Here is a 144,179-nt window from a genome sequence, read left to right as displayed (position 1 = left end):
CAATTGGAAAGCACTCTCCCCAGCCTTTTCCTAAAGCCCAAGAGGGATAAGGTGAACAAATCTCTGCTTGGAATGAAGGAAGAATGGGGGCAGCTACTGAAAATTTGCAAAATATCTACCACTGAATTTTCAGCAAAGTTTAGTGTAGCTACTATTAGGGGAAACGGTAGGTTTTGCTTTTAAACAATGAGCACTGTTTATTTTCCCCACAGGAACAGTTCTTCCCTTATAAATAAAATGGAAGAGCTAATCCAAATGACCATACAGATTACATCGTACTACTAAACCTGCCCATGCTCTTGATGATGGTTACTTCTAGACAGGAAACTGTCTGCCATCTAAAAACTTTTATTTCCAACAGAAAATATAGTCCTATCAGGATAAATAAAAAAGTCTTACTATATATAACTTTGCTCTGCTGTGAGCTAACAGCTGTGTGTTTTTATTCACTTAATTTTGAACATCTTGAAACTACCAATCCTATTTTTTCCCAAATTTTCAAATTCTTCTCCTCCCCACTTTATATTTCTAAGAAAGCTTTTCTGGTTCTTTTGTTTACTAAATACAGCACAATTTTTCTACTTTATGCCATATATCCAACTTTTTTGTAGATTTTGCCTGGCTTGTCCAATCTAAACCTTAACTACCAAAGAATGTCACTTTTTTAATTCTGGATATATCCAGCAGATTATCTATAGTAAGCATTCACAAGGCATCTTTTCACTCTACCCATATATAAACAATGGGTATAAACAATTGATTTTGGAGAATCTTGGTGACATTAAACATTTAACTGTGGTTTGTGGCTCACAAAAGACCCAGTTCTAGTAATCACTTCTGATTCTACAAGGAATCAAGGCAGTCTTTCTATCTTCATCAGGTACCCAGAAAAACCAAGCACAGCTGACAATGCCCAACATGCTGAAATCTCATCATGGATTTTAAGGGATATCAAGAAGAGAAGAAACTAATTAAAGTTGAAATATCCTGAATATAATCTTTATCTGTTGACTCAGCTCAAGAGATTAAATCCCTATATACTTGGTTATATGAGAGAAAGAGAGAGATTAGTGATCCCTTCCCAGCTGTTAAGGAGCAATACCTGAATATAGATTTCTTGTGGGAGACCATAAGAGAACACAAACATGTGATTGGAATGATGTCAGTTCCCAAAAGACATCAATTCAAACTTATACAGAAAGAAAGACATCTCCATACTTCTATATACACCAGAGAGCATATAACAGCATGATACCTTTATTAGTGCCCAAAGCACAAGAATAATGGACTACAATAGTTCATCCCAGCAAGGGAAATAGAAGCACTGTAGATACATAATATTTCTAACCTGTTAAATTAACATTAGCATCTCCACTCGGTATCTATAAAGAACTGCCATTAGTTGAGACAACGTCTTATATGATTATATAATCCGCAAGCCATTTTGTTAATAGTTCAAACATATTATTCAATTATTCTGTTTTGCAATAATTCATATTATATTTAATTTCTCTTGTTTTATAGCCATTCATTTTTATGGTTTTATAGTTTGGGTTGTTGAGTTGTGAACTTCTCAAAGTTACGTTTTAAGATAGGCAGTCATGCAAATAATTTAAATTAAAGAAATAAATACTATTGTTTCTCATGAAATTGAATAGAAAATTAAGTGAGGTGCCATAAGATTTTGTCTTCATCCTTATCATCATCAACATTATAATTTGATAAGAATGTTATCAAAATTTCAAATAAAACAAAATTGCAAAACTGTATAGCTAATGTTGTAGAAGTCAGAGATAATATTCAACACAAACCTGACTATTTAGAGACATGGGCAGAAAATAACAGAAGGGGTGTTGGTCTTACTTGAGACGCACCTTCTCGTTGAGTGGAGACAGAAGCCAGGCATGGGTTGTATTTGTCTGTTCAGTTTGAAGGACTGAGTCTGCCAAAGTTGTTAAGTCCCGCCACTGTTGCTAGGGGAACCAGCTTTTGGCGAAAATGAAGGAACAGACTAGACATGTTGAGAGAAAAAAGGTTAGCAAAAGAGACCAGACAAATTAAGGGTGGGGCTGGCTGCTGTCTTCATTCAACGAGAAGGTGCGTCTCAGGTAAGACCAATGTCCCTTCTTCGTATTGGTGGAGACAGCAGCCAGGCATGGGATGTACCAAAGCTTAATGTCCCTAATTACGGGTCAGACGACTCCCCTTCAGTAAGAACATGTTGCAACACCCTGCAGCCAAATGCTGCCTCAGCAGAAGCAAATTTGTCTAATTTACAGTGCTTAATAAAGGGCGAAGTGTAGTCCAAGTAGCCGCCCTGCAGATCTCCGTCAAGGACGCATGTGTGGGGCAGGCCACCGACGTGGCCGCTCTGCAGGTCGAATGCGCCACATGAGCAGGCTTAGGAAGGGAACACAGTTCATATGCCTTGGTGATCGTCTGACAGATCCATCTGCCAATGGTGGAGGAAGACACCTTGCTACCTAAAGAGACTGTAATAAAGGAGACAAACAGCGACTCCGTTCTACGCAAGTCAGCAGTTCTCTTAAGGTAAATATGGAGAGCCCTCCAAATGTCGAAAGTATGCCAATGGCATTCTAAGAGATGGGCAGGGGTAGGGCAGAAATTTTGCAGAACTAGCTCTCATATCCTGGGAAAGGACGTATTGATCTTCGGGACGAATGACGGATCAAGCCGAAGGACAACCCAGTCAGCATGAAACACGCAAAGGTCAGTATGGACAGAAAGGGCGCAATCTCGAAATCCGCCTGGCGGAAGTAATTACCATCAAAAAGGCGACCTCACATAACAAAAGGCAGAGACTGACATCCTGCAAGGGCTCGTAAGGGGCTCCTGTAAGTATAATAGACAGGTCCCAGGTGGGGTACCTGTGCACCATGGGGGGGATATAAGTTAATTGCCTCCTTCAGGAACCTCCTTATGGCCGGATGCTGTGATAGGGAAGTAAATGGCCCACAAGTCAAGATGGTGGAGAAAGTCACCACTTGTCTTCTAATGGTTTTGGGCGATAGCCCACTATCCAGTCCGTCCTGGAGAAACTCCATGATCTGGAAACCTGAAGAGGGAAAATCTCCAAGTACAAAATGTCCGCCAAGTGGCAGATTAAATGCATTCCATGGAAGGCCAATTAGAAATCTGAATGGTCCAGATGACCCTGGAGGAGAAGGGTCTCCATTCAGAGCGTGCCACTCAAGTGCCAGGCGGTCAGTTGGAGCCACTGCAGATCCGGGTGGACCAACACCCCCTGGCTGAGCGAAGCTATGCCCTGACGGATCCTCCAGGGTGGAGCCACTGACAATGCCATGAGGTCAGCAAACCAAGGCCTCCTCGGCCAATGAGGCGCAAGAAGGATGACCTCTGCCTGCTCAAGAATCTTGCGCACCACCCTCACAAGGGCAAAGACAGAAACACATACAGGAGCCCTTTGGGCCATGGGCTGCGGAGAGCATCCACTCCCTCCACCTGTGGAGCCGGAAACTTCGAGAAAAATCACAGCAGTTGTATGTTCACTTGACTTGCAAAGAGATCCACCTCCGGGACACCAAAACAGGTTGATAGGTCATTGAAAAGCGACGGGTGCAGGCGCCACTCTGAGTGGTCAATGGCTGGACAACTCAGCCAGTCTGCCTGCACATTGGACACCCCAGGGATGTGCCCCGCTGTCAAGGAGCAAAGGTGCCGCTCTGACCAAAGACCCATTCTCTTGGCCTCCAACATCAGGGACTGGGATCTGGTGCCCCCCTGGCGATTTATGTGCGCTTTTGCAGCGACATTGTCTGTGACCACTGGAATGTGCTTGCCTGAGATTGATGCCTGAAACTGACGGAGGGCCAGATACACTGCCCACAACTCCAGCCAATTGATGTGGACGCCGTTCATGGGCACTCCACTTGCCTTGAGCTACCCGCGACTGGAAGTGTGCTCCCCAACTGAAGAGGCTGGCGTCTGTTATCACTACCAGCCACTGGGGTTTGTCGAACAGACAGCCCTTGGTGATGGCTGGCAACCGCCACCAGTTGAGGGATCTGAGAACGTCCTTGGGGACCTGGACCTTCGCTGATGACGTGCCTCTGACTGCCTTCTGAAACAGCAAAAGAAACTGAAGGTCCCTAGCGTGTAATCGAGCCCATGGAGTGATGGAAATGTTTGAGATCATTTTGCCCAAGAGCTGCAAAAGCAGAAGGGACACCTGACACTCCCCTTGGACCCTACAAACGAAGGCTTTCAGACTGTCCTGGCACTCCTGGGACAAATATACCCTGCCCTCAATGGAGTCAATCACCGCTCTCAGATGGAGCAGATGGGTCACAGAAGTCCCTACTAACAGAAACCGTGTGATGTGAGACCCTGTAGTGTCACCTGGAGATCTTCCGTGGCACACTGTATAGAAGAAGATAAAATTAGAATGTCATCCAGGTAACACTGGAGACGAATTGCCTGAGACCTGAGGAAAGCAGCTAAGGCAGCTAACACTTTGGTAAAACAACGGGGTGCTGAAGAAAGCCCAAAGGGCAAGGCCCTGTATTGATAATGGACACCGGCATATGAAATCCTTAGATACTTCCGATGAGCAGGAAGGATCAGAATATGTAAGTATGCCTCGGTGATGTCAATAGAAGTGAGGAAGTCGCCCTTCCTGACGCTGTCTAAAATAGATCTAAGAGACTGCATTTTGAATCATTTATACACAATATATCGGTTCAGACGTTTTAGGTCAGAATAGGTCTCCACACACCCCACCCCCCAAGGCTTTGGGAATGGGAAATAATAAGGAATAAAACCCCTGCCTGAGTTGATCCTCTGGCACCTTCTGGATAGCTCTAATGTCCAGTAGGTGTTATACAGCCAAATCCATAGGGATCCTTTTGTTTCTGTCGTTAGACACTAGGCAGCATATAAAAAATGTTGGCAGGGGGGAGACAAATTTCAGGGATAAACCTGCTCATACAGTATCCCTGACCCACGTATCAGATGTAGTTGCCTCCCAACGGTCGGCATAATCTGCTGCCAATGGGAGGGTCAGAAATGCAGCTAACGATGGCGCCGGAATGAACGACTTCCACCCCCTCAAAAGGGCTGTTTACTGAGATAGGGTCTATCTCGTGATGACCTGTATTGGGTCCCTCTTTGCCTCGGACTAAAGTCCCTGGGACACATGAAGAACCTGCACCCCAGTCAGATCCCCGAAACTGAGGGCGATGGGAGAATGGAATATAAAGGGACTCCCACCACCATTGGGTGTTCGGCAAAATTTTCCGTTTGTCCCTCGTTTCAATGAGCAACAGCTCCAGAGCCTCCCCAAATAATCTGTCCCACTGAAGGAAGCGGAGGCCAGGCGCCACTTGTGGTGGGCATCCGCCTGCCAGTGCCTCAACCAAAGTAAGTGGCGAGCAGCAACCACAGAAACAGTGGTGAAATCTACAATTTGTTACTACCGGTTCTGTGGGCATGGCTTGGTGGGGGGGTTAATGTGACTGGTGGGCATGGCCAATTTTTTTTTTACTTTTAAAACCATTTTTTCTACAATCTCTTTGGCGAAGAAGTTGTAAAAAAATGCTTTCAAAAGGCTCTGACGATCCCAGCTGACGGCAGAGCCTTTTTTTCTTTTAAATGCCTCTGACGATCAAGCAACTCAGCTTGGATTGTCAGAGGCATTTAAAAGAAAAAAAGGGTTGTTTTTCTCTTAAAAGCTGAGCAGCGCGATCATCAGAGGCTTTTTTTTTTTTACTTTTAAAAGCATTTTTTCGGCCGAAGAGGTTGTAGAAAAAATGCTTTTAAAACTAAAAAAAAAAGCCTCTGATGATTGTGCAGTTCAGCTGGACATGGGGGGCGGGTGAGACAGGGATTTTTGCTACCGGTTTTCCGAACTACCCGCCTCCATCGCTACCGGATTGGGTGATCCAATCCAAACCGGGAGTATTTCACCCCTGCACAGAAGCCATAGTCCGGGAGGCAAAGCGGGCCGAATGCAATGTCGCATCCGCAGAAAGCTGCACAGCAGCAACAATTTTGTTAAGGTCCTGTTGAGTTCTAGTGTCCTCAGCAGGAAACTTTCCCTGCAGTTGTTTAAGCCAAAGTAACGTTGCTCTGTTGAAAAAGGAGGCCATGGTAGCGGAGCGAATAGCCCAGGCGACTCCTAGGTGTGCCCTCTGGAGCACCTGATCCGCCCTCCTATCATCAGGTCACAAACTTTCCTCCAGTTGGCCTGTCAGATTGGAACCTGAGAAGGAGGCGATGATAAGAGCAACGACTGTTAGTAGAAATATCCAAGAATGAAGGAGAAAGCTCTCAACACGTGTGTCCTCTGAACGACTGAGTCAAAAGCTAGATCCCCTAGCAAGAGGGGTGAGACTTAACAAGTTTGACAGACTCAGTCCTTCAAATTGAACAGACGAGTACAACCCATGTCTGGCTGCTGTCTCCACCAATACGGAGAATAACATTTAACTGAGACAACCAAAGTTTTTTGTTCTGCGGGAATAAAAATCAACTGCAAAGATATCTAGAAAGGGAAATATCTAATTTTGCAAAAGCAATTATGGAGAAGTTTTTAGAATAGTGTCAGCTGCCACCTCACGCTTGTGCTTCACAACCACTCAGTTGCCATAGACTCTAGAGGGGCTGGATGGGAGGGGAGATGCTTCGAGGGAAACAAAACTTCACTGTATCTGTCCAAGGTGGACTTCAAGGACAATTGGCTGGGAATGGAACCTATGACTGAGGAGACCATTCTAAAAACATCTGGTTTGAATTTGATTGGACATGGGGGCACAGTGATGGGAGGCAACTAAGAGAGGAAAAAGTTAGATTCTGGCACACAATTTTTGGTTTTAGTTTTGGCTATGCATTACTGTAATTCAATTTTCTTCTAGTAAACTATATCTTTCTCAGTAAATAGAGTTAAGAATCATTCTTACTTAGAGGCTCAAGCTGAGGCAGGTCTGACAGTATAGTATCTGAATAATTGAAGAGGAATAAACAAATGGTATAATGTGTTGTTTAAAAAGGCAAAAGTAATCATCAGATATAATAATTACTTCAATTCTCTATTCTCCGATCACTGACTAAATATTTAACAGAAAGTCATATAGAAAGAAGTTAAGACCTGTCCTATATTAGCCCAATGGACAGGCAACAAAATAATGAAATAAGTTACTGAAAACAGATTCCAATTCAATGTTAGTTGAAGAAACCTGGAATCAATTACCCCAAAAAATCATGTTCCTTGGCACTTAATATTGCATACTTTATCAGTTTGGTTGAAGGAAGACAGTTCCTATTATACCAATTCTCCAGTTTATTACTTCACTGTTCCCCAATAATGTGAAAATTACACAATGATTGAGGATAAGGAAGGGAGAAATCATTTTGTCAGCAGAACTCCGAATTCTACAGTAAATTCAAATCAGATTTTCTAATCCACTGATATCTATGGAAATTCTCAATCATTCAGGTCATGGTTGTCCCAAAGGTGCTTTTTCAAGAGGCAACCGGACTTTTTTTGTTTTTCTTTGAAGATGTTTCACTTCTCATCCAAGAAGCTTCTTCAGCTTTCCCCACCATCCAGTCAGAACTGAAGAAACTTCTTGGATGAAAGCGAAACATCTTCAAAGAAAAACAAGGAAATTCAGTTGCCTCTTGAAAAAGCAACTTTAGGATAATCCAATAATAGAGGAAAAATATCAGTATTTACACATAACTTTTTAAGCCAGCACAAATCAACATATATTGACATTTTCATTTTTCTTTATTAGTTATTCTGAAGAATTTTTATCACAAAGTTAGCTTATTTCCATATCATATAAAATTCAATGACACCATGTCTGTTAGTGGGGAGACACTGAAAAACTTTAGAAGAAGAAAGATGTGAGTTCTTAAGCAGTCAAGAAGCAAGGATGAAGGCAAAGTTGCTAGATGTTTTAAAACAAAAGGACAAAAAGGAGTCGGCAGTTATGACAGCTGATACTCCATCCACAGAGTACAACTATTCTGCAATGCTATTCTGGCTGTTTTCACTAACAGCCTGTCCTAAGTTCCAAAACATCCTTTTTTATCAAATGAACTGTCATCATAGCAGCAAAACCAGCAACTTTAAAAAATGCCTTGACTGTCAGATTTGTCATTTAATTATCAGAAGTGGTCATATGGTCCAAATTAACAATGAAACAAATGAACAATGAAAGCAGTAATAATTCTCACATTTAAGAAAATTGTATTTGTTGACCAACTCCATATTCCATGGTTCAGTGCCCACTACAGGCTAGTCACTTGAGGGCAGAAATAAATGTGAAATAAAACACATCCACATTAAGCAAAATATATAATTTTTTTAAAAAAAATCTGTTAAGAAATACTTGAACTATAACAATTTCAAGGCATAATTCCATCTTTAAATCAAATCCTTTAAAATAGTAAAACTGGTACGTTCTACTACTAAAGGAAAAAGTTGAATTATAAGTAGGTTAAAATCAATGAATTACTCAATGTGGAGATCAGAAAAAGAAAAACTGATTCAACACAGAGAAAATTGTACTTAAAAGAGAAAAGCCTTGTTAAATAGCTTTGACAAGTGAGCTAATGAGCAAAATCTGAAAGTCTGCACAATTTTAACTTTACAAGATTGTCTGTACCTCTTTAAAAGTGCAATGCTTTATGGAAAATGTTGGAGTTGAAGGGCTTATAGGCTTTGGTGGAATAGTTGCAACAGTCTTCTGAAGAATTAGCCAAGGTAGAACAATGTATTGTAGAGAAGGAGATATCTGCATACCATTTTATTCCCCCCCCAAAAGAACCATATATCAGAACATTATATCAATCCAAAATGTAGCAATGTTGTCATTCATGTTTAAAATCTATGAATTCTCCAATATGGAGATCACCAGAAAATAAATATCAGAGAAATGCAAATAACTAGGAGAGAGAAAGAGAGAAAAGCATTGTTTAAAAGATTTGACAAGTAAGCTAATAAGCAAATTTTCTAGGAGGTGTCTAGGGGATAGGGAAAAACAGCCCTTTGCATTGACTAATATTTTGTACATAAGTTTGCAACAAAAGGTAAAATATGATATAATTTAATCTCAATCATATCAACATATGCTCCAGCTGCAGACAATAACAAATCTCTTCGCCTTTTCTTTTTACTTTTCACAGGATGTTCTCCCATAGGAACAATACCTATCTAAAATCCATGTTCTGCACTGCCCAAACTCACTCCATGATCACTAGAAATGAGCATAGCACTTCCAAAAACCAATTGTTTTCCAGACATGAAAACAGAATAGCAAAACAAATTATATATAATATTCTCTTATTGAAATGGACAAAATTTCACAGAAGAGTTTCTCACATTATTTGACAAACTCAAATCAGAACAAACTAAGAGAAAAGGCAACTAGGCATAACACAATAAAAGATATTACCTTCACAATGTATTATTGCTGCCAATTATATCATTTCAGCTTAATTTCAAAAGCACAATCACGCTCAACTGTAAGTTTCTTTTTTAAATTTCAAACTGTATTACATTAAGGCAATAACTCACCTTCCAGCTATAATATTGGTCTCTCTTATTGCAAAAATACATTTCATAAATACTTCATTGACAAATGAGGCTAATTCAGGTTAATTTTATTGTATTTTGGTGCTATCTCACATTTGTGTGCAATTACCTCTATAATTTTATTGCTACACCAGAAAATAATCATACCAATTATTTGAAAAAGAAAGCATATAAATTCTAAGTCACAGTTGCTGGCATTTTTGATAAAATAGCAGCTTTATCTCTGAAAGTGGCAGGGACATCAGATAAATCATGCATCAGTCAAGTGCAGCTGACCCCCAAGTGCATTGCACAATATCAGAAGTGCTTCAAAAGAAACTTTCCTGGATCATCCATCATCCTCCATAATACTAAAATAGCTACACCTGAAAAGTCAGAACTAGAGGATAATAGTAATAATAATCCATCCAAGCAATATATGTAATCCTATTAACAATACTTCTCTTTAACTAAACTGAGCTATGACACACTTAAATCAGCTCGGAAGTAAATAAGACTATTTCCATTGCCATTGTTAAAACAGATTCAGACAATTGTTTTCCAATAATGTTTATGTCATCTATATCACATATACAAAATCTTATGGTAAAATAAATTGTATTTTCATAGGATATCTGCTAATTTTAGAGTTGTTCAAATCTCTCCAAAGAAGATGGTTGTTGATGAATTGTATATGATATTCAGATGGTTATAAATCCTAACATTCATAATACACAGGAACAAGGAAAGCTGAGTTTAAAATTGGGCTTTTGTAGGACTAAAGCATGAACTAAGAGACTGGGCAGAAATGATGCCATATTCTTAACATTCAAAATATAGCACAGTATAACAATTTATATATTAAGTAAACTTTTTATTATCCAAGACTAATACAGCAAACTTACCTTATTTAAGACTGATATAAAATGTTTTTTAAAAAACTAAAAGTGAAACCAGGGAGAGGAACAGAATTGAAATGAAGAATTTTTAGATCCTCTACATCAGGAGTGTCAAATTTGCAGCCCACAGGCTGGCTACGTCATGTGCTGGCCACACACAACCCTGGTTTAGGGAAGGGGGGGAAAGTCATGATACATGACGTGATGCCGCGAGTTTGACACCCCTGCTCTACATGTTATACAACTTCCCAACCCATTTTAATAGGAAAAGCTGGGATATATAAAATCACAATACAACTTTTTATGCTCATTAACTATGAAAAAATGTTCACTATTACTACCGAACTAAGTGTGAGGGAGTTTGTACTGAGCCTGCATTTTGAAGAAGCTGTGTATCCTCTCCACTATAGAAAAGCATATAATGACAGCCAGATTAATCAGGTTAAATTGTGGAAAACAGTCTATTTGCAATTATAGGTTCCACAAATTAAAAGGAAGACTTATTTATTGTTCTAAGGCACTTTGGCGACCTCCTTAAAATGGTATTTTCCCTTGCCCAAGAATCCTAGAGCTGGGACAAAATTCAGGAGTGATCCTATTTTCAATAGATTCTGCAAACCATTACTGATTGGCAGTAATAGCGTAAACCCGATAACTCTAATTCTACATGCATACTTTATATTATCCTGCAATATAAAATAATTGTGTGTGCCTTCACCTCTAAGAGTGAAACAGAGGAAATTTAAATATCCCTTATAAAGTTCCACGGATTTAAGTAATTCAGTGAGGGATATATGAATAGGCATGTATACATTACAATTTATTAAGACTATTGTGTAAAGAGTCAAAAATATTAAAATAGATTGTAAGAAAAAAATGCTATAATTTCATATTAATCATTTTTCTATAGTTTTCTTCTTTTGAAGTGTGGAATTGGAGAAGGCATACCCTAAATCATGCCAATCTGTAGAAACTGTCAAATACATTAAAAAGCAGATACTCCCACATCTGCTGGATTTGACTACTATGTGATTTGTAAATATGAGTTGCACTGAATTAACACACGTTATGAACGAGCTCTCTTACCATCAGAAAGAGACGAATGAGGGAGGAAAAGAAAATATTATTTTTCAAATAATATATTCATACCTTATGATTTTTCTAACATATTCTGCATTTAAATGGGACATCAGCTACCAATGCTGCTGTTTGATAAACAATTGTTAAAATATAGTGCTGTGTAGAATTTATACATCCATTAAATACACAGAGTATTAAACACTACACAGCATTCACAATATCAATGTGAAGACAAAACTTTAGGTTTTATTTCTTTTGCTTTTAAGAAGATTAATCTAGTCATGGAAGGGCAGAAAAGGATCAGTTAACCCTAAAAAGTACAGCAATGTTCAATTAGGTTATGCTCTGTGGAAGATAAATATGTGATGCAGAAAGGTCTACTGCTGCCTGTTACCAACCATGACAGAGTTACTGAGATTTACAATGCAGCATCAATCTTGTTGACTGGATTTTTAACACTGACTGCTGGACACTGGGGAAGGATGCCAACTTTGTTATGTGAATTCTTCTCCAACATTATTACTTTGTGCGTCAACTTAAATGCACTATTTTTTTCCCACCACCCTTACAGCAACATACTTGTTTATGCAGTTCTGAAGCCATGTCAAATGCCTAAGAGAAAAGAAAAGAAAGTCATTAGGAAAAAACACACAAAAGCATTCATTTATAAGCAGCTATGTACAAAAATGGCATGGCTCATAGTATGTCTTCTTTTATCATATACAAACTCATGAAAAACGGGTTCTACATTTTGTAGCCTGACATAGAAAATGGGGATTTTCTTTTCTATTGAGCAAACAGGAATTTTGAAGTTTAGCAGGTCATTTATCATCTGTAATGAGTCATAATCAACAAATGACTATATGAAGCTTTCTCTCATAGCTTGTCGTGAAATAGAAATCCACAAGAAAGAACAGCAACTTAAGATCCATTAAAAAACCTGTAAAAATAGTGCATTCCAGCTATTATACTATATATCTATGTGTGTGATTGTGTGGGTGTGTATGTGTGTCACTTCTCTGTTTCCATTATTTCTAATCAGACTAATTTCTCCCACTCAAGGGCAGAATGATATAGATTGATTTACCAATCAGTTATCTAGATCCTGGTCAAAGTTATGATTTGGAACCTATTTCAAAATAACTTCTTTTTATTATGATGGTCTAAAATGCTGATAGAAAGTGACCAACAAGCTCAATACTAAAGAACTTATCTGAAGTCACCTGTCTCTCTAAAACTTTTTATCATGACTTACCAGTTTGTAGTTACAACAACCTAAGTTACAATGAAAAATGGAGATTAGTTTCATTGTTTGCTGGAGGCCTTTTCTTTGCTAATTCAGACACGTATACACTGGGAATATTCTCAGATCTTAATTAGAGGGGTGGGGATGTTGAATTTTTAACAAATGGACTTCTCCCAAGTGTTTTAGTTAAACGTGTGTTAAAAATAAAGAGCTCTGAACAGCCTGAATAGAAATTATATCCCCTTTCAATCATGCTAACCCAATTTAATACAGGTAATGTGACCAGCCAAGACCTAGATTTCTAAATTAAAACGGAGAAGTATATTATTTTTAAAATTGATATAATCTATTGTTTATAGACATTTAATTAAGGTCACTTTCTACGAAATTATTTGCAAAAATAAACTCACAACATTCCTTTTCTTACAATCACAAATTTTAAATTTACCTACCAATAAGTATGATTAATTTACTGATTAATTTACTGACTTAACTTTATTTTTATCAACCATCATAACTCCTGATCCTTTAAAGCAGGGGTGTCAAACTGGTGGCCCACGGGCTGGATGTGTCACACGCAGGCCATGCCCACCCCAGGTCTGCAAAGGGGAAGAAAGTCACAACACAAAATGTAACGGCAATGTGACACCGTGAGTTTGACACCCATGCTTTAAAGGTTAATTTTAAGGTAATTGTAATTGTTACTAATTTTTTATTTTAATGCACTAATTTACCAGTGATACCAGTGAAGCTGAAACCCTAATGTTGAGGAGGTACTGGTTCTATGGTCTGGATGGCCAGTAGATGACGGATTTTGGCTTCCATCTGAGACCTCTTGGTGGTGTTCTTTGACACTGAACATTGGATGAACCTCTATGGAGGTTCGGAGCAGAATTCCAGGATGAGCCCAAGTGATACGGTTTGTAAGACCCAGATGTTGGTGGTCGTGCTTTGCCATCTGCTGGCAAACTTCCAAGACGGTCGCTGATGGGCCTCCTACCAGAGCAGTCACTTGGTCCGACGGTAGGGTCGGTAACCAGCTCCCCGAAAGGGACGCCTGGCCTGGGGTTGTCTGATACGGTCCCGAAAGGGCTGTCTGTCATTTGACCTGTCCATGGGTGGCGGAAATGACCTTTTGTAGACCGGGGCTTGAAACCCGGTATCATGGACCCAAAAGGGCTACCTGCGGTACAGAAAGGATCATCTCCTGTCTGTCCTTCTGTAAACATAAGGAAGGACCTTACGTTTGCCATTTTGGTTTTCATGCCTGCTTGCCAGTGCCACAGCCATAAGAGGCATCTGGAGGTGACATTGGGCGCTAGGGCCCGTGAGGCAAATTTTGCTGCATTGAGGGTTGCGTCTGCGGAATATTCAACAGTAGCAATCAGTTTATGTCCTGATGCATATGGGTATTCTCCGGTGATGCACGGGACTGCATCTGTTGAAGCCAAATTAGGGAGGTTCTAGTGAGGAAAAATGTGCCATGGGAGATCGAATGGCCCAGGCGGCTGCCTGATGGGTCTTATGAGCAGAAAGCTCAGCCCTCCTGTCCTCAAACCTTCAGCCGAGTCGGAAGGGAAAATGTTAAATGAGGCCAAGTTGGCCATTGAAACATCATTAGGGAACGTCAGAAATTCCTCCAGATCTTGCTCTACCGTATACATTTTCCTATCCATACCACTTTGGGAAGGAATGGACTTGGGCTGATTCCACTGGCGTTGGATAACGTCAACAAAGAGCTTGGCCGGTAGAATAGCCTCCTGCTCTGTGACTGGTTCGGTGAAGAGCAGAGCAGTGGGATCTGGAGGGTCCGCAGATCCCTCAGAGTGCCAATAAGTGCCCCCATATTGGCAGTTGTTTTTGCCTTGTTCAACAAAGTTTTAAATAAGTCATGACAAAATAGCCCCGTGGCAACTGGTCTGTCTGGGAGGACTCCCTCATCCTCGGAAAGGTTATAGTCTGCCGTATCTTCCTCTCTCATAAACGACATGTCGCTATGATTTGAAGATAATGGCGAGTGAGGCTCCTGCATATACTTCTTGTCAATATTCCCAGTTGGATGAAAGTCCCGTAGATCCAGCTCAGCCGCATGTACTGGGACCAAAATGCCTCAGCATCAATGCTCTTTGAGACGGTCAATGCACTTATGTTGCAGATTTCCTGTGACAATGCAGAGTTATGCCCCTCCTCCGGGTGGAGCCCCGTCGCGGTAGGAATAAGGGTGGCAGAGGCGTGGGAAGACGCCTGGTGATGCGAAGGTCCAGGTTCAGAGATAGTAGCCTGGTGGCTGGGAAACCTGTATACCAGGTGAAATATTAGGGGACCAGCCAAGCATACCTGGCTGAGAAGCCTGAGGTAAGACTTCCTCCTCAGAGGCAATGCATGTCTCCCTGCTGCTTTCAGGAATGGCAGAATGCCTGTCAGCCTCTGCCATTTTTTGGGTCTTGTCAAATTGCTTTTCTAATGCACGTTGACATCCTTTTCTGATGCAGAGGAAGTGGAAGCTGGAGCAGAAAGTTGGGACTTGGTGGAGGTTCCTTTGGATTTTGACTTCCCTTTATTAGGGGCTCTAACAACCAAAGTCTGTCAGAGAGAAGAACAACCAGGGTTGCGAGAGGAAGACTGGTTACGATCTGCCATTTTGAATCCAAATGGAGGCCTTGTGCTGATTAACAGAATTGAGGCCTATGGTATAAGCCTATCCTGAAATAGCTGCTTGTGCCTCTCAGTATGCCTCACTGCAGAGGGTTATTCTATGGGGCATTGAGGCCTTGGGGTTATCACATGCATCAAGCCAACACCATGGCTTGTAAGCGTGAAAGATCACTGTAGGGGGGTGAAGAGAATTGGCGCACCATGGCTTCAATGGCGCCTAAGGCTCCACAGCGTGCCCACGGGTGAAAACGAGACTCTGACACCACTGATTTGATCCCCCTTCTCTAAAACGCTCAAAGCTGACACCACGGCTTCACCTGCGCTGCTTCGGCCACCAAACTCACACTTAGATGCTCGCTGGCCTGTTGAAATCAGCCTGCAACTCTGTGTTGCTGTGCAGACCTGCTGGAGTGAAAGAAACACCACCGCTTTGCCACCGCTTTGCTCCACAGCTCGGCTAATGAGTGCCCAGTCGGGTGCAAGGCAAGGAGACACTTTTGAAGTGGCAAGGAAATTTGTCCTGTTTAAATTGGTAGTTCTCCTTTGAATACATTATTAATTGAAGTCCAAGCAATGGAGCTAAAAATATTAAGTCTCTCTAGGCCGACTGAGTTAACTAACTGGAGCTCAGCAGGGAGGCGGCGTGGTTAAATAAATTCAACTCAGTCTCTGGCCAATCAGATGAAGTTAACACCCATTGCTTGGACTCTCTTAGCAGCGCACAGGAAAAATATAAAGATTACAACACACAATTAAAAAACATACATATCAAGATCTACCTAAGGCCTTGCAGAGCCACTCTAACTTAAAGTAGGTAGTATTACCTAGGCAGAGTCTAATCAAATGTAAGGCAGCTTCCTAAAATACATTTTTCCCTGAAGAGAAAATTAGATAGGAAGAACTACCATGGGATGATAGAATGAAAAATCTTGAAAGAAAGTACAAGAAACCTGAACAAGGCACTAAATACTACAATATTTTGTTGAGATCCTATCCATCTATGGAAATCTTCCACTTTGTATATACAGGACATAAGGATCATTATGGGAATGTTGAAAACAAGAAAAATATTTAGAATATTGTCAGTATCATGCAATATAAAGTCATAATCTGTCTTTAGCCATTTCATTGGCTAAAAGGTCATGGACATTTTAACAACTGACATTGCTAGTCCTGGCTCCAAGAATTGTGCTATTATTTGGCTAAATCTGAGTACATTCTCTGCTAGTAGATAAAAAGCGGAGGTTGGAATATGTTCCAAAGCAAGCTGCTGCTTCTCTTGCACAGTTAGATGTTAGACGTGCCTTAGCTTGCCACTCAGAGAAGATCCCAGCATGAGAGAAAAAGAAAAGTATAAATGAAACTAGAATCCATTCTCAATAGCTAAAGTGATATTTAAAGAAGCATTTTAAACAATGCAATGACAACATACTTAAAATGTGTCATTTTAAATATTCAATTGTTTATCTTTTAAATAATTAATTTAAATTATATATATATACTTACTTCTTCGTAGAGTTTATGTGTGTTTTTCTTCTAGCCAGTTTTCCCTACGTAACCAAGGTTTTTCTGCAGCCCCAGCTCAGTAGAATCACATCCACTCGATTCTGGGCTTTTTTCCTTTCTAGCAGCTAGCAAGTTCTTCCTGCTAGGTGGGAGACCTATATAGATCTATTTCTAGCTCATTTGCTTTCATCAGTAGGCCACACCCACATCTTATGTATCCTCCCTGTAAAGGTATAGTATCTATTTTCTTACTTCTTCGTAGGGTTTATGTGTGTTTTTCTTCTAGCCAGGTTTTCCCTACGTAACCAAGGTTTTTCTGCATCTTCCACTTTTTTGTTCCTCATATTAGCACAGATGTGCATTTCTCTGCAGAGATTACCTTTTCCATCAAATTATACTTTCAGACTTTGAAATATGAGGAGATACAGAGAATATTACATGTATTGTTATAAAAAGCTAAAAAAAAACCTTTCACCTTCCAACTAATACACGCTTTTCTTGAAAACCTTCAAGGAGGAGGATTCACTGCTTCCCTGTTCCCAATCCTAATATATTTGTAAATACCTTTCACTGAATTCACTTCTCAGAATTTAAATCTTCTCATAGTTGATGTCTTTTCATTTGAAAAAAAGACATCAGGAAACGTATAAAATATTTAGAAAAAGTCAATATACTATATGTCACTAAAAAGGGAAAAATCATATTACAAAGACAGCATCAGTTTGATTTAAAGTTTTTAAAAAATTCTTAAGCAGGCAAAAAATTACTGTAAGTGGTCTAATTATACAGCTACCATTCCATGGTTAACAGTTTTAAAAATGCAATAAATGCACAAAATTCTCTTTCTGCCCAAGACTGGGAAGTCCTAATATATACAAGCCTATCTCAATTTAATATTCAAATAAAAGCTATTATTATATCAATCCAGACTATGAATAACATTTCATATGAAAACATTTAAAATACATTAGATTTTTGGTCAAGATGAAAAAACCAAGCAATCTATTCTAATTGGGTTCCCATGGTAACTGTACAATTGGGTTTTTCAATGTAACATCCCAAAGGCCCAATGCGCACTTGTAAAATATACTTCAAACAGCCTGAATTGTTTTTACATTACAGCACTCCCAGGAAGATCAATTACTGTTCATCCCCACCCTAACTATTAGTGGCACACGTTGTTAACACTATTGGCCATATTAACATATGTCATGTAAGAATCACCACATCTAGCCATAATTATTTAAAAACTAAGCTGCGTACTTTTAGACCTTCAAACACATTTTATATAAAGCCAATACCAGTTGTCATGTTTACCAAATGTAGAAAATCAAACTCAAATATATGCCAAGCAATTTAACTTTTTATATTGATTTCAAGCATAGAATCAATCATTAATAATTACATTATAAGATGACCCTCAAGGTTAATCATATTCTTAGAGGTTCTCACTATGGAATTATCAACAACCACTAAATGGAGATAACTGAAAAGAATTCAAATCTACCTTTTAAATATTAATGGCACAATATAAAACAAAGCATACTCAGTAACAGAGGACTGTTTTATGTGCAATAATTATAGCAGCAATCTTTGTCTCCTTCCTATTCATGAACACTTCTCTCAACTAGCTCCTATTTCAAGGAGCAATAGTTTAGGCAACAATTCATAAACCATCTGTATTTGTACTCGCTCTACCTTTACTCCATTGGATGCAATTTATAAAATGCTGTATCTACCAACTTACTACTTATAGTTCTGGTTTTCTTTTATACTACAGTAATGTAGTTACATTATCTAGGCCAAGTGTTTTACTTAGTTAAATATATTGGAAAGGTCTTAACACAGCTCTAATAGAGAAAATCAGGAACTGAGCTAGTAAAGACTTAAGTTTGCATAACAGTTTGATGCCCATCAAGATAGTGATAGCCATTAGATTCAGCTTTTCCAGGAATTATTTCTGCAGATAATCCCATCAGTAACAATGCTATTTTCACAGAAATGGGTTACACAATTGTCAAAATCCACTTCACAATTCACTTTTTGTTTGTAATTTCCCTGAACAGTAATGATTGTATTCAAAAACACCAGCCTGCAATAGAGTATTGTGCAGAATTGCTGAACCATCTAAATGTTTTCAGTACTTAAAATAATTATTTCATTGCTTGCACTTTACAATGATTGATCTAAATAACCATAAGACAATTTAAATATCATTATAACATCAATTGATCAGTCAGCATCTTGCAGTGTTACAAGGCAATGTTACTCTCTCTTATTGACTAACAAGACAAGGTTGCAGGAACACAGCTTGCGCACTCATTGAACAATTAGCATGTCTTCTGTCAGCAATATTTCACTTTCCTAACATAGTTGAATAATATACAATAGCTATCATCTAGTTATTCTGGTTTATAGTTTCCATAAGACCTAGTCAGAATAGCCAATGAAAAGGTATTATAAAAGCTGTAGCTCAAAACATCTAGGAGGCGCTGATTTATCTGGTATTCTGATTTAAATGAATTGAATTCTGAAATAATCCATAATTTTCACAAAAAGGCAGGAAAGAGCAGAATGTGTTACTCTGTAACTTGGATCACACACACACACACACACACACACACACACACACACACACATTTATGTATGTATATGCCATTTATATATATATGGCATATATATTTAACTAATTCAATTCACAGAACAAACATCTGATGGGATTCAAGTGGGCCTTCTCTGTTGCAGCACTGCCCTCTGGAAAAGCATCCGGTGAAGGATCTGGCCTACCATGATGCTTAAATGGTCTTTAAAACTGGATTCTTTCCCCCTCAGGTCTTGGGTAGGGCACACCATGGGCTTCTGTCAATACTCCCGATTAAACCTCTTTCTCTCTCTCTCTCTCTCCCTCTGTTTCTGTATGTTAGTTTGAATGTTTTTCTGGACCTGAATCGTTCTTTTGGTTATATAATTTATTGCTGTTTTAAAAGTTGCATAAATCTCCAGGTATTTATGCCTTACAACAGGAATCCCCAACCACCAGCTCATGGCTGATTACCGGGCCTTGAGTTATTTGAAGCTGGAACTGGGAAGTGGCGGGCGAAGGTGCGCACATGTGCATCCCCACTTGCGCAAGCAGTGGGACAGCGCATGCACACACGCTCCATTTGCACAAGTGTGGGGAATGAATGCTCACTGCTTGTACAAATGGAATTGTCGCACGCTTCCCTTTTGCTCGCGCAGAACTATCCCCTCTCCCTCACCGGTCCGCAACACCAGAAATGTTGGGGAACTCTGCCTTAGAAATATGAAAAATAAAGAAAAGAACTAAAGAAAAATAAAGAAATCCGAGTTGGGAAATGTTAAAAATGTTGAGAAATCATCTAGATCTAACCTTTTCTAGAGAAAAGGCAGATATAGTATGAGAAATTTATTTCTTTTACAGAACAAAAGCAAGTAACATCAATAGGATCCATGGGATACAAAATGTACCTTAGACTCACAAATATGTAACTGGATCGTTTTTCTCAATAAATAATGAATAAGTATAATGATTTTGACTCATTTCTTTAATTGAAGTCCCCTTACCTAGTTTTAGGCCTTGTGTGGAGAAAATATCACATTTCAGGCCACATTTGCAGAAATACTGAAGGTTCACAAACTTTTAAGCACCACATCAACAGATGTTGTTAATCTAATAATGCAGGTGTTGTTCTGAATGCATTAGGAGCTTCAAGTGTATAAGAAGTGGGACAGCTATTATTGATCTCATATGCTACCATCCTGTGCCAGATAGCTTCACTTCCTGTCACTACCTTTTCCGCACAGATTCAGTGCCAAACAGTACAACTAAAGCTCTCAAGGCAAGAATCAAATATTCTTAGATCAGGCCAAAATGTTACATAAATACTTACCAGATATTTTCTGCTTACAAGGCCAGGAAGGATCCGTCATATTTCTGTTGATTCAAAAAGAAAATAAGACAAGTCCTAGAATGTGTATCTTGGGACTTAACTTCTTGCTTGAAGTGCAGAACTATGCTGCTACTCTCCAAATACAGGGCCATGGTTCTAATACTGTAGGTTCTGTGAAATCTGACAGAAAATTCACATCTATACTAGTGGACTTGATATAAATACTGAGCCCCTTGGGGGATAGGGGCAGGTAGCATAGAACAGGTAGAAAGCACAAAGGAAAAGTTGTTTCAAAAAAATTATGAGTGATTGGTGAGACTGGGAGAAACAGTACACTCAATTAAATCAGAACAGACTTTTTAAAAAGTATTTCACAATGCATGAATATAGAAGGCTCTAATCTAAACCTGACTGTAGCCCCAGGCTAAATTACATGGGAAGAAGTAAACTCATATATGTTAGCCAAAACAATGGCTATTACTATGACAGTTTCAGGTTTGCAGGGCCCTTCCTAAAACACGCATGCTGTGTTTTGTCTTGGGGGGGGTCCTCTCTCTTCAGGGAGCATATAACCAAAGGCAAAAAGTATGTAAAAATGAAGCTACCTTTCTAATATGCGCTTCAGAAATTAGACCAATTGTCTTACATTACCAATAGCTTCCTTTTTGCCACTCCAGCTTTCTTAAGAATACAGTGAACTACAGAACTGCACAATCTGTCAATAAAGTAAGCTTATTTTGAACTACTGTCCATATGACTCAATTTGTCAGTAAAAACTGCCACCAGCGCTGTGCTTGCAGAAAAATGTCCATAAATGCATTATTGCGACTGGCAGATCGATGTCTATAATAAAAACAAATAGATTTAACAAGTGCTTGCTTTTACGAGTTGTGCTATTGGTAGAACGTGCATTCAGTTTCACCCCTCGACTTCTGGGAACGGGCAATGCAGGCTGCATTGGATAGTTTGCTGACTCTACAAGTGCTGCAAACAGGAAATTTTTCTAACATGGGAAATCTTTAAATATATAATACACTGACATATGTACAGTTTAGAATGTGCACATATCATATACTTAAGATTTAGCTCATTTCATGGATTTCTTAAAATATGTAAATTTGTCCCTATGAATGAGTAATGCTTTCTTTGTCAAAATAGTCTGAAATTTACCATAAAATAGCTGCATCATGGCTCACTATGGTTGATGATGATGCAGAAAGGAACTGCATTTTGTTCCCATGAGACCATGATTCAACTCTGATCGAATTGAGAAAAACCACTGCTATATAACCTGAGTTTTTAACATTCAACACATGCATTAGGATGCCATCTTTTATGTTAGTGGTCTCCAGGGCGGTATAAGGAATAGTCATATAGTCTTCAAAGAAAGCAACATTCTTAACATTATAATGCATACAGTAAGATAAATAAAGTACCCTGTAACAGAAGCCTGTACTTATATACACATACACATGCCACATTGAATGCCATAAATTTACTTTCCAGGAAAAGGATAGAAATTTGCTATCAACTAAAAACACCACTCAGTTACTTTTTTTTTCTCATAGAAATTAGTCTGATCCCAAATCAAGAGTGCCATCAGAGACTAACTATATTTGCATCAGTAGCATTTGTAACTTGTTATCCTAATACCTTTCCAGTCAGGCCCTGGTGCTTTGTGTTTAAGCAATCCCTGATAGCCTTCCCAGTGGGCATGAACTTCTCCTTCAGGCTACTACCGCTTTAGTGATGCCATTAACTGATTCTCTACATACCGTAAGCATTAAACAGTAGTGACAAGTTAATTACAGACTTATCAGGAGATAAAGTAGCCACAGTAACACAAGTTACTGTAGAACTAGTATAGCTTCCTATAGAGTATGGTGCAATAGCTGCATAAGTGGTGTAATTAATTTGTCATGGATCAGACTGTAGATAAAAGTTGCTGAGGCCAGCTTCCAAGCACAGCTATTTTATCCAAACCTTTAAATATGTTTTATTTTGAAAACCTGAAGTCATATCAAGCCAATATCCATTAACAACCTAAGCAACTGACTCAGTAGGTAATGTATAAATACTAGATAAATCCTAGACCAGGATCATACCTGATAGCCTGGCCATTTATATATTGTTTATTAATATTATAATTTAAATGAATTTTAATACATCTTTTAGGACACAATGAAATGAAAAGGCAGTTTATAGGAAAAAGAATAATCTTTTAACACTGATATTTCATAATTAAGTATTATGAACTGTCAATAGTACTTTTTCCTAAAACTTTATTAGAGACCCTGAAATACTTTCTCTGTCCCAATACTAAATATTTTTTTTGTTCCTATTTCTCTTTCCAACATGACCTGGAAAGTTATGCTACAATCTTTTGAGATAAACCTGTGCAGATTAATGCTAAAGACAGGAAGTACTGATAAAGGCTACTTTAGCGAGTTTATCTTAAGATCTCTCTCCCCCCTCCCCCCTCCCGCCTTGTATGTGTAGCCATAAAATGGAATATTATACTTTTAGATGAATTAAATATATTAAGCAATATATTCATATACTGAAATACTTCCAGAAGGTATTCTAAAAGCTCCAAAAAGCAAGACTTCGTTTGAATTCCTGTGATGAGTACTTAAAGGTCACTTCTTCTTGAATTATGTTTCATAAACAACTTTGTGGAAACTGCTGGATCTGTTCCTGCCAACCTGCCAAATCTTTCAGAAGATCTGGTCTTGAGAAAAAGAATTCAGGGTTTTTCTTGTTCAAAACAAAGTCTAATAAAGCCATCTCTGACAGACACAAAACAAAGCAGCACCAAAGAATTTTACTGAAATATGCATTCTGTATATTAAACTCTATTTTAGATTAATATATTTTCATAATTTTATATTTAAAAAATATCATATTTTGAGAAAAACCCACCCATATTGTATTGAGTTGAGGATTCCATGTAGCTTCCTTTAATTGTATATACAAGCTAACTATTGCATGAGTCAACACATGACTTTATGAAGAAATCATGTCTTACAACAATTTGAGCTTTTTGAAAATGTATATTTAAAACAGGAGTTTTTTCCCTATATTCAAATTTCTAGAAACATTAATTACAGCTCCAAATCTTATTCACCATAATTACAGCCCCAGATCTTATTCACCGTAATAAATTTAACAAATTTAGATAAAGTCCATCTCACTCTGTGACTGTGGCTAACATTTAAATACTTTGCAGCTTCACTGAAAGATAGGCTGTCCTTATAGGCGTTCTTTTAATATGTTAATCACAAAAAGTATATCTATCTGATAAGTTGTCTGAGTAAAAAAAAACCAGACCAAAGCTCTAGTTATATAAAAAGAACAAAACTTAAGCAATTGCTATAATGCTGAGACTATCAAATTCTAAAGATATTTGAAGTCAAATTTAAGGACCATAATTGGATATTAATGCTAAAGGTTGTTCTAACAGCAAAAAATAATGTTTTTCATTTAAAATTATGTTTAATTAAACATAAGCGCCCTTGATATGTATGGTTTCAGAATTCATATGCTGTGTTATTGCTCTTACAGTTAGGCAAATAAATAATTATTATGCACTATTTCACAAATAATAAAAATCAAATTAATTCATGAAGTAACTGCTCAAACTAATCAAACTATATTGCAAAATGCTTACTGAACTATAAATTAATGTGTTTAATCACATTTGCACAATTATTTAAAAATATGTCAAGAAATATCACTGGAAAACTGATTTTAATCAATTATATAAAATAGGAGTTCTCATGATTTAAATCAATTATTTAAATCACCTTGATTTAAATCAATCCTGCTTGCGTGTGCCACATCTGCATTTTTTTTATGCAGAGTGGTGAATTTCTTATGAATTGGGGGAAATTGATGTTTTCATTAACTGAAGTGAAATTAAAAGCCGTGAGTTTTATGACTTTGTGGAACATCTTACACATCTTTTGCTTATAACTCATTTAACTGAAACTTCTTTAAATTTAGTTTTATATAATAAAAACAAAATAGTGACATAAATGTAATATATAATTTTAAATCCCTCAATATGTGGCATTCACATACTGAATGAGGAAGCACATCTGCAAGTAAGCCATGCTGGTCCATTCATCACTCAACTTTAAGTTACCACACTTTTACTACAATAAACAAGAAAGGTAGCTAAACCTTTGAGGACCCAGTTTCTGGGGGCAATAAGCTGACTTTGTATAAATATACAAAAGTATGAAGGCTATTGCTTAACGCATTATAAGCCACCCTGAGTCTCCGGAGAAAGGCGGCATATAAATCAAATTTAAAGAAAAAAAAAAAACCTTTGAAAAAATGAAGCTATGAGTGGTAAAAATTTAATACTAATGCCCATTCTTTTTTTTTTTTTCTATCTACCCAGAAATGCTCACAAAGATGCTTGGCTGTTCCAATTAAAAAGTCAATTTGAAAAACCTATTTAAGTATAAACCTCCTTGGAAAGCCCCAAATATAGTCTTCTATAATACCAAGACAATGAAACACCTTCATTTCCCAAAACCATAAGTAAACGGTAAAAATAAGCCTGTAAGCGAATCTAAACTATTACACACTTCTCTCAAGATCCAGACTCCACCCACTCAGGATTGGACAGAAAAAAATACCTAATCTAAACATGGCAGGAAAAGTAGGAAGATGAAGGAAACTATAGTGGATTGTTTGCTGTTTTAGGTTTTTTCTAATTCCCTTTTGGCAGGATTAGTATACCTAGTATGTATCCAGTGAGTTTGGCTTTGGTTTTCAAGTTGCTTAATATTCCAATCTTCTGCTTTGAGAATGGATAAGCCACCCTCAGCCCAGAAGCTTGAGGAAAAAACACTGATGCATTTTGAAACAGGACCATCACCAAATGTTGGGAATAGTTCATATGCATGCGAATGAGAGCAAGTCAAGACATTGGAAGCAGATACTGAAAGAAGACAGGGCTGAAACGTTACCCCAAGTGGATATTCCAAATGTTGTTTTTTTAATGGTTAAAAAAAGGCCTTGGTCTCTTGCTCCAGCAGTTCTGACCATTAGGTCACTAGATGTTTCAGGTTCTCCTTACCCGCCTCCTACCTAAGAAAGTACAGGTAGTGCTTAATTTATGACCACAATTAAGCCCAAAAGCCTGCTAAGTGAGAAATTTAAGTGAGTCTTGCCCAATTTTATGACTTTCCTTGCCACATTTGTTAAGTGACTACTGCAGTTGTTAAATTAGTAACACGGTTGTAAGTGAATTTGGTTTCCTCATTGACTCTGCTTGTCAATGACTCTGCTTGCAAAAGATGATCACACGACCCGACGACTGCAATTGTCATAAATGTGAGTCAGTTGTCAAGCATCCAAATCCGGGTGAAATGCTCCCAGTTCGGACCGAATCACCCGATCCGGTAGCGATGGAGGCAGGTGGTTCGGAGAACCGGTAGCAAAAATCCCTGTCCCCCCACCCCATTGCCCAGCTGAGCCGTGCAATCATCAGAGGCTTTTTTTTTAATTTTTAAAAGCATATTTTCTACAACCTCTTTGGCCGAAAAAATGCTTTTAAAAATAAAAAAAAAGCCTCTGATGATCGCGCGGCTCAGCTGGGATCATCAGAGGCTTTTAAAAGCATTTTTTCTACAACCTCTTCAACCGAAGAGGTTGTAGAAAAAATGGTTTTAAAAGTAAAAAAAAAAAAATGCCCACGCCCACTGTCATATTACCATCCCCTGACCAAGCCACGCCCACAGAACCGGTAGTAACAAATTTTAATTTCACCACTGATCCAAATGTAAATCATGTCACCATGCGGATGCTGCAACAGTCAAAAATGTGAAAAATGGTCGTAAGTCACTTTTCTGAAAAGTGAGATAAGCTTTCAGGCACCCTTGCAGAAGAAACACAGTCCAAGAGGCCTGTTTCTCAATTCTAGTCATAACCGGGTGTTTCTTTTAGACCTAGGGGACAATCCCCTCATTCTAACACCGGGAATTAATTATTGCGTATCAGATTGTCACCATTCTTTGGAAGTAGGTTTGCATTTGGGCTGGGAGAAAAAGAGGCAGTCACTCTCTCAGCCCAATTCACCTTACAGGGTTGTTGTGAGGAAAATAGGAGGCCTATTAAGATATTTTCGCTGCCTTAGAATAGAATAACAGAGTTGGAAGGGACCTTGGAGGTCTTCTAGTCCAACTCCCTGCCTAGGCAGGAAACCCTACACCACTTCAGACAAATGGTTATCCATCTTTTTCTTAAAAACTTCCAGTGTTGGAGCATTCACAACTTCTGCAGGCAAGTTGTTCCACTGATTAATTGTTCTGTCAAGAAATAAAGGTGGAATATAAATAAATGAGTAGGTAGGTAGGTAGGTAGATAGGAAGGTAGGTGGGTGGATGGATAGAGTAGATAGGAGATATAGGATAGGATAGATATGGATAGATTAGATGGGGAGAGGAGGGAGAGAGAGAGACACTAGATAGACAGACATAGACAGAGAGACAGTTAGTTTGAATAGAATAGAATAGAATAGAATAGAATAGAATAGAATAGAATAGAATAGAATAGAATAGAATAGAACAGAACAGAACAGAACAGAATAACAGAGTTGGAAGGGACCTTGGAGGTCTTCTAGTCCAACCCCCTGCCTAGGCAGGAAACCCTACACCACTTCAGACAAATGGTTATCCAACATCTTCTTAAAAACTTCCAGAGTTGGAGCATTGGCAACTTCTGGAGGCAAGTTGTTCCACTGATTAATTGTTCTAACTGTCAGGAAGTAAAGGTGGAATATAAATAAATAATGAGTAGGTAGGTAGGAAGGTAGGTGGGTGGATGGATAGAATATATAGGAGAGATAGGATAGGATAGGATAGATATGGATAGGATAGGATTAGATAAGGGGAGAGGGAGGAAGGAGAGAGAGAGAGAGACACTCTTCCCCCTCCCCCCATGTCTCGATAGATAGACATAGACAGAGAGAGAGTTAGTTTGATAATGGAGGGAGGGACGGACAGACAGACAGACAGACAGACAGCCTGCCTGCCTGCCTTTTGGAATCTCCTGGCAAGCCTTCTTTTTTTCGATCTTAAATCGTGTAGAACTGAACCAGCGAAGCTGCGGCACGCCAGTTTTAGTGTTGGCGACTCTGCTCCAAAGCCCCAGCCACATTTAAGACTCGAAGTCTCTTTTGCGAGCTAAGGTTCGCGCAAACCAGGATTCTTTCGCGCGCGAGCCTACCCCAGCTAACCTGAAGAAAAGCAAAACTGCCGGATGCAGCCCGACCTGAAGAGAGGAAAGGAAGGAAGGGGGGGGGGGGGAGAGACGCTGCGAATGAAGCCTTGCCTTGTGGGCCTTGTAGTTGAAGATTTAGAGCATAGAACCGCCTTCCTAACACGGTAAACTACAACTCCCGACAAGCTCTACGCACCGCCCATCGCGCATCCACTCCCACCTGATTTGCCCGCTTTTTTTTTTTCCTTCTTCTTAGCTTTTTATATTGGAAAAGTGATGGGGTATCTCATAACGGCTCTCCTTTTTTTGCATATATGTACAAGCAACTAAGTGAATCCTTTTGAGTTGCTTTCCTAGAAGCGCAAAGAGGATTAAGGGATGCGATTCCTTTTGGGTGAAGTGCACCCGCGCTTTTTGCCATGCTGCTCGAGAAAGAGCAAGGGAAGCGTCCTTCTCCAGGGCTAGCAAGCCGTCGGGTTTCTGCGTAGGAAGCGCTTCATGCTCTTGAAACCCCAGGCAGGGTTGTCCTCATCAACTCATACGATTGCTGCTGCTTCTCCTCAATTTGTTTCTGTGCAAGTTTCCTGCCTTCCTACCCGAAGAGGGGATGGTCCCACCTCTCTTGGGCATGAGCATCTGTGTCATGTTTGTAGATAGTTTTGGTGTTGGAGGCTTTAAAAGACACTTCCCTTAGTTGTAGTGCAACTTTCCAAATGGAAAAAAAGAGACTTGAAAAATAAAAGCTATAACGTCCTCTACTTAAAGAAAAAAATTATTAAAAGGGCACCTTCCATCTTCTCGTCATGTACATGTATATATCTGAACTAGACTGTTGTTTCTTTGTGTCATATATGTGGGTATATACATAATTATGTATTTATTTTGTCATGTTTATGTAGTGTATATTGCAGGTGGTGACCCTTCCAGAGCTGTATGTAACTAAATTTCATTTTAATAATGCCGATTAGTGTACATTCAAAGTGACAATAAAGTTAATCTAAGTCTTCCATTACATGGGACTGTTGCAAAGGCCAATATTAGACCCTCTCTGATGTCTGAACAAAGAAATTAAATAGATTAGGACTAGAGAGGAAATATCTGGGCTGAAAATATTGAGTTTGCAAACAGGTATTTTTCTAAAAAAAAAAATCCAACCAGGCAATGGAAGAGCAGTCTTGTAGTTATGGATTCATCAGGAGTCAAATTCCACTCAAAAGAGGCTTTGCTTCTGTAGGGCAAGGCTTAATTAATCATAGTGACTTGGTTTATGTATTCTACCACCATCCAACATTCCATATTTCTAGGGAGGTCTACGCATATTTTAGCCAAATGATGTAATCAGCACTCATTGTCAATGACTTGATTTTGTATTCTGTTCAAAATAGTGACAGGCTGAAGGGAAAAAAAGAGAGGCCATGTTAATCTTAGCTTCATTAAAAAACACTGAGTTAGTAAATCAATGTTTAAAATCAATGATTAAAAGCACAGAAGAGTTTGAAGCAATTATTTCCGAAACTTGCAAATAATTTGCATTTTTGAATATAGTAAATAGTATTGGTTTAATGATAAACCTGTAAAATATATTTCATCAGAATCAGTACTAATACATAGTAATTATTTATGATGCTAATGAAGAAAGCCTTGTTAGTCTACGGTAGCAAAAATTATTTGATGGCATCTTTTCTGACAAAAAATTTTTATTAAAAGGCATAAGCCACTCTGTCTGATAAATTAAGGTGCAGCTCGGAATTGCTTATGCCTTTTAATAAATTATATTAATACAAAAATGTTCTGCAGGCCTCCTTCGGTGATTATTTAGAAAGCTCTGACTTCAGAATATAACCCATCATTGTATCCAATTCTGAAATATACATTCAAGACAATGGCCTTATGTTTATACAATACTACTTATTAACCAAGCAAAATTTCAGGTGTTGTGCAAATCCAGCATCTGTTTAATTTATGGATCAATATGTTATTCAATTCCAGGTAGACTAAAATATGAATGAGTAAATTTGTAGCTCACTATGTTGTGGGAAGACAGAAAAATGTGCCTGGGTAGTTTTGGGCAGTATGTGGTTGATGAAACAATGAACAAAAGTATTTTGAGGTAGGCCACAAAAAGGATGCCAAACAGTTTTAAATCTCTCTGCGGCTGCTATTCTTGTATCCATACCTAAAAACCATATATTTTATTTGTATGTTCCAAACAATCGTGAAATTATTTACATAATCCAATAGAATTGTTAAATAATTTTCTCTAGTCTACTAGCATTCTCATATTGAATCGTACAAACGGTATCCTTTGGGAATGGGCAACAAAAATTCAGTAACCCACCGTAGTAATTTAAGTAAAATATAAGAAACTTAAGCATAATTGTAAAAATGCTTACCTGGAAGGTTTTTTTTATTGTTCAGTCACTAAGTTGTGTTTGACTCTTTGTGATCCCATAGCACACCAGGCTCCCCTGTCCTCCACTGACTCCCAGAGTTTATCTGGAAATAAATCCTTCTTTTTCTAGATTAAAGATTATACTGGTATATATACTAAGAAGTGTCAAAAATATAATGGATGGGGCGAGGTTGGTTTCAAAGGCAAAAGAGTATATTATGGTGGGAATATAGCACTTCTTTGCTATTCTTTAAATCAGATGAATTTTTCTGAGATTGCATGGCAATTGTGAAAGATAGTTACATAATCCTGGAGAAGGCACAGCTGCTGTAACACGTAGCAGACAGGTGCTACATTTGCACTTTGTGCATTTCATAGCAACTAAATCCAAACCTCTACAAATTCAATGCAACTTACTCTCTATATTTATGATTGATGCCTTAGTATTAATAACCAAGCTTGTAAAACAAAAGGTATCGTGTTACTTCTTTTTCCCTAAGCAGTCATGTACTGATAATATACTAACTGATGTGTTTTCCTTTTTTTATTTTGTATCAGTAAGAACTCTACATAAAATTTACAGGAAGAGTTTCTAACAAATCTATTCTAATTCTGCATGGCATTCACAAGAGACCACATTCCCCTTTAACTGATAAAACATTTCCAATCTTTATTTCAAGTTTAATTTTCAACTTACTTTGTTAACATTGTATTGTTTGTATTGATTAAATTAGACATTATCCTTGATTGACAGTAAGTGGAAGACTAATCAAACTATTTTATTTTCTTTTGTTTGTTTTTTTTCTAAAAATGAAAAATAATGCATCATCCCCTCTGAAGCACACTAAATAATTGTGCTTGTCTTGCTTGAATAATCAGAGTTGTTGATGCTGGTACTGATTACCTTAAAGCAAGCTACTGTCTGCAAAGATTACTTAGTTTCTTTTAAAATTATTCTGTTCTGCATAGCAAGATTTTGTCTTAAAAAATCTTAAAAGAAGCAATGGGTTGGTAGCATATTTTTTATTTATTCAATGCAGGAAAAAAAACATGGCTCCTTATCAAATTATTATGGAGTTTTTGGTGCTCTCCGAGCTTGGTTGTTTTGCATACAGATGTTTACACAATTACTAAGTGATGAGGTTACCTAGTTGGGTAATGAAATATCTGCAAGCAAACAACCACATTCAGAGAGCATTGAGAACTTTACAATCCTGAGCTACAAACATGAGCTGAAATAGCAAGTCTTCTTTGGAGTTTGGGATGAGGCAAAATTAAAAGAATCAACTTGCCAGGGAATAAATCCCACAATGGCAGTGATGAGAACTGAAGTCTAATGAACCAGATTAGGGAAGATTACTATATATCTGGTACAATATAAAGAGGCAGATTTGCTTTGATAAAAAAAAAAGGCTCCTTCGAAATGCATACTGCACAGCACTATCAGGGTTAGAGGTAGGAGAGAAAGTTGTATTAGGAAATAATAAAATTGCTTCAATGGAGATTGGCCAGGTGGCACTATTTTGTTGAGGAAAGCCATTCAGTATGAATTTGTAGGAAGATAAATATATTTTAGATTAGCCTAAGCTTTGCACTGGGTTTAACTGCATTCCACAGTTCTGTTTTAAATAAAAGCTGACATTGGCTATGTATTATTAACACTAGAATTTAAAATTCACTTAGCACAAGAAAGCTCAAAATACAAAACAGTCATTTCCCTCAAGTTTAGGAACACGTTTGGCATAATATTCCCCACAGCACCAAGCTTACTTCCTTATGAGAACAAAGACTGGGATTGATGCCAGCAATTTCCAGGTCGGCATTTAATAGAAATTCTTCACAAAGAGATGGATATTAAAGATAGTTGATTTTAGATCTTTTAAAAAAAAATCTTGCAGAAGTTAATTCCAATTCAATTCTCTGTTTCCTGTTCCTGAAAGCATCATCTTTGTGACAGATTTAAATCCAGGCAACTCCCACCCACACCAACCCAATGATAGCCTGTGAAAATAGGAAACAGTTGAACAAAGAAAACAAAAGGTCTTTTGTGGGGGGTTTTTTAAATTATTATTTTAAAATTAATATTTTCTGTTATTTTTAAATGAACATTTAATATTGGTACAAGTAGTGGTGGGTGTCCTACTCAGCAATATGGTCAGGTTGAAATGAAAGTGCACAGAGTAAGGATGAAATGTTTTGATGGGCAAAAAATTACCATGTTTATCTCTGTAAAGCTCCTACAGAGGTCAATTAAGGTCTTTTGTCCTAGTTTTTTCATAATATTAATTATTATAAATATTGAATCATATTGGCATGTATGCATGCTGAAACACATAAAGTAGGAGCTTCACATGTTTGTTTTTTTAATCACATTTTTATAGCTGTTCATTTCACATAGTGACTCACATGTTGACCAAACAAGTTTCCCAGCTCCATGCACACACATAACACCTGAAAAGTAAGCTACATTGAATTCAATAGCATTGATCTAGGCTCAAGTACACATTTTCAGTCTAGTATCTAATGCCACATTTACATTATGAATAAACAATAGCAAGAAGTTACTCATTAAAACTATTTGGATAACATGGGATCATAATACGGACAAAATAATTTAACAGTGAGATGTACTATCACCACAATATAACTAATATTGCATAGTAGCATGTACGTATCAGAATCTAGGAGTGAGAATGTGTCATTTCAGCAATCAAGTCCAATACTTGGGGGCGGGAACCCAAATTAAAGCATTCCAAACAAATTACTATTTATGCCTCACTTGAAATATTCAAAGGAAAAATAGAAATAAAGTTCTTAGGCTTTTGGTATAAGGGAGAAGTGTCTGGAGAAATGTTGTTCATCAACTGGTTACTGCATCAAAACCATTGTCTGGACAATGATTAATTATTGAATATATTGTTGGTAAAATTCATCTAAAGTTCTATCTTATACCATATAGAATTTTATTTTATATGATGTGTTGATGACTATTAAAGTCCAGTAGTAGTTTCTTTAAATTATATGTTGTTTTATTCTTATATTCTTTGACACAAATCTATTTTATGTTTAGGCAAAGTACAAGATTATTCTTTTATCAAAGTTATCATTATTAAAGTAATATTTACACTTACATGAATATTGTTGTCAAATTAGAATAAAAGCAGAATGTTTCATTCTGTTACAGAATGAAATAAGTAACTTCCTTATTGCTACTTTTCTAGAGGAAAGGAAAATTAGCAAATCAGACATTCATTAAAGGAAATGAAGAGATTAATTGAGTTTAGTTTGAGAGGCTGGTAAGCAATACCATCAATTGCATAAGGAGAAGAGACAGAGATAACTTTAGTAAATCTCAAAAAGTTAAATAGGGTTACTTACTGGTTGATTTTTAAATGGATGAGCACCAAAATATAACTTTAAAAAGAAAAATCAGAAAAAAAGGCAACAGCAACCTAATTTGTTATTTGGCTGTCTTCATCAAACAGCCAGGCATTAAGTTTAATTTAAAGAAGATTTACTATTACCTTTGGAATGATAAACTATTCCTCCAGAATGCTTAACCTATGTATTAGTAGATAAATGCCATATAGAGGTCACTAAAAATTTCCACCCAAAGTAAAATAGCACTTAGAAGAACCAAAAGCTTTTAAAATAATAGATGGGAAAGGCTTCTTATTGTCTTACAGTGATACATGGCTGGCACAGTGGTATTGATCTGATGTTTCCACCTATCACTAGACACATATGACCCAGTAACAAGAAGCAGAGGCACTGAAATTCTTGCTTATAAAGAAATCCTGCAGTTTGGAACTAACTAGTGTGCTGGTTGCTATCACATTTTTAGGGATTAAAAAAAACCACATATAACTTTATGTTAATATCCTTTTTTTAAATAGTCTTCTCATTCTGTAATACATCAAGAGGTTTCCCAAAATGCTTTAGGCTATAAGCATGGCTATTACTCTTAATTGTTCCATAACACCATGAATCTATAGAGAAAATTAATAAAACATCAATGGGAGGCAATTTAAATAATCCTGATTTTTGAAAAAGATTTTTAAAAATATAATAAATAAAAACTATATATTTAAATTTTATTATATATTGAAAATACAGCTCTACGACTGAAGAGGAATTAGACCCATAGCTACTTAATGAGAAATAAAATGAATATGTTGAGATCAGCAAAATTAAACTTATTCTACTAAAGTCTTTGATGAAGACACAACTAGAAAAAGAAAGAAAACTTGAAAAGTTTGTTAGTCATAAAAAAGTTAAGTTAAAAGTTAAAACTGCAATTTTGGCATATTACATTTTAGGATGATATTTCCAGGTATGATGTAAATCCATACAGTATGCCCCCAATACAGTTGTAATTGATTTCCTGAAAAATAGGTCCCAATCTGCAAACTTCAGTAGTTTAAATCCACAATAAATATTTTTTTTAAAATGTCAGCTTTTTTAGCACCCATACTAAACAACTTATTATTTCTTGATCAGTTAAAATCTAGATCTTCAACCTGAAATCTGACAATGTAATAAAAAACAGGTTTTTAGCTCCAGATGCAGTAAAACAAATCTATTCATAAAATTAAAAAAAGCTATCTTTTCTGAACAAGTTTACTTCATCCTATTCTCCATAGAAGATTGATGAAAGCTTGTTTCCATTGTTATATCTCTCTGTTGTTTATAATTTAGAACTTAATATTGCTTATTAAGTTATGCAGTTTCATTGTTTCACTTTTCATAACTGAATAATCTCACAATATTTGCTGCTCATTGGAGTTCATGTCACCATCAGAATTTAAGAACCTGCACCATTGTTCGGTTCCATAAAGGGATGAGTTTAGTTCACTTCTAATATTTCCTATGGATTCTTTCCACCCCATGCACCATTCATGAAGGTCATTTCATTATTGATATATTAATTATTAGCCTTCTTTAACTTGGCTAATGGTCAGAATTAGTTGAGATTGTGGAAATTGAACCCAAAACATCTAGGGTCTCTTGGGAAGATTTTAACAAACATAATGGGTTTATACTTTATATTAAGCAACAGTGTGGTTTGTTTATTTTAACCTAGCGTTATATATGAATTTAACTTTTCTGAATCCATAAAACCACAATAGAATTTGCAAAGGAACAGTAAACCAAACTATTTTTCAATTTGCAACTCAATCTATATTCACTGGATGTCTGTCTGTATGTCTCCTATAATCTTCAAGGAAAAAGTCTCTTTTTCTCTTTAAGAAATTCAATATTCTTTTAATTGTAGGAGTCTTATTCGTTGTCTTTTCTTCTCTTGTCTTCTCTTGTCTTCTGCTCTTATTCGTTGTCTTTTCTCTAAGCATTAAGACCTAAATCACAGTGTCTGCAGAAAAGCCAAGAAATTAAGATATATACACAATCATTTCCTATTTTAAAAAAATCTAGGTGGCCTCAGGTATATTCCTGACTTCATAGAATAATAATATGCACTCTACCTAGCCAGCCAGTCAACTAGCAAAACCTTTTATCTCCATCCATCTCAAAAACTGGTCTTAATTTAAAAACAGCTCAACCATGGAAATAATATGAATGCTGCCACTGCAATTTATAAATTGCTATTTTGATTTAACATTTTAAATCTGGCCACATTATATTGTGTCCAACAAACATTATTGGAATAAACTATAATTTAGCATGATGTGTAAAACTAGCCATAGTATTCATATCTTTTTCATGTCTCAGATGATGATGTGGCCCGCCAGCAGCGTGTGCGGATCGTGGCTGATCCCGACGAGGCCAGTGTGGTGTCGCGCCAGCAGCTGGCACTCGCGTCGGACAGCGAGGAGGCCGAAGAGGATGTGATGCCAGAGGCAGAGACTCAGCCAGGGCCTTTAGAACCTCCAGAGGCTCCTTCCAGTGGAGAGAGCAAATTGGAGGAGCCTCTCCTCAATGCTCGGACACGCAGGGCTGCCAAAAGGCAGGAGTGGCTACTCAGGAGGAGGAGGTCTACTAGAGAGTAGGGCTTGAGGATAATTGGCCACTCCTTAGCCTATTTAAGTCGCACGCAGCTAGTGCTTTCTTGCTAGAAACAACGTCTCATTATTACAGAGCATCTTGGAGAGTGAACGACTTCTCATATCTGGTTTTCTGGGCTGGTTGCAAACCTTTGTCGGACTTTGTTCTTAATAACTTTGATAAGGACCCTTTGCATGGGAAGCATGCATTCTTGAAAGGGGTTTGTTTGGAATTAAACAGTGTTTGCGAAGCTTGGTTGTGTCACATTCTCTGGGAATCCGAAGCTGGGGCAGAACAGATGAGTACACAGGACACAGGAAAAATATTCTGAGTATGCAAGATCATTTGTAGGTACTTTCTCAAACTCTTTCATTGGTACAAAATGTTGTGTATGTTAGGATGAAAAACATTGACTTTAACAACTAGAACTTACATCAAACAACAACAGGAACAACAGGGGTTTTATACATATCTACTACTAATTTTTGCTTCCCATCAAATTTTAGGAAAGCTTCTAGTACAGACTCAAACTCAAACTCCCAGCCAACGGGCCAGAAGTATCACATGCTGGCCATGCCCACACCCGGTTTAATGAAGGAGAAAAAAGTCCCGATACATCATGTGATGCTGCCGTGACAACGTGAGTTTGACACCCCTGTTCTAGTACAATCTGAATTTGTTAAGATCTAATCTCTTTTCCATTGAAATAAGATGTATTTTACAATTATAGAATCTGATGAGGCAGACTTTCCTCTGTCTTCTTTTTCTTGGTTTTAACCATCTTCCCTGATCAATAGTTCCTTGAAACTCGAAGGCTTACAGTAATTTTGTAAAACTGAGAAAATATAAGAAGTATATTTTGTCAGTGACTGCTGAATAAATGAGATTAAATTAGTAAAACATCAGATTTATATAAAGTAAATGCTGCCTTGAGTTGTACATGAAAAAGAAAGTGGGATAAGAATCTAAAAAAATTAAAACGTCTTTTTTCACTTTAAGAATGCAGTATTTTCCTTACACATTACTGCCTGCCATATTTTTAAGCATAAATAGTTTCTCTCACTTTTTTTTTTGTTTGATGTTATGTTTTTAAAGGAATATCCTGTCACTGTTGAAACACAACTGTTTTATGTTGCCACTAAATTGCTTTGATCTTTAGATTAGAACTGATGAGCTGTAGTTTCCTTATGGCTGAAGGTTGCCAAAAATTACTAATGTGTGTTTCTTTTGAGTTTATCAGAACTCTAAAAGGAAGACTAATGACACAATTTAGGCACAGCTTTACCAAAGTTTTCTTACTGTTATCATGTTTCAAATATTGATGTTTTTATTCGAAGCATGAAGTAAAGTAATCAAAGGAAGCATATATTAATGGAATGTAAAATAAATTATTTTACAATCCATTTAGTCCTTATATGATCAGTATTATGGATTTAATAGTTTCTCATTAACAGGCCATTGTTCATTTCTTCCTTTCTAATACATAATCTTGCAGTAGTGATACTCATAAACATGTAAACTTCCAAGAGACAAAATTGTAACAATATTTTCAAATTCATTTTAATAATTAATTAAAATTATTCAAGACCTGGAAAAGATTTATGATCAAATGTACAAATCGGAGAAAATCCCGGGAAAAATTGCTAATGTATTTATTGCATTTATATCTTGCTTTTTTGAGGGAGAGAAAGAGTTCTGGGTAGCTTACACGGGGTTTCCTCTAATTTTATTTCCAGAATATAAATCTATCTCTATGAGATTTAACTAAGAGAGGGAAACTGGCCAAAAGCCACTCTGACTTGAATTTCTCAAGTCTGACTTGAATTTCCCTGCATCAAATTCAACACATCAACCATTATGCTAAACTGCATCAAAACCAATACTGCTTAGAAAGGCTGCCCTTACTTTTAAATGGTCAAAATGCTATTTACTTTTGAATTTCTGCAATTTTGCTAGTACAGTAGCTTCATGTATACATCAAATGGTGGACTTTGAAGAACCAGGATAGAAAAAATATTGACACCTTTGAACGTCAGTGCTGGAGAAGACTCCTGAGAATATCAAGGACAGCCAAGAAAACAAACAAATGGATTATTGAACAAATCAATCCAGAGTTCTCACTCAAAGCACTATGACCAGGCTCAAATAATCATATATTGGACATTTTATGCAAAGACCTAAGTCTCTTGAGATGTCAATATTGCTACAAAAGGAGATAGGAAACAGAAGTGTAATATCAGTGCGGGGCTAAACAGAAATGTTAATAAATGTAGTAGTAATCTCTACTGTAGCTGAAATCTCTAAAAAAAACCTGTTCCCTCCAAAGATATCTGAGCTACTCTTTTTAAGATTAATTGCTATTACAATTCACTGATGTATTTCGAGGAATAAGAAGTATATAATATATTTCTAAAGGACAAATCCTGAATTACTTTTCTAGGATTGACTACCATAGTGTAAACAGAGTTGTAATCAAAATAAGACCTTCGACATTTTATGGCCTTACTATATAATAATATATGTTAGCTCATGGAAATACCCAAAAAAATTGTGTATCTTTTAACAAGAATCTATGAGATCCATCAGATAGTGAATGCATTGTGCCAAAAGATTAACCTTTTCAAACATGTTTTACTATGTTACACTAATTAAACCCTTTGTTCTTATGGGAATAAGGTGTCATTCTGTAATTCTAATTGTTCTTTAGAGCATATCATTGTCTTTTTTTCACTTTTTGGTTATCATTCTTTTGCAGCTAATGTTTGAAGCACAGTGAATTTTTCTGGTGGTCCAACAACTACAGCAAAGGAAGAGCTGCTAAGAGAAGAAGGAGCTCTAAACAGGCCTCGCTCATTGATTTCCTGGATGACCTTGTGCGAGCTTCTTCACCTCCTCATGCCTCAGGCAGTTCAGCTGGAAAATTGGGTAAAGAGCAGGGACTACTGGAAAAAAAAATCTTGAGTTTGAAACTGAAATTTCCCCGTTAAGTGCCCCCCTCCTCCCACCAAAGTGACTGCAGTCATTTTACACAGAGGTAATTGCTAGTGAATTGTACACCAATCATTTTCTTCAGCTTCATGGCACAAGGAGTGACATTCCATGACATGTTAAGGACCGGGGCAGTCCTGTGCATTCTTTGTGATAATTGCCTTTCTCTCAGCTGAAGTTTTAGATTCACGTAGCATATGTTAATGGGGTTAGTTTTGCTTTTCCATATGCCAATCGGAAAAAGAGATTTTAATATGAATAATAGTAGCAATGGTTCTTCTTTTAATAGCTGGCAAACTGAATTAGGACTGTGTTCCCATAACATGCTCCATGTCAAAGAGTGGAGATTCACTTAGTCCCTAAGACTCTAGTCTTACACCTTATCAAGAAATAAATTCCTTTAAACTATATTTTAGATAGAAGTATTCTTCTAAGACATTCTTGGAATACAGTTACTTTCTACTAATGCAACATCCCACTGTATGATGATGGCAAACCTCAGAAATCACTAAGAATACACCAAAACCTGGAACTGGCCAATTATAGTTTTGCAGAGGATGGTGTAAGGGAGTTCTGAGGCTGTGACATTCACACAGACTGTCATCTTGTTAAGGCCAGTCAAGTTTTACCTTAACCCATAAGGATGGAGAAAGTGACTCTTGAGGTCTCTGGTAGTTGGGTGCAGAATATGAACTCCTAAATTAGCTAGTTTCCTTACATGATGATGAATGCTGCTTGAAACCAGTTTGAATTAGGGGTGGCTTGTCACCTGTTTGGCTTCCATATATAACATTTGGCCAGCAGGTTTAGATTGCTGTAAAATGACCATGATTATGTGTCCTTTTTTATTTCTTTATTAAGGAGTAGAAGAAAGCCAGTGATAGCTATTGGTATGTGAATTGTCGCATAATTATTTACTTTAATTTAAGTGATCATTATTCTTTTGGAGAACTGTTTCTTATCTATTCATCAGCAATGACCTGAAGTTTTCTATGGATTATTTTCCAGTTCCAATGCAAAAACAAAACAAAACTGTAATACTGATATAAACCAAACTCATCTTATGGGTTTTGGATAACCAGTCAACAATTCATATTTTGAATAGTTTGAAAACAATGTATGTTTTAAGTGGCCTCTCACTGGATTTTCGCAAAAGCTCCATCCTCTTTCTAATTTAGTAGTATTTGTATTGGGCAAAAGCCAGCAGCTCCTGCTTATGTCAATGCATTTATATTACCAAAGGCCTGCAGATCTGACCCATTCGAACTTTGTTGGAAAATGCATGTTTCCTCTTCCTTTGAAATATTTCAGTTCCATCTACAATTTGTTTTCCATCTCTTCCTTCCCATATTTGGAGCAGGAATCACATTTCCAGAAGACCAGTTTTTTTTTTTTAATCTGCCTATTCAATAACTTTTTTTTCCAAAATTCTTCAGCTGGAGAGCAAGGTTTTTACATTGCTTCCCCTTAAATCACATTCCTTTCTTAAAAGGGCTTTATAGAAGTTACAGGAATAAGTAGCAAAAAAACAACAACAATCAAACATATTCAATGAGTATTTTCTTGAGGGGACAGATATTAATTAAGGTATTGATTTCAAAATGATTGTGCTTTTAAAACAAACTTTTCTGAACTGATATTTACTGTCTATAGCAGGGGTGTCAAACCCAATTTCATTGAGGGCTGCATCAGGGTTATGTTTGAACTTGGGGGGGATGGTGTGGGTGTGGCAGGTGTGGATGTGGCTAGCTCAAAGTCACTTGTGTCGGGGTCGCCTGTGGTGGCCCGAGCGCTTTGCCAGTGAAAAGGGGCTTCTGAGCTCTGTTTTTGGCTGCAACGGCTTTCTGCAACCCTCTGCCAGCAAAAACAGAGCTTGGGAGCCTTTTTCACTGGCAGAGCACTCAGACCACCACAGACACCCCCAATACAAGTGACATCGAGCTGGCCATGCCCACCCTGGCCACACTTACCCCAGACCCCTGAAGTCAAATGCAACCCTGATGCGTCCCTCCTGAGTCCCGTTTTCACTGGCAAAGGGTTGCAGGAGGCCGTTGCAGCCAAAAACGGAGTTCGGGAGCCCATTTTCACTGGCAGAGGCACCGCAGGCTGGTCCCTCGCTGTTTCCAAGGTGGAACTGTGGGTCAGATCTAAGCACACCACAGGCCAGATCCGGCCCCCGGGCCTTGCATTTGACACCCCTGGTCTATAGACTACAACCAACATGAAGTACAGCTTACGTGCAAAATGGCAGGATGGTAAAATGTGTATATAGATCACCACAATGCTTACAAAAATAATATCATGTAAATGAATGTTTCATCTACAATAGGTTTATTTTTGCTCTGCTGCCTCTTGTAAGAGAATAACCTTTTGTTCCTGGAAGTCCTAAAATCTTAGAACCACCATTCAGTATTTGTTCCTACAAAGTATGGAAAAGTGCCCAAGCTTAAAAGCATTTTCTAAATGTATCCATAGCACATTCAGTAATAAATAAAAAGCAGCTTCTTCTGCTAATGGCTTATGAGATGAATTAGCATATTTTCCCTCACACATTTTATTGTAAATAAGTAATGTATTATTTGATTTCAATTCTCAACTTTTCCAGTGCTACAAATGTTGTTTAAATTTTCTTTTTCCATACTGTTCTTGCATATTTCTCATTTGTCACTATTCCAAAAGAAGACATTTTGAATTGGTCCCTAATCACTTGAAGCCATAATCCTAGACAACATAAACCCAAGCAAGAAAAAATATGAAACAAAACCTATTAAGTCATTAAGTTATTTATTGCTGCCAATTCAAGATTTCCTTGTGGATCTGGAGAAGCCCTACTGGCAGGACAGACTTCCTGAACAAAATGGGAGTCATAATGCTATCTTAGTCTACTGATACAGAGAGCAAGCTCAGATAAAGATTTTCTTTCATCTTTTTTTTTTATTATCCAAAAGGAAAATGTATCACACACACAGCTTATTGTTAGTAAGCGATTCTGCACATTTTCAGAAGATACTTTTTAATGATGTATACATTTGGCAGTCTAACTCTCGTTAAGACCTATGAGATTTTAGCAAGCATGCTGTAGACAGGGTCTCCCTGTACATTAACAATTATATTTGATTCTCCTTTTTATTGAAATTTAGAAACCAAAAGTTATTGCATCCAATCAGATGTACTGCACTAAAACAGATATAGCTCAAAAGAACTTAATTGTATTCTAAAAAGATAAAGATGCTCTGAAATCAAGCTTCATCCCCAATATAGTTTGGTGGTAGTAGTAGTCTGCCTATGTCTGGAATTCTTTCCCACCCAACCAAACAACTCTGGAGCTCCCAGACAATTTCTCCATCAACTATTACTGTAACGGGCGCCAACTCTGTTTAACTTCTAAGATCAATCACGCTTGGCTATCTTAGGAGTAATAGAATGACCATCATGGAAAGCTATAGAAGGAAAGAGTATCCTTAGCTAAGAAACTTCTTTTCTAGCTTCTGCTGAAGAACTGAGAAAAAGGAAATAGCTTTGCTACCTATTGTTTACCATTTGGTCATCTCTTCTCATCCAGTTAACAACATTCCTTTAAAATCCAGAAGCAGCATATTAAGGATTCCATTTTGGGTATAAATTTAATCTAAATTGTAGTTAGAACCTCTCTGATTCCACTAATGTTCTTTAATGTTCCTACTCAGATGATATACAAGAAGATTAACTTGATTTAAACATTCTTTCCCCAATACTATGGTCACAGTGTTCTAAATGGAAATTACCCTGGACATATTCTTTTTCTCTCATGTTGTCATTTTCTTTCAGGTTTGGAAGGAAAAAAAAAACATAGTAACATTTCCAAGATATCCCAACTTCTTTCCTACAGTTCTATTGATACTGAATTGGTAATATAATTTATGAAAGGATCAAATTCCAGAAAATTTTCCTTCACTATGGAGAGCCATAAAATCTCTAAGAAGTAGCTGATTTGACATGATCTGATATCTCTATTGAAAAGATTAATATGAGTTTTGTTCTTTCTTTCTTTTCTATTTTATTTTATTCTTTTAATTTCTAAAACCACAGCGTTAAAGAGGCATTATAAATGTAATAAAGCCCACGCTAGGTCTTCTTCAAGGTACTTGTAAAAAAAGAACACTTTGAAAAAGATTGTGGTGTAAAAAAAAAAGGCTAGAGGAAGTAGAAATATAATTGACCTAATTTTGTAGAGATAATAAAAGTGAAGCCTGACCTAATCATACTTAGCTTCTTGTTTCATCCCAATCCAACAGTTCTTTCTAGTCTGTTTGTAAAATACTTCTTTCCACCTGCTGGGATATTCTGCTATATATGTTAATAGCAGTGAGAATTGCCATAAAGGCAGTCCTGGTTGGTGTTCAATTAGGCTAAAAATCAGTGAGGTTTTAGTGCTTTGTCGCTTCTTTTCAACATGTGGGTGGCTTTTTGTTTCCTCAAAAATATAGTAGTGTCTTCATCACAGCAAATGTGTTCCTTTTAAATTTGAAACAAAGAAGTACCAGAGCAAATTGAAAAGATGTAGATGTAACTACAAAAGAGCACATCTTAAAGAGTTCATTCTTTTCCCTATGTGCATTTGTAATTCCTGCTCAGTTTCAATGGATCTTAGAATGTGTTTAGAATAAAATGAAAATAAATGTTCTTATTAGTTATTTTTTCCTTCCCACTGCAAAGTTCTTCAAATGCAGTTTCACAATTGCACTGTTTGAAAACAGTGTATTAATATTACAGCCAATAGAATTGATTTTCACTGTTGGTTTACTTATTGTCATTCACTACTCACTAACCTAAATCCATCTGATCTTTATATTTTTCTTGTCAAGCAACTGGAATAATAATAATAAATAAATAAATGAAGTACTGCATCATTTGTAAGCATTTTTCCACTATTTCTTTTTAATTTGCAATAACATTATTGCAAATAAAATAACATAAGCCAATCACCACTCTAATTAGAATTCTATTTAAAGTGATCTGAAGATCATATAAAATCTGTTGCTATGGAAGCTGATAACAAATGGCATGATAAGGAAAAGAAAAGTATCTGTAATGTTACATTATATTTGCCTTTTCCCACTGGAAAGACCCTTAAATAAAGTCACTTTTTATCTTTGCTTTCTGAATAAATATAAAACTGGATTTTTAGTTCAAAATCCCGATTTCAAGGTTATTGATGCCAGACTAAATTAATACAGTCTGTGCAATAGCATACAAAATCCTTGGCAAAGCCAAGGATACTCCTGTCTTTTGAATGCTTGACATTTGTTTTTCATCATGAACTTAAAGGTCACCAGCTACAGATGAATCAGGATACCTGCCTGAGTTTGCATTTACATGCATTTTATTTTATCCCCATGTGCATTTTTTTTAATCAAATCCATCACTCAGATAAAACTGTATCCTTTTATTATTTAGACTGGATAAACTAGAAGAGTTGTCAACAGAAGGACTTTAAGAAAAAAAGAAGAGTTATTTTGATTCCCAGTCCAAGTGTCAGAAACAATATTCAGTTTACTCTGGACTATTTCTTTCGTAGTGATCACTTCAGTTAAACAATCTGTTCACTTACAGTCAGCTTTGCCCGGTGAATATCCATGTGATATTAATATGTGTCTAAGTCACAACTGATATCGTTGTAAGGAATTATAACACAAATATACATCACTATTTAGAGTTACAGTATTCTTTACTCTCAAATGATTGGATGCTGTGAACAATCAGTACAAACCATAAATCAGAAGTACAGCCTTTGCTTGGAATTCCAATGCTGAGTTTCTAGACAAACAATTCATTAACACAGAAACCCAAGTCATAAAGTTTGTTCAGATTGAAATGGAGTTAAATATTATATAACACAGAAGATTGCATGGCCCTTTTTTTGCATGTAATAGTGTTCTCCATGACCTAATTTCAACTAGGTGTATAGTTTATTTGCTTTTTTAAACAACTAAATAACATTTTTTAAAAAAAAAACCTGTGGAGTTGATAAAACATGATGCATTCATTTTCCTTGATTTTGTAGTGAGGGAAAAGGGTAGCATGAATAATTCAAAAATAATGCTGAGACTGTTAAGATTTAGAACTAGAGAGGTCACTGCAGTTGGGAGAATGAGCTAGGAGACTATTACTATTCCACGATCTTTGAATCTCAAGGTGACATCATTATTATTTCTCTATACTATAATGTGGAGCTGCAACCAACTTATTGCAGTGTTTCTCTCCTAGGGTAAAAAGATCAATTACATACAGACCTCAAAATGTGAACTATAAGCATGGCATCCAATAAAACTGTCATTAACAGTCACCACAATTTTAGCTGTATGCTTCCAGGTCAAGCTGTTTTAAAAGTGATAGCTGACGTTGAAAGGTTGAATGGAGACCACTTTTTATTTTAAAGCTTGTTTTCAAGCCAAAAACACTTTCATTAACACTTAATTTCTTATTCTTATTTAGAACTTAGATCCTAAAGTATATGTTGTTTTACAGTATCTTGTTCCATATATAACTCACAGCACAATCCTATTCAGGTAGTCCTCGGCTTATGACCACGACTGAGCCCAAAATTTCTATTGCTAAGCAAGACAATTGTGAAGTGACTTTGGTCCCATTTTATGACCTTTCTTGCCACAGTTGTTAAGTGAATCACTGCAGTTGTTAAGTTTGTAACACAAATATTAAGTGAATCTGGCTTCCCCATTGACTTTGCTTGTCAGAAGGTTGCAAAAGGTGATTATATGAGTCTGGGACACTGTAACCATCATAAATATGAATCAGTTGTCAAGCTTCTTCTAGGGCATACAGGGAGATTATAAGGAAAAGAGAGAAATATCCTTCTTCTCCTTCTTTTCCCCTTCCCCTCTCCCTTTCCCCTTTCTCCTTCTCCTTGGATCTGTTCCATTAATTGAAGGACTTAATTAGATTCTACCCTGTATAATTAAAACATATCACCCAAGAAACATATCTTTGTTTCAGCATTGCCACCCTTTATATTTATAGCCATCTGAGGTTTTCTTTACCTAAATGTATGCACAGATGCACACTGACATAAGAGCAATCTCCTTACAGTTTAGTCTAATCACATTAAGATGGTGAATATACACAAGCTCACTTAATTGGTATCCAGCTATCTAAGATGGAATCTTTTCAGTAAGAAAAGAGTAAAGTTTGTAGCTGATTTCATTCTTCATGCATTATCCAAATAAAATAATGATAAATTATCTTTTCCAAAAACTTTAAAAATGTATACTTTCCAGAAAATGTCATATGGAAGATTGATATTCACACCAACTATGTCTGATTGCCACTTTATAGTATTTTATCTGCATGTACACATTTTGACAATGTAGAAAAAAATATGTAACTCATATAACAGTCAACCAGCTGAGGAAGAGTTGTTGTTTGTGCGGTTATTCTGAATGGAAATATTCTTTGTTTTTCTTCAAGCTTATATCTGTCTGTTTGTCCATTTGTTTGACCATTCATCCATTCGATTTTCATGAATAATTTTATGATCCTGTGGAATTAAGGACATGAAATAATGTGATGAGTAATCTATTTCATTCCACCTGAAAAGTCAAATAATAAAAATAAAGAAATTTTGGTCTTATTTTAATTTATTTCACTGTAAAATATTATACTTTAGTATCTCTGAAAATAAAACCAAAATTTTCTTGAGAAATCATCTATTCTGTAAGATCTCTCTACTTTGCAACATCATAAAAATATGTTGTACACTTGCAAATACTTTGTAAATAAGACTTAATAGTTTCACGGATTGATCAAATGTTTCTTACATTAAATAGCATATTATCTTGAAGTAACCAGTTCCTTAAAGGGTAGATCATGCAGTCTACGCCTTCCACTTTAAAATTTCAGACCTGTAAAATCATTGTTTTGTGCTGATAGAGCAGTTTATGTCATTTTATCTTTATAGGCAGTCTTGTGAAGTTTTAAGCATCAACTATGATTTCTTTTATGGGTTCATGAATTCAGGAGAATCTGTTATTTCCTGTGCTCCCACATGTGCCTAATTTTTGCCCTTGGATCTTTTACTTCCTTAGCTCCCAATAACCTCTTAACTACTTATGGGATTTGTATGCTGGTATTCAAACAATTGTCTTTCAGAGATGCTTATAAAGACTCAGCAAAGAGAAACCAACATTATCATGGACTGGAGTATCTCTCCAAAACTTATGGGGAGAAAGAGAAAGAGAAGAAGTCATAAACACAAGAAGTTATGAAAGAAAAAAACTGGTGATGAATTGCTTTCATGAATTACTCATACTTATTAATTGTTTTTAACTGGTAAGATAAAAAAATAATAAAATATATTTGTTATTATACAATATTAAAAGCCCATCTACCCACAAATAAAGGTAAAAAATCTTCTATGGATTAAATGGAATTTGTCCCATAGAAAGTGTTCTGCACATAAATGGAGTGCAAAAGAGACTGACATCCAAGTTATTGTGTGATATCGCTAATGTACTTCACAACATCATACTTCAAATAAATTTCTAAAATATACAATTAAGAAGAGAATTAGCCTGAAAAGTTCCTTAGGAAGAGCATAAACAATGATTAGAGAAAGGCATCATCTCTTTCTCCCTGTAAAATCAATAAAGCAATAAAAATAATTGTTATTTCAGTTCAGTTTATTGTTATTGCCGCAGACCTGACAAAAAGATACAAATATTTTATGTGGAGAACTGAAGAGAAAATACTCGAAATTGACCCTATGTTTCATAAAATTTGTCTGATAAGCTTGCCTTTTTAATGAAACTAATGTAGGTATATATGACCAATAACTGGAAGATTTGGAATTTGTAAACCCAAATTACCATAAGAGTTCTGAGTTGATGGAGATTGACATATATCATAAATTACAATTATAAAATGTAGCTAAAACTATAAAACTACCAATGGGACTTTGTTCAGTAAAAAACAATGAAGAATAGGTGAGAAACCAAAATATCTCAGGAAAAGGTAATTTATAAAATACTTAACCATTTAAATAGCTGGCATACATTAATCAATTTACATTTCAAGAACCTGTTACTATGAATCACATAGAAAACTGTCTAAGACTGGGTCCTCTCCTGATCCTGAAGTATCCGTGTTTCCCCAAAAATAAGACCTTGTCTTGCATTAATTTTTGCTACAAAAGATGCATTAGGGCTTATTATAAGGTGATGTCCATTAATGTGTCCGTCTGGCTGATGATCTTAACTGAGGTTTATTTTTGGAGTAGGACTTATATTACAAGCATCCTGGAAAATCATGTTGGGCTTATTTTCTGGTTGGGTCTTATTTTCGAGGAAATAAGGTAGTGCAAACATATAGGCCTGCCTCATAAGAAATATCCTATTTCTTTTCACCAGGAAAGCAAATCCACTCTGAGCTAAAATACTGAATTCCTATGTCACGGCAAAAGACAACTGTTCATTGCTGTGTTACACATTTGTGAGTATTACAATGGAGATTTTTCCCCTTGCCACTTTGCTAATAAGTCCCTTGGATGGAATTGTTACATAATAAATTTGATATTTTGTGAAATGTTCACTCGCCACCCCAAGATCGCTTTCTTCATTCATTTTTTAAACTTAGTCGTTGAATCCTTGCATGGTCGAAATTGCATTACTGTAAGGGGAAAATAAGCCATTTGGCTGGTTAGAGAGCAATGTGCCAAACTCAGAGTAATTCTGTCTTACCTATACTTGATTCCCTCATATGTAGCTTGAGAAACCGGTAGAGAAACCTGTAAAAGAAGGAACGTTTTCAAGATCAAGTATCTTAATTCATTCTGCTATTACTGGTTTTGCTCCCTGTGTTTGGAACCCGGCCTAGATTGGAGTCATACAATATCATCTGAACAGTTAACGGCATTATGTGATAGTAGTCTCTTATTTGCTTTAAATTTCATCAACCATACCACTGGGTATTCCTTAATGTTTGAGAAAAGAAAATGATTAATTCAATGTTCAGGTGCAGGACAGGGTCAGGAAGGGAACATTATCCGATTATTGTGAGTACTTGATGATGAATTTGTGGTTCGAAGCATTTTATGATGCATTCTCTCTTTTGTTATCAGGGGAAGTATGATGTGTGACATGCAAGTGATCACAGTGTTTGGGAGCAACGTTCTGTGATGGGCTTTTCATAAAAATTAGCTGACAATGCCATGAGAATACAAGTAAATTTATAGCTTTCATACTGGTCTACCATTCCCACAGCAATTTCCAATCACTTGGGCTTTTTATTAAGTTTATTGTTCTTTTATTGTTCAGCAGAGTGTAAGCAGCAGTGAGATTACAAATAAATGTAAGTTTCACTGGGTAGGAAGCCAGGCTTGTAGAACTAGGTGAAAGAAAGTACAAATTAATTTGAATCATTTGTGATATCAACCCCGCATCCTGGCATTGCTTGTTAAATGCATATACTGTCTGTAGAAGCTGAAACTGTCATACTGCTTGTGTTCGTGTCAAAAGAGTGAAACTCTGAAAACAAAGAGCTATTTGTACTTTAAAAAAAAAAAAAGGGATTGGCAGAGTTTTTGACTTCCTTGCAGAGATCTGTCATTTATGTTTCCCCAGACCACTTCTAAAATTCGTCATTCTGGTCTCTCGTATCAGCATTTGCCTTGCTTGCAGCATACCAGATACGGGGCCTTGAACTTTCTCTGTGTAGTATCATTCTAATAATATCCACAGCTTAAGACATTCACCATGTATTTCCTTCATTTTCTCTTGAAGAATGAATGCTTTATCATTTAAGTTAATTTCCCGATTAAGAGAGCAGAAAATCAGCTTCATCGTTCATAATGACAGATTTCTAAGGAGAGAGAGAGAGAGATAGAGAGAGAGAGGGAGAGAGGGAGGGAGGGAGGGAGGGAGGGAGGAAGGAAGGAAGGAAGGAAGGAAGGAAGGAAGGAAGATCAATGATTGGAAAGCATAATTCCAATATGTGTCCATTACTATATTGGAATCTACTAAAAAAAGGATTTTGTTTGTCTGGACAAACAGACAATAGCTGGTATCTACCAGCAAATCGATATGCTACATGGTTTGTGCTATTACTTAAGTTATATATAAAATGATTTTTTGCTAGATGGCTCCCTGATGGCCATACAGTCTTCCCAGTACCACAAACAGCTTTTCATCCCTGCTGTAACTCCCTCCTGACTGCCTTGATCCACTAGCACCAACTGCTTTGTTTGCTCCTTACAGATTTGCTGAAAGCTTTTCCCCAAATGGTAACCTTAGACTGCCAAGCTAATGGTGACAGAAAGAAGTTTGGACACAGACAATTTAGGAACCAAAGATTTCTAACAGCTTTTAATATAAAATATGGCTGCAAAACTGATGGGTTTCCCCCCTCCCCCCTTTCAGTCTTGCCACTGAGGATCATTTGAGCACAGAGGTTTTCAACAACTCAGATCAGTGGGTGAAGAAGGCGGGGAGGGGGTATAAATCAAAGACTTTTCTCTCAGCCCATGGAAGAAGTAGAAAGAGTTTCACAAGTCTTCTTGTGAGGCCCTGTTAAGATGACACCCCATGTTGCATTAAAAATTCCTTTTGCAACTCATTGTCATGCAAAACGGGGCCATGAAATCACCTGCTTTCTTGCAATGACAGCTAACGAAACAAACAAACAAGTGAACTCAAAACACTGACTATATTTCTTATTCAATATTGCTGAGACAGTCTAAAAGTTTAGATGTTTTGTTTTTCCTGATTTCTATTTTTTTCTTTTTATGCTCTTTATTTATTTGCATTAGTTCCGCTTTCTCTGCTTTGTCCTCAGACCTTAAATTTAATTTAAAAAAAAAATATTCTAATCTTAATAATTATTTAATGTCCTGCTTTTTCCCATGCTTTTTTTTAAAACCTGGCTGTATTTATTGTATTATCTTGCAATAGGTTTGATATTTTGCTCTGCAATTTACAAATTAGCTGAATTGGGGTTAAGTGTAAGTGATACTTTTATTTACTATTGCTCCATCATCCCATCACCTCTAGAACACATTAATATTCTATAAGTCATCAAGAATATGTCTGATGTGGTTAATAACCATTAATAAAGGTAATAATCATCATGTTGAATTCACCAGAGATATTTTTATAAGGCATAGATGATAGATAGAGATAGATAGATATAGTTATATAGATATATCTTGACAGATTAAACATATACTGTATAGATAGTCCTCAAGATACAACCATAATGGAGTCTGCCCATTATGGTTGCATGTTGTGATGGCTGTTAAGTGAAATGTCTCACCTAACAACCCCTCCCATCTCCGTTCTTTCGAAGAATCATAAAACAAGCACATGGGTTGTTAAGTGGAACATGGGATGCCTCAGGGGTAGGGAGACCCTGTGAGGGGGAGGTGTACTATTGCAGACACAATCCTACCTGCTTTGGGACTTCCAGGGCCTCCCCCCATCTCCTGAGGTATTCCATGCTGTACTTTCAGCCTCTTAGGGTCCTTACAGCCACTTGGGACTCCTCTTCACCACCTGAACACTTACCTTCACAATTGCACACTAACTTTTGGAAATTTCCAGAACTCAAGTGGTCGGGGTAAGGAAGGAGGACAGGCCACTGTGTTGCTGGTCATCATGGTACATGGTCATCATTTTCTGAGCAAAAAATAATGCTGGCAAAATTCTCAGTTTTCCTTTCTTCACTAAATGCTAGCTGTAGCTTCACCCAGTGTTAGCTATGCTAGCGTTAATGCTGGAGGAGTTAAAGCTCGCACTAACCAGGAAAAGAAATCCTCTCAGTTTTCCTTTCCTTGCTAGTGCTAGCCTTAGCTCCCCCAGCATCAGGTGCTTTGTTCATTAGTGCAGCTAACAGAGGGAGATACAGTTAGCACTTAAAGATGAAAGGAAGATTTATTCTCTTCACTAGGTCTAGCCTTAGCTTCCCCCAGCGTTAGTATCTAGCAAGGAAAGGAAAAGAGAGCTTTCACTGCATTCATTTTCACCCAGAAAGATAGGTGCTATTCAGATTGTGTCACAAGGCCCAGCAATATGGAGCACCCTGTCCTTCTTCCCTACCTTGACTGCCTGAGTTCTGGAGATCTTTGAAAGGTAAATGAATGATCAGTACACAGAGTGGGGAGAAGCCTGTTGAACCTGGGATGTGCAGGTGCCAAAGCAGGCCCAGTTTCTGTGGCACAGGTGGAATTCAGCAGGTTTTGACCAGTTCTGACCAAGGACTAGGGGAGACATGATAGCAGTGTTCCAATATCTCATGGGTTGCCACAAAGAAGAGGGAGTCAAACTATTCTTCAAAGCACTTGAGGGTAGAACAAGAAGCAATGGGTGGAAACTAATCAAGGAGATAAGCAATTTAGAACTAAGGAGAAATTTCCTGACAGAACAATTAATAAGTGGAACAACTTGCCTGCAGAAGTTGTGAATGCTCCAACACTGGAAGTTTTTAAGAAGATGTTGGATAACCATTTGTCTGAAGTGGTGTAGTGTTTCCTGCCTGGGTAGGAGGTTGGACTAGAAGACCTCAAAGGTCCCTTCCAACTCTGTTATTCTAGTCTATTCTATTCTAATTCTGGAGAACCGGTAGCAGGAATTTTGAGTAGTTCGGAGAACTGGTAAGTACCACCTCTGACTGGCCCCGCCCCCATCTATTCTCTGCCTCCTGAGTCCCAGCTGATCAGGAGGAAATGGGGATTTTGCAGTAACCTTCCCCTGGAGTGGGAATAGAATGCAGATTTTATAGTATCCTTCCCCTGCCACGCCCACCAAGCCATGCCCACCAAGCCACGCCCACAGAACCAGTAGTAAAAAAAATTGAATCCCACCACTGGTCTGTGGGGATACAGCAAGGCAGGATAGGGAGGAATAGGTGGGGGGACACTGCAGTATCTGTGCATCAGTTGTAAGGGTGTATGGGTTGGGTGTATCAGTTGCAGGGGTGCTGCAGCAGATGTAACTTTGGGACTGGGTCATAAGTAGCTTTTAGTGAGGTCTATTATAACTTCACTAAGTGTCCATTCATAAGTCAAGATCTATCTATGCTATGCTAATGTAACAGATATACTCTGGGAGATTCTAGAAGTCTCGATTCTAAATCTCTTCTTCTCATAATCCAGCTCTGTACTGTGCTATCTCTTGTATTACCTTCTTCCTTGGGATGTGCTCTCTCCCTCCTAGGCAACCTGCTGCATTACTGTAGCTCCTCAGATCATCTCCCCCTTCATAGACACATTCCATGACATGACAAGAATTGACCAAACCACTTGTCACAGGAGCCTGACATCATGGGTTGAGAGAGAGAAAGAAAGAAAGAAAGAGTGAGTGACTTGATCAAAGACACACTTTTATGTCTAAGCCAAGACTAAAACTCATAGTTTCATGGCTTCTAGCCTGTTGTCTTAATTACTAGAGCAAAGTGGCTCTCATATAGATCAACCTAAGTGTCATTGACTATATTAAGATCGCCAAGTGAAGGAGCAGGGAAGACATTCAGGGTAGGAACAGTTGGTATATCCATCCTGATTGCTATCCTAATATTGTCATGTCTTCACTGAAAAGCTGTCCCTAGACCCATGTCACTTAGGTTCATAACCTAATACAAGAATATATGGATTATGAAATCTCAGTATATTTGATGGTACCATACTTGAGAGTTAGAGAGATGACTATGCAACTATAGTCATAATGTACACTTAAGTACACTTATTAGGACATAATGCCTATTCAGTTTAATGGAGAAAATTTCTTAGAGAATTTTAGTCAAAGCCACAGTATGTCAATGCTCTTTGTATTTATAGCATTAAAAATCATTCTTCCTTGGCAGAAGAACTCCTTTATAGATTGTTGCAGAAAAAAAACTAAAGCTGTAGTACCTGGCAAACATGAATATAATGCATAATTTGTCATTTTATTTACATTCTTTTTATCCTACCCGTCAACTCTTGTTTGCACCAACTCCTCCAAATACTTATTATTCATATGCTCCTATTGTCGGACTGTTATATTTCACAGTTCTCCTGTGTGTCCTTCTTACGCACTGAATCCATTCATCTTATTATAATGAATTTAATCTAAAATATTATCAGTCATTTCAACATTTGTTTTCTACTTTCTGCACAGCGAATTAAAGTAACACAGTGGCTGATTCAAAAGCCTGCTGCAGCCGAGGGCGACCATTCCATTGCTTTATTGCAATTTGGATCAGCCCAAGGAGCTGTAAATTTTTGTTCATGCCTAATCTATACTGCGGTCTTGTATAAACTTGTAGATGAGTACATGTCATTGGAAGCACTGGAAATAATTCCGAGTAAACAGATCAGATTTAGCCTGACTTGTAAGTATATGCATGTAGCAATATTCTATAGGATAGCCCCATTGTGAAAACAAATGTAGTTTTAGTAAGGACATCAAGAAAAAATTCAGCGGATGCTGAACTGCCAGTATTTGCATCTTGGGAGGAAAAAACACATTGATTTAAATTTGTTTGTCTTGGAGCTAATGAAAGACAAGAGAAAACTTCTACTCTGATTCCATTTCACTCCAGAAACCGCCAGACCCAACTGCAGTATTATTGATCTCTTTTTATTCAAAATATTCAGAATGACGAATGAAAATCCCTTCTTTGATCTGAAGTGCCGTAAGTCCTGTGGCTACAAGAATTGTCTCAGCTCCCATTCTATGGAAAAGAGAAAGTAGGAAGGGAAGGGAGGAGCAGACTAAACTATTTATTCTGGCATTTCTCAAGTTGACTCCTACAAGGCTGAAGAGAGAAGAAAAAGACAATTTTTGGTAATATTCACACCACAGCTTTTTTGACAACCAGGTGGGCTGCAAAGCCATCAGGACCTTTTCCTGATAGAAACTGAATCTCAAGTGGCTAGATGGAGGCTGAGGCAAGAGTTCCATGGACAAATGAAGCCACACTATTTCAGCAAAACAAAACCAGTGTAGCCAAGATTTTACCTCAGGCAAAAAATTTCATTTTTTTTTTCAATGCAACAATTCCCACAACTTTCCAATAATATATAAAAAGTAAAGTCTCCTTTAAGTCATCCATTTTTTTTTCTTGGCAGCAGTATGGAAGTGGTTTGCCATTCCCTTAGCACAAGTCCCCTGGCCACAATCTGGCCTACTGCTTTGGGATTTCCCAGGCAAGTAAGAGAGCCAATCCTGCTGAACAATTTAAATTTGACTGAATTTGGCTAGGTTGCCACCTAGCTGAGTGCCAGTATTATAAAATGTTATTAATCATAACTGATTCTGCTTACAACATAAAATCAAGATTGTTAGATAAATTTATGGTCTATGACCTTCATGCTTTGACCTCTTTTCTCCCAATTAAGAGGCATTAGAAATACTTGCTATAAAATAATAATTTTAGGAAAGTGATCTTTATCGGAATGAATTTTCCAATTCATTTCTCACTGCCACATATACCATTATTGTTGTAGTGTTGTACGGAAGAAAGTCAGAGACTGGAAGACTTTAGGGCACAGTACTTACAAATAATCCAACTTTATATTGTTTCGATAATTAAACTTTTGAAAGAGTCACATTTTTATTAAGATCAGAATGGGAAAAATGAAATTAAGAGTAATCAATAGTTTGGCGGAATTATTTAGATAAATTTACAGTAAATATTGGATGAAGAGGGAGTGTCTCCTCACCCAGTCCGTTACTCTAGTTCAGGGTTGTCAAACTCCCGGCCCATGGGCCAGATACATCACACGCTGGCCACCCTCACGCCCGGTTTAGCAAAGGGGAAAAAAGTCCTGATACATCACGTGACATCGCTGTGACAAAATAAGTTTGACACCCTTTGTTGCAATATTTTCAGGATCAGACTCAATAATGATAATAAGAGTTAGAGGTTTAAATATATTTCTCTTTAATTATAACAGGCATTCTATATTCACTGAATATTCACAGATAGAAGCAAGGAAAATGGTGAAGGTGGCTCCTTATATATACAAGGGGTGGAGCCAAGAATGGGAGTGGTGAATTATGAATACATTAGGAACCAAAGAATAAGTTAACCCCCGATGTCCCATATATACATTATTTACACATTAGGGAATAAGGCATTTACATCTCACAAATCCCCCTCTAAATGCCGGTTCGCTATACAACACCAATTACATTCAGATTCAGGACAATATAAGACATATAATTTTGATGTTAAATATTTGTGCTGTTTAGAAGGTAAAGGCTTCGTCAATATGTCAGCTAATTGTTCAGAGGTATCACAATGCACTGCTTTGATAAATCCATCTTGAGACAATTGTCTCACATGCTTAAATTTTATATCTATATGCCTGGACCTTTGTCCAATGGCATCGGATCTGGATATTTCAATGGCTGCTTTATTATCTTCATGCATAACAAAAGGCAAAGCAGGTTTTTTCCAAACATCTGAAATCAAATCATTAAACCATACAAGGTTATTTGCAGCTTTGGACAAACAAACATATTCCGCTTCTGTGGTCGAAGTGGCTACCAGTTCTTGTTTACCAGTGTACCAGTAAACTGGACAGTCATTTAATAGAAAAATATAACCAGAAGTGCTCTTTCTGCATGATATATCTCCAGCCCAATCCGCATCTGCGTAACATGTAAGTTTTGGTTCTTTATCATTACTAGGTTCTAATACTAAGCAAAAGTCTAATGTACTTTTCAGATATCTTAGAATTCTTTTGACTGCTTCCCAATGATACATTGTTGGTTTGCTAACATATCTTGACAATAAGTTGAGTGGTAATGCAATATCTGGCCTGGTCCAATTAGATATATAAAGAAGTGAACCTATGACTGATCTATAAAATGTATTATCCTTGAATTCAGGGGAAGATTCATCAGTGTTTCTAAGGAAATCAGTTTGCATAGGAGTGTCACAGGGTTTGGCATTGTTTAAATTGCATTTGTTCAGAAGTTCAATGATTTTATCTTTCTGAGTAAGTTTGAATCCCCTTCTAGTTTTGTTAATTTGTACACCAAGGTATTTGTTTACTTTACCTAGAGATTTCAACGAGAAATGTTCGTTTAGCTTATTTACAAAGGTTTCTCTTCTCTCCTTGTGTTTTCCTATATATAAAATATCATCTACATAAATTAATACAAATTCAATATGATCATCACTCTTTTTTACAAAGAAACAGTTATCAGCAGTGGTAGCGTTGAAATCCATGGTCTTAAGTACTTTTACCAAGCAATCGTACCATCTTTTGCCAGATTGCTTTAATCCGTATAGACTCTTGTTCAATAGCCAAATTTCATTCTTATTAGTGTATTGACTGTGTGGTGCTCTTACATATATTTCCTTATCTAGTTTTGCGTGTAAATACGCAGTCTGTATGTCATATTGAAATACATCAAGATTGAGTGCAGATGCCACTACTAGAGCTGTTTTAACACTCTCTGTTCTCACTGTGGGGGAGTATGTGTCAGTGTAGTCCTCCGGATATTTTTGTGCATAACCTTGTGCAACCAATCTAGCTTTGTATAGAGTATTGCCTCCTTCTAGATTCTTAATTTTATAAATCCACCTGGTACCTATAATCGTTTTATCTTTAGGTGCAATCGCAGGTGTAAACACATTTAATCCTTGCAAACTTTCCATCTCTTTTTTCATAGCTAGTTCCCATTTTTTCTTTTCTTCACGAGGGAGTTTTAATACTTCCTCATATGTATTAGGTGTCATTTGTTCACCATCCATATGCATTATGTAATCTCTGTATTTATTTGGTACTTGATTTCTATTGTTTCTAATAGCTCTTTCGGGTTTGCTATGGTTATCATGCAAATATCTTGCTTCCTTTTTTGTTAATGTGTCTGTCTTTATTTTGTGCTGACTATTTGTCCAAGTTTTGGTTTTGTTTTTATTTTTGTTGATATTTTGATTTTCTATTGTCCCTTCCTCACAAGATTTTGTATCTTTGCATTTATTTGGAAATATTTCATTAAGATGTAATTTAGACCAATTGGCCTGTTCATGGAACACAGCTGTTCTGGAGACTATAAATTTGTTATTATTATCAATGAATCTGTACCCTTTGGTGCCAGTTTCATATCCCATAAATCTTAATCTTCTGGATACGTTTTCTCCCTTTCTTCTCAACTGCTTAGGTATGTGTACGTCTGCAGTGACTCCAAATATGTGCATGTGTGCTAATTTGGGTTTCCTATTATACATCACCTCATATGGTGTTTTATTCACAATACTGGACCAGGTTCTATTTTGAGTGTAATTTGAATAATGTAAGGCCTCTGACCAAAATTGTTTGCCTAAACCAGCATCCTCTAATGTGCACCTAATCATGGTTTGTAGTGTGGAATTCTTTCTCTCTGCAATCCCGTTTTGGAACGCAGAAAATGGACTAGACGTGAAATGTAGCATTCCTCTATCCTTTAACCATTGGGAGAATTCTTTAGACATGAATTCACATCCCCTATCTGTCATAATTTGTTTTATTCTGATATTATGTTGTGTTTCTATGCGTTTGTAGAATTCCTTAAATTTCTGAAAGGTTTCATCCTTGTGTTTTAATGTGTAAACAAAACCATAGTGACTGTAATCGTCTACTATTGTTAGGAAGTAACGTTTTCTATAAGTGATTGATGGAGTTAATGGACCAACTAGGTCCATATGTACTAAGTCAAAAATTTTGTTAGTTGATCTGTTGGATTTTTTTGGTCTGGGACTAGTTTTTAGTTTAGTGGATTTACATACTGAGCATTCCAAATAATTTTCACAATTTTTTATTTTGACACCTTCTGCGTGTTCAGTCATTTTTTGTACTACAGGAAAACTTGCATGTCCTAACTTCCTATGCAAGATGTGAGCACACTCATCATGAATTGGTTTACCTATTCTTGGTTTCTTCTCATTGTGTGTATTTGCGTGATCATGGGATATTTTACATTCATCATTGTCACTGTTACTAACATTTTCATCATCTGCCTCAATACAATCTTCCATATTTGAATCAATGTTATGTAACCATCTTTCTTTTGTTATTAGGTAGGGTAGGCCTCCTTTAATCATCACAGTGCCTACATTTGTTTTGTCCTTCTCTAAAGTTGCTTTCCCCTTTGAGAAAACTATATTGATGTCAGAATCTCTGCTTAGTTTTATGGCACTTAGTATGTTATGAGGTATTTCTGGAATTAACAATACCCCCTCTATTTTTCCTAGGCCAGGCAAGGTCACATTTCCTCTGCCTAATACTTGAACCTTTTCTTGATTAGCTACCTTTATTACAAATTTATCTTCTGTAAATGAAGACAATATATTTTTGTTATTAGTGGTGTGGTTGGTTGCCCCAGAATCAATAAGCCAATTATTGTTCTCATTTTGTTGTGTTTTAGTGCTGTCTTGTTTATTTAGTCCATTCAGTGAACCAGATTTTCTCTCTTTTGAATTTTCTCTACCCCCTCTACTATCTCTGTAATTTGGTGGGCTTCTATATTTATGTCTATCTGTGGAAGACTGTCTATAATTGTATTTGCTCCTATACTCTGACCTATGTCTCTCCTTTGAGATTTTGGGACAGTCTCTTCTATTGTGTTCCCTGGACCCACAATTATGGCATTTAAAAGCTTCATTGTATTTTTCCTGGAAAGCTACCTTCCTAAAAGATTTGTGTTCTGTGTGATTGCTGGAACGATTTTTTCTTGAATTGTCTTCTGCTATCAATTTGTTAGATAGACTTTCTATGGATAAATATCCTAGATTGATGGTGTCTAAGTGTGACATAAAACTATCCCATGATGAATCAAGTGAATTGATAATAACACTTTTCATTGTTTGATCTGAAATCACTTCCCCCCTCAAATGCAGCTCAGCTCTTATTTTGTTTAGAGATATCAAATGCTCACTTATGGAAACCCCTGGTTTTACTCTGGAAGAAAAGAAATCCTTAGACATTCTTGTAGTGGTAGCTACACTATCGCTGTGAAACAGATTAAACATGCATTGAATTATTTCTGAAACAGTTAGGTTTGGTTTGATGCTATGATACATTGCAGGAGACACGCTAGATATTATTAAGAAAAATGCTCTATGATGTAAACAATCTATTTTTAAAGTCCAAGGTCTTCTTGGAGGACTAGTGATAAAGAATAGCAAATTTTCTTTCATAAAGACAACCTGGAGCTGTTGATACCATTCTTGCAAATTAATGCCATCAACTCTAAGTTTTGGGAAGTCACTGGGTAAGTTTCCCACATTATTTTGTCCATTACTTACAACCTGAGGTAGTCCGTGGTCTCGCAAGTGCAGGAAATTGCAAAACGGCATGGGGATGCTCGCAACGAGTCTGCGCGGTTCTCTGGCCAGTTCAAGTCTTTCCGGACCGTCTACGTAGTTTCGCACATGCGCGTTGCTCATTTCTTCTTTGGCGTCGTCGTGGAAGGTTCTCTCCATTGCAGCTCGCTCGCTCCGCTCCTCTTCAGACGAGTCGGTTTCTGGCTCGGTTTTAGGAGTTTTGATGGCGGCGACTGCTCTTTTCTTTCTTTTGTGTGCGTTGGTACTTGATCCGGTCTGCGGTGTAGGGCGGAATCGACATGGCTCTCTGGGCTCGGGCGTCGTCGCTCTCGAAGTCAGGATGGGAGCGTGCAGGTCTTGAGGTATCGGCTTGTTCTCTAGCTTCTTCGTTGTCGCTTTGGAAATTTTTAATTTTGGCCCAAATGCAGCAAAAAGCGTCTTCATTGCTGACTTTACTTGGGATTTCGTTAAGTCGTCTTCGCTTTCTGATTCTGGTTCTTCTGAAGAGTTTGAATCTTCCTTTTCGCTTTCGTTGTCTGATAACGTTTTTCGCGCCAGAAATTTTGAACTGAGCATTTTGATTGGCTCTGCTTCGCTCACTTTGGAGGCTTGTTGGAACCAAGATGGCTGCCATTCAAAATTTCGCGCGGGATCACATCTTTTCTTTTTCATAACGACTTTCTCTGTAGTCATATCACTCACAGTTTTTTGGTCTTTGGGTTTCTCTTTAGCAATGTTTTTCTCTCTCGCTGCTCCGCTGTTTTTCAGCATTTCTTGGAGATTCGCGATGAGGCTTTCATCATTCTTCTGGCTTTTTAATAGTTTTAATATCTCTGACCTGAGTTCGTTATTTTCTATTTCGATTTCCTCCTGGTCATTATTTTCATTTATTAGTTCTTCTTCTTCAGTGGTGTATTCTTCGGATTCTCTCGAAATCGCGTTTGTGGATTCGTTGATTATTTCTTGTTCAGTTTCTATTTCTTTGCTGTAGGCCCTGGTGTTGGGCCTATCTTTCTTAGACATCTTTAAGTATTTATTGAGTCAATTAACCATCCTCTGCTACCAGCTTGTTGCAATATTTTCAGGATCAGACTCAATAATGATAATAAGAGTTAGAGGTTTAAATATATTTCTCTTTAATTATAACAGGCATTCTATATTCACTGAATATTCACAGATAGAAGCAAGGAAAATGGTGAAGGTGGCTCCTTATATATACAAGGGGTGGAGCCAAGAATGGGAGTGGTGAATTATGAATACATTAGGAACCAAAGAATAAGTTAACCCCCGATGTCCCAAATATACATTATTTACACATTAGGGAATAAGGCATTTACATCTCACACCCTTGCTCTAGTTAGTGTGAAAAGCATCAATTATAATATGCTCAGATCAAAGCGAGTGATCTCTCCACAGAAATAAAACATAATAAATTAGATGTTTTAGGAATAAGAAAAATTAAGCAGCCTGGAACGGGCTACTTTAAATTGTATGACTATACTATAATTGTATGACATATGCTATCCAGGGCATGAGACTACACCAAAGAATATGGGGCAGAGGAACTTGGCAATATTAGATCTACATAACTCCACAAACAATGTAATTTCTATCCAGATTAGTGCTTCCCGAGTGAATAACAAGATTTTAAATGTTCAGTCCTCGACTTATGACCACAATTGAGCCCAGAATTTATGTTGCTAAGTAAGAAATATGTTAAGTGGGTTTTGCCTCATTTATTTTTCTTTCCACATTTGTTAAGTGAATCACTGCAGTTGTTAAGTTAGTAACATAGTTGTTAAGTGAATCTTGTTTCCCCATTAACTTTGCTTGTCAGAAGGTCGCAAAAGTTGATCACATGATCATGGAACACTGCAACTATCATAAATATGAGCCAGCCCAAATGTAAATCATGTGACTATGGGGATGCTGCAAAGGTCACAAACGTGAAAAATGGTCATAAGTCACTTTTTTCATGGTTGAAACTTCGAATGGTCACTAAATGAACTGTTGTAAGTCGAGGACTACCTGTATATACTTCTGCGTTTGCAATAATGCATCTGAATCTGTAATGATGAAAGAAACTGAAGAATTTGATGGTAAACTGCCAGGAAGGCTACTTGCTGCAGATAGAAAGTTTGTAATAATATTAATGGGGGAATTTTCAGAAGTTTGAGAAATGAATGAACCTAAAACTACAGGAAGATCTGGATTTAAAAAATGCAAAAATGCAGGAGTTGGGTTTTGTGAAAAGAATTCTTTTCTTTGTTTTCAAAAATTAACTCAAATGCAGACAATATGTATGGCTACTACCTGATAGGCAATATGATGTTTGGTAGCCAGGATATTTCCAAGTATAAACTGTAGAAGATACCATCAATGATTGCGATCAGATATTTGGACTAAATTGGACTAAATTGGACTAAATTGAGAACATAGAGTTAGCATATAAGATGAATGTAAGGAAAATATTCAGTACACCTATGTGAAAGAGATCTTGGGGAACAATGGGAAAAGAGAGAGATCCAGTGAAAGCTCTATGTGATATAATAATTGGGTATCTATTTGTGTGTCTTTGGGTGTAACTCATAGGAATAAATATGTAAGGGATTGGATGTGGCCTATATTTTTTGTAAATGTTACAAGTAATGTAAGATGGATACTGGAGACAGCAAAAGAATATAGCTTTACTTTACTGATTGTACCAAGACAAGACCATGCCAGAACTCCTAATTTTAACCTTTGCTTTTCTACTAAAGAAGAACAGCTCCTTATAATAAACAAGAAGCTATGCAGGAAATGAGTATGAAGGGAGTGAGACATGTGTCCATTATTCATAAATATATATATTTAATTCATCCAGAAAATATATATGAAAAGCAGAATTGGAGGATATAACAACTAGTATTAAATTAGGGAAGTAGATGCACTAAAAATTCTAGGATATGAAAAAAATCCTAAATAAATCCTAGTTAGATAAAATAAAGAAGAAAGAACTCTGTAAAGAAGAGTTAGAATAGCTCGGTAGAAATGCAAAAACAGAAAATGAAAAATCTGGATTAAATATGTTAAATATTAACAAGACCAATGTAATGTCAACCAATGTGCTGATTGAAGTTAGAGACAGCAATGAATACCTGAAGCGGGTTAAATCCCCAACTCCAATTAAAAACTGAAGCAAACATTTTCTCAAAAGTTCTATTTATTAGAGTAGGTATACTGGCATATCTGGGAAAACCCGAATCTGAGAGGTCCGGGTTTTCCCTCAGTAAATCAAAACTCCCAAAACCATCCCCTCACTCATCAGTCGATCACATGCTTTAATCTCCATCCGTCCCATCTCGAGACAGCACTCCAACCACTCCTTCTCCAGATGCAGGATTGTCCTGATCTTGACCGAAAGGAAGAATGCTATTTTGTCTAAAGGCACTCTCTCTATTAAATCCCCACTCCTACTTTCCCACACATGAGAAGGTGGCAGCATGGAAGCTTCCTGCCTAATATGGCTTCCAAAGCTGACAACATACTCCCCTCCCCTCAAGCTCAAGAATAGACAAAAATTCAGTGTGCTGAAGCAGTAAAGAGGAGACAATTCATGAACAAGATCATGAAGGATAATGTGTTCATTAAAGATTGAAATAGTTAAAGCAATGTTTTCCCCCCTCCCCAGTGGAAAATAATGGGATTGAAAAAGAGTGAAGAGAAGAAGAAATACACCTTTAAATTACAAATTTGAGGACAATTACTAAGAGAATCATGGTTTACCAAATGAATCAACCAATTGTTCCTGGAAGAAATAGTCTGACTGCTCCATTGAGGTAATGATAAGCAAGGAGAAAGCCACATTATTTGGGCAAGTGATAAGAGCAGATGGTAGATTAGAAGAAATAACTTTGCTTGATAAGACTTAGAAAGGAGGGAGACCAAAGGATAAATGGATTATCAGGGTCAGAAAGACATTGAAATATCCTTGGGTGAATTATAAATTTATCACCAGAGAAAGTGAACTGGTACACATTTATCCATACTTTTGCCAGGGGTTGGGCTGGATATGGCATGTTTCAAAGACTTCAGTCAAACTTTGTATCTATTATTTACTTGGTTAAAATGCCCTAAGCTAAATTGTTTGTTAATTTGACTTTAGAGAGTTGATTCCTCACAGCTCTACATAATGGTTTAAATGAAACATGGTTGTCAGTTGGTTGGACGTTATCCCTGTAGGGTAGTTTTCCTTAGCTAAATCTACTTATTGTAAACCACCTCTTTCAATATCCACCTTTGGAAGCTTTCCATTGCAATCCTATGCATGTCTAATTAGATATGCATAGGATTGCAATGCATATGCATTGAATTGGATAGGACTTGCTCCTTTGTAAGCTTGTGTAGAATTCTGAATGCCGTCTTGGACACGTGTTATAGGGTGTGAATTTCCATGCCATTTGTAATCCATTATCAAAATGGAACACACCAGAAGACACACATTATCTCAATATTTGCCACATTGATGCATTTTTGATTAAGTAAGATAAGAAAGTAAGATGAGAAATAGAATAAAGCAATGTCTTAGTTTTCAGTTGTTGATTTCAGATCCCAATCCTACAAGCTGCCTTATGTTGCACTAGGTGGCTTAATTTAAAACAGAAATCAATGAGATTCTAGGATTCCTGATTATACATCGCTTCACTTTGCTTTGCTGACGTCACTTTAGACCGTGATCTTCTCCCAACTAATGATCTGATGCTAATTACAAGAACCGAACTTAGTCTTTCAGCTGAAACGATAAGATGCCACTTTATGCTATGTAGCTTGAGTCTGAACTCTTTTTCTTTTCTTTTCTGAAAAGAGTGTGATGTTCCTTTTATTGATTTGGGAAATGGGGATACTATGTTAGAAGGTGACCTTGAAAAATGTGGTAAGTGGCAAGAGTGCTGAAAAGCTGAATCACAAATGGTAAGGCTAAAAGCAGAGCTCCTTCCATTCCTTTGTTGAGGTTAAAGAGCTCAACGGGTCTGTATCATCAGCTGAAGCCTTTTCTGCAACCATCAAGTGGCCTTTTTGCCTTTCAGCTTCCAGGAGAAAGTGCTCAGATCTGCAGAACACAAATTCCTTTAAGCACCCTCTTTGTGCAAATATACTGTGGTCCTGAGAGGAGCAGAGACTTTAAAAATTCTTGCCATTTGTTCTGCGCCAGCTACGGATCCCAAAGAATGTAGCACACACAAACTCCGAACAAAACTCAGTTTACTTCAAAACACAGTCTTTTGCAAATGCAGGCTGTTAATAAAACGTTCTTAACAACCTGCCAGAAATTCCACAGATAAGATAGAGTCTTACAAGAGTTGGCAGAAAGCCCAGAAGCCAGGTTTGCAGAGAAAATCCAAACTCAATGATCAGCAAACAAACACGTTGTTTCCTGCAGTTTTTTACAAGCTGTGTGCAAACTTAAATAGGCTAAGGGAGTGGCCAATTAGCCCCAAGCCTTACTCTCGAAGAGACCTCCTCCTGAGTAACCACTCCTGCCTTTTGGCAGCTCTGCGTGCTTGTGCATTGAGAGGAGGCTCCTCCACTCTGCACTTAAAGGAGCCTCTGGAGGTTCTGAAGGCCCTGGCTGAATCCCTGCCTCTGGCACCACATCTTCTTCAGCCTCCTCGCTGTCTGACTCGAGCGCCGGCTGCACAGGCTGCTGGTGCGACACCACACCAGCCTTCTCGTCGTTGGGATCAGCAACAATCTGCGCAGGCTGCTGGCGGGCCACAACGCCATGAGAAAGTTTTGGTTTGCTAGAAATCTTATTTATTTTTATTTATTTATTTCAGGATGCAGAAGGTGGCCAACTCAATATCCCTGAGTTAATTGTTCAATTGTTAATATTTGATGTGGTGCTACAAGGGGAACCGCATAACCAGAATTCTCCATACTGTTAGAAAGAATTGGGACTGTCCACTTTTTGATGGCTGAAGCTCAACATTGGGAGGAGCAGGGGCCAAGGCGCATAAAAATATAATGGGGAATAGATGTTTCTGTCTCATACATAGGCAAGAGCAGCATTTTTCTGATTTCCTCTTTGCGTTTGGACGTAGGTTCTTTGAGATTTTATTGAAATTACCTCTATTTTAGGACTTTAGTTTTTATGTTTTATAAAATTTTCAGCAATTAAAGAGAATCTTCTGCAGCCATTGAAGAAAGCATTTGGAGCCCTAGGGTCTGGGTTGCCCGCTAATGAGGTCTCAAATATCCTCTCTTGCTAGGATAAAACAGCTGTACAGATGTCAGCTATAGATACCATATAATGGTATGGCTATTGCAGCTATCTAGTGATTTCTTATTGGAGGAGAGTCCTATAGATATTACAGAGACTGAATGATATCTCCTAAATCACATGACTGTTTCATGAAAGTGGAAAACTTTGGCACCATTGAAATAAGGATTCAGCAGCCAATCCAGTCAGAGTTTGATATGGAATGGAGAGGTTACCTTTCTTTTGATTCAGGTAACAAAATGTCTTGGGCAGCCTTGAAAGAAACCCCATCAGCATCTTTAGTGTTTCAGACTATATGTAATGATTTTATCTTGCCAAAATTTCTTATTAATGCCTGAACATTATCATCAAACAGATGATGATGATGATGACCTACAATTAGATTCACAGTCAAAGACTGGTGAAAACTTAATAATTCAAGTCCTAACCAAGGACATTAGAATTATTAAGATGATATCTGAGGATATCGTTAATGCCAAACAAGTAGGGTATTTTTTGTAAAATTAGAGTGTTTTAAGTCTGATAAATTCAATATTTCCCAATATCAAGGGAATTATTTAGGTATCGCTCTACAGGCTCCATTCACAATTGGTATATGAATGAATTACTTTTTACATAAGTGTTCCATTTCAATCTGCAAACCTTGGTATTTTGCTATTTTTTTCCAGTTATTTTTCCTCAATCCTAGCATCACCCAGCATAATAACCTCAATGAATTAGATGTTCATCTTTTTAATAACTGTTATATCAGATATGTTATTAACAAGATGCCTGTGGCTTGATTCTATAAAAACTTAACCTGGTCATTTTTCAAAACCTTCTGACTTAATTGTTCCAATAGTTTTTACTACATTCAAAACCAAATTTGTGATAAAGTTTCTAATGAATAATGTTGGCAACCCAGGCATGACGTTCCAGTTTGTGAAATTTTCCTGCCAGTCACTGATCAAATAACCAGTTGTTTCATCCTTTTCACTATAAAGGCAATATTTGCTGAATGTTTGTTACATGTTGAATTGGCAAAGGTTGTTCTTGAGATGCTAATTTTTAAAACCTTCAGTTTCTGTGATGGTTATGTGCACCGGAAGGAGCAATGGGGAGACTTTTGGTAACACAGCTTTCCCAGAGGGAGACCCAGATTAGGAGACAGAAGTCCTGACCTGGAGAGAAAGTGGGGGGGAGGAGAGGTTCAAGGTGATACACCCTGGTATCTCTCAGGATATACTTAGTAAGTTTAAAAGTTATAGTTCTGGTTTAGCAAGATTCTGTACAATAGTTGCAAGTAAATAAAAGATTGAACTGAATTGAATTTCACTGTGTTGTTTCTGGGTTTAGGCCTGACAGTTTCTTTCTGTAATACTCCGGATCTTAACCAATTCCATGTGGTGTTTTTATCATCTTTTCCATCTATATCCTTCAAGTATTGATCATGCATCGGCTTGTTTTTCCAATTAACAAATTGGTTTTCAATTGCTTCTTTTTCTATAGTCAGCCTTCACCTTTGTTGTTTTCAAGAGCTTTCCTTGATTGACTTCCTTTAGCAAGGGCCCTAGGCTTTTCTTAATGTAATCATGCAGGCCATGGTCTTTTTCTTCCATAGTTTGTCAATAATAAGCTTGCCAGGTGTCCACTATTTGAGCGGACAGTCTGCTTTTTTCACATTATGTTCACTATTTTTTTTCACAAAATAGTGGACATTTTTTTTATTCAAAAGCTTTATGATGAAATGGTACATAATCTAAAGCTGTACAGTCTAAGAGAATAAGGATAGGAGAATCGTGTTTTGTCTTTTTTTTCATAAGTTAGAATGAGACAAAAAATACGATGAGCAGTTTTTTGGAATGAAAGTTTTATTTGCCTTACGTAAAAAACATTTGCCTGAGAATGCCGTGCAAAAGTTCAAGAAAGAAGCCATCAACGTGTATCAAAGAGCCATTGCGTACCTAGAAAAGTGGTATAATTTCACTGATTCAGTATATGAGATGCTAAGTTGTTTCAATCTACTTGATCGCAATAATCCTCCAACTTTAGAAGAAATGACGAACATCTGGTTATTATCACCATGGCAAGAAGAACTTCTACCCAACACTCTCTTCGATGAAATTTCTGCCTTAGAAGAAGTTTATGTTCATCTGCAGGGCGATTCATCCCTTGATAAGTGGACGTACTTTTTCAAGAAAGAGCCAGCTCCGAGTTTACTGAAACTGTTCCAGTATTGTGCATCAATTCCAGTATCAAATGCAAACGTTGAACAAATTTTCAGCGTCATGGGAAATTTGTGGACTGACGAACGTAACCGACTGCTTGTACCATCAGTTCGAAGTGAATTTTGTATATTTTTTAATATTTCTCAACGTTGTACTGAAATTAAAGAATTATTCCTTAAACACAAAGAATTGATCAAAGCTGTGCAGTCAAATAAAAAATACACATGACAGCAAAGTAAAATGTAATTTAATATTTTACATATTATTATAATATATTTGATGTTTTGAATTTTAGGTAAAGTTTTGAAGTGATTATTTTAATACGTGTTAAAATGTTTGTAAGAAAATATATAATTTAATTGTAAAAAATTTTTTTATATTTTTACTACTTAACCCCCCCCCCCCCCCCGCTTGTCCGCTATTTTTTGGAAGCAGACCTGGCAACCCTAAGTTTGTTTCACCTGTAGGAGTCCTCCTCCCTCTTCGGCTCTTGGCAAATACTGACAAACAATATCACCTTTTGGGTACAAAGCATGGTGCACTGACATTAATTTTCTTATCTTCTGATCCAAGTTATTAAATTCCATCTGTGTCTAGTCAACTTCCTGCTGTATATCAAATAACAGGGACTGTCTAGGTGTTAAGGGTTTTAATGATGTTTCCAAATTTAGCTTTGATTTTACAATTTCCCAAACTTATTTGATATTATCAGGTAGAAGTAGTTACTTTGACTTGATTCTGTAATACAATAGCAATAGCTCTTAGACTTATATACCGCTTCACAGTGCTTTACAGCCCTTTCTAAGTGGTTTACAGAGCCAGCATATTGTCCCCAACAATCTGGATCCTCATTTTACTGACCTCGGAAGGATGGAAGGCTGAGTCAACCTTGAGCCAGTATGAATCAAACTCCTGGCAGTCAGCAGAATTATCCTGCAAATACTGCATTCTAACCACTGCACCACCATCAGAAACTTCCAAAATTCCTAAATACTTGTGGCCTTCTTTTGGTGTTACTATTTTTATCAAATCTTCATTTTTAAACTGTATTTTATCATTTTCAACAATTTTGCCATTGTTATTGTTGTTATTTTTTCAAAGATTATTGGGTTTTTATTTTTAAACATATATCAACATCAATACATGAACAGTGTAGCCTCTGGGTACAGTTCATATTAATAGAAATAACAACAGTCAATTATGACATTAATCAAACTTATATAAGTCTAATATGAATGTACTTGGTTATTTTAAAGTAGTTATTCAATATTTCAGTGTTCCATTCTAATGTCAATGATCTTGAACATACATAGTAATACCATTTTTCAACCTCCCAATTTTCCATTTAATTATTACTTATTTTCAATTTATATAGAAATTATAACTACTAATATTTCCCCTAATTCTTATTTCTACCTCTATTCTGGCTTCTAGTCAGGTCACTCTTACTAATCCTAATATTAAAACACATATTTATGTTAATACATAGTCCTTCACATAAAGGTGTATATTCTTATTTCTATCTCTATTTCTAGTTTTTAATCAGGCCATCGTTATATTAGAAAAAAGAAGAAAGGGGGGGATAAAAAAAACAGTTGTGTTCTATCCATTATCCCTGGCCCGTTTTAATATTTCAATTCTTATTCGTTTTTTTGGCTTTCCTCCCATACTCCTCTCTTGGATCTTTGTCTCTGTCAACATCTGTATCTTCATTATTCCATTTAAATATTTCTCCTATCTCTATCCTCCTAAGCTGCCATATCTCCAGAGTATCCACCCATACTCCTGTTTCCCTTTCAAAAACATCTTCCAGATTATCCACTTCCAATTCCATTTTTATATCTCTCAAAAAGTTTTTCTCATCCTCTTGTTTTATTTGGTGATTTGTCTGTTCTATCTTTTTCTCCATTCTTTCTGCCACCTCCTCTCTTTCCTGGACTCTTTGATCTTCATTCATTGCCAGTTGGATCATATTTTCTACATTGTCACTTATGCCTTGGATTAAGTCTTTTATTTCTCTTTGGTTCTTCGTCCTGGTATCCCTGATGCTTTGAAACATCCATACAATTTCTCTTGAAATCTCATTCATTTCTCCCTGAAAAGGCATCTTGTTCTAGTTTAATAAATCCACTTTTAGTCAGGACCACAAACAATATATTCAGTTCCAGTTTTGCTCATCAAAGAGTTCAATAATCATAGCTCTTTACATCTCAGGGTTATTAATCAATTCCATTTACATAGTCCAGACAGTTTCCACACAACAAAAGTAACTTTACTTTACTTGAAGGTCTTCCTTCTCACAATAGTAAAATAATTAATTATAGGACAGTTAGTGTCACCACATCCTTCAAAAAGATGTTGCTTATTTCTTCTGTCAAAATCTTCCTAGATTTGTAGGGGTGTAGTATATTCCATTCACCAGTAGATGGCAGTATCAACAGAAGTTTCAGCATTGTTTCAAATGTGATAAATTAAAAATCCAAAATTAATTTAGTTTATAGAGACAAAATTAAATACTCGAATCAATTCAGGTACATAGTTCCAACATATTGTAATGCCTTTCCATAACAATTCCTACCCAGTTTGGAATCCAATTTTCTTTGATTAAAAGGTCTTTAGCTTTTCTCCCCTCAGTTCCTTTCATTCGGGTCTAGGATTTTCTCCCTAGGGTTATTCGCTGCTTTAAAAAAGGTAATTCTAAGAGTCTATTTTCTTCTCTGGATTTTCTTCTTTTTTCCTTAGAGACTAAATGGAAAACAAAAATAAAAAAAAAAAATCTTCTCACCCAGATCTAATCACTGTTCACTAACTTTGCTCCAGCACCAGTCTTAGGTGTTCCTTGACTGTCCCAGCTTCGTGGCAGCCATCTTTAGGCTGCCTCTTCTCCTCGTTGTGGCAGAGAGGGAAAGAAGAACCCAGGGTCAGGCAGGAGAGTTACGACTCTCCGTGACCACCCTTCTTTGCTTTGCCTCCCCTACAGGAAGGCTTTGGCTCCTCTCGGAGCCTACCAAAGAAGAGGATTCAGCATGGGAGTGCAGAGTCCTGCACTTCGTGTCCGATCTCGCCATGATGTCAACCGGAAGTCTTGTTATTATGGACCATCACACAGTCAGCCTGATGTTCAGACTAAGTTTGGCATTTTTGTCTACCTATCGAGTCCCTACCAAGGATCTTAGGGAGAGGCAGATATGGATGTTTATTGGTGTTACAGATATCGTCGCAGGGTGGAAGTTGTTCCGAGTAAAGCTGTGTTTTGCAATTGATTGATGACATTTGACATTAACATTAATTTGTCAATGCCAATGGTGTTCAAACGGGTGCTCCAATTGTTTTAGGATTGCACTCAAGGCACCTATTACTATTGGTGGTATTATTATTATTATTATTATTATTATTATTATTATTATTATTATTATTTATTCCCTTGAGTCAGAGTTGACTCCTGGGATTTACTGAACTAGTCCCCGCAATTTTCTGGGCAAGTTTTTTCAGAAGTGACTTATCATTGCCTGTTTCCTAGGGCTGGGACTAAGTGTTTGACCCCAGATCACCCAGACTCCATTTTCTAATAGGAATGAGGGGGAAGGAGATGGTGATCAGTCCCGGTAATATAGCAATCATGAACAGTGCCATCGGAAAAGCAGTAAACAAGGAACCTGCTGCAGGCCATCAAAACAAAACTAAGCAAATCAGAAAGAGTGGAAACAACAGCAGTTACAGCCCGTGAGATACAGGGATGGAAACAAAAAAGCTGTAGGAGAGACAGAGGTTGCAACCTGTGGATCAATGTTGAAGGGAAAAGACTGCAGGCCATCACAGCAGCAATAGCATAAGCACCAGAGAGAATCGCTTGTCAAGGCCCTTGAATAAAAGCTATAGGCCTCCGAAGCAGCAGGAAAGCAGAGAATTCTGTGCAAGCAGAACTTGAGGCTTCACAACAATGGAAAAGAGATATGAAACAGCCATTGGGCAGCCCAGGGTCAGGACCAAAGACTGGTGATGACGAGTCAAGAGGTGGAAAAAGTGGCTGGGAATATTATTTCTGATCAGTGCTTGTTGTTTTTTTTTAGATGGTTCCATCCATCTGGTCAGTAGATTAATTTGTGGGTTAATATTAAAACTTTGAAGGCTGCTCATTTTCAAGTCTATTGCCAGAAAGTTTGTCAGAGAGTTTGAGCATCATTGTCAGGTCTGACCTGAATAATTAATATAAGAAAGCGCTGACGCTATAGAGTTGGTTAAAAAGTTGATGTTTAGATATTTTGGAGAACTCATTAAAATGTTTATCGTGTTCTACAATGGCTTAAAGGAAAACGGGATTTAAAATCCGCCCAAATAATAATCACCAACTTTCAACTGTTTAAAATATTTTGCATCTTGTGTCTGGGGAAAAAGAATCATTTTTTAAATGTTTGAACTGCAATAGTGTTTTTTTTTTTTTTTTAATTTTATTTTCCATGCTGGTTGTCATATAAGGTTATGGGTTTGATGTTCTCAGTGCAATTTTGATGAATTGCCAAAACTAGCATTTAATATATGAGAAAGTTGGGGGAGCAGGGGGAAATTCAGGTTTTTAAAGAATTTGGCTGGGTCAGAGTTTAGACTGAAAATTACTACTTTCCATGAGACATACCTCTGGATAAATTTAAGTATAGTCAGGACTGCATAGAGTTGCATTTCTCTGTTAAATTTTTCCTCTAGGTTTTTTTTTTCTTAACTTGGAACAAATTTAATTCCCTTAAGAGAAGAATTCAAAATAACTTCTCCAAGTCACATGCTGTGGATTTTTTAAAATGTTAAAAAACAGTAACTTTTATTGTATTCACATAATACTATGCTGAACCAATAAGGCTTAAAACATGGACTGTTCCTACAATCTAAAGCACAAACACTCGATCAACTCTACATTAATCTGGTGTAACATATGTAAAACCAGCCATACTCTGGCATAAGCATCTTTGTGTATAAATATATGTAAACATTCAAAAGGTGCTTTTAATGTAGCCCAGCAACATAATTGGGGTCTTCTTTTTATAAATATTATGGGAGGATTTTAATAGTAAATATACAGACCTCTTACACATTGGGTGGTTGCCATATGAGGTCTAATCTTGAAGCAATATCATTAAAAATATATTTGGTTAGAGTATTTTTTTCACATGATCAGTTATTTCTTGACAATAATGAGTTCTTGAAAGTCATGATTATGAGATCTGTCTTGCCAAACTGGGACTCAAACAGCATGCTTAGCAAAACAAATAGCATAAACTTGGCAAAGATAACCCTTTCTCCTAGCCAATCATACTTTTATTTCACATAGCCAAAAATAAAAAAACAACAACCCCAACCTCAAGACTTAACTTTGTTATTGTGTCTAAAGAAAAACAACACTCCACACAGCATTCCTCCATGCTTAAGCCAAAGTCAACAATATTTGGTCCTTTTCCATCTGAAATGATAATGGACATATTCACAGAAAGTTCATGATGTTCCACTTTTTTCTCCCTTCTGCCACTCCTTGTAGCACCTTTTTTCCAACATGCCAATTACTTGTGGATAAGGCTTGGGAATAAGGTGCCAAAAGAAAGTCATAAACACATTTTGCCTTGTTATTACTCTTTTCTACATGTATAAGAATGTTGGAACTGGAATAACCAAAAAGTGAACTTTATTAAATTGGGAGCTGTACCAAACACTGTCCACTATCAATTTTCAGAACAAACGAAAGGGGATGGAGTGAGTGGCTACAAATAGTTCCTCCTTCTGACATCCCCCATTTTGTTCTGTTAATATTTAAAAATAATCAAAGCACTTAATGTTTTTATCCTTATTTCTAAATGTTATTGCAACTACTTTAACTTTTCCCCCCAATGGTCTTCCTGGATTGGTGGTCACATGACTGACCTTAACCAATCAAGAGCAGTATATCGATCACAAATTATGTTATCGTTTTATAAGGCTATTTAAATTAAGTGACAATATCATATTTGACAGAATTTTGAATTTAGGGAGTTGGTATTTATTATCTACTTTTGGATTTTTTTTATTCATAGTGATCATTATTAACTGGATCAGGGGTCCTCAAACTTTTTAAACGGGGGGTCAATTCATGGTCCCTCAGACTGTTTGGGGAGTAGACCAACTGGGTGGACATGACTAGGTGGTCATGTGACTGGGTGGGTGTAGCCAATTTAGCAGTCCAAACAATACACATAAATTAAACTTTAATTTGTTATGCTTCTGAGGGTGGAAAGCAGAATAGTAAAGGGATGTGGCTGCCTTGGGGTGTGTATGAGGGACTTCTGTTTGTGTGTGTGTATGTGTGTGTGTGTGCATGCGTGTGTGTGTGTGTGTGTGTGTGTGTGTGTGTGTGTGTTGTCTCCCTCTCTCTTTCTCTCTCTCTGGAGGCCCGCTTTTTGCCTCCCCGGCCTCCAGTACCTCTCTGCTGCCCAAAAATACCCCCACTTTTGGCCTCCAGAGGCCTCCACATGTCCCGTTTTTTGCCTCCCTGGTCTCCAGAAGGTGGGTGGGGGCCAGTGAGTAGGCGGGGCAATGTGGGCGGGGCAGCCTCATTGTTCTGCGCGGACTGGATTAATGGCTTCAGAGGGCCATATCTGGTCCCCGGGCCATAATTTGAGGACCCCTGAACTGGATAGTGCCCTTATAAGACTGGTTAGTCTGAGAAATGTTTCACAGTGAATTGGAAATTGAAGCTGAGCTTGTAGTTTGATTGGACCTCACTTTCTGTATGCTAAGTGTGGCATTACAAGCATTGTATATTAGAATTAAGTGTGTCAGATACTTAGATCCTTTTTCTGCCAGAAGAAATTGTGTGCTAATATAAGAGAATATTTGTAGCTCAGGGTTGAACTGTGGGACCTTGGTACTCTCTGAGCTTGGTGATTTTCTTGCACACCTTGTATTACCCAAGTAGGTAACATCATCAGTGCCAGAAGAAAGTCAGCTTGCTTTCTATATATAAGTGGCTTGACCTGTCAATGTTGATGGGAATGTATGCAGAAGTTCCTTGATTAGACTGTTGTTTGATTCTTTGTACTATCATGTAGATGATGTAAAATTGTTTCTCAGAACTGACAGGGAAATTCTGGGAGTTGAAGTCCACAAATCTTAAAGTTGCCAGGGTTGAGAAGCACTGCTTTAGAACATGTGAGTGATTTCTTACTTCACCAAGAGGAAGAAATCTGAGACATTTTATTCCCATTTCTTGTGATACCTTTATCTGCTTTGCCAGTAACAACAAGTATCTTTGGTGTATCTGATCAAGATGAAAGAAGGACACTTCTTCCTGAAAGAAGAGGCAGGAAATAACAAAGTAGTAAGAGAATTAGGCTCAGTGGCTGTTTAATGAATATTCCATCAAAGAATGATTCTAGAGTTATGGAACTTCATTAAAGCCAGCATTGAAGATAATCTTAAATGAATCTAAATGTGATAAAGAAGAGCTTAGCAGCTGTACAATTCCAAGCTGAAATGCAAATAAAATAATGGAAGCAGATGGATCGAAAATAAGATTACATTTTGTAATTAAAACCAGATCACAACCACATGTGTTGGTTTATGTTCTACCTCTTCCATGTCTGACCACAACTTTAGTCACCAACCAAAACTTGTGGGGATAAATCAGTAATCAAATTATTCTGATATAAGGGGCAGCTCACTTGTTTCTCCTTCTGAATATTATTTATGTCCATAAATATAGAAAGGGTGGCTTATACGTAAATGCCCTTACCTGCACTTTAATTGTTGTAATAAGAGACTTCAGTGAAAACAACTCATCTCAGCTTTGAACTAAATATGCACATAATCTCAGCTCTGAACTAAATATGCACATAATCAAAAGGTTTTGCAATGCAATTATTAGTGCACAGAATACACTCTGTTCAGAATATAATTCATTATCTTTTTGAAAATACAGCAACATACAGTGCAGCCCTATGGATAGCTATTCAGTAATAAGTCTCTTTGAGTTTATTGGAACTTATGCCCAAGTAAGCATGAACAGAGTCTAGCCTTAAATTCTTAATAGTTTCAGACAACAATATTTCTGATCAATTATGAAAGAAAAATTAGTAAGATCTAATACTACCACATTTTTTTAAAAAAAAATATAATTGTTTTTCAAATTACTCTTTTTTTTCCTCTCCTCCCCCTCCTCTTGTCTGGAGTCAGATGGCCTCTTATAATTGCAGTATCAAATCTTTGCCTCAATTTTCAACTGCAGGTGATTTCAAATGATTAAAGATGCACAACAGGGAATAAACAAAAATGCTTACATGCAATTATTTTTAATTAGTATTTGGCTATAAAGTGTATGCCTTCATAAAAAAGTCTGTTATTCACATAAACATCTGTTACCATACACACAAGGAAACACACTGTAAGTCTGTCATCACATCACCAAAACAGAAAATACTAAGGAAGGCCAGACAGGAAAGCCAACACTTGGGGTTTGAAACAAAAGATATAAGCATAACGGTCAAAACAGACACTGTACCACACCTTTCAATTAAGGCAGTTGACAATCAAAGGAAGAACTGTTGCCACTGGAATTATACATGAAAAAAAAAAGTTAAAATAGATGGAATTATTTTTGGGGAAAACAATGGAATTCCACAAGCGTACGGCGATTTCTAGTCCTTTTACTAATTTTGTATTTGTACGCATAATCAAAAGCTTTCCTGTTTGTGTATATTCATCCATCCCTGTTTTTTAAGAAAAAAAAAACTAGTTACTGCACATTAAAAAGAAATAGCTTACATTGTGACAAACATTTAAAACCTGAGGACTGTGTTTGAACCGTATCCAGAAGTGGGATGGTTGGGCTGCTGGGACTATTTCAAAACATGAGTCATGCTTGGAGCTACAGTGGAAGTGACTGTGGGAACTGACAGCTGAATGTGATGTTCGATAGGAAGCACAATCCTGAGAAATGTGGTTTTTTTAGTGGCTAGATCAACAGTGGGCTATGATTTGCAGAGATGTAGGAGGAGACAGGCCGAATCTTTCCAGTCCATTTTTCTTGTATGGCATCTTTATAGTTGCTGTCCTGTCAACTTGGGGTATCAACAATGCCAGATATACAGTTCACTTTCAGATCATATATTGCGTTGGATTCTACAGATGGGTTTACTCTTCTTGCTACACTGAAATATGACATTGGCTTTATTTTCATCTGGTATAAAGCATTTATATTATGTTTATGGTTCAATGCATGTGCAAACTTGCAAGGTTCATCAGTATCTGAGATTACCTTAAACTAAAATGTTACTATAAAAACAAAACAAAAATGCAATTAGTTAAAAAAAAGTTGTTATGGGCAGCCTTGGAGACATTTATCTCTTGTACAAGTTATACAAAGAATAGATATGAATGCATATTTCTGCCATGCCTCCTTTGCAAGCACTAACCCAAAAATCATTGGTGGATGATCCTGTTATCCATAAAAAGTTTTAGAAGTAATTCATAGCTAGGACTAAAAAGAATTTCTACATCCATGTGTGCTGGTCAGCTGGAGATGCAGAGATCAGTCTAAATTTGCCTGCCAGTTTTCATGTATTACTCATTTTTATTTTTCTTTATTTCTATGGAAGAACCACATATGTAAGAGTTTTGCGCCCAGGAGCATCCAAGAGTTGTCCAAAAAGTTAAAATGTCACTGTGACTGCATAATAGAAGCTTTTCAGCACAACCCACATGGAAAAAGAAGTATAGCTTTGACCATGTGATTGTGGCTGCCATTGTGACTTTTCAGACACTTTCCTTCCCCAGAGTCCCTTGTCCACTTGTAACTATTCTACCCTATGTACTTCTTTAAAAATACAACCATTATATTGCTTTTTGTGTGCGTTACCTTTCCAAATACATGCTTTGGGGATGACTATTTGCACAGAAAAGGAAGAGTACTAGGAGATACCACATAACAGGGTTTCCTGTATTTTCATCCCATGGATATCTGTGATCCTTTCGATTTTACATCCCAAATACCGTTTCTATTGTGTCTCAGACACCATCCTTGTTCTCTTTTACTGATTTTTTTACCAGGATGCAAAGGAAGAAGGTAGGGTATCAAAGAAAGAGTGGATAGAAAATTGTACAGACATATTGTCTGTTCAATTCCAAAACTGTATTGGCAATATGGTGAAGTGTCCTTTCATACTAGATACAATTTTGGAGCTGTTTATTATCCCTAATGTTTAAACATTTCCCATGGATTACACTGGAAAACCTCCGTTGTAGCTATTTTCTCTCTTTCTCTTTTTGTCAGAATCACAGATGTCAATACAAAGTTTCTATCACCTTCCCTCCGTTTGTCTGCTGGGAATTGGCAATGTCTCCTATAGTGCCACATACCCCAGAAACGCTCAATATATCATTTTATTTTTATTAAAAAAACAATAACTTTTATCAATCATGTAACATTTCATAAAAAGAAGACAACCCTGATGTATCAGCCATTGAACAACACAGTACATTTATTTAAAAAGTACACAGCTTAACTATTCAGTCAGAAACATCACTTTACACCCCAGTTCAAATCTTTGCACGTCATTTATATCTCTCTGTAAGATTAACAATCAAAAGTAGCCCCAATTTTGAGGTTTGCAACTCTCTGATGTAGTTCCTGAAGATACAAGTTGTGTATTCATCCAACATATGCCAGTTTCTTTCTTTACTGTCAGAATGTTCCTCCTAGAAAACTGGAGACTTTTCATCTCTATAAGCCTACTTTGTCTGGTAAGTTTTTTCTTTAACCCCAGTCATCCTCATATCTGAATAAGTGAAATTCTGAAACACCCCTAAATTGCCGAGTGATAAGAATGGCCCCTTTGCTCGAAAGCCAGTTGGAATCAGTTTTAATTTGGGATGATTTACTAGCCTTCTCCTGCAGATCTGCATTTCATATATCTTCCGAAGTGTCAGAAATATGAAAGGCATACATAATGTGAGGGAAATAGCCTAGTTCATTATTATCATTTTATTTATTTAATGATACAGTTTTTAATCAGGAGAAACAGACAGCTGAAATTGTTTATTGCAATCATACAAAGCAATCATAAATAAACATTGTAGTAGATTACAAGTGCACTGGAAAACATCTGACAAAAAGAAAAACCCTGGTTAGACTTCCATATAGAAGAGGCAGTGTCCACAAATCAATTGACAAAGAGCTTTTTAAAAGGGAAAAGGGGGACAAGGGGGACAAGACAATCTCAGTATTTCTCTTTCTCTCTCCCTCTCCCTCTCCATCTCCCTCCCTTCCCCCTCCTTTCTCCCTCTCCCTCTCTCCCTTTCCCTCCCTCCCCCTCCTCCTTCCCTCTCCCTCTCTCCCTCCCTCCTCTCTCTCTCTGATGTGGGGGGGGGTGTATCAGACAAGGTAGCTTTTATTTTTTGAGAAAAAATGAAAATTCATTCATACAGTAGCTATGGCTCCATTTGTATTTTCAGCTTACTGAGAATACAAATTCAGTGGAATTCTGTGCCCTGCACAGAAAGGATGCCATCTCTGAAATGAGCCCTGCATCCATTTCCAAAGTTTCGGATTATCTTTAAAACAATCAGTTCTACTAATTTTAATGCAGGGAAAATATGGGATTCTGATTCAATGATCCAGTGGAATGGTGATCTTATGGAAATTAGAAGTCTTTCCCTTCTAATATCAATAATTGTATTTTTGACATTTCTAATGTTTCAATAGTAGAGAAAATGTGTAGCTCTGGTTGAATTTATTGGTGTTCTCTGAGTCTACTGAGTCTTGCAGACATTTCCTTTCTAACATAATTATATGAATTGCAGGGTCTGAAATAAAGATTTGATTTTGATAGTTTGGCCTAGTGTTTAAGGCATTAGGATAGTAAGCAGGAATTCATGAGTTCAAGTCCTGCCTTAATCATAAAAGCTGGCTGGTCAATTTGGGCCAGTCATTCTCTCTCAGCCCAATGCACTTCATAGGGCATTTGTTGTGGAAAAACAGGAGGTTTGTTAGATATGTTCATTATCTTGAGTTATTTATAAATATACAAAAAGAAAGAAAGAAAGAAAGAAAGAAAGAAAGAAAGAAAGAAAGAAAGAAAGAAAGAAAGAAAGAAAGAAAGAAATATAAGATGAATAAATATAGGTCTTAAATTTCAATGACTCATCTAACTTACAGAAGATTTAAAAAAATGAAAATTTAAATTAAGGATGGAAATAACAACTCTACCAGAGCTTCAAATTTGAAACCGAATGGTGACTTCTTTAAAAAAAAAAAGAAAGAAAGATAGATAGATAGATAGATAGATAGATAGATAGATAGGGAGAGAGAGAGAGAGAGAGAACTAAGAAATATAGAGAGCTGGTGAGCTAGGTCTGGCTTATGGAATGCAAGTGCCTTACATTTCTATGGCAAAATATTATTTAATTGTTGGTGTTGATATACTACATTAGTTATTTTCTCCATATAAATAGAACAGGGTCCCCAAGCCCCAGGCAGCAGCCCACTACCGGGACATGGCCCATTTGGAACTGGACCATGCAAGCAGCTCGACTTGCATGAGTGATGGGCTGGCACGCATGTGCACAGCTTGACTTACACAGGTAGCGGGATTATGCCATGCACATGGAGCTCAACTTGTATGATCGGCAGGCTGCTGTGCATGCTCGTGAGCAGCGGCCCACCACTTGCACAGGCCAGTTCCCCTCCCACTCACCCTGGGCTGCCAAATCATAAACGTTGGGCACTGGTGAAAGAGAACATGTAAAACTAGGATCCTTAAGTAAATTTCCAAAGCGAATGAAAATGGAAGGCTGGAATTTCAGCCCTCTGATTTCAGGCTGATCAGTTTCCCACATAGATCCTGTCTCACATTGTCCACCCACATCATTGATATTGGCGTTATCCTCACAGCCTGTTTATGTTGGCACACAGACACTTCGCTTACTGTTTGCCGGAGACATGTACTCCATCTTGTAGCCTCCTATTGTAAGCAGGCTGGAGCTGGTCCAAGGTATCATCCCATGAATTTAATGTTTTCCCTGGGAAAATAGAAGACTTCTTATCTAAAAGTTCATGACACATGAAGGTGACAGACCAGCTTGTATGTTGTAAAACCATTTCCTTCAATCTGTGCTGCTGTGTTTTTCTGGCTGTCAGGAACTCTTCTGTCATGCTTTGAAATTGACTTCTTCATACCTGGTTTAATGCATGTAATTGAAAGGGTAGTTGAAAATATTTCCATCTTGTGCTTCTGTAAATTGAAGCAAGTAATTTCCTTCCAAGTATATGAATACTTTGGAGAAAGTTCTAACTCCTCAGTTTTTCTCCTCAAAGATTTATTTTTTTAAAACCCCCATAGAATATAACATGAAACAGATTATATATAGTTTCAATATTCCCCCCTCTCCTATGCTTTGGAGTGATTAAATCTGTAGCAATACTTAATTTAATGCAAAAATCAATACAGTGTTTCTCAATGCTTGTTCTCCAACAGCACATATCTAATGGCTGCAGTTTTGTTGCATTAGTCTAATTTGCCACTAAGTAGCAGTCAAGAGTTACAAATACTTAGTCACTGCCTATTGGACAGTTGATTGGACAACAGGTTAGTAATCATTTTGTAGAAATTGTGGAAGTACCTAAGGACATTCTCCTAACTGAGTAAGCCTCTTACACATCCTCTTAGAGATGAACTGTTTTCCATTATCTTGTGTTTCTTTGGCAAATAGGTTGATTTTTTTTTTTTTTTTGTGGGGGACATTTTTGGTAGGAAAACGTACATTGTAAACCAGTAAAGATGATCCATTTCAAAAGGTATTGAGTAAAAGCCAAACTAGAATTAATCAGTGCAAGTATGATTAATACTTCACATTTTCCCACTTTGAATTCTTCTCTGACTTTGGTCTCTAGGCTTGCCCTTCCTCAAATGTAGCATATCCTATTTCCTTCTGGGGTTATAGTGGTTATAGTAGGTTTGGTGGAGGAAGATGCTGAATAAGTTTTAGAAAATCTTTTCTTGCCTTGACTAGTACCTCCACGGTGAGTGAAGAAGGAAGAAAAATGAAGATCAAAGGCAGGATTAAGATAAGGACAATGATTCCCATTTTGCATTTCTGTCAAACATAATTGTGGGTTTAGCTGGGTTTCTCCCAGGCTGTTGCCTTATAGATATATTGGACTTCAAATCCCAGGATCTCCAGCCAACATGGACTAATGAGCTTCTTGATTTATGATGACAAATCCTAAAATTACATTATTCATCCAGCATGTTTCATTTAACAGAGTCTTCATGGGAGAGCTTATATGTATGTGTGGTGCAATTTAGTAATAATCATTAGAAGCAGACAATCTGTGGCCGATAGTTTCTGAATTTTTTCCTCTCACATATTATTTTCAGTTGCTAATAAGATTCAAATTACTTTTTTCTCATTACTCTATAGAACTGTGCTTTTCCTATTGCATCGCAAAATAAAGTTCTTTGTTTATTCCACTCATATTTATATATGTGTCCATCCAGCTGTGCTCTGACTTGTTTTATGTACCATGTGTTGCTTAAATGAATAGCAGTTTTTCAGTTTTATTTCCAATTTTTGCATGCAGTTACCCAACCTAGATATTATTCCAGCTGTTAAGTGCATTTCAACCCCCATTATTTTTTTTAATCATCCACTCTGAAGGCTTGATATTGTTGCTGTTGTTTATTATTATTTTATCTTCATCACAATCTGACATTAACTAACAAATGTTCGAAATGTCAAACTATACAAGGATAGAATCCAAGCGTGCTCATTGTACCACAACTCCTGCAGGGGCTGGTTTTATTCTTAACAACAACAATAATTATCTCATAAACTGTACACTATAAATTGTTTCCTCCCTCCCCCCCCCAATAATCATGCCAGAAGACAAACCTCAACTTTGTCACTAAATTTCTTGATTGAAAAAAAAAAAATTGTGCAGAAACATGGGATTAATGAATTTGCTTTAGCTATTTATATAGGAATAAAGCTTAAACAGGATTAAATTACACATGAGTTATAGCACAATACAAGATTGATATCCTCATTTATTTTTACTGTCTTACATTTTAAAGGTGGCTAATCTAATTGGTTTTTTTTGTTTTGTTTCTTCATGAAAGACATCATCTCGTAATACTTCATAAAGGTAATTATTTACTTATGACAGAGAAGCAGTAATAGTTAGTAATGCCTCCCATAAATTTATACAGGGAAATATACAGCTTGTAGAGAAAGTGCAAATGTATAACTGATCTGAATGATTCCAAACAGAGCTGAGAAGCAAATTCAAAAATGAATAGATTCAATAAGGTTCACTCACCCCTAGGAATGTAAAATAATTTAGCCACAGTTTTAATTGGGGTTGAATTTTGTGCCCTGCTCTAACAGACTTTTAAGAATCATGGACATTGCCACGAGATGAAATCTGGAGACTGTTTACTTTTGCCAAATCAAAAATTGGGGGGGGACCCTGAAAAATTGCATTGCTGAATATGGATTGATTGATTGATTGATTGATTGATTTACGGGGACGATTACATTAGGGAAATGCATATTTGAAAACTAGCATCAGAAAAATGTATTAGTCGAAGAATGACAGTTGAACAATTTGAATTTTTTTTAAAAAAGTTTTTTCTCAAATCTATGCTAAGATTTATAGAGTTCAGGAGAAGGCTTGTTAGGTGACATAGTCAGCATAAGTAGCTATTTTTGTTATCATTAAAAAGAAATCTGCTCTTAAAAAATGTCAAGCTGGAATACTGCCTTGTTAATATGCAGAGTAAATTGGACTGGATATTTACTCTCTAAGTGAACATCGTCACTTAATAATTCATTAAATACATTTAGGATATCCAAATACAAACATGACCTCTTACAAACCTTCTAAATGGCCTACAATAAGCTTACCTAATATACATCACGTTGTACCTTCAAGTACTGTATGTCTGCCTATATGTTCAGAGACACATTAGACTTTTCAATAAGGAACAAGGAACTGTGAGACAGATGATCAATGCTGGTTTCTCTCCATCATTTCTTCCTTATGGTCAATCTTCTGTTTCTCTTTCCTCCGTACTATTTGTTGTTTGCAGGGATCTTCACCTTGATCTATTCTAGGAAGATAGAGAAGGAAGCAAGAATTTATGCAGTTTGATAAGAGTGTATAATGTGTGAGAGACCAAAAAAGAGAAAGTATACTTCAGCAAAGCAACTTATTAGCTATGTGTTATATTGAACTATAACACAAGCATTTAAATCATATAGAGAAAGCCCTTGGTTAACAACCATTCATTCAGTGAGTAGTCAAAACTACAATGGTGTGGAACAAGAAGATTTACACCTAGTCCTCAAAACTGCAGCTGTTGCAGAGTCCTTTTAGTAACCTGATCCAAACTCTGGCTTTTGGTTTGAGATTAATCCAGCAGTCCCAGATGCCTTTGTTAGGCAAATCTTGCATGGTCATTAGGCACAACATCATGTGATTGTCATTTATGATTACCTACCAGCTTCACCGTTGACTTATTGGAAGCTAGCAGAGAAGGTCACAAATGGCAATCATGTAACCATGGGACACCCTGACTCTTGTAATTGTAGGCTGGTTGCCAAATACCAGAATCGTACTCACATGACTATGGAAACTCTGCAATGGCTGCAACTTTGAGGACCCAGCATAAATCTTCTTGTTCCAAACAATTGCAACTTTGAACAGTCATACTTTGTGATCACATTTAATGACAGAGTTGTCGAATCCAATTAGCATTGTTCAATGAGGATCATCAAGTTATGATCATTCATTCAGTGACTGTTCAACATTATGATGGCACTGAACAAAGGGACTTACAACTGGTCCTCAAAATTCTGAACATTGTAGCACCACCATGGTTACATGAATAAAACTCAGGCACTTGACAACCTACACCAGACTTTCTATTCTTGCATGCACTGGGTCCTTTGTTCATTCAACCTATCAGTATCCTCTTTCTCCAGCCTGTGTTCTCAGCCTCTTTGGGCCTCTCTGCGTTCACACAAAAGCACACATTCCACACCTTCTTTCCCTGCTCTTCCACATGCTTGTACACATGCGTGCACTCTGTACTCACTTTTCCAAAATTCCCTGAGCTTGTGCTGCACTGCAGTAACCCTATAATGGCACATAGCCTGCACCAGGCCTCTCAGGGCCTTCCACCTCACTGTGAGACCTCTGCACTCCTTACCTCTGAGGTAAAATTCAAAATTTTCCCCTACCAGTTCTGTGGGCGTGGCTTGGTGGCAGTACCAGCCAGAGGTGGTATTTGCCAGTTCTCTGAACTATTCAAAATTTCCGCTACCAATTCTCCAGAACCTGTTAGAACCTGCTGGATTTCATCCCTGCCTTACCTGGAACTTTCTCTACTTCCTGCTTAACTACCAGCATATCTTGGGTTTATAATAATAACCAGATTGCAATTGCTGTTGTAACTCAAGGACTACCTGTAACCATAATTAATATACAGCTATGTGCTATATTGAATCATAATCATTATTTCTGAACATTTCTCCAGTCTAGATCTTCCATTTGTTTAGGGATATACTTGCTGTTCAGCCTTGTTTATATGGGTACTAAATCTATGCAGCTTCCAACACAAATATTAATTGTCCCATAATTTTTATTGGTACATTTGTTATTCTATTTTGGAACGGCTAGGTTGAAAACCACCAACAAAAGACAGCTAGCTCAATTTTATTTCATGTTTGCCAGAATAAATTAATTAATATTTTTTTCTATGTATGCTTGTAAGTCCAAATAATAGCTTGATATTTTTCATAGAACAAGCTACAGAAGGAAGGAAGGAAGGAAGGAAGGAAGGAAGGAAGGAAGGAAGGAAGGAAGGAAGGAAGGAAGGAAGGAAGGAAGGAAGGAAGGAAATATTAAAGGACATGTTTTTCTGGTTGGGTCAAACACCGGGTGAGAAATATACAAAATGCCACAGAATAATTTTATCAATTAATTCTATGGATTTTGTGTGTGTGTGTGTGTGTGTGTGTGTGTGTGTGTGTGTGTGTGTGTGTGATGTGCCTGTTGTTATTATTATTAACCCAAATGAATCTACTGCAGAATGAAGATTTCTTCATTAAAGATTATGGATCATAGTGTACCATGTTGGCCCAGGCCATATTGATAGACCTTTATTATGGTTTGTCACATGGTCAGCCAGATATTCAGACTTGGTCTGGCAGTTTTATCCACCTATCGAGTCCTTCCCAAGGAACTAGGATAAGCAGATGTGGATGTTTGATGGTGTTAAAGAATCATCACATTATTTTCTTGTCTAGAACTGAGAGAGAAGAGCGAGTGACTGGCTCAAAGTTACCTAGTGGTTTCTGTGCCTAAATGTGGACTAGAAACTGGGGCTGCTTGCTCCTAATCCAGAATTTTCACATGTAACCACACCAGCTCTCATTCATATTTGTTTGTTTGTTTGTTTGTTTGTTTGTTTGTTTGTTTGTTTGTTTGTTCAACTTGTATGCCGCCTTTCTCCGAAGACTCAAGGTGGCTTACAATGCATTTAAAAACCATATATAAAAACATTAAACATTAAAACATTAAAAACAATTAAAACCCATTCACACCATTCATGGCCGGATCTCGCCAGATCAAAACAGCGAGATCAATGGTCCCAGGCCTGCCGGAAAAGCCAGATCTTCACCGCTTTTCAGAAGGCCAATAGGGTGGAGATGGTCCGGATCTCAGGAGGCAACTGGTTCCAGAGAGCTGGGCAGCCACAGAGAAGGCCCTCCCCCGCAGGCCCGCCAGCCAGCATTGTTTAGCTGACGGGACCCAGAGGAGACCAACTCTGTGGGATCTTACCGGTCGCTGGGAGCTATGCGGTAGAAGGCGGTATATAAGACTGTAATAAGACTGTGTATGACTGACACACAGACACACAGACACACATACCCACCGATCCAAACATTTTCCGCAGAGTGGCCATAATTTATGAATCATAAGGTGTGTATGTGTATAATTTGTTTTCTTGGACCTATGCTCTCAAATATACATGGTTATATAAAATCAATCATAATATTTTCCATATTCTGTAGAATATTCTATAGAATATAGAATATTCATCACCACAGAATATTCATTCGCACATCCCCAATCCACTCTTTTTTGTCTTTCCTGTAGTCTGATTTGAACATCTTATTAACAATTTGTATAAGTGTCTCATCTAGAATATTATGCTACACTAGACTGTTGACTCCAATTTCATAAATGTGAAAGAAGTGAGCAAATTAAGTAGTATGAACTATGACAGTCCTCTGACATTGACAGTGTAGGATTCTGGCCCACACATGCTGTACAGCATAATGATTACATTACAATCTTGTGATATTATTCAAAATGACTTCAGATAAATGAATGATAAACTAGGGGTTATGCTTCCTTTATTACAGGGCTGATAAGGTAGCTAATCAGTGTCCAAGTATATGTCATTACATAAATTATGAACCAGAGTTTGATGTGAATTCCCCAACGAGGCTGAGACCGAATGTCATCTTTAGAGAGTGTAAAGGCTGAAAAACGGATTCTGAAAACAATAGCCTTTCTTCTGTGGTTTAGCGGTGCTAGGAAATTAAATAGAAATAAGAGATTGCTTTCTTGTTAGACATTTAGTCTCAGATTTCAGTTGTAATGAAGCTGACTGTATCAGTGCTTCCTCTACCCCATAATTAAATATTCTAATCTGCTAAATCAGAAAAGAGGCTCATCAGGTTGCTGCCATGACTTCACCAGATGTTGCTTTGTTACCGCAACCATCCTAGTAAGATGTGGGAACAAAGATCTATTAGAAGAAAAATTCTGGTATGGTGAATCAACTTGTTTATATATGCATGTGTGTGTGTCTATTTATTTATTTTTATTTATTTATTTATTTTATTGAATTTGTATACCGCCCTACTCCCAAAGGAGTCAGGGCGGTGAACAGCCATGGAATAAAACATATAAATACAAAATTTAAAATAGATTAAAACGAATTAAATAATTTGGCTGAACAAATTTAAAACCCCAATAATTTAAAACCAGATTTAAAATTTCCATTTAAAAAGGGGTAAGACTTAGGTCAGGCCGGCTTGATGAAATAGGAAGGTCTTAAGCGTGCGACGGAAGGTACGCAGATCCGGGATCCTCCGTATCTCCGGGGGGAGGTCGTTCCAGATAGTGGGTGCCCCCACAGAGAAGGCTCTCTCCCTGGGGGCCGCCAGTCGACATTATTTGGCCGACGGCACCCGGAGGAGCCCCTCTCTATGGGAGCATACTGGTCGGTGGGAGGCTATTGGTGGTAGCAGGCGGTCCCGTAAATAACCATGGAGCACTCTAAAGGTGATAACCAAAACCTTGAAGTGCACTCAGAAGACCACCGGGAGCCAGTGTAGCTTGCGCAGGAGAGGTGTTACATGGGAGCGCCACATCACTCCCGTCACCACCCGCGCGGCCGCACTCTGTGCCAGTTGGAGCCTCCGAGTGCTCCTCAAGGGGAGCCCCATGTAGAGAGCATTACAATAGTCCAGACGGGAGGTGACGAGGGCATGAGTGACCGTGCGTAAGGAGTCCCGATCTAGAAAGGGACGCAACTGGCGAATCAGGCGAACCTGATGAAAAATCCTCCCGGTCACGGCCATCAAGTGCTCTTCTAAAGACAGCCGTGAGTCCAGGAGGACACCCAAGTTGCGGCCCTTTCCGTATTGGGGGAGGGGGGGAGGGAGAGAAGGAGGTAAGGAGGGAGAGAAGGAGGGAGGGAGGGAAGGAGCGAGATTATATAGCATCAATTCAGTGTGGACTCCTATCAACCACATAGATAAAATTTCTCCATGATGTAACCTGTTCTTCCAGATCTCCCAATGGTGCACTTACTGCCATTGTAATTGAGACCATCCAACTTGCTGCTGGTCATCCTCTTCTTCCCTGTCCTTCTATCTTTCCCAGCATTAAAGCATTCTCTAAAGAGTTATATCTTTGCCTAATATGTCCAATATTAGGATAATTTGAGTCTGGTCGTTTGTGCTTTTAGTCAAAACTCCAGATTGATTTGTTCAATGATCCATTGGTTTGTTTTCTTGGCATCCATGGTATTGTCAGGAATCTCCTCCAATATCTAAGCCTCGGTAGTTCGTATCCTGGGCTCATCCTTCCTAACACAAAAACTGTATTGAGACACACTGAACCAATAAATGCATGATTCAGCAAGTGTCTGATTTACATCTTTTCCCCTGGACCCCCATGATCACAATGCCATCCTCTTTCTACTGTTGGATAGTCTATTTTGGTCTAAAGAGTTCATGCAAGGTTGCAACACTCTACACTCCACTCAGAATTTGCAAGGGAGCTCTATAATTGCCATGTGAGTTTCTTCAGAGGCCTGCAGCTGGGATATGTCTTTGCCTAGAGAAACTATTCACAAGTAGTTCAATAGTTGTATCAGAAATTGGAAATAAATATTTAATTAGCCTGCCAGAGTGTTCATCTGCACAGAAAGTTACATTACTCTCCAATATTGGAAAGGAAGTAGATTTCTGAATAACTTTTTGAAGAGGGAAAAAATAGCATGTTTTCGTAGAGAAACAGGGAGAAGAGGTGTAGGAAGTCATTGCAATAGTATTTTCTTGTTGTTGTTCCTTCCCTCCCTTAACTATTTCTAGAGGTTTCTAGAGTGTGGGGTACTGGCTTCAGAGCTTCTTCAGGAGTCCCATCAAACTGTAATTGTACCAAAAGGAAAAATATTAAATGCCTGGGAAATCACACCGACTCTTCTTTATTTAAAAGTATAAAACCATCTATTTGTTTTGGTTTTTTCTCTCACAAAGATCCAGTGCAGAAGTTTATATCATTATCTAGGGCATCAAGAGGCTTCACCGAGAGACCACTGTACTCTGAGCATGAGAGTCAAATTGACCTGTGCTTCATGATTGTGACTGTGAGTTCTGTAACAAGAAAAAACAAAAGGAAAAGCATGCTGAATTTTTGCTTAGCTCTATCATTTTTTGCAATAATTTAATTACACTTACAAAAAAATAGCTGAAATAAGTTACCCTGAAAAGTGGGTAAATAATGTCTGAACTACATTTGGTAAAATGTCATATCATATGTTTCCTGGACAGATTCTCCTTTCCGGCTCAGAATTATACATACTGTACAACCATACATATAAACACCTCTGCCTGGGTTTGTATCCTGCATTATTTCCACTGGTATGCCAAACATGCAATAGGTATACTTGGTGCCTAAGCTGCTTATCAAAATGTGTCCAATTTGAATCTAGTAATACACAAAGGACATATTCACATTTATCATTTAAACTGCTCCTGTCCTGTGTTCATCCAAGCTTGTCTCCAAACTAGTTTAAGTAAATCCTGTCTGGACTCAGAGACTTTGGCCACAGCTTGCAACATTTTCATACCAGATTATACACTGCCACTGGACAATTAGACAACCCCCTTACTGTGTTGCCCTCCAACTTTTCTGAAACCAATTGCTAATTACCTTCCTTCCTGGAGTTAGTCTTCTTGAACTTTACACACACACATGCAAACTTAATTTTCTGTAAATAGGACTATTCACATTGACCCATCATTCTGGATGATTACAAAGGAATATGATTAATGATATGAGGACTTGACTTATCAGAAGAGCTTTAAGCAAACACTATTGCTATGTTTGCTTTATGAAAGCATTATGAGATAATTCAAAACTGATTTTTCCTCCCTGTATTCCTATAAGGAATACCACTGGATATTCTTGTTTTAAGTTTCTTTTTGTGGACCCGACAGTCAGAAATAAAAAAATCATTCTTACCACCTGTCATAGTAAGACAATAAACACAGACTCCCTACTGTGTTATTTACACGGGCAACTTTGCTGTTGTAGACCTGCATTTAAAAGTTGCGATGTACTCATCTAATCTTTAATTTGTCGTTTTTAGTTTCTGTCAGCCGGGGATGCCAAAACACAAAGACAACTGGGAAAATATATGTGGTGGAAAATTTGGCTTGGAAAGAGTTTAGTTTAGCATCTAATTTGATGTAACTATATGACCTTGTTTATTCAGGCAGTTTTCTAAACGCAGTTGGATTCAGACAGGATTTGTTTTTATTTAATAGTAATGTTATTAAACATTACAATTAAAAAGATAAAAACTATTACAAATTTAAAAAGAATGAAAAGGAAAAATTCAAAGTGAAAAAAAAACAAAAGAAAAAAGAATATAATAAAGAAAAAGAAAATAAATATATAAAGAAATTACTCCCCTGCTTATCACAACAGGTATAATAACATTTTAGTAACATCACTTCTCTTAAAATGCAACAAATAATAACTTCTCTCCATTTTTCATCTCTTACTTATAAATCCTTAAAGTCTTATCATTCAGTTATAATCAGCAAAAGTCCATTAAGGGCTATCAGAGATAACAAGATATCCAGTGTAATCAAATAAACCAACTTTATATTCCTTTTACTTTTAACAATCTTGATCTCTTTTTTCTTTGTTCCCTTCTCAAAAATTGAAATAAAATAAAATAAAAATTCTCACGAAACTTTAACAAGTATCTTTTGTAAATCCAGTATAGGAACATTATCCAGGCCACTCTTTTAGTTTGTTATTTGCATATTCCTTTTAATTATTAAGACATTAACTGAAGTTATTGCTATATCTAATGTAACATCCTTTTCCATATCATTTTTGTAGTCTGTCATTTTAAAATCCATTTTCAGATCAGTCACAATCTTGTCAGTGTAACTTGTTCCTCTTTCATAACATATTTTAAACACAGTCTGTCCATAAATGCAGTCATTCTTAAAGTTAACTTTTGATTCCATTGTTCACAAATATCCTTCAATACATCCAATGTTAAAGTATTTTGCTCTATTCTGTATTAGTAAGTCAGATTTAAATATTCTTCTCCTTTAATTGTAATCTTTAGTTCCTTCTTGTTCCCTGTAATGTCCAACCTTCAAAGTCCCATCCTATCATGTTGGTTCTTTTAAGAAGATTTTTAAAGCACTCAAAACAAAAGAATTTTCCCACAGGAAGGATTCTTATAATTAATTCAAAAGTCTTATTACCCCTTTCTGTATTAAGAATTTGACTGTGAAATGACCATATTCTGACTAGTATAGACATCTATTCATGTAGGTTTTTAATTATATGTAAGAATCTCAAGGAGATATAGGAAGAGTTTCCATTACATTAGCCTCTTGATCTATAGTCAAATGAGGGGCGGGGGAGGGGAAGCCACATTGATGATGCCAGTATATTTTTACACTCATGTTCTGAGCTATCCCAACCAATCATTGATTTGATGATGCTACAGATGCTTGGAGACCAACTCTGGCTTGATTTGGAAAGAATCCCAAGGGTTTTGATTGAGTCTAATTCTGAAGCTATGTATTTATATAAACAGTACAATGGAGGAAGCCAAATGATAGGATATAATATCTCAGTTTTCTAGATCCTGGAATAAATGAAAAATATCCTTTATATCTTTGGTTGGTCAGCAATCTAAATGTATAATTGTTAGAGGGAAAGACAGACTAGGATACAAAATGCAACTAACTCAGTACTATGGCTACCTGCCCTTGCCTGACACTCGGGTAAATCCAGAGAGTATGCAGATCTCATATTAGCACCTTTAAGTAGCATTTCTCCATTTCCAGTAACAGTCTCCATGTAATTGATTATGCATATTTATTCTTTCCATTGTTCTTTTTTAATTATTAAAAAATTAAAAAAAACTCATAGGAACAGCTATCAGGCCCAAATAATATATATATTCAGTAAGAATCTTTGTGAACTTTAGTGAATTTTGAATTCAATTTTAGTTAACTCAAGTACTCACTAAAGTTTAGTTGACCTCAAGTTGTCTTGAGTTTTAAAAAATATGTTATCAGATTGCTTATATTTAAGATGAAAATTATACACTCAATTGTTATATAGAGGTATTCACACACAAAGAATAACTATCCTGACACCAAAATTGAAATATTTATATACATTTATTAAGATCAGCAACAAGAGGTAGGGAGTTAGGTAGGTACCCTGTTTCCCCCAAAATTATCAGGGATGAATACCTGATAATAACCCCAATCGGACTTCTGAGTGCATGGCAATAAGGCCATGTGCTTATTTCAGAGTTAAAATAATATATAAGACAGGGACTTATTTTCGGGGAAACACGGTAGGTAGGTAGGTAGGTAGGTAGGTAGGTAGGTAGGTAGGTAGATAGATAGATAGATAGATAGATAGATAGATAGATAGATAGATAGATAGATAGGCAGGCAGGCAGGCAGGCAGGCAGGCAGGCAGGCAGGCAGGCAGGCAGGCAGGCAGGCAGGCAGGCAGGCAGGCAGGGCAACCGAGCAATATAAATGATAGATAATCAATCCACTGCGGGATAAAAACCTTTTTAGTGAAGATTATAGGCTGTAATCTGACATGTTAATCCAATGCAGTTTGATTGACAACTATTTTTCATAATCCCAGTTTAGGGCTATGATAGAGCTACTGGTTCAAAGTCACTTAGCCAGCTTCCATGACCAAGGAAGAGCTAGAATCTGGAACTTCATCCTCCTAGTCCAGTACCTTAACCACTATACCACATTATCTCTCCTTCATATACATGTGTTGTTGTTTTTTAACATAGCGGACAGAGTATAGATGAATGATAAGCTGCAGTGTATGTGTGTGAATGCGTATTATTTATTTTTTCAAATTGGCATTCTTAAAAGAATTGTTTTGAGACACCATGGTAGATTTTCGGTGTTAGATTCCAGTGTATACATTTGCTAACAACTACAAAAACCCTTATTTCTATCCGCACTGGTGACAAATCTGCCAGAAAGTGACTGGTTGATATGCCTTTTTATTACTGGAGCTGCCTTGTTTTTTTCCCTAGTCAAAATAAAAGAAAATCACAGGATCCTTAAAATAACAGCTGACAGCAGGTAGTTACTGAGAAATGCATGTCCCTGCCTCTTAACTTTGTAGCATCCATCCAGATGGCAGATTACAGACTGGGATCTGCGGGTTGTGACAAATACATGGGTAATAGCATTCAGCTCGCCTAACTGTAAAAGTGAATTCACTATTCTGCTTTGATTGTAGACTTGACATATCAGATGAGAAGACTCTGTGGAAGAACCTGCCAGAATAACAGCACAAATAAATGCCAGACACAAGTGTCGCTTGATGTAGAATTACAAACATTGTACCTATCATCAATTCAAATTTACCTCAGTATGTAAAGTCGTGAGTTGTTGTTACATCACATGAACAGCAGGCTTGGAAGACTGTTACTTGTTTACAGAAATACAAAAGAGACTTAAGCAACCCAACTCTCTTGGGGTTTCCTCAAGCAAAGTAACTCCAGCCATTGTTTTGCTAGGGAAAATAGAAAGAAATCGCAGTATAACACATGCTCTCTACATAGTTTGAATATGATTTAACATGCTCATCTATATGCACTTCCAAATCATGGTATTGCTTATTTGGGTTTTGTAAGAGAAGATGCTTTGAACTTTGTGCTTTGGAAGTATCAAATGAGATTTGGAAAAGGTGTAGCGCAAATATTTTTTAAGTCTTTTCAGTGAAACCTTCCAATAATGGCAAATATATATAGTGCTTATACCATATTTTTAGTTTGTTTCATGGAGGCCAAAATAAATTTGGACCTGTTTGATTTACAAAGAGAACTAAATACTTTATTTTTGGAGGAGGAGGAGGAGGAGGAGGAAGAGAAAGAGGAAGAGAAAGAAGAAGAAGAAGAAGAAGAAGAAGAAGAAGAAGAAGAAGAAGAAGAAGAAGAAGAAGAAGAAGAAGAAGAAGAAGAAGAAGAAGAAGAAGAATGCATTGAAGTTAGTAGGCTTACTAAATATGAAGAAGACCAAACTGGCTTATAAGAAATACCAAATTAAGAATAGAAAACAAACATGGCAAGCCAAAGCACAACATGGGCAATACATTTCTAAAATAAAAAATAGCTGGAAAGTAGATAACAAGACCTGGCAATGGAAAAGAGCAAGAAATTTGAAGAAAAATAATTCTGGCTGCACAAGACTAAACTTTAAAAACAAATGCATATAAAGTCAGAATTGAGAAGACAGTGATAAAGAGCAGATACTGCCTCTGCAAAGAAGATAAAAACAACAACAACAACAACAACAACAACAATGGACTGTCTAGTTACCTGCTGCAGGGCAATCAAGAGCACGGACTGATTACAAACAATATAGCATGACAAAGAAGCAACAATGGTGCACTGAATATCTGCAAGAAATACTGCTTGCCTGCAAGCAAGAATTGGTGGAACCACAAAATAGACAAAGTAATAGAAAACGAAGCAGCTACAGTGCTCTGTGACTTTAAAATTCATATAAGCATTTACAACATAACACTCTAGACTTAACAATGGTCGATAAGAAAGACAAAATGTCTGGATAGTGGACATTGCAAAAAAAGTGCCTTGGATGCAATCCCAAGCCATCTGGAGCACCATTTGAACATTATCAGCAACAAAATCACCACCATTCATTTGCAAAAGGCAACTTTATTTGGAACAGGTTACATCTTGTGACAATACCTTTAATATCATTAAACAATAATATCTTTGTTACCTGGTCCTTAGAAAGGACTGAATAGGACTGAAAATGCCAAATCCAGCCTAAATGTCTGTCTGACTGTCTATAGTAATATTAGTTCTATGGAGATCCACCTGATAGTTTTAATAACAGAACAACGTAACGTAACGCAACGCAACGCAACGCAACACAACACAATGATCCCGGATCTATGCACCTTCCGGCGTGCTCTCAAGACCTTTTTATTTCACCAGACTGGTCTGGCCTAACCTTTCCCATTCTCTTTTTAATGTAAATTTTAATGTAAATTTTAATTTGTTCTTAACCTGGGGTTTTAAATTTGTCTTGGGTAAATTGATTTAATTCAATTTTACTTCTGCTCTTAAATTTTTGTATTCTATGTGTTTTATCCTGTGCCTGTTCACCGCCCTGAGTCCTTCGGGAGTAGGGCGGTATACAAATTAAATAAAATGAAAATGAACATCAGTAGCACAACTATAATAGTAGATTTGGCTCTCCAATTCCGGGATCTACTAAAAATTGTCTTTTGCTTCAGCTTTTATTCTAAATAAATTTTAATAACAATGTTTCTTTTAGACAGAATTGGAGAAGATAGAAGAGCTTTCTGTGTAAAATGTTCATCTTTATTGAGATAATTAGGGTTTACTATCACACTATATCCTTGCTCAGATTTTCAAGACTGATAGTTCGTTCAGCAAAGGAAGGGTACAAAAGCCAAATCTGAACACCATGGAAGATAAGCCTGTACTCTAGATTATGGTCCTGAAATGAACAGTCAATATGTCAAATTCATCTGTAGGCTACATTATTTTTGAGAAAAGGAACTCTGCTTATTTAATATTACAAACTCCAAAAAAAGGTCACACATCATTCTAGGCTACTTAGATGTGGTTTGCTTCTCTGTAATCCAGTACAGTGTCTGAATCAGTCACCATTGTTTCTAAACCATATCTTTACATCATAGAATATTATGCAAATCAATCCAATTATATTTTATTTACTAAACCTAATTAAGCAAACCTTCTCTTAATATAATATGCGAACGTAGCCATGGAAATGCAGTTAGAAATGACCTTAAACTTCAACAAAGGCTTTGTTTGGCACTGCAGGATATCTATGGCATTCTCAAAAGATGGATATGCAACATCTGATTAACAATTTCTAATGAAAAACGACCCCCCCTCCCTTCCAGACAGGTAATACCATTTGAAAGTACTTTGTAATGCTTAGTTGAAATTTCTTGTCTTCATATTTGAAAAAAGTTGTTGCCACCTTTGGCTCCATTCCAGTTGGTTGTACCTTGGAAACCAAAATATTTTCCTCCTTGTGAGTTCCAGCAGTTCTCGTAGTTAGAAGAAGCCATCTAGGAAGCATCTATTGGGAATATGCAAAGCATGTGAAGAAACCTTCTCAGCTAATGGCATGAAGGATAATAATCTGAAGGACATGACATGACACTTTAAGGCATTATTCATTTTATTCATTATTCATTTTGTTTTTAGAAGCCTGTCTAAATTTTCCACAGTCTTACCTGATATTCTCCTTGAACTGTATGGTTCAAAACTTGAAGCAATGCTCAAGCAAATTCTGATCAATGTTGAGATCTGGAGGTTGAGATCTGGAGCATTAACTTTCTAAGTACTCATTACTTCCTGATTCATGTTTAGTTTGTAGTCTAATATCCTCACTTACCTAAACTGAATTGAGTATGGACTTAGCCATATATTGTCATTCGGTATGTTCTGAAATAGCTATATTTATAGCAATAGGCTGAAAAGTAATGTTGAGAGTTAGGCTTCAAGTTTTAACTGAAAGTAAGTCAAATACGCTTTAGAAGGGGGCCTTTCTAAACATGACTATAATGGCAAAGGAACATTTCAAGTCTATTATTCTAAAATCTGAAGGAGAGTATCTGTGAGATGTATGGCTTATGGAAATAAGAATAGTTTTCATATATATCTATATGCAGTACAGTATAACTATAACTATTTTTAGAACTTATATCCTCAATATACAGATTTTGTCCAAGCATATGAACCTCTAAGAAACATGCAGGCTTTGGTTTATGTGGGTTTTGGGTTTTTTTTTTTTTTTTGCAATGAAGAGCCATACTAGGCAAAGCCCTGTATGCAATAATTTCTATAGAGATTCCTCATCCCAGCTATTAATCACCCTACAAAAAGTTTTCCTGATCTTAAAAAGTCTCCTCTCTATCACCTTCTCCCTTTAAATCATTATCTATAGATCTGATCATTTTAAAACTGCTATAAAGTATAAATCAGCTTTACCTTCCATTGTGGGGAAACAAATTGCATCTCCGATTCATCAAAAATCAAAAACTTGTTGAGATGCGCATTGAATAAATAAATAAATAAACTAAGAGGAAAAGTTATGCAAAGTCATATAATTAAGAGTGAGCTACTATGTACTACTAGTGTTTAAATACTATAAACTCTATGTATGCCATTGAATCTATAGATTTAAAACACACCTGTCAGACACAAAGTATCAGGACCATATGTTAAGTTGCAGTTCAGAAAGATTAACTGTTCAAGTCTATGTCCAAGAATCTAGTCAACTAAAGTTCAGATCTGAATTTGCACCAAATAAGGGTTAACAGAATCCAACCAAGAAGGGCTGAACTTGGACAACATAAAGACTCTAAGCTGATAACACATTTAACTCCTCTCTCCAGCTCTGGTTGCTCTTCTCCTACGTCACCCTACAATATCCATTGGGATTATGTTTAGTTTAAGAAAGGTTTATTCACTCTGCACATAGCAGAATCCTTCAAGTATTTATTGAATAATTAAGCCTTTAGATATATCCTTCAGAACAGACTTACCTATTCAAATATACGTTGGATTGCAGTTTCAGGAAGAATGTAAACTATTTGCCATGGAAATGAAAGGGGGGGGGTTAATTCATTTTAAGGTAGGAAAATTGCATTTTTAATCAATAAATCATAGTATAATGTATGGCTGGGCTTTGCGAGATACAATGAGATTTTACACCCTACTATTGTCTGAATTGATGATCATCTAAAGGATTTCTTTATATCTTCATGTTTACATAAAGTTCATAGCAACAGCTATTTAAATTATTTAAAATGCAAGGGACGGTAATATATGTAAAAGTAAATTAAACATATTAGCAGGACATGACTAAATGATCTGGATAACTCTATGAGATTCCATTGCAGGTGGCAATATCCTGTTCTTAAATTACATTTCAGCTAGTGAACATAATAAATCCTCTTGTGTTATATTTTGCTAGTAGCAACGTATACTCACATTATTCTATTTGACCTCATTACTGCTAATCATTATCACATTTTTAATAGCTGCCACAATGAGTGAAACGGTTAATGCAGTATTTCTTGCCGAAGAGAGCCTGTCAGGTTATTGATGACAAATTAAAATTAATAAAGAAGATCTGTGTAGAATCTGAGGTTATGGAATAACTTTGAGCATCCAGATGATTGGGAAAGTCTCTGGGGCCCTCTGTGAAGAATAATGTTTTTGGTGTACGTGTATTGTCTTGAAAGCAATGCTAAAACTGCCAAATCTCTGCTTTTGCCTGGAAGACTTCGTGAAACAGGAGCTGTATTCTTTTGGCCCTCATCAGATGTAATTTATTCCTCAGAGAGATATTTCTCGTACTGTACACCTTAGCTTGGCGGCCGTAATAATACAATGTTTCTAAGGTTCTACAGTTTTATTTACCTCAGTAAGGACCTTTACAAGAGCAATCTCAGCCAAACATTGTAGGAGTGCAGATAATATAACAAATAACTAAAAGTTCAATACAGCATTTCTTTGCACGTACACTGGCTCTGCCGTTCAGTACATTTGTCCTGATACTATTTACTTTGGTCTTTTCCTTTTTGCAATTTCGTTCCCAAATCGCTGTTTACTAAGGACATCTGGAAAATAGGCTGCCTCCATTTCTTCCCAATGTCTAAATCACACAAGGTATAATCTCACCTCTATGCCTTAACTTGTTTTTATTTGCATGTCTTTTGCATGCTTTTACGCATTCAAAGATCAGGATTTATTAAAAATGGATGGTTCATTGGGGACCAAAAAAATCATTCTTCACCTGGGATTGTGTTTCAAGGCCATCCTGTGTTCCTAGAATTAATTGAACATAGTGCTGTTAGTTCAGTCCTTAGTAGATAGTTGGCCACATCATGGAATCACCAGATACAATTTCGACTATGCCCAGGAGGCACACCAGTGAGACTGAAAAGACAAAGTAGTCCTTTGAGGTCAACACGGGGTCATTTGTGGGTCAGAGAAATTTCAACACTCTGCCTTTCCCAGTGACATGGGAGAGAAAAACCAATTACTGTATGCACACAGAATTCTTTGATACAATAAGAAAAGAATGTGATTTCACTAATTTTTTGAGTGGTAATAAGATGAATTTAACTGGGCAGATAAGTTAACCATTATTGCTTGACATCAAGCAACAATCTCTGATTCATTCCTGAAATTATTAGAGGCAAACCCAGATTGAATCAGATATCCCTTTCTTGTTCCTGGTATTATTATGCTTCACAACACTAATGCACAACCAAGGATGAAAAAACAGTTAGGGAATTGTACTTTGGTAAATATTCCAGGAAGCTTTACTACTCACATTTAAATTAAAGCTTAAGTGTCACATGTCAGAATTGTAGACATTTAGTTTATCTTTGTCCAAATGCTTAAAGCAATATTCATTCTGCAGGTTTTTTTAAAACTTGATTCATGCATTATATTAACAGTACTTTCAATGAGAAGCTGTAACACCACTGGAGTTTATAACTGCTAGTTAAAATATAAATATTATCTATGACGTTTTCTTTATAGCAGTGTTTTTCAACCTTGGCAACTTTAAAACATTCCCAATACTGGGACCTGAAGACCACATGTTTTAAAGTTGCCAAGGTTGAGAAAACACTGCTCTACAGAAGTGGTTTGCCATGATCTATTTATAGGATGATTTTGGATTTCCCAGTGTAGCCTACAGTCCAGGCATTCCCAAGTAGTTTCCTATCCAAGTATGAGCAGATGTGACCTTGCTTAGCTTCCAAATGCAGGCAAGATTAGCTAACCTTATTTCAAATTATTTAAATGACAGCTTGATGTTGAAGTCCATAAGAAGCAAGTAAAATTGATATGCTAACAAATGGGCTCTAACATAATTAAAATTTAAAATAAATACAGAAAATTAGGAGTTAATTCATGTAAACATTTTCCTCAGTCGCCCTTTATTTTCCCATGGTCCTCATACAAATGATTGAAGCACATGAATCTAGCAAACTTATGTTTACCATTTTTTAAAATGAGCATACTATGCACATCAGAGGTAAAGCACTAAGATTACATTTTACATTAAGATCACATTGCAACATGATATGCAAATGTTCCTATGCAAATACAAAGCTCTAGAAGATAAATGTGTTACATCTTTAACCAGTTAACTATGACTGTGAAGTATGGTGTGAGAAGTACAGTGGTTTCATTTTTATATCTTTCTTGTAAATAATGCATAAAGTATGTAGATGTTGTCAAAATATGATTAAGCTATTAGCTTTATAGTTTTCATAGTTAAGAATGTGTTCGGCATGCAGCTTCTAATAACTCATTTCTAAATGCAGAAACTATTATAAAATATTTCTTGTTCATGTCAACGCTATCATGTGGCATAATGATTTTGCTTAAAACCAAGTTAAATGAGGAGTAAAATTAAACAATATTGCATGAATTGTGTTTGACTAATTTTGTGTCACATTATATTAGCCAAGCCTTCAGAATATGTGTTAATGACAAATAGGGTAAGCCCCAACATACTTTTTACAACTGTAAAAGCACCCTTAAGTCATTAACTTTTAAAGGTTCATTTTGTTCACTGTTTTTTTTTTTTTTTTAGCCAGTGGCTTTTTAGTTATTATGTTGGTCTATAATAACTGAATGCGAGATATATATATATACTGTATGTCTGCATATGTCATTGAGACTTACTGCCAGCATTTGGGACATGTTTCTGAGTGATATAGCAATACCTAATAATGGATGAGCTTTGCGGATTTGAAGTAAACATGACTAAGGTTGAATTTTTAATATGGAAATACCATTTACATATGCAGCATCTTGGGGAAAGAGGAGCTTGAAAGAGAGAGCTTGAATAAGCTTTAAGTCAACAGTAAAGGTCTGATATGTCAGGTGCCAGTTATGCCCAGTTAAGGCAATTCAAGGCTAGAAACAAATTTTGGTATGCAATCTGCCCTCTAGATTAATGACTAGGAAAAGGCAGTTGAATTAAACCCACTGCATTCAACAGCTGTGCCTATATGTATAGTGATCCATGCTGGGCCCTAGCCACAGGATATCATTTAACACAGGAGTTGACTGACTTCAGCCTTTATGCTTTATTTTTCAGAATTAGGATACCTGAGCTCACCAGTGGATTTTTAATTTACAAAAGGATGAGGCTTTTATCTCTTCAATTATCTTGAGCACTTTGTTTAATTACTTAAGGAGGACTTTGCTGAGTCAAGACCAAGTCCAATGGCTCTAGTTCTCATTTGCCAATATTCAAGTCATATGCAAGCACTGTGTAATGGCTGCAAATTAACCAGTCAATATGGTTAAAATATATTAAAAAAAAGCATTTCAGGCCCTTTGCTGGATTAAATAATGGTCCATTAGGTGCAGCAGCTAACTTGCAACTATAGCCATACAACAGTTTCTAGGAAGAACATTGTAGAAGTGAAAGACAGCAGTGAACTGTAGTCTTGGGGCCTTGGTAGTACAGTGGTCTAAAGCACCCTGTTATTAACACAGCTGCCTGCAATTACTGCAGGTTTGAATCTTACCAGGCTCAAGGTTGACTCAGCCTTCCATCCTTTCTAAGGTAGGTAAATTGAGGACCCAGTTTGTGGGGGCAATAAGCTGACTTTGTATAAATATACAAAAGTATGAAGGCTATTACTTAACGCATTGTAAGCCGCCCTGAGTCTCCGGAGAAGGGCGGCATATAAATCAAATTAAAAAAACAAACAAACAAACAAAAAAAACCTGTTGCTTGTGACATTGGGTGAGTGAACTGACCTGTCAACTCAAACACGTACACCAGAAGAAAAGATAGGTAGATAGATAGATAGATAGATAGATAGATAGATAGATAGATAGATAGAATTTCTAAGGGTTAAACAAACCTTCACTTGGGCTAACTTTTCTGCATTTTTTTCTGTTAATGTTACTACAATATTCACTTAATTGCTTATTTCACTAATTAGTATCTATTAGATTTATTTGTGAGGACTAATACCTACAGGAGAGGTTTGATCTAGAAAGCAAGATACAAATATTTAAAATAAATAGATTCATAATTATTTCTTAATTTAAGAAAGGAGGGAGAAGAGAATGACACACAGTATCAATAGTTTAAGAAATTGTGCTTAGTTCAGAAAATAGGTGCTTGCTACTACCTATTTATTGATTTGAAAACACGACCTTCATTTTTTCATTCATAGTTCCATATGAATAATTCTATTAGAGATTCCTTTCTCATGTTTCCTTTAAAAATAGCATTCTTCCCAGAAATGCAGGATACAAGAGGTGGCCTGATGGATTTATATATTCCCAGATATCCCATGGCCCTTTGATAAATCCATAGGATGACCTCTAAAATATATAATAACGGGGTCAGTCTTGATTATTCATATTCTGATTCAGACGTGTCAATCTAACTATATAGACCAGATCATGAACTCAATTCCACAAGATGTTTACAATTACCTTTATTATGATCGACTATAATAAAATAATCTTGCAAGTCTGATTTTGCTTAGTTCTTCCCTCCTGCATCTTATAAGTTAGTGAATTGCACAAGTGTCTGTCTGAGCCACTTTGAAACTTTAAAAATGCTTCAGTCTTGTCAATGAGTATGATTATCTCATTTGGGTCATCTTCCTTAGTCTCTACAAGAACCTTGAAAAATATTCATGAATATCTATGATGAGCCATTTAACATCACAGGTTCAGTGATGAAGGATTATGACTCATGGTGGCACAGTGGTTAGAATGCAGTATAGCAGGCTGATTCTGCCCACAACCAGGAGTTCGAATCTCACCAGGCTCAAGGTTGACTCAGCCTTCCATCCTTCCGAGATCGGTGAAATGAGGACCCAGATTGTTGGGGGCAATATGCTGACTCTGTAAACAATTTAGGGAGGGCTGTAAAGCACTGTGAAGCAGTCTAAGAGCTATTCCTATTGTTGCTATTCATACCAACGCACAGCATTAGAATCTGTGTTCTAAAGCATTAGAAATGGAGCATTAGAAAATAGGACAATTTTGGCCCATGGTGAATATAGTATAATTTATATACCGTGGCCCAAAAATTGTCCTTGCATTTTCTCAAAAGGTCTCCTCCGAAGAAAATGCCTGTTTTTCTACGTTATGTTCAGGGTGCTTGAGCATTTAATTTGAATCCCTTGGGGGTATTTCTTTATTGTTGGAATGCTAGAAAGTGCTAGTGTTAACATTGTTGTTTTCAGACATTAGACGTGTTCATTGCATCAGTTGCAGAGGCCTTTATTTGATGGCAAGCAATGCACGGAATGTTTATCTCTTGATCTTGGAATTAACCCAGCTATTTTCAGTGATACAAACATGTTTTCTCACAATGGTTTGGAGTGCTTTGTCTGGGAAAGCCCAAGATTCGTTTAGAAGTTTATTTAAGTCATGACAAACTTTCTTGAAATTTAACATGGGTATTGATCTGCTGAACTTTGTGCAACATATTGATGCTATTTTCTGATTCATCTGAATGGATAGTAGGGTCACTGACCTGGCTTGAATCCTACATAAATTAATTGTGCAACCTAAGACATTTCTCAGAATCTTTTATTAGACTTTATATAACTGCGGCAGATTGATTCATATGTAGATTCTTTTTCAATGGCAAAGTCACTCAGACAGCAGAGGCCTTATTTATCAGTTTTGCTGAAATGTAGCCTCCTGCCACAATGTGATTGCTATTAAGCAAACAATACTTCTCTTACCTCAACCAGTGCTAATTTCATGTACTGCTACTAAGGTTTCAGCTGCTGGGCGATGAGAACACTATCATCTAATTTGTGAAATATTTTGCCAGATCTAAAGGTATGCTTGTTTAGAAATCAAAGATTGAATCCCATTGGTCCAATTAAAACAACTTTTTTTGGAGCGAGGGAGAAATGCTTTACTAGGTATTCATCATCCTAATAGAAAAAACTATGCTGTTTTTAATGGTGAAACTATATCACATATCCATTATTATACATGGGGACAAAACCCTCTTTTGTCCCTCTCTTATTATGAAGAGTCAATAGAATTACCCTCTCCGCACAGTCTTCTTATTGAGCTGAAGCTGTGTTCATATACTCTTAAGACTGATCTCTTTGTGAAACCTCACAAATAATGTCTGTATATTTTAACCAATTATGCAGTTCTGTTTATTTAAGAAGTTCATTTAGACTCTCTTGATGTAGAAGTGGATTTGCAAAGATGAAGGTGAAGCATATTAAGCAGAGAATTAATACTCTGTCTTCCTTGAAGAAGACATCATTACATATTTAGAACACAGTGTGCAAAATAGCTTTTCAGACTGGGAATTTACAGGAACAGAAATTGCAAGACGTGTGGAGGACACCAGATTGGGGCAAGTAGATGTATAATAGGAATCAAAGTTTGTCCATAGTGACTAAATCTATATGTATTACAGCCATAACACTTTCACATTGACTCAACAAAGTAGGAAGCATATTTCAGTTTAGATCACACTGAGTTTAGACCACTGAGCTGGGTTGTGTTGCTCTAATTTGGAATATTTTTATTGCATCCATGGCTGCAAATGATAACAGCACCAAGGCAACATCAACAGAATCAGTTATGCCATTGCAGTTTAGACTAAGGAAACCTTTATCACCTCTTTGCTGTAAACCAATGGCACAGAAGTATACACTTTCTATTTTATAGTAATTGCAACCAAGTACTATGACCAAATCCAATGTGGACTGAAGTACCTTTTCACGGGCAAGAGTAAACTCTTGGTGACATGGTAAGATGGCTACACAGTATGTAACGTCAAAAATGTGGTCTCACAGTGTTTTAAATAATGGAATGATTTTTAATGTTTGTTTCATCTGATGGTCTGTGTTTATAGCCTGTTTTTATAGTAAGCTGCCTAAAGTAAATTTGTGGAGATGGATTGCTACGTACATGTGATGAATGAATGGACGGATGAATGAATACATAAATAAATAAATCACATTAATATGAATGTTAGCTTTATTTACATACCAAAAGGGAACATGCCGTATTTTCCATATTTTTTTAAAATCTGATTATTGAAAGCTCTAGCTTCAAAACAATTCAATCTATATGCAAGCTTAATCAAAAAGTCCCTTATTTTTAATAAGGGGACAATATATGTACGATATCTATTGGATTGTAGGATCTATTAGATTGTAGTCTTGCTCTCTCATATGCATCCATTAGAGTTATGTTTAAAGAGCTTGATACTAATGTGAAAGCTACCAAAATCAGCAGGTGCTTATGTATATGTATATGTATATGTATATGTATATGTATATGTATATGTATATGTATATGTATATGTATATGTATATGTATATGTATATGTATATGTATATGTATAAAACTGAGTAACACTTTGGATGCAAAGTCTAAAAGATGCTTGTGCAAAGAAATACCCGTAGCACTTTAAGCAGCTGTAGATGGGGACTAACTTTGTACTCTCGTGGGCTTTGATGCAGCCTTTTGCTTGCAAAGGCCTAGGATTTTGTAACATGGCATGTTCCTCTGGAATTAATGAAATTGCTCACTACTAAGCACATACCACTAAGGGATAAAGGGAACTCGTGTGGTGGATTCCTTTGACTTTCCAAGACACATGCTTTCCAGAGCATCGACTACTAAACAGCCCTTCCATTTAATTAAGCCAACTAATATCAAAGTGGTTTTTTGCATTCGAAATTCGTGCTTAAACTTCTCACAGATTAAGTGGGTTTAAACCATTGCTATTCCTGACTTTATCAGCATTATAAAATACATTAGAGATTGAGAGGATAACATTCTGCCATGTTAGGTTATAACCTAACTGCTATTTGCAGTTGTAAGGACTACTAATGGCAGAGGGACCAGATTTATTGAAGCGAAGGCACCCTGTTTAACATAGCCTTGTCATTCCATTAATAATGACTGCATAGGAGCTATCTCGTTGGCATCTTTGTTGTCCTGAAAACTTAAAACTCACAGCACAATTCTTTACGACGTGCTACATCGCCCCCTCTGGGTATTCCTGACCATTATCCCATTTGGTTATATTCAAAACGGCTGCCTCCTGAGAGAGCATTAGGGGTGACCTTTAACCCTGCAATATTCTTGGTTCAAATGGCGTAATAACATGTAGTGAATATTTACAAGCATACTTATACCATAATAGAGTACTGCTGTGAACATTAGCACATATTTTCTGCTCAATCAGGCTTTGATGTAGAGCTTGCCATGCACTCTGGAGAAAATGCAGTCCCCAATAAGCTATGCTAGTGAAACACCCTTGAACCTAAACAGCTTACATAACATACACTGACGAGATGCAGATTAGCAAGCAAACATATACACTGGAAATGTTGCAAGTCCCAATAGTGTGTTCCGAGGCTGCGTAATGTCTTAAAGAGTCTTCCCGCTAGAGAAATAAGTGAGAGGGAGTTACACTATCTTGCTAAGTACCTGGGCTTAGAAGCAGCAGAAGCAGCAGAAAAATGGTTTACATCTCTCCCCACTCCCAAATAGTGATCTTATCCATGTGGAGAAAATTAATAGTCATAAGCAGTAACAAGAACAGGCTACATATTTCTAGTTTTCCCTCATCTCAGTCATCATATTTATTGCATGACTATTCTTCCTCTGCTTTTTTTTTCCCAAGATACCTGCCACAGACTTTCAAACATGAGGTCAAAGATGGCTGGCAGCACTTAAACAAACTTTACTCCTTTCCAAATCAACCTCTATTTGTTTTTTGCTCCCAAAGAAAAGAGAGTTTCTACTTCAAGACATTTTATACTACGATGGTTCCAGTGACATTACCCTGGTCAGGAACTTGGTGCATAAATCACAATTTATAGCTTTAGCTGCCTATGTTGCTATAATGGCAGAATGATATGGTCACCCAAATCCAATTATTTGTTCTGGGCATGGGACTTTTAACAGAGGCACTTCAACGATTCTCCAATCATTTCTGCAGAGCTACTGTATACTGGCACATTGAAGAACCAGCTGGAAGGAGGACCATTCGGATATTTCAATAGATGGTCTGGAAAACTGAATGTAATTTCATCCCTGTGAGACTGCACATGAGCAAAATCCAAAAGGCATAAAACAAGGCACATAATCTGACTCGTGTCCATCTTACATCAGTCACATTTTTAGGAAGAAATTGTATGGCACAGATTTCATACAGCAATATTGTGGGAAGGAATAGCATGCCCCCCCACCTTTTATTTTTATGAAGTTGACCAGGATTCATGAAAATTATTCCTGTCCTGCTTGGGCCATATTCCCAGGCCTGAATATGCTTGCTGATACAGTAAACCTGGCCTCTATCTGTGTAATAATTTAGGTATTTGAGAATTTACTCACATGACCCTTGGGATTGGCTTGATCTACATGTTCATGGGATTTGGTAGTGAATGGTGTTAAGTGTTTGAACTATTTTGTGATTGATATTCCAATCATTGCATAAGATGTGCAGTGTGTGTGTGTGTATGTGTGTGTGCGTGCGCGTGTGTGTGTGTAAATGTCCATGAATGTAAGCAGAAGGGATATAATAAAAGAATGCTGATGTTTTACTGATTGGGATGCTTTCCTGATGATCAGTATGGAGATGAGAGGGAAGGGCAGAAAAATTGGTTGAGGCCAAGCAACTAACCATCTGCTGACACCTTCAAAATTAACACATTTATTATAGCATATGTTTTCATGGACTGGAGTGCAATGCATCAGATGTTTGACATGTTATAAATTGGCAGGAATGTATACTAGGTGTGTACTCTATATAGAGGAAATGAAAAGCAGAGAAAGAAATAAATGAAACAGGAAAGTACAAACAAGAATAGGGCGTCCAACTTAAGTGTATGTTAAATAAGCAGAATAACTATTCATTACCATCTTTAAAGCACTCCATGGCTTAGGACCTGGGTACTTACGAGATCGCCTTCTGCCACTGATAGCCTCCCACTGGCCAATACGCTCCCACAGAGAAGGACTCCTCAGGGTGCCGTCAGTCAAACAATGTGACCCGCAGGGGAAGAGCCTTCTCTGTGGGGGCACCTACCCTCTGGAATGAATTGCCCCTGGAGATATGTATGATCCCTGACCTATGCACCTTTCGCCGTGCCCTCAAGACATTATTGTTTCAACAAGCTGGGCTGGCTTACACATGAATTTTAACGGTTGTTTTAGTTTTTAATAATATTGGGGCCAAATTATTTAATATGTTTTTAAACTGTTTTTTAAATTTTATGGATATATGTGTTTTATAGTTGGCTGTGCACCGCCCTGAGTCCCTTGGGAGAAGGGCGGTATAAAAATTTAAATAAATAAATAAATAAATAAATAAATAAATAAATAAATAAATAAATAAACAAACAAACAAACTTTCTCTCCCTTCTCTCCATATGTGTGTGTGTGTGTGTGTGTGTTTGTGTGTGTGTGTCTGTGTACACACACACACACACACACACACACATACATGAACATACTCATACAAATATAAAGTTCTCAAATTATGACAATTGAACCCAAAATTTCCATTGGTAAGTGAGTTTTCTCCCATTTAATGACCTTTCTTTTGCCACAATGGTTAAGTGAATCAGTGCAGTTGTTAAGTTAGTGAGAATGACTGGAGATAAAATTCCAAAATTTGATTAATCAGACTAATGTGTGGCGCAGTGGTTAGAGTGCAGTACTGCAGCCTACTTCTGCTGACTGCTGGCTGCCGGCTGCTGGCAGTTCAAATCTCACCAGACTCAAGGTTGACTCAGCCTTCCATCCTTCCGAGGTGGGTAAAATGAGGACCCAAATTGTTGGGTTCAATATGCTGACTTTGTAAACTGTTTAGAGAGGGTTGTAAAGCACTGTAAAGCGGTATTTAAGTCTAAGTGCTATTGCTATTCGTTTCAAATGAAGCTTCAGGATTTTGCCACTCAATGCTGAAATGATTTGTTACATATTCCTGAAATGTGTGTAGCTTTTGCCTTATCAAACCCTTAAGAAGGACTTTCCCTTGAAAGTCCTTGAAAGTCTGATGGAGTGTGCAGTAATTCTGAGAGAAACTAAGTTTGTCCAAAAGAGTCTTATTATTTAAAACTTTTGACTTGGGAATGTCTGGCTGCCTAAATGTGAGATAGCACACATCTTACATTGGATATGTTATAAACCTGTTTCAATTTTTGCATTATAATCTCCATATACAAAGAAAAGGTCCATTTTTTGATATTTTATTCATAAGATCCCTCAAGGTGTCATTGAAATTCTTCCTATCTTTTATCAGGCAGATCCGCTGTTGAAAAGTACACCTGTGTGCTTGATGAAATGGTTTTCCTCTGAGAGTAATGGCAACAATTCTGATATTAATTGGGTCCCAAGTAATTATCAGGTTCCTATATTTATTTCATGGGTTTTGGGGTTTTTTTTTTGGCCTTCTATTGATTTCCTTATCAAATACAGCAATTCGTCTAAGTCCAAAACGCACGATAGCCTTTGCTAGGCAAGAGTTTTAACTTCTTATTGAGAGCTTTTAAAATGATAATTATATACATATCCTTTTGTCTCTTTGGAATTGTTAATATTCAGTGTACAAATTTAACAACGTGCTGCTTACAAAGGGTTACTTTTTGCAGACACCTTCCTAGGAAAACAGGACTTGATTTATACGCACCATGCATACAGCACGCACACACACACACACACACGCACGTGCACACACACACACACACACACACACCAATTCTGTTTCTTTCTTTCTTTTTTAATTCTTGGTTTCACTCCATTGATTCCATGCCAATCTAATGGGGTGGAAAACCAGGCCCCTAGCTCTTGAAATAATATCCTTAGGGCTATAAATATTTTCCTCAAATAATATTAAAAATGCAAAGTCACTGTATATCGTCAAACGCAATTAGCAGGGTACACTCTATGCCACGGTATCGCTCCTGAAAGAATCAAGTGGAAGGATCTTTCATGTAGAACACGGAAGCTCATTTATAGCATCAGCTTTCTAATGCTATTTCTAATGCTAATGCTGGTAAAACTATTGCAGTTTTACCAAACTATCCTACCATGCGTTGGATAACTTCTCACATAATTTGTAGACTATGGGAACTGTAGTTCAACATGCTATATCTGGAAACCACTTGAGAAAAGGAGAATAGCTTGGATTCTGGGGGCTAGGCTTTGACTCTGTCTATGACTTGTCTTGCACATGTAAAGTTACTCTTGAAACTTTGGATGCTTTGGACTACCTTGGACTTATGTATCCCACATGTGTAGGGTGAACAAATTAAAGTAATGGTATATCTTAGAATGGTTGCTATGGTTTCCTGCTGTTGGGTGTTAAGCCTGTACTTTGTTACAGGTACTTTAACTGAGTTTCTTTCTAAAGAGTTTTTAAAAGTCTGACAGCCAGCCTCACAACTTTCACTTATAGTTTCTCAAGTTTATTCCTGGGCCCTGATATTGATAAATTTCTTCTTCTAGAGGAAATGCTTAGTCCTTCATACAATTTTCTTTTGTGTGCCTGTGCTATGCAGAGAAAGTATTTTCTAGGTGATGACATGTAAGAGACATGTCACAATTAAGGCTTTCACACTGCAATGCCAGCATAAACCATGTTTTTAGCTCACTAGAACATTTTATTGGTTAAATATGATCAGATAGTTAGTTTTATTTTTGCATTCTTTTTCATTATGCTATGTAGGAAATATTTCATCATATTTTTTATAAAATATCTTAGCTACACAAAGGCAGCTGAAAAATATCTTTAAGACTAATAAACAATAATTAGGTCCCTAATACCTAAGCCGCTTTCTCTGACAAAGTGTGCACATTTCTAATCTTGATTCTACCTTGACTTTTAAAAATCTGAATAGAGCATTCTAAGGTGCTGACTAGATCTATGGTTTGATTATATATCTATTGTAGCAACTATCCAGCAGGGGCTCAACCTTCACCCTGCCCCAAAATCTGAGAGAATGACCAGGTCTTTAATAGCTTCCCGAATATAATTAGGTGGGAACTGTTTGAATCTCTAGAGTGATATCATTTCAGAGGGCAGTTGCCAAGGCGTATTTCTTAGGTCAACTGGTTGGCACTGCTTGATTAATGGGACCCATTCTGCTTGATTTTACCAAATAGTAAAAAAAACATATCTGTTGTTGAGTCCTATGCCAAGAAGGGGCTTATAGGTGATAAAAATTGAATTGAATTGAATTCTTTATTGGCCAATAGTGACTGGACACATAAGGAATTTGTCTCCAGTACATAAGCTCTCAATGTACATACAAGCAACAAGTGATAAATCATGATCCTAATCATAAAATATAATCATCATAAATCATAAGATACAAACAGTGATAGTCATAGGATACTAAATAAGCACACAATATAAATCATAATAGGATACTAAATAAAGGAAGTCAACATAAATCATAAGATACAAACAACAAAGATATAGTCATAAGAAGCTAAGGAAATAGGTAATAGGAAAGATGAAAAGATGAGAAGGATAAGAGGTAACAACCCTACTAGGGGGTTTGACATCCTAGGGCAGGGGTGTCAAATTTGTGTCATCATGGCAACGTAACATGACATATCAGGACTTTTTTCTTCTTTGCTAAAGCAGGCATGGGCGTGGCCAGCATGTGATGCATTCGGCCCACGGGCCAGGAGTTTGACAGTCCTATCCTAGGGCACAGACAGTATTGTGGGAATTAGTTGTTTAGTAGAGTGATAGCGTGGGGGAAAAACTCTCTTTGTGTATGATTGTCAAGATTGCAATGCCACCTTGAGGCTGAAAGGACATTGAATTGAACTCAGAAGCCAACCAGGTACCAATCTAACTTGCAAAACATTGCTCTCAAAAGGGCATAAAGCCAGGAACCCTGGTGGCATGGAGGTTAGAATGCAGTATTGTAGGCTAACTCTACCTGCAGTCTGGAGTTCGATCCTGATGGGCTCAAGATTGACTCAGTCTTCCATCCTTCTGAGGTCATTAAAATGAGGACCCAGATTGTTGGGGCAATATGTTGATATTTGTAAACCGCTGTAAAGCACTATAGAGCAGTATATAAGTCTAAGTTCTATTGCTATTGCTAAAATGAGGCATTGTATTCTGGACCAGCAGTAGCTTTCACAAAGTTGTCAGGTGCAATCTCATATAAAGCCAATTATAGTAATTCATTTGTCAGGTGAGCGAGGCATGAGTTTCTGAAGGGCTGTGATGGTTGCTTATGTATAACATTTCTCCAGTTACTTTCCCAGCCTCCTCAAAATGTCTCATATCAGTCAGTACTTCCTGTCACATCTGCCCACACTTACTATCAATAAAATCTTCCTACTACCATCTTCTAATCCTCCAGATCTTCATAATACACTCCTCTCTATCCATAACACAACAACCAAAGCTATTCTCTGTGTTCTCACATCATGGCTCCTACTAAAGTAACAGTTTGCCATTTTGAAAAATGGCTGTCATGTTGATGGTGGTGTCAGCGCTTCGACGCTGGCATAGAGAGCAGAGGAGAGGGAGAGATAAGTTCTGAACTTCTGCCTGCTAAATCTCTTTGAAGTCGAGTTGTCGTGGAAATGAAGGGGGGAGACATTCCTGGGAAATGACGAGACAAGAAGTCTGAAGAATGACTTGGAAGATAGACAATGAGAAGCAGAGATTTGGGGATTGGAAAGGGAGGGATTGGGGGTCAAAAGGTCAGTCTTGTCCACATCAAGTCATGATCCGGTGGCTGTACTCAATTAAAGAAAAGATTTCCTTAAAGATTGGCAGTTTGGAAATTCATTTATTTTGAGATAGCATCGAAATCTGACAGGTGCTCATTAAAAAATTCCATTTGTCACAAAATAAAGATGGAGATTTCTTCCCATGACCACCTCTAGTCTCTTGGTACACCTTTCTACCTTTGACTTCCTTTATGAATAGTAAAAGCACTGGGCTGAAGTCATTCAAAGTTTATTTCTAAAACCATCTATGGGACTAGTTCCAGTAGAGGAATTGTTGGTAAAAATAATATTAGAGATTGGCAAGAATGCCAATTTCATTCTATTTGCCATTTCTTTTTAATTGAGTGTATGTATGTGTATGGGTATATATAAGAGCCGCGGTGGTTAGAGTGCAGTACTGCAGGCTACTTCTGCTGATCACCGGCTGCCAGCAGTTTGGCAGATTGAATCTCACCAGGCTCAAGGTTGACTCAGCCTTCCATCCTTCCAAGGTGGGTAAAATGAGGATCCAGATTGTTGGGGGCAATATGCTGACTCTATAAACTGCTTAGAGAGGGCTGGAAAGCACTGTGTATATAAGTCTAGGTGCTATTACTATTGATATATATGACAGGTGAGTAGAGAACCTCTCTTTTGAGCTATAGGATTCCACAGAATTTGGAGGTTCCACATCAGAAGTTGGTATGAGATTTACCTGCTCTGGAAACAAATGGACTTAACTCTAAGACCAATGGTGTGTGGGTAGATGAAACAGACTTTTGATAAGAAAAGCATCAGCTGCCTACCTGTTATGACCCAATATATGATTTTTTAAGAAGGGTTTGATAAAATGTTTCTGTTGTTCCTTTTCTCATAGGTATGCAGACTGCTTTAAAGGAAGTGTACATCTCTGCAAGAGGGAAAAAAAGAAGATACAATTATTTTTTAGATTGTCTTTTGGGGGGGAAATTCATGTGATTCTTCTTTTTCACTGATACTGCCAGGTTTTGTGCATGTGTTTTTTCCCCCCCCACTGGTTGTAAATCCTTAACCTGACATCCATTTATTACCAGCTGGCAAGTGCTCAGGCTCTGAGCCTAGAGTGATTTGGGTTTTTTTGTTTTTTACAAGCCAATAATGCAGATGTAACAAATCTGTTCTGAATTTCTCACTTACACGTTCCTTTGTGGTGGGTAGAATACAACAGGTAAGATATACACTGCTGGTATTTTTGATAAAACCAGGTACACATCTATATAATTTCTCATTAGCCACTTTCTAGCAGAAAAGCGATTTTAAAAAAAGTCTAGGTTTTTTAGAGCTCGCTTTTATTGTAGCTGTATTTTAATGAACTAACTTGTAGAGTCAGGAATCCCCCATATCAGATTACTTGTTCATAAATATTTGGTTTCAATTTTTTAAAACCTCCACAATAGGACCCACTTTGCGTGAGGCCCCATTCCTGACATCTCCAAATGTACCCCAAAGAATTGCTTAATAACCCAATGGAGGACAGACTTTAATGCCAACATTTTCTATTCTTCCAGGATCCTTAATTAATTGTGCTTCCTTTCATGGTGAGGACTTCTGTTTTTCTACATATTAAGTAATCCCAGTGCATATTGTTATTGGGATATGCATATTGTTATTGGGATGATACACATTTGTATCGCACTTGAAAATGTGTAATTTTTTTTTTATTTTTTTATCTTTTTGGAAACAGTGTTTTGCACTTTCCTCCCCAGCCACTGATGACTTAATTAACCTTTCTGTAGATGTGGCAGTTAAAGGATATATTTCACGGTGCCTCTACATCTCTTCCCTAGTCATCATATGCTTAAATTGCAAATTCATCTGAACTGTAACCTAGTGTCTTATGGCTCTTGGTTCTACATTTCCCTATAGATCTTCTTTCTTCAAATGTGTCAAAGTTGTAGTACAAGGTTGCTACCAAAAAAGGTTTAAGTACATTCAATCATAGAACAAAAACCAGAGGAACAAATTACATTCAAACAATGTGAAGAGTTTGATTTGGGGCCAGAAAAGAGATCAGACAAAAAATAAAATTCTATTTTTTTCATTCACATTTTTGGGCACAGATATGTCATTACATTTGAGAGAATCTTGAGTGTTGAGATTTGAGCCACTATACTGGCTTTTGAAAACAGTTAATATTTCTCTATTTTCCAAATATTCTTCCACCATATGTTTGGACTAAGTCTATTTTGAAAACCACTGATCTTAACAGTCAGAAAGAAGCTTCTGTGCCACAAATAAATAGGACCTGAGCCCGGGCATGAAGTATGCAGTAGTATGGAATAGTTTCCTGGAATTTATTGTTTCAGAATAACAGAACAGAATAACAGAGTTGGAAGGGACTTTGGAGATCTTGTAGTCCAACTCCTTGCTCAGGCAGGAAATCCTATACCATTTCAGACAAATGGATGTCTAATCTCTTTTTAAAAACCTCCAGTATTGGAGCACCCACTTCTGGAGGCAAGTCATTCCACTGATTAATTGTTCTAACTGTCAGGAAATTTCTCCTTAGTTCTAGGTTGCTTCTCTCCTTGATTAGTTTCCATCTATTGCTGCCTGCCCTGCCTTCAGGTGCTTTGGAAAATAGCTTGACTTCTTTTCACCTCAGAGTTAGTGGCATCCTCAAGTGACCAACTCTCTTATCTGAGAAAATATAACAGATCTCTGAGATTATAGAAAGGAGTACATACAATGGGTTCCCTAGAATCATTTGATACTGTAGCTAGGGAGAAGAGAAGTATTCTTATCTGTCCTTTTAAATTCAGCTTGGAACATCTGCAATGCCATTCTCTGGAGGTTGTGGTTCAGGAACTAGTCAATTGTTGTCTCATGGTGTTCTTAGCCTAATCACTTTGGATCTATGCTAATTTGCTTTGTTTGTTAGTGAAATACAATGAAACTCAGAAATACCTGTTACTGGATTGGCTATCATTGCTCTCTTCCGTGATCATATAAGACAGCTCTCATCAGTCCTTATTAGTGTGGCACACTCTCCCTATATGCTGGCAAAGTGCCATGGGGAAAGCTGATACAGCATTGCTAAATATAACTGAGATTAGGGTTATTCCACATTCGGTTCAAGATTCCATTCCAACAATGTCGTAGCAATTCTGTTTCCACAATCGAATTCCAGATTATTTGCTGGCTTAATCTTCTTCCCCCTCCTCTTTCCCCCCCCACATGTTATTAATGCAGATCCAGGTAAGATTTATCTCTTGGCAAACTCCTTTTTCTTTCCAAATTACGCCCATTCTTCAGTGGTTTACAGCAGATAAAACCTTTACCACTTCACTCTTCAGAAGCTCTTTGTGATTTCTAATTAAATTCTTTGTCTGAACACAAAATAATTAATACATAAAAAATGAAGTGCGGGGAAAGAATCTACTGTGAAACCAGTCTCTCAGTTGTATATTTAAACAATATTTAATCATTAGAGTAACACAGTGATTGCACTTTTGGAAAGAAAACAAGCCTGGTACTTCATGTTTATTTAACACTTGGACTAGTTAGTTCTTGGAGGTATGAAATGAAGCTTATAGAGTGTTGCTGCAGTAAATCATACATTCTGGAGAATCACTTGGTCTTTAAACAGAAGTGTCATTTTAAGCAGAAACAGTTCATTGGGGCCCTGGCATATAAAATTGATGTCTTATAAGCTTGAGTGTTTATGCTGAAAGACAAGGAGAGGAAATAAAAACAAGACTTAAAAATATAACCAGGAGGATGTAATTTTTTTGTATGTATGTTTAAGCTAAATATTGATGTATGTGTTAATTTTTATACATCCAGGTCTTTAAAATCTAATAGGAGATGAGAACAGGTTAGCAGACCAATCTATAGGTGGGAAGATGTGATTTTATTTTTATTTATTCTTGTTTTTTTTTTAATTACACTTTTTGATTTGGTTTCTTTCCGTTCCATAGAAATCTAAATATTTTAAGCTCAGAAATGAAAAAGGGTTTGTGAGGGGATGGCTGCGCGGTGCTAGGTTGTACACATTATCATTTCAAAGCCCCACATACACAAAGGGATGTTGGGTTGAGGAGAAGTTTGGTGGCATTTTAATTAAAAGCACTGCATATGCTCAGGAATATAATCTTGCAACATTATGCATTTATATTTATGATAATGCACCCTACTTAGAACAGCCTGTTTCTCTTCTCTTCTTTCTTAGGTTGGCATATTTGCTTTTACTATTTCATCTTTCCCCGAACAAGAATGTGCACCCCTTTTGCATTTTATTCTGGTATTATTATTTCTAGTTATTTCTAGTAGGCAAAGAGACTTTTGCTAGTCTCAGAAAAACTGCTATAAGGGAGTCACTGTAATTCCCATTTTATGTATAAGGAGGTGAAACAAAATGAGATTCTGAAAGATAAGGTCTGACCCTGGAAATTGAGGGGGCTTTTAAGTTGAATTGATTTCCACTGTATGCAGCTAAGAGACTTAACAACAAATTAGGAAGTTTCTGGTTTAGTATTGCTTCTGCTGTAGACTCATGATGGTACCTCTGTCCCCAGCCTTCCATCTCTCCCCTCTGACCATCCCGACATTCATGACTCGGTGGCAGGGTTATGCACCAAGATAATGTACATGAAGAACTCTGAAAGCACTATCTTTCAGAAGGATCTTGGAGTCCTAGTGTGCTGAAGCTGCCAAAAAACCCAACACAATTCTAGGATGCATTATCAGAGGGATAGAATTAAGATCATGTGAAGTGTTAATACCACTTTATGGAGAGAGAATAGAATAGAGAATTCTTTATTGGCCAAGTGTGATTGGACACACAAGGAATTTGTCTTTGGTGCATATGCTCTCAGTATACATAAAAAGACAAGATACACTCGTCAAGAATCACAAGGCACAACACCCAGTGACAGTCATACAGTACAATAAGCAATCAAATCATACTAGGAAACAATCAACATCAATATAAATCACAAGGATACAAGCAACAAAGTTACAGTCATGCAGTCACAAGTGGGAGGAGACAGGCGACAGGAACGATGAGAAGACCAATAGCAATAGTAATGCAGCCTAATCTGAATAGTTTGACATTATTTGTTTAGCAGAGTGATGGCATTCGGGGAAAAAATGTTCTTGTATCTAGTTGTCTTGATGTGCAGTTTATAATGCCTTGGTAAGACCACACTGGGAATACTGCATCCAGTTTTGGTCACCAAGGTGTAAAAAAGATGTTGAGACTCTAGAAAGAGTGAAGACAAGAGCAACAAAGATGATTAGGGGACTGGAGGCAAAAATATATAAAGAATGGTTGCTGGAATTGACTATGTCTAGTTTAATGAAAAGAAGGACTAGGGGTGACATGATAGCAGTGCTCCAATATCTCGGGGGTTGCCACAAAGAAGTGAGAGTCAAGCTATTCTCTAAAGTATCTGAAGGCAGGACAAGAAGCAATGGAGGGAAACTAATCAAAGAGAGAAGCAACCTAGAATTAAGGAGACATTTCTTGACAGTTAGAACAATTAATCAGTGGAATAACTTGCCTCCAGAAGTTGTGAATGCTCCAACACTGGACGTTTTTAAGAAGAAATTTCTCTGAAATGCTATAGGGTTTTTTCCTGAGCAGGGGTTGGACTTCCAAGGTCCCTTTCAACTCTGTTATTCTGTTCTGTTCTGTTCTGTTCTATTCTATTCTATTCTATTCTATTCTATTCTATTCTATTCTATTCTATTCTATTCTATTCTATTCTATTCTATTCTATTCTATTCTATTCTATTCTATTCTATTCTATTCTATTCTATTCTACTATGAAATTAATTAGCCTTATTTTTGCCATCACTGTTAATGTTAGTATTGATTGTCTGTTGATAGCAAAAAGGCCTAGAAGATACAGCTTGTCCTCAGTTGAAACTACTATTAAAATAAGACCACCTGCCATGCAAACTTCCCCCTAGTATTGAAAAGCTAATATGGGATGAAAATTTCAATGGTTTTCTACAGCCCAGTAGCCTTCAGTTAGACTCCCTGTGTCCCTAGCTTTTGAAGGACCAAGATTAGTTTTCCTGTGGATTTGTCTACATTTAAAGGATTCAGAAGACACAAGCAATCCTTGGGTCTCAGGATGTATACCTTAAAACAAACAAACAAACAAAAAGTACTCTGTAATCCTGGATACTCTCAGTTTAGTATAACCATGAAATTAAATAAAGGTAAATACAATTTAAGGCTTCACCAATGTACCTATGGTTTCCAAATCATGAGAAGAATTATTTTCTTCATTAACTGATCACACCTGAGGCCACAGGGCAGCAGGAAGGGATAGGGCTGTAGCAACTAAAATTAATTTGAAGGAACTACAAATATTTAGCTTTGACAAAAAGACTGAAGATATGATAGAACTCTTTGAACTTCTGAAAGGATGTGAGTCAGAGGGCTATCAAAGCAGGAGTGAAATCCAGCAGGTTCTAACAGGTTCTGGAGAACCGGTAGCAGAACTTTTGAGCAGTTCAGAGAACTGGTAGCAGAAATTTTGAGTAGTTCGGAGAACCGGCAAATACCACCTCTGGCTGGCCCCAGAGGGGCGTGGGAATGAAGATTTTGCACTATCCTTCCCCAGGAGTGGGGAGGGAATGGGGATTTTGCAGTATCCTTCCCCTGGAGTGGGATGGGAATGAAAATTTTGCAATATCCTTCCCCTGGAGTGGGATGGGAATGGAGATTTTGCAATATCCTTCCCCTACCACGTCCACCAAGCCACGCCCACAGAACCAGTAGGGAAAAAATTTGGATTTCACCCCTGTATCAAAGGCTATTTTGTTTTAATACTTATGAAAAGATAAGGTTAACCTTTGGCCTATGGTTATCACTGCCTAAATTATTTGTTTCTATTGACCTACTGGTGGTAGATCCAAAGTTATAAGAGGTCATCATTTCTTTTTCCAGATCATATATTTGTTCTAGAAAATAATCAATATAGTGGACTTTGAAGCGGAATAAATTACCATGAACACTTATCTTTATCACAGTAGAGTTGATGGTTTTTATTGCTACTCCTTGGTAAATGTCATCTGTAGTTCCTTTTTTGAGAATTCTGTATTATATATTTATAGTTATAAATCATAATAATCAACAACAAAGTGAACATTTTCCTAAGGAATTTAGAAGAAGAATCTTTTAGGAATATTCACAAAATAGTTTCAAGAGCTTTGGTAGTACAGTGGTCTAAGGCACCCTGTTATTAAGCTGGTTATTAAGACCAGCTGCCTGCAATTACTGCAGGTTCGAATCTCGCCAAGGCTCAAGGTTGACTCAGCCTTCCATCCTTTCTAAGGTAGGTAAATTGAGGACCCAGTTGTGGGGGCAATAAGCTGACTTTGTATAAATATACAAAAGGATGAAGGCTATTGCTGAGCACATTGTAAGCCGCCCTGAGTCTCCGGAGAAGGGCGGCATATAAATAAAATTAAAATAAATAAATAAATAAACTGAATAATTTTAAGGAAAACAGATGCAAAAGAACTGGTTTCTTTTGTGCAAAGAAACAGCTTACTGCAATTAGAAGTAACTTCATTTATCATTCCTCTTTGTTTAGATAGTAAACATAAACAAAGCAAATTAGGTATGATAGCTACATATACATTCACAAATGTATTTCATACCAGAACCAGTTGACATTACAAAATAAGCAATGAAAAGAGTGTAAGAATATCACAGGAGTCTGACATTGCAGACAATGTCACACACAGACACACCCACACTCACATTCTTTTTTAAAAAAATTTATTTTATTTTGATTTATATGCCGCCCTTCTCCGGAGACTCAGGGTGGCTTACAAAGCTTTAAGCAATAGCCTTCATACTTTTGTATATTTTATACAAAGTCAATTTAGATGAAAAGATGAGAAGTAGAAATTCTTTTTTCTTTGGTCATCTTATTGCCCCCACAAACTGGGTCCTCATTTTACCTACCTTAGAAAGGATGGAAGGCTGAGTCAACCTTGAGCCTGGTGAGAATTGAACTCGCAGTAAATGCAGGCAGCTGGAAGCTAAATACTACTTTTAACAGTAGCATTAGTCTGCTGTGCCACTCAGGCACACATACATTCTGTGTGTATGTATGTGCATATGTGTATGCATGTATATGTGTGGGTATGCTCTCTCTCTCTCTTTCTTTCTCTCTCTCTCTCAACCCACCCATCATCCATCCATCCATCCATCCACCCACCCACCCACCTACCTATATACCTATATACCTATATATTTGTGTGTGTGTGTGTGTGTGTGTGTGTGTATGTGTGTGTGTTTTTCTTCTAGCCAGGTTTTCCCTACGTAACCAAGGTTTTTCTGCAGCACCAGCTCAGTAGAATCACATCCACTCGATTCTGGGCTTTTTTCTTTTCTAACAGCTAGCAAGCTCTTCCTGCTAGGTGGGAGACCTATATAGATCTATTTCTAGCTCGTTTGCTTTCATCAGTAGGCCACACCCATATCTTATGTATCCTCCCTGTAAAGGTATAGTATCTATTTTCTTACTTCTTCGTACTAACTATACCTTTACAGGGAGGATACATAAGATATGGGTGTGGCCTACTGATGAAAGCAAATGAGCTAGAAATAGATCTATATAGGTCTCCCACCTAGCAGGAAGAGCTTGCTAGCTGTTAGAAAAGAAAAAAGCCCAGAATCGAGTGGATGTGATTCTACTGAGATGGTGCTGCAGAAAAACCTTGGTTACGTAGGGAAAACCTGGCTAGAAGAAAAACACATATAAACCCTACGAAGAAGTAAGAAAATTATACACACACACACACACACAGTAGAATTCAGGCACTGAAGCATTTTTCATTCAGCCATCTTTGGTTTGGTGTCAGGCTGTTAATCCAACATGTTTCATGAGTAATAACTCTAGTCATATTAAAAGCAAAATGTATATTGTTATCATTTCCCACACTTTCTTCCTACAGACATTTTTCTTTCTTTCCTCCAAGGTGTATGAAATGAACCTGATAAGAGATTGAAGATTGTTGATAAATAGGGCTTACATGATCAGTTCTAACTGCCTGTATTTGAAGTTGCCAAGAAATCTTCCCCACCATTAAAAAAGTTAGCAATGTGCTTTTTGTTGTTGGTCTTTTCTCTCAGGACTGCCTGGAAACCCTCTGGAGCTTCCTTAGTAAAGTTTCTCTTTGTCTTTTGGCAGAGTTAATCATGGTCTTTTACAGGCTTATGTTACCTTGAAGGTGGCTGAGATAGAATACTTTGAAGGACTAAGGGATCAGTTTGCATAATTTTGTTCATGTTTAGAAGATTGTGAAGAGGTTATAGATCTATCTATTCTACTCCTCACTATCCAGCTCTATTGACTGTTTCATTTATTATTGTGATGAATAAACCATCTCACTACACTTGCGGGGAAAATAGGAACAAGAAAGAGTATTAGATATTTTCGTTGCCTTAAGTTATTTATTTAATAAAGGTGGGATCTAAATAAAATAAAATAAAATAACTCTCTATCTCATAATTGAATGGTCTATTTCAGAGTATTCTGAACTAAAAACTAAACTTCCATTTAGTTTTCTACAATCACCTGAATATATATATATATATATATATATATATATATATATATATATATATATATATTTAAGCTAGAATTATTTTAAAGGCAGATCTAGAATTATTGTGAACAATCTCTTAATTTTAATCAATCTACCTCAGGGAAAGATTGTAAAACATTTTATAAGAAGAGTTATTTAAAAATTACTGTGAGTCAATGAATTTTATTTTCACAAAACACAACCTTTTCTACAACTAGAAAGAATTTATTTAGACGATTTTTAGTAAGATCTTTCTAGGTTTTTGATTTCTCAGACAATAGCTAATCAGCAGAAAGCATTTCATGCTCTGGCACAAAAACGAGGGCTATTTTGTTAGAACTTTTTTTGAAGATCCCCAAACAAAGCCAGTTAGAACTTTTTTTTAAGAACCCCAAACAAAGCCAGTAACAGAGAGAGGATCAACCCTGAAAACCATTTCTCTAGCCAAATAGAAATTTCCCTGAACTAAACTGTGTTACATACAAATGCAGACATGATTTTCCCCTGCTATCATCACCTACATGTACATGGTTTATTTCCACACCTCCACAACTTATTCCTCTACTCTGATCTCTTCTACATTGCTTTAACATCAGTTTTTCTCTGTACTTCTTTCTCTCCTTTTCTGATCCATTGTTGTTCCCCTTTGTTCCTGCCCCCTGGCCACACCCAAGCCATTGTCTATTTCCCTCACTGCTTTCTGCATCCAGACTAAAGCACACAGGCACAGATTAGACATCACCAATCTTTCTCTCTCCACACCAAGCAAGGCATGAGCCAAGAGGGAACCAGGGAAACATAAAGGTTTAGAGCAGTGGTTCTCAACCTGTGGGTCGTGACCCCTTTGGGGGTCGAATGACCCTTTCACAAGGGTCGCCTAAGACCATCAGAAAACACATATTTTCAATGGTTTTAGGAATAATTTTATGGTTGAGGGTCACCACAACATGAGGAACTGTATTAAAGGGTCGCGGCATTAGGAAGGTTGAGAACCACTGGTTTAGAGGATGCAGATACAGGAGAAGCACAAGTCAGGGCAATCCATTCATTTGGACTGTTGCTCCATCTAGTGCAGGCAAAAGGGATGCTGTAACCAGCTGGCACATGATACATCATCTTTGCGGATGTCAGTTTAAATAACATTTCTACTTGTTAGTTGCTCACACTTCTTGGAAACGACTGATATAGAAATAAAATTCTTACCTGAATAAATATTAGACTGGGCATTTGAGTCAACTTGTGGTAGTGGTTAAGGCACCAAGAGAGAAACTGTGTGCCACCTACTTCCACCTTAGGCACAAAACCAGTTGGGTGATCTTGGTCCAGTCACTCACTCTCAGCCCTAAGAAGGAGGCAATGGGAAACCACTTCTGAAATCTTGCTAAGAAAACTGCAAGCACTTATCCTGGCAGTTGCCAGGCACCAACACTGATTTAAAAGTATACCACACACACACACACACACACACACACACACACACACACACACACACGGACGGGCTGGGCATCAAAGGTGGGTTTCAGCAGGTTCTGACCAGTTCTGGAGAACCGGTAGTGGAAATTTTGAGTAGTTTGGAGAACTGGTAGTAAAAATTCTGACTGGTTTCACCCCCATCTATTCTCTGCCTCCGAAGTCCCAGCTGATCGGGAGGAAATAGGGATTTTGCAGTAACCTTCCCCTGGATTGGGGACGGAATAGAGATTTTACAGTATCCTTCCCCTGGAGTGGGGTGGGAATGGAGATTTTACAGCATCCTTCCCCTGCCACGCCCACCATGCCATGCCCACCAAGCCATGCCATGCCCACCAAGCCACACCCACAAAACTGGTAGTAAAATTTTTTGAAACCCACCACTGCTGGGCATAGTAAGTCAAATAATCCAATGAAAGCAGCTACCATGTTGTGCATATTCACAGACTGTTCAGCTATCATTGTGCCTGTGGACTCCGTGTTCACCGAGAAGCTTAGCTCTTACTGAGTGTCTTCTGTTTTTGAAGCAATTGCCTTTTCATTTATGCAAGAAGGCAAAAGTCAGATATACCCCTGGGTTAAGGTGGATTAAAAAAACAGAGCAAAGAGGATAAGTAGGTGAATGCATAGATTATGATGTATTAGAAACCGAAATGTGAAAATGTGCTCTTGGTCATTGTTAAAAATGATTTTATTGATTCATCCCTACACCTCAAGAGTACAATGAATTGGAGTGCAGAGCTCACATTTTCATTTTTTTAGTCTGATAAAAATGTTTGTTACACTTTAAAACTCTGATGAATGAATTGTTGACATGCTTTCCAATTATTAATCTTTGATAACATGACCCTTCAATTAACCACAATAATTGCACTGTGGACTATTGAGTACCTGTACTATTAATAAACAGCATAGGGTTAATATTGGTTCATTTCATTTTATTGTTCATGAATGACTTTCTACTTAATTATACAAAATTGTGTGGCATTCTCTTTTGATTAATGTGTAAAGTTGGGACAGATTTTGTTCAGCAAACATTTATTATGTGCAAGTCATTATTAATTGCTTAAGCATTTTCTTCAGTTTCCGTTCTATGTGAAGTATTTTGGTTATGATGAAAATCTCTATATAAGACAGTTTCACATATGCTTAATGGCAGGATTGAGGCATTGGTATTAAGTAGGTGGTGATGTTTTAACCTAACTGAAAAATTGTAAAGGATGCAGAGTGTCTACTTTGCTTGTGTAATATGCTAATGATCCTCAGGCCATGGAGATATTTAGCTCAATTTCATAATTTCTGGATTTCAGACAATGTGTGTTCCTAATCTTGAAACTCTGGGCAGCAATAAGTAATCATTTTTTGAAAATAGTTATTTTATTCGATATTATAATTAAACAATACAAACTAATACAAATTTTAAAAAAAGGAAATGTGCAGAAAAAAAGGAAAAAAGAGAGTAAAAATACAAAGAGAAATAAAAAAGAAAGGAGAATATAGTAAAGCAAAAGAAATGACAATTATTAAGAAGTTACTTCATCCTTCATCAGAAGTATAAACAATTTAATAACTTATCACCTCTTAAAATATGATAAATGATGTCTTCTTCCCATATCCCATCTTTTGTCTATAAACAAATCCATACGACTATATTTCCTTGACCTGATGTCAGAAAAAGCCCATTAATGGATACCAGAGATTTCAATGTATCTATTTCAACTTTGATCAAATAAGCCAACTTTATATTCCTTTCTTTTACTTCTAATAATCTTGATCTTTAGTCTTGATTTCTTTTCGTTTTTCATGTGCCCTTTTTCACAAAATTCTTCAATAAGCTAAATTTATAAATTAACAAGCTTCTTTTATAAATTCAATGTAGGAAAAATAGCCAGATCACTCTCTTGCATTGTTATTAATATATCTCTTTTAATTATCAAGATATTAGATTATTTCTTTTCTATGTCCAATGTAACATATTTTTCTATGTCATTCTTGTAACCTGTCACTTTTAAATCCAGTTCTAAATAAGTTTTGATCTTGTTAGGTAAAACTTGTTCCTCTTCCATAACATTTTAAAATCCATCTATCTATAGAAGTGCAAACTATTAAAATTAACTTATGTGCCATTGCTCAAAAATATCCTTCACTATGTCCAATGTTAATGTTATTTTCCTTAATTCTGCAACTGTAAATTCAGTCTGAATATTCTTCTTTATTATAATCTTTAGTTTCCTCTAATTCCCTCTAGTATCCAATTTTTAAACTCTTATCTTATGTTTTTTAACAATTCAAAACAAAAGCATTGCTTCCATGGGAAGAGTTCTGTATAAGTAATTCCAAAATTTTATTTCAAATTTATTTGGACCATTAATCTGATTGTAAATTTCTAAAGTCAACTCTTTTGTTGATTATTTTTTTTTACGGTTGCTAAAGTTCTATTTAATCCTTTGTTTCACTAAGGATTAAAGGAAACTTATTCAACACTATCAGACTTGTCAATTCACAGGTTCCTATAGCTAAAAAGCAATTAACAAGCAATTTCTGGAAGTGATTAGAAAAAGAATTGTACAAAAGTAGTGTCCTTTCAAAAGTGCCAATTGTGGTTTGAACAAGATGGCTATTTCTTCATCTCACAGAGTTCTAAATCCACCAGAGACCATTATGTTTTGTGTCCTTGCAAGAAACAGCTGTCTGGAACATTTTTGGGTCACCTCAAGTCTCCCCATTGTCCGGAGGGGACATATTGAGAAGCTGAACTATTTGCTGGTTCTTCATTCTGCTGCACTTGTCTTCTCCACTTTTTGTATGGAGTGGAGACATCTCCAGTCCCCCAATTCCAACAATAAGAAATCTTTTTGGGCTGTGTGATCCCTTCAAATTTTGCAAGTTTGCCTGAAGGTGAGGGAAGTGTGTGTGTGTGGGGGGGGGGCTTGCAAATGGCTGCTGCTTTGGTAAATGAAATAAGTCATAAAACTCCCAGTTTCCAGAAGATAAATTAATAAGACATTTCTCTGTTACCCCCAAGAGTATGCTTAATACTGTCACATTAGCTTCCTTTATGCATTTTTCCCAAGACAAAACACTAGCCTGCAGCCCTCTATCACTTTTATTTTTCTAACAATGATTCTTGGGTGTATATATAGGACCCATCCTTCAATGATGCATATGTAACAGTGGAAGATGGACCACTGCATTACAGTATGCCCACTTTATCTCTCATTCTTCTTAAAAAGAAAAAGTAAATATTTTTTTAAAAAGAAAGTTAGATAAAGCAAGGTTCTAGTATATTGTAGAAGCTGAAGACACAGGAACATTGATGGGAAATAATAATGTCCTTCTCAGAGCCTGGAAAAGAAGATGGCTGTTTGCAAAATATTGTAGATTTTTGTAACCTAGTTCCTTGTTCCTTTCAATAAATCAGATTTTAGCTCAATTTAATAAAAACATCAAGATGGGAGTTAAACCCATTTTTTTGAGGGATATCATTCTTGAGGATAGCGTCTTCCTGATGTACAATATGACATCTCCTGATGTAGAAGATTACATGGCAGGAATAACCAATGGTAAAAGAACATTCCAGTCTTATGATTGTCCTACCTCCCAATACTTGCCATACCTCCAGAGAGGCAGGCAGTGCTTGAACCAAACTCTACACAACATAACCTTTTCTTTTGCTTATCCCTTAACTAATTTATTTTTCACTTTGGAAAAGATCTGACTGGAACCCTATTTCTAAGCTTCCACATGGAGCAGGGTAAAATCCAGCAGGTTCTGACAGGTTCTGGAGAACCGGTAGCAGAAATTTTGAGCAGTTCAGAGAACCGGTAGCGGAAATTTTGAGTAGTTCGGAGAACCGGCAAATACCACCTCTGGCTGTCCCCAGAGTGTGGAGGGAATGGAGATTTTGCACTATCCTTCCCCTGGAGTGGGGTGGGAATGGAAATTTTGCAGTATCTTCCCCCTGCCATGCCCACCAAGCCACACCACGCCCACCAAGCCACGCACATAGAACCGGTAGTAAAAAAAATTTGATTTCACCACTGATATGGACTCTTTAGAAGGAGAGAAGATCAGGTTGGCTTTTTCTTGTAACCGATCCAGTGAGTTGCAAGAACAGTTTTTAGTCTTTGGGAAACATCTGCAGCATGGCGAGTAGAAATAACTTAGTCTGTTCCAATTCTTTCCTACCTAGCTACCAGTTCTCATATGCCTCAGACTTTCTGACCTCTTCTTTCCCAGGAAATGCACTGTTAATACTGACACAGTAATTCCCTCCGAGCTCTGCTTTAACAGCTTCTAATTCTCTAATGCAAGATCACAGCATTTCTCTGATTATTTGAATGATTTCCAAGCTCTGGCTCAGTCATTGTTATTTCAAATGGAGCTCAGTAGCGAAGTGTTGCCAGCATGATAAACAATATGTGTGCTTTTCTGACTAGCATTCATCCATGTAAAAAAATTTAAATTCTTGTAATGTTTCTCACCCTACTACCAATTGGCAATGCACAATTTAGGCACAATGGCGTGGATTCAGCATCAAAGGATAAGGCGTGCATAGCGTGCATAGATACATTTCTGCATAAAGCGAGAGCTCCAATTTGACCATCTTTTCTTTTTAATGATATTTAGGGATAGGAACATTAATTCCTATCATGGTATCCCAAAGCTGGCATTTCTAAAGTGTTAACATCTTGCACACAAAAGCTGCAATACCTCATCACTTCTGACTGTGTCATAAATCCACATTTTTTACACTCAGTCTAATTATCTAACGCTGCAATACTATTTATGTTACTGTCAGTTGCAGCAAGAGTTTATTGTTGGGCAATACAGTTTGAATTTTCAAATAATCTATTTCAAAACCAGACCCAAGAATAAATTCTGGAACTTGACATATTTCTAGTTTTCCTAGGAACAGATTTAAAACATATGAACACTTAAGCAACAGGAATGGAATACAGCTGACTTTTAACCAAAGTTTGTCAAAGTTCAATCTAGCGTTAGCCTTGTGTGTCAAATGGCAATCAGATAGTGGGTTTTAAGCATTACCAGGGAGAGGAAATTATACAAGTACTCTATTTTTCCCTTAACAACTTTTCTGGAAAGACAAAAGATGGAAAAATCAGTGGAAAAAGAACAAAGGCTATCTTCCAGGCCTGTCAAACTAGTAGCTTGCAGGCCGGATACATCACATGCAGGCCATGCCCACCCTGTCTCCACAAAGGGGAAAAAACATTGCAATATGTCATGATCCAACCCGTGACATGATCAAGTTTGACACCTTTGTGACATAGACCGTAACACTGTAGGGATAAAGCAAGGCAAGTGCATGATAAAGACCCTCATGATCTACAACACGGGTCACCATCCGTGGGCTGTGGCCTATTTGGAACTCGGCCGCGCAGGTGGTGGGTGACCATGTATGCTTGTGTAACACTCTCCTTGCGCAAACGTCAGCTGCTTGCGCTCATGTGCGAAACTTCCTTTGCCATTCCCGCCACTTGCACACACTCATCTGTCACTTTCAGGGAACCCATTCCCTCTCTTACCCCCTCCCCTCCACCGGGCTGCCAAGCCATAAAGGTTGGGGACCGCTGATCTACAGTGGATGCTTGAATTAAGAGTTTAAGAATTTATTGGATTTCTATACTGCCCTTCTCCCAGGGGACTCAGGGCGGTGTACAGCCACATTAAAACACATGAATTTATAAAATTTAAAAATTTAAAACCAATTAAAACAAATATATACAATTTGGCCCCCAATTAAAATACACATACACCCACTTCAAATTCATATTAGGCCAGTCCGGCTTGCTGAAACAGGAAGGTCTTTAGGGCACGGCGAAAAGTACACAGGTCGGGGCTAAGACGAAGCTCTAGGGGCAGCTCATTCCAAAGGGCTGGTGCCCCCACAGAGAAGGCTCTCCTCCTGGGTGTCACCAGTTGGCATTGTTTGGCCGATGGCACCCTGGGGAGCCCCTCTCTATGGGAGCGAATTGGCTGGTGGGAGATTGTTGATGGCAGAAGGCGCTCTCGTATGTATCCTAAGCCATGGAGTGCTTTAAAGGTGGTGACCAACACTTTGAATCGCACTCGGAAGACCAACGGGAGCCAGTGCAGCTTGCGCAGGAAGGGTGTTACATGGGCGCGCCGAGTCGCACCCATAACTACCCGCGCGGCCGCATTCTGGACCAGCTGGAGCCTCCGAGTGCTCTTCAAGGGGAGCCCCATGTAGAGAGTGTTGCAGTAGTCCAGACGGGATGTGACAAGGGCATGAGTGACTGTGCGCAAGGCATCCCGGTCCAGAAAGGGATGCAACTGGTGCATCAGGCGAACCCAATAGAAAGCTCCCCTGGCCACGGCTGTCATGTGCTCTTCTAAAGACAGCCGTGCATCCAGGAGAACACCCAGGTTGCGAGCCCTCTCTGTGTGGGCCAAGATCTTACCCCCAATAGTCAGCGATGGCGCCAGCTGACTATACCGGGACGCCGGAAGCCACAGCCACTCAGTCTTGGAGGGGTTGAGTTTGAGCCTGTTTCTCCCCATCCAGATCCGCACAGCCTCCAGGCACCGGGACATCACATCAAGGGCATCATTGGAGTGGTTCGGAGTGGAGATGTACAGCTGAGTGTCGTCAGCATACTGATGGAATCTCACTCCGAAACCACGGATGATCTCACCCAGCAGCTTCACATAAATGTTGAACAGAAGAGGTGAGAGGACTGACCCTTGTGGCACCCCACAAACAAGGCGCCTTGAGGTCAACCTCTGCCCTCCTGCTAACACAAACTGCGTGCGGTCGGAGAGGAAGGAGGAGAACCACTGCAACACGGTGCCCCCCACTCCTAACCCCTCCAATCGTCGCAGCATGATACCATGGTCAATGGTATCTAAAGCCGCTGAGAGATCTAATAGGACTAGGACAGAGGAACAACCCCTGTCCCGAGCCCTCCAGAGATCATCAACCAATGTGACCAATGCCGTTTCCGTGCTGTGCCCTGGCCTGAAGCCTGACTGGAACGGGTCTATATAATTGGCTTCATCCAGGTACTGGGGGAGTTATCGCGCTACCACCCTCTCAACAACCTTCACCATGAAGTGAAGGTTAGAGACTGGGCGATAATTTGCTAATGTAGCCGGGTCCAGGAAAGGCTTCTTGAGAAGAGGCCTCACCACCGCCTCTTTCAAAGAGTGGGGGAAGTAACCCTCACTCAAAGAAGCGTTAATAATCCCCTGGAGCCAGCCTCGTGTAACCTCCCGGGAGGTCAGCACCAACCAGGAGGGACATGGATCCAACAAACTAAGCGCTAAGCCTCCCCAGAATCCTGTCCACGTCCTCGGGAGTCACAGGGTCAAACCCCTCCCAGATAACATACATTCTCAAGATTCCCCTCCATCACTCCATCCAGATCTACCCAGAGTCCAGACCTTCCCGAATCTGAGTGACTTTGTCATGCAGGAATTGCACAAAATCCTCAGCGCAGCCCTGCAAGGGGTCTTCCCTCGCTCCCAGGTGAAGGAGGGAGCGGGTCACCCTAAACAGGGCTGCTGGGCGGTTCTCTGCAGACCCGATAAGAGCGGAAAAATAGCTAAATTTCGCCGCTTTTATCACCACTAGGTAGATCTTATTATGAGACCTCACCAGTGTTCAGTCAGATTCGGAGCGATTGGCCCTCCAATCACTCTCCAGGCACCTTTTCTGGTGCTTCATCTCTCTCAGCTCCTCGGAAAACCAGGGAGCCAATTGAAATCGGCACCGGATCAGAGGCTGCAAAGGCCTGACACGATCCAAAGCTCTGGCGGCCGCCCTATCCCAGGCGGCCACCAGCTCTTCAGTCGTGCCATGAGCCAGAGTCTCAGGGAATGACCCAAGCTCCGTCAGGAACCTATCCGGGTCCATCAGGCACCTGAGATGGAACCACCTGCTCGGTTCGGTCTCCCTGCAGCGAGGTGTAGTGGTTTGAAAGTCCATGCGAAGAAGGGAGTGACCAGACCATGACAAGAGTTCGATGAATTAAGCTGTAGGCTACTTCCTTTTCATTTTGCAGGGTTTTTTTTCTCAATCTTTCTGGACTGAGAAGCTGTCTAAAAAACCCAGAGTAGCAAACAGTTTCAGTTAAATCTAAACTTCATATTATAAGTTTTCTTTATATATAAAATGCTCTGCTGTGTAATCCCTTCAGGAATATTTGAATGCTATTCCCTAAAGTACTATACTATAGATGTATTGGAACACTAATTCCCTGGAGCCCATAGTCAGTGGGGCTGGGTAGAAATTCTAGGAATTTTAGTCTGATCTAGAGCATAGTCCTTATTTGTCCTTTGGAAGTGCTGTAGAATCAAGGTCATGTGCAATGGACTTGATTCAGCCTGGACTCTTACTTTGGAAGTAATTAACTAAATTAAAAAGTGGAAGTGCAACAGAAAAGCTACATAATTTTATGTAGCATGTAGTTTGTCCTTGAGAAGTTGAGTGAAGAGATTCTGAAGAGGCTAAAAAAAAAAAAGACAGAAAATAAACCCCAGCCCTGAGACCAATTATCACCTTGTCTTTACCAGGTAGCCAAATATTTTTTGCTTTCAAACCTTTACCAGGAACAATCATTGTACAGCCAACAGAGAAAAGGCATATACAGGTCCATACATAGTTTAAGGACTGTGGAATTTAAAAAAAAACACTTTTTATTCTTCCTTATTTTGCTAGGGAGTTATCCTATTTCTTTTAGAAGAACTAGGATCTAGTGTGTGTGTGTGTGTGTGTGTGTGTGTTTGTGTGTGTGTCCCTGGATTGATTATTAAAAAATAGGAGAATGGCTTGCCTCCAGAAGTTGTGGGTGCTCCATCACTGGGGGTTTTCAAGAAGAGATTGGACAATCATTTGTCTGGAATGGTATAGGGCAGTGATGGCTAACCTTTTTGCCATCGCATGCGAAAAGTGGGGGGGAGCATGAGGGATCACGCGTGTGTGTGCCCACACCCATAATTCAATCCCTCCGTGCTCTGCCCCCAAGCATGCACGCGTGACACCCCCCGCGCTCTCTTCATTTTTGGCACACGATGGCCCGGTAGGCCTGGTAGGCCCGTTTTTCACCCTCCCCAGGCTCCACAGCAGGGGTGGGTTCTAAATTTTTTTACTACTGGTTCTGTGGGCGTGGCTTATTTTGCGGGTGTGGCTTGAGGGTCATGTGACTAGGTGGGCGTGGCTAGCTGGCCAGAGTCATTTCTGGAAGGTCCTCGCACTTACGACCAGTCCTCGCACTTATGACCCGACTCATTTGTTTGCTTTTAACACTGATCAGCTGTAGGACGGCCCTTTGAAGCCCTGCGGCAAGAGTTTAAACAGTTTTTTTCCCTCTAGTCATCAGCTGGGACTCAGGAGGCAGCAATAGATTGGGGGTGGGACCAAATAAAAGGTAAGAATAACGTGGGTGGGGGGGGGAGGGAAGGGGGGGAGAACTGGTTCGGTGATGTCATATCATCACTGCTACTGGCTCGGCCGAACCGGACCGAACTGGGAGGAACCCACCACTGCTCCAGAGGCTTTCTTGGAGCCTGGGGGGGCGAAAAAGGGTTTTCCCACCTTCCTGGAGGCCCTCTGGAAACCAGAAATGGCCTGTTTCCCGACTTCTGGTAGGCTTGGAAGGCCCGAAAATCAGCTGGTCGCACACACATGCATGCTGGAGCTGAGCTAGGGCAAAGGTCGTGTGCCCACAGATATGGCTCCACGTGCCACTTGTGGCATGCGTGCCATAGGTTCGCCATCACAGGTATAAGGTCTTCTGCTTGAGCAGGGGTTTAGACTAGAAGTCTATCAAGGTACCTTCCAACCCTGTTATTCTATGTTCAATGTTAACATAGTTCTCCAGGCCTAATGATTCCTTTTTATTGACCCATTATTATGAAGACATAAGTTTGTGAGTCTCATTGTTACAAAGATTAGTTTATAGATAAAAGTGGGATGCTGGGTGTGTCAAATGATCTGTTAGTGCAAATGGTCGTTAATTTTGTTCTGGAATATCTCTTAAAAGCATAATTGTTAAAATGCTTTAGAAGAACAAATGGCCAAACCGTGTGAACTTTTGGTGGGTATATAGCCAGTTTATTACCTGGATGGAAACCATAAGAGCTAAACTAAATATGTCTAAGTTTATTCCACTTAAAGGTGCTTTCCCCCCTCACTAATCTGATCAGTTTGATATGTTGCTCTTCTCCTCTGGGTGAATTGAATCTGAGGTCTAGGAATGGAAAGCCACTGCCTAATTTTCTGCACAATCCTGCCAATAAAATATTCCGCTATTTAAAAATTATTATTTTTTGATGAATGGTCTGTCAGCGTTGGATGAAGTTAACATTCTCTTGCTCAATAAAGTAAATATTGAAGTTGTAAGATAAACACTGCCTAAGTTAGCTAAGTGCTTTACTGCTGTCAAATCTGTTCCTACCTAGTTTTAGCACTGGTGTTTTATTTTACATCTATAATATATAAATGGTTGGTTAGAATTTCCTTACATGTGTTAATCACATTAAATGCTAACATTCCCCAAATAGTGGGAATTATAAATGATAGAGAATAGCTGCAGTCCAAGGTAAATTATGTTGAATTTATCAGGATTTACTACCAGGTAAGTAGCCCTATTGCTGTCCTTTAATGAACAGTTACTTTATGCTGTACCTGTTCATTGGGGATTACTTTTTAATTAATAGAGTATAAAGATAATTTCTATCTAAGTGGTAATAGTTTCTATGCCTCCACCTCCCCCACCCTAACAAATTAACTGCTTTTCATGTCAAAATAAACAGCTGAAACAGCTCATAGACAACATTTATTTTGTATGTACATTAATGGGCACTTCTGTTTTTCCTGGAGGCTAAAATCCACTTTGAAATTCTTGTTTGATAAATTCCCTGGCTTTCTGAGTAATTTAGCTGTCTATGGGGCTGCTGATCCTTTGAGGATATTGCTGATCTATTGGGACTCTTACACCACATCTACATATCCAAGTTCAAATATATACTTAAGATGATTGGTTTAAACTTCAGTTGTTGTCTGATAGAGTAGTTTGATTGTCTCCTATTTCATTTCTACATTCTGAGACTAATCCATACAAACCTTATTTTTAAATATGTTAAACAGTTGATACAGGAATCAGTCTGTAGACTAACATGAAAGCAATTATGAGCACATAATAATGATATAAGAGGAAAACGTTGGTTTTACATTCATTCGTATGAATGTAAATTAGCATCATATACCTGCAGTTCATTGTACCAATTTTCCCAAGATAAGGAGAATTCTAGCCGGAATTCTAATTCCGATTTGGTTCTCTAAAAACTTTCGGGTGCAATCTACTTTACTTACCAAAGAATTACACACACACACACACACACACACACACACACAATTGTTTTGCCTCTGGTTCTGCCAGCTTATTGTTCCTGATGGCTGGCTTTGTGACTGTGAGAAGATCTACAATTGGCAGCTATTCCGGTGTTACTGCAAAATTCAGTTCTTTCGGAATATGGCTGATACTTTTTTCAATTGTTCTATTTAAGTTACAGCAACAAGCATTTTAATACAATCATCCTATCTATCTATCTATCTATCTATCTATCTATCTATCTATCTATCATCTGTCTATCTATCTATCTATCTATCTATCTATCTATCTATCTATCTATCTATCATCTATCATTGCATTAAAATGCTTGTTGCTGTAACTTAAATAGAACAATTGAAAAACACCCAGACACAAATTGAGCAATGTGGTATATACAGTACAATGCAGTGGGCCATGTGCATCTGTGCATTGGGGGAACAAAACAACCTCTTCAAGGCACAACATAGGAGAATGAACACATCAGGACAAGATTCAGCAGTCCACCTGCATTTAAAAGGCAAAGGCCACTCTTTTGAAGACAGAAAAGTCCACATTTTGGACAGATAGGATTGCTGGTTTGAAAGTGGGCTCAAAGAGGTTGCATTTGCCAAATTGAACAGCCCTCTCTCAACAGAGGGAGAAGCAGTGGTGGGATTCAGCCAGTTCACACCACTTTGGGAGAACTGGTTGTTAACTTTCTGAGCAGTTTGATGAACTGGTTGTTGGAAGAAATCATTAGGGCAGAGAACCGGTTGTTAAATTATTTGAATCCCACCACTGGGGAGAAGGATATGACATCATCTATTTCCAGTCTACAACACAGTCCTTTCAACTGTTCCAAAAAGGCTCCACCCATTTTTGCACTACTCAGGTGACCCTGACATTTTTTTTTATTTTTAATTTGATTTATAAGCCGCCCTTCTCCAGAGACTCAGGGCAGCTTACAATGCGTTAAGCAATAGCCTTCATACTTTTGTATATTTATACAAAGTCAAGCTTATTGCTCCCACAAACTGGGTCCTCAATTTACCCACCTTAGAAAGGATGGAAGGCTGAGTCGACCTTGAGCCTGGTGAGAATTGAATTTGCAATAATTGCAGGCAGCTGGATGTTAAATGTTGCCTTAGGAGGCATTAGCCTCCTACGCCACTCAGGCTCTTGATATAGATAAACCTCCAGGTGGCCTTTATGAGTCTCTAAAAGGATACAAATGACCAGCTGTCTGCAAGGAGTATAAATCCTCCCATTCCGCTCCATCCAGTCAGAGCTGAAGAAGCTTCTTCGATGAGGAGTGAAACATCTTCAAAGAAAACAAGAAAGTCCTCTTGAAAAAGCACCTTTGGTTCAAGGTGGCAAACACATCCAATATATCTTCCTCCTGCAATTTTATTTCATTTGTTTGGATTTTATTTGCTGTAGCTTTTGGATATCATTTACGAATTTGCTTATACTTGCTAGTTACCTCTGCAAGAGTTATTGAATCATAGAACAGTATTATTGTTATCAGGTTCACAAGTTTGCATAAAATTCACCATTTTCTTCTGAAGAAAAAGTATTGTGGGAAAAAGGATCTAGAAATAAAATGAAATAACCTTCAGTGTGGTCATGCTGGGGTGAGACCCAGTTGCTTCTTCACTGTAGATTATGTAAGCAATCTGACTGAAACTGTCAGGATTTAAATGTACGGTCTTTCCGGCCACATTTTAATAAGGCCTCTTCTTTTTTCCTTTGGTCGGTGCTAAAACCTAACTCTGCTGTTACCTTCATATTCTACCATGGAGGTTTAACTACCCAATTTTATTAGAAATGAAATAAAAGTATTAGGAAAATGAAATCTCTGTTTTTGTGCCTTGGAATACGCTACTTCTTTTTCCCATTGGTAATTTATATCCCCTTGAAGTTTTTCTTTCTTTTTACAGATAATGATGCAAATTCAGTTCAGGTCATTTTTTTTAAGAGAAGAGAGTAAAATGCCATTTGAGAACCTTTTTATTTAACTGAATTATGTATAGAAGAAATGAGTGCTTAGCTCATTTTTCCCCCTTCTCTATATGAATGGAAGTTTGCCTAGAAGCAGCACCAGGCTTTATAATATTTTAATCACCTATGACCTGGATTACTATACTAATATAAAATAATATATCCAGCAAAGCAGCAACCCTACCCATTTAGAAGTGTATTTCAATACATTCAATCTGTAGAGCTTAAAAATATTAAGGATGACAAGTTGAATAAAGGCGGTGGCAGAATATACAATATATTTACAAATATATAAAATCAAGAAAAAAGACAGCATGGAATGATTAGAATGGAGTCAGACTGTAAGGATTCTCCCATTATATTTTGCTCACTGAAGGTGATGTGAAGCTGATAAGCATAACTTCAAGAACCAAAGGTCTCATAAAATGACAAACGGTGCGTTATGTTATCACAGTGCAAGCCCACCTCTTATGTTTTTGTGAGCATTGCTACAATGCGAGCACAAAAGGGGTGGAGTTTGCATGACAATCATGTGTCACACATTTTGTCATATGCTCCTTTCCCTACCCATAGTTCTTAGGTGTTACATACACATGGATGCAGATACCTACATTCTGCTTTTGACTAGGAGTGCATTACTTGTGCAGTTGCTGGGCACTGCTTGGCCAGAATCATGGCTCATAATGCTTTGATGAAATAGAAGGAATGTAACAGAGCTACTTACAAGAGCTTTACTACTTGCTGAGGTTGGCATAGAGAATAATCCTCTCATTCATCCCTTCTTTGTGATCCTTGCATGTTTACAGTGAAGCCTAGAGTCAAATCAATGAAGGTCTTGATTATGTTACAAGGGTAACATAGGAAATAGTCCTTTACTTGCATGGATATCTTCAAATTTACCTCCTCTACTGGTCAAATGATTGCTGTAATAATATATGTGCCCCAACCATGCCATGGAGATCCACATAAGTGCAAGCTTTCTACTGCAGATGAGGAGCGGTAAGCATAAATCATATTTGCACTGGAAGGTCTATCTCTCTCTGTTAAAATATTTATATATTGCCTTTCCATTACATTTACAGAGCTCAGAGCAGCTTACATTTCTTTGGAAAATAATAAAATTCATCAAAAACTAAAACACTAACCAAAATGAACAGCATTTAAAGCAGGCATTGGTACAGCGGGGAAAAAAACAATTATAACACCCAGGGGGGCAGTCACTGAAAATAACGATTCCTGGTACATTGTTTTCATTAGGTTGCATATGTGGAGGCTTGCATACCATCAACATTCTGATACGGCTAGGTACTCAACTATGGATTTTCTCTTGCATTCCTTCCTGCCTGCCCAGGCCTTAACATCTCTATTTTTAAAATGACGGCTAAATTTGGAATAAGCTAACTTGTAATAGCTCCCCGAATATTGGCAGAGGGTGCAAACGCAAAGCAAAATGATGAATCATTTCTGTTGGCTGGATCTACAGTGCAACTTCTGGCTTTTAGGAAAAAGACTTAAGATTTGTCTCTTCTCGAAGTTTCTGGACTAGGCTAAAATAGGGTTCCAATAATAATCAGGCATGTGAGGTATTTGCGATTGATTTTTTTCTTAAACATGGATAATGTTTTGTTGTTTTTGCTCTTAAAACCAGCCAGCTTTCCAGAGTTATCTGGCAAGTGGGCACCTTTAGACATCTACTAAATATGTAAATAAATGGACTGGTGGAGAAAGCAATCAACAGCATTCTGTAGCTTATGCAAGATCCTTCTTCTTCATGATATTTGGTGGAATATGAAAGCACCCAACACAATCTGAATCCCCTTTCAGGCTTTATATGATTATAATGAATGAATTAACCTATAGTACAAACTAATCCATGGCACTATGGTTTACAATACTCAGTTGTAACCTACTGAACCAAGGACAAAGTCATTTCATTGGCTTCAATGGCCAGCAGTAGTCAAAACAAATCCAGAATTCTGAGGTAGCTAGTTAGAAAAGAGGTATACGTAACTATAGGAAGACAGTCTCATTTCTGTGTTCACAATATCCCAGTAATATTTATTTTTCTTCCTAGCATTTTTCTGCAAGCGCAGTCCACTTTGGGGGTGGGGTTTCCATTGAGTGTTGATCCATTGGTGGTGACAGGATTTGACTCACCAGCTTGTCAACCAAACCTGACATTGTGGGCTAAGAGAGAGTGACTGGCTCAGGTCACCTAGCTGGCTGCATGCCTAAAGCAAGACCAGAACTCACGATTTCCTAATCTAAGGTAGTGAAAAGAAGGACTAGGGATGACATGATAGCAGTGTTTCAATACTTGAGGAGCTGCCACAAAGAAGAGGATATCAACCTGTTCTCCAAAGCACCAGAAGGCAAGACAAGAAACAATGGATAGAAACTAATCAAGGAGAGAAGCAACCTAGAACTAAGGAGAAATGTCCCAAGAGTGAGAAGAATTAACTAGGGGAACAGCTTGCCTTCAGAAGTTGTGAGTACTCCATCTCTGGAGGTTTTTAAGAACAGACTAGACAGCCACTTGTCTGGAATGGTGTAGGGTCTCCTGCTTGAGCAGATGGTTAGACTAGAAGACCTCCAAAATCCCTTCCAACTTTGTTATTCTGTTAGTTTCTAGCCTGGTACTTTAACCACTAAACCCAACTGGCTCTTACTATAACCCAAGAAAATGATATCTCAAAAATATAGGTATGACTGCTGTATTTAAACCAAAATGCAGGCCCAGGAGAGTGATGTTTGTTGTCTAGGGATTATTTTATCTTCATTAATGCATATGTATATGGTTTGAAGGCACAGGCTTTTGTATTCAATCCTGTATCTTTCGAGAATTAAATTATATTAGGCTAGTCAAAAGTATGCAGTGGGAGTTTCTCTTTATAACAATGCGATGACTACAGGATTCGTGGTAACATTTACACAAAGCTTTTTATGTATGCTAAGCAAGAATGGTGAGAGGTAGCAATACATGCTGAATATGAGTTTTGGAATTATTTCTTTAGAGTTACAGAATGGAAATTGGGAGCAAAAAAACAATGAACAGTTTTTACTCAAACCAGTAATAATTTCCAGCATCATTCTGACTATGCTGTAACTTTGAGTACATTACTAATATTTCATGAATTGCATCAATCTATTATATAAACGTGGGGCACATATGAAGACTCCCTTTGATGCAGCAACTGCTTCTATGTGCTCATTTTGTTACTGGCAGCATTATATTCCAGAGATGGTCTCAGGTGTGATACTGGTAAAAAAAAGATGAAGCTGTAATCATACAGTTGTGGATGCTCTCTCTCTTTTTAACCTCCTCCATAGACAGCCCTGGATGGGCTCCAGTGCTGGGTTTCAAATTTTTTTACTACCGGTTCTGTGGGTGTGGCTTGGTGGGCATGACAGGGGAAGGATACTGTAAAATCTCCATTCCCTCCCCAATCCAGGGGAAGGTTACTGCAAAATCCCCATTTCCTCCCAATCAGCTGGGACTTGGGAGGCAGAGAATAGACGGGGGCGGGGCCAGTCAGAATTTTTACTACTGGTTCTTTGAACTACTCAGAATTTCTGCTACCGATTCTCCAGAACTGGTCAGAACCTGCTGAAACCCACCTCTGATGGGTTCATATGTGACCCAGTTGTTTGAGACCCCAGACCAGATACCAGGCGACTGGGGAGTTCTAGTCCTGCCTTAGGAATGAAAGCCAGCTGAGTGATTTTGGACCAGTCACTCTCTCTCAGTCCAAACTGCCTCACATGATTGTTGTTGTACATAAAAAGAGGAGTAGGAAGGAGTACAGGTAGTCCTCGATTTACAACAGTTCATTTAGTGACTGTTCAAAGTTATAACGGCACTGAATAAATGATTTATGACTATTTTTCACAGGTACAATCTTTGCAGCATCCCCATAGTCACGTGATCAAAACTCAGATGCTCGGCAGCTGATTCATATTTATGATGGTTGCTGGTGTCCCGGGGTCATATAATTACCTTTTGGGATCTTCTGACAAGCAAAGTCAATGGGGAAGCCAGATTCACTTAACAACTGGATTACTAACTTAACAACTTCAGGGATTCACTTAACAACTGTGGCAAGAAAGGTCATAAAATGGGACAAAGCTCATTTAACAAAATGTCTCACTTAAGAAGAGAAATGTTGGGCTCAGTTGTGGTCGTAAGTCGAGGATTACCTGCCTTATGGATGTTCACCACCTTTATTTATAAGTTATTTATAAAATAGTAAAGGTGGGATAAAAACCAAGCCAAAAAAAATTGTACGTAATCCACATCTAAAAAGTTGTTATATGATAGGCATGCAAATGTAGTGCATTCTCACAACGTAATTGTGCCTGCATCCAATGAGGGATACATAAGCCTGTGCAGACTCTTGACAGGGAAGAATTGATGTATGCTTGGAATCACATTTAGATTATATTAGACCTTTCAGGAGAGAATGGAGAAACCAGCAGAAGAATCCAGTGAGAAGATCTAAGTAAAGAACCAGTTAGAAAATGTAAACTGACCCTCAAAACCAAGCACCGTAATAAAAAGGGCAGCTTTCAGGTGAATCACACTTGTCAAAATTAGATTTTGTTACAGAGCAAATACTGTAAGAATCCTGGGCTAAGCTAGGAAGCCTTTTAACTATCCATTTAATTGAAGCTTGTGACAGAAAATAAGATGGCTGGGAACTGATCCTGCAAAGATTTGATGGTTTTTGCACATTGCCAAGGGGTTTTCAAGAAGATGTGCCATGCAAATTTAATTTACTGGGTTAATGTTAGATATTACTGTAACGGGCTTTACTTGAAAGCTCTCTGTAGCCATATTAA

The sequence above is a fragment of the Pituophis catenifer genome, unplaced genomic scaffold (genome assembly GCF_029215685.1).
Source record: "Pituophis catenifer annectens isolate HBS135680 unplaced genomic scaffold, rPitCat1.0.hap2 SCAF_6, whole genome shotgun sequence".
Classification (NCBI taxonomy): domain Eukaryota; kingdom Metazoa; phylum Chordata; class Lepidosauria; order Squamata; family Colubridae; genus Pituophis; species Pituophis catenifer.
Note: the sequence above shows the minus strand (reverse complement) of the source record.